The sequence below is a fragment of the Lissotriton vulgaris genome, chromosome 2_1 (genome assembly GCF_964263255.1).
Source record: "Lissotriton vulgaris chromosome 2_1, aLisVul1.2, whole genome shotgun sequence".
Classification (NCBI taxonomy): domain Eukaryota; kingdom Metazoa; phylum Chordata; class Amphibia; order Caudata; family Salamandridae; genus Lissotriton; species Lissotriton vulgaris.
The window spans coordinates 1256139921-1256284099 of NC_141687.1; positions in this window are offsets into that span (position 1 = coordinate 1256139921).

Sequence of the window (144179 nt, forward strand, 5' to 3'; positions counted from 1 at the left end):
TATTTATGCGGAAGACCCCACTAAAAGGCACTGAGAGCCATCAGATGCTATGAACTTTTTATTAATGGCTAAATGATTAAATGAGATTTTGCCTTACCATATATATTGATCGAGGCATGGAGAAGGCTGAGGAATGAGCTTTCTTTTTTTTTTTTCCTCAGCAAGCGGAGAAATATTCCTCTGCAACACTGCCTCTGCTGGCCATTCAGTATAATCTGCAGATGGAAAAGTCCACTGTTAGTCAATTTTTAGAACTTGAATATTTCCAAAGAAATGCAACACTACCAAAAAAATATTTTTATAAAGCGTCAATTATTAGTACTATGGCATATCTAATATTGTGAAAATCCAAAGCTCACTAAAAATTATAATCTCAATTTAGATTTCAACCTAGCTGAGTTCTTTCAATCCTATGCCTCATTTGCTGGTACTCACTACACAACTCTAGCACCTATATGAGGACTTAGATAGAAAGATCTCTTTGGCGGCCAAGAGATAGCGTACCCTTCTCACAGGAATTATTTTAGGTTATGGTACACCATAGAAATTCAGTGATCTGATAAGTTAAGGGAGGAAGGTTTATGCTATGGTTCGTGGGAATAATAACAACTATGAATAATAGATTCTAACATCTTCATTTTAGCACATCCCTATCAGTTAACCATTAGAGAATTCCAGAATGTTCTTATCAACCACTCCTTCAAACAAATGTATAAGTCTCAAATAATGGCCTAGGTCCTTCCATCTCACCACCTTAGTCTTCAGCTGGGCATCCCGTCTACATCGCTTCGTTTTCTATACCATGATACATGTATCCTATTGCGTACTAGGCAACTGATTGGCCCTCATGTCAGATGACATCCTGCTGTAGCTTTGTGATGTAATGGCACCACTTGATCAATCGCCCTGGGAGACGATTACACCGGAGGACCAGACCTCAGCAATTACACACTAGGTAAGTATCCGGGAATATGACTCCACAGCAAGTAGGAGGTGTAATGGGAATATACTCTGCATCATTGAAAGCATTGGGCTCCTATTTAAAGAGGGCTAGAGTTAGAAGAAGCAACTGATTGGCCCTCATATCAGAAGACATCCTGCTGTAGCTTTGTGATGTAATGGCACCACTTGACCAATCGCCCTGGGAGACGATTACACCGAAGGACCAGACATCAGCAATTACACACTAGGAAAGTATCTGGGAATATGCCTCCACAGCAAGTAGGATGTGTAATGGGAAAGTACTCTGCACAATTGAAAGCATTGGGCTCCAATTTAAACAGGGCTAGATTTAGAAGAACACAGTTTCTAAAAAGCAGTCCATCTTGAGTATCAGAGTCCCACTCACAGAGAGCAGGGAAACAGGTTAAATAGCTTCCCTCCATCTAAAAGTAAGTCAATTGCTCTAACCTAAGACACCTCATTCCAGCCTGAAAGATGGTAATTACCTCGGAGGACATATTGCCTGCACAAGTATCTAAAGAAGATTTTGTCAGCCACATAGACAGTCAAAGCCTTTGATAAACGATCATGATGGCCATAGTGTCATCCATATTGCAACCGTCTTAGAAGATTATATTTATGCGGAAGACCCCACTAAAAGGCACTGAGAGCCATCAGATGCTATGAACTTTTTATTAATGGCAAAATGATTAAATGAGATTTTGCCTTACCATATATATTGATCGAGGCATGGAGAAGGCTGAGGAATGAGCTTTCTTTTTTTTTTTTCTCAGCAAGCGGAGAAATATTCCTCTGCAACACTGCCTCTGCTGGCCATTCAGTATAATCTGCAGATGGAAAAGTCCACTGTTAGTCAATTGTTAGAACTTGAATATTTCCAAAGAAATGCAACACTACCAAAAAAATATTTTTATAAAGCGTTAATTATTAGTACTATGGCATATCTAATATTGTGAAAATCCAAAGCTCACTAAAAATTATAATCTCAATTTAGATTTCAACCTAGCTGAGTTCTTTCAATCCTATGCCTCATTTGCTGGTACTCACTACACAACTCTAGCACCTATATGAGGACTTAGATAGAAAGATCTCTTTGGCGGCCAAGAGATAGCGTACCCTTCTCACAGGATTTATTTTAGGTTATGGTACACCATAGAAATTCAGTGATCTGATAAGTTAAGGGAGGAAGGTTTATGCTATGGTTCGTGGGAATAACAACAACTATGAATAATAGATTCTAACATCTTCATTTTAGCACATCCCTATCAGTTAACCATTAGAGAATTCCAGAATGTTCTTATCAACCACTCCTTCAAACAAATGTATAAGTCTCAAATAATGGCCTAGGTCCTTCCATCTCACCACCTTAGTCTTCAGCTGGGCATCCCGTCTACATTGCTCCGTTTTCTATACCATGATACATGTATCCTATTGCGTACTAGGCAACTGATTGGCCCTCATGTCAGATGACATCCTGCTGTAGCTTTGTGATGTAATGGCACCACTTGATCAATCGCCCTGGGAGACGATTACACCGGAGGACCAGACCTCAGCAATTACACACTAGGTAAGTATCCGGGAATATGACTCCACAGCAAGTAGGAGGTGTAATGGGAATATACTCTGCATCATTGAAAGCATTGGGCTCCTATTTAAAGAGGGCTAGAGTTAGAAGAAGCAACTGATTGGCCCTCATATCAGAAGACATCCTGCTGTAGCTTTGTGATGTAATGGCACCACTTGACCAATCGCCCTGGGAGACGATTACACCGAAGGACCAGACATCAGCAATTACACACTAGGAAAGTATCTGGGAATATGCCTCCACAGCAAGTAGGATGTGTAATGGGAAAGTACTCTGCACCATTGAAAGCATTGGGCTCCAATTTAAAGAGGGCTAGATTTAGAAGAACACAGTTTCTAAAAAGCAGTCCATCTTGAGTATCAGAGTCCCACTCACAGAAAGCAGGGAAACAGGTTAAATAGCTTCCCTCCATCTAAAAGTAAGTCAATTGCTCTAACCTAAGACACCTCATTCCAGCCTGAAAGATGGTAATTACCTCAGAGGACATATTGCCTGCACAAGTATCTAAAGAAGATTTTGTCAGCCACATAGACAGTCAAAGCCTTTGATAAACGATCATGATGGCCATAGTGTCATCCATATTGCAACCGTTTTAGAAGATTATATTTATGCGGAAGACCCCACTAAAAGGCACTGAGAGCCATCAGATGCTATGAACTTTTTATTAATGGCAAAATGATTAAATGAGATTTTGCCTTACCATATATATTGATCGAGGCATGGAGAAGGCTGAGGAATGAGCTTTCTTTTTTTTTTTCTCAGCAAGCGGAGACATATTCCTCTGCAACACTGCCTCTGCTGGCCATTCAGTATAATCTGCAGATGGAAAAGTCCACTGTTAGTCAATTTTTAGAACTTGAATATTTCCAAAGAAATGCAACACTACCAAAAAAATATTTTTATAAAGCGTCAATTATTAGTACTATGGCATATCTAATATTGTGAAAATCCAAAGCTCACTAAAAATTATAATCTCAATTTAGATTTCAACCTAGCTGAGTTCTTTCAATCCTATGCCTCATTTGCTGGTACTCACTACACAACTCTAGCACCTATATGAGGATTTAGATAGAAAGATCTCTTTGGCGGCCAAGAGATAGCGTACCCTTCTCACAGGAATTATTTTAGGATATGGTACACCATAGAAATTCAGTGATCTGATAAGTTAAGGGAGGAAGGTTTATGCTATGGCTCGTGGGAATAATAACAACTATGAATAATAGATTCTAACATCTTCATTTTAGCACATCCCTATCAGTTAACCATTAGAGAATTCCAGAATGTTCTTATCAACCACTCCTTCAAACAAATGTATAAGTCTCAAATAATGGCCTAGGTCCTTCCATCTCACCACCTTAGTCTTCAGCTGGGCATCCCGTCTACATTGCTCCGTTTTCTATACCATGATACATGTATCCTATTGCGTACTAGGCAACTGATTGGCCCTCATGTCAGATGACATCCTGCTGTAGCTTTGTGATGTAATGGCACCACTTGATCAATCGCCCTGGGAGACGATTACACCGGAGGACCAGACCTCAGCAATTACACACTAGGTAAGTATCTGGGAATATGACTCCACAGCAAGTAGGAGGTGTAATGGGAATATACTCTGCATCATTGAAAGCATTGGGCTCCTATTTAAAGAGGGCTAGAGTTAGAAGAAGCAACTGATTGGCCCTCATGTCAGAAGACATCCTGCTGTAGCTTTGTGATGTAATGGCACCACTTGACCAATCGCCCTGGGAGACGATTACACCGGAGGACCAGACATCAGCTATTACACACTAGGAAAGTATCTGGGAATATGCCTCCACAGCAAGTAGGATGTGTAATGGGAAAGTACTCTGCACAATTGAAAGCATTGGGCTCCAATTTAAACAGGGCTAGATTTAGAAGAACACAGTTTCTAAAAAGCAGTCCATCTTGAGTATCAGAGTCCCACTCACAGAGAGCAGGGAAACAGGTTAAATAGCTTCCCTCCATCTAAAAGTAAGTCAATTGCTCTAACCTAAGACATCTCATTCCAGCCTGAAAGATGGTAATTACCTCGGAGGACATATTGCCTGCACAAGTATCTAAAGAAGATTTTGTCAGCCACATAGACAGTCAAAGCCTTTGATAAACGATCATGATGGCCATAGTGTCATCCATATTGCAACCGTCTTAGAAGATTATATTTATGCGGAAGACCCCACTAAAAGGCACTGAGAGCCATCAGATGCTATGAACTTTTTATTAATGGCAAAATGATTAAATGAGATTTTGCCTTACCATATATATTGATCGAGGCATGGAGAAGGCTGAGGAATGAGCTTTCTTTTTTTTTTTTCTCAGCAAGCGGAGAAATATTCCTCTGCAACACTGCCTCTGCTGGCCATTCAGTATAATCTGCAGATGGAAAAGTCCACTGTTAGTCAATTTTTAGAACTTGAATATTTCCAAAGAAATGCAACACTACCAAAAAAATATTTTTATAAAGCTTTAATTATTAGTACTATGGCATATCTAATATTGTGAAAATCCAAAGCTCACTAAAAATTATAATCTCAATTTAGATTTCAACCTAGCTGAGTTCTTTCAATCCTATGCCTCATTTGCTGGTACTCACTACACAACTCTAGCACCTATATGAGGACTTAGATAGAAAGATCTCTTTGGCGGCCAAGAGATAGCGTACCCTTCTCACAGGAATTATTTTAGGTTATGGTACACCATAGAAATTCAGTGATCTGATAAGTTAAGGGAGGAAGGTTTATGCTATGGTTCGTGGGAATTATAACAACTATGAATAATAGATTCTAACATCTTCATTTTAGCACATCCCTATCAGTTAACCATTAGAGAATTCCAGAATGTTCTTATCAACCACTCCTTCAAACAAATGTATAAGTCTCAAATAATGGCCTAGGTCCTTCCATCTCACCACCTTAGTCTTCAGCTGGGCATCCCGTCTACATCGCTCCGTTTTCTATACCATGATACATGTATCCTATTGCGTACTAGGCAACTGATTGGCCCTCATGTCAGATGACATCCTGCTGTAGCTTTGTGATGTAATGGCACCACTTGATCAATCACCCTGGGAGACGATTACACCGGAGGACCAGACCTCAGCAATTACACACTAGGTAAGTATCTGGGAATATGACTCCACAGCAAGTAGGAGGTGTAATGGGAATATACTCTGCATCATTGAAAGCATTGGGCTCCTATTTAAAGAGGGCTAGAGTTAGAAGAAGCAACTGATTGGCCCTCATATCAGAAGACATCCTGCTGTAGCTTTGTGATGTAATGGCACCACTTGACCAATCGCCCTGGGAGACGATTACACCGAAGGACCAGACATCAGCAATTACACACTAGGAAAGTATCTGGGAATATGCCTCCACAGCAAGTAGGATGTGTAATGGGAAAGTACTCTGCACAATTGAAAGCATTGGGCTCCAATTTAAAGAGGGCTAGATTTAGAAGAACACAGTTTCTAAAAAGCAGTCCATCTTGAGTATCAGAGTCCCACTCACAGAGAGCAGGGAAACAGGTTAAATAGCTTCCCTCCATCTAAAAGTAAGTCAATTGCTCTAACCTAAGACACCTCATTCCAGCCTGAAAGATGGTAATTACCTCGGAGGACATATTGCCTGCACAAGTATCTAAAGAAGATTTTGTCAGCCACATAGACAGTCAAAGCCTTTGATAAACGATCATGATGGCCATAGTGTCATCCATATTGCAACCGTCTTAGAAGATTATATTTTTGCGGAAGACCCCACTAAAAGGCACTGAGAGCCATCAGATGCTATGAACTTTTTATTAATGGCAAAATGATTAAATGAGATTTTGCCTTACCATATATATTGATCGAGGCATGGAGAAGGCTTAGGAATGAGCTTTCTTTTTTTTTTTCTCAGCAAGCGGAGAAATATTCCTCTGCAACACTGCCTCTGATGGCCATTCAGTATAATCTGCAGATGGAAAAGTCCACTGTTAGTCAATTTTTAGAACTTGAATATTTCCAAAGAAATGCAACACTACCAAAAAAAAAAATTTATAAAGCGTCAATTATTAGTACTATGGCATATCTAATATTGTGAAAATCCAAAGCTCACTAAAAATTATAATCTCAATTTAGATTTCAACCTAGCTGAGTTCTTTCAATCCTATGCCTCATTTGCTGGTACTCACTACACAACTCTAGCACCTATATGAGGACTTAGATAGAAAGATCTCTTTGGCGGCCAAGAGATAGCGTACCCTTCTCACAGGAATTATTTTAGGTTATGGTACACCATAGAAATTCAGTGATCTGATAAGTTAAGGGAGGAAGGTTTATGCTATGGTTCGTGGGAATAATAACAACTATGAATAATAGATTCTAACATCTTCATTTTAGCACATCCCTATCAGTTAACCATTAGAGAATTCCAGAATGTTCTTATCAACCACTCCTTCAAACAAATGTATAAGTCTCAAATAATGGCCTAGGTCCTTCCATCTCACCACCTTAGTCTTCAGCTGGGCATCCCGTCTACATTGGTCCGTTTTCTATACCATGATACATGTATCCTATTGCGTACTAGGCAACTGATTGGCCCTCATGTCAGATGACATCCTGCTGTAGCTTTGTGATGTAATGGCACCACTTGATCAATCGCCCTGGGAGACGATTACACCGGAGGACCAGACCTCAGCAATTACACACTAGGTAAGTATCCGGGAATATGACTCCACAGCAAGTAGGAGGTGTAATGGGAATATACTCTGCATCATTGAAAGCATTGGGCTCCTATTTAAAGAGGGCTAGAGTTAGAAGAAGCAACTGATTGGCCCTCATATCAGAAGACATCCTGCTGTAGCTTTGTGATGTAATGGCACCACTTGACCAATCGCCCTGGGAGACGATTACACCGAAGGACCAGACATCAGCAATTACACACTAGGAAAGTATCTGGGAATATGCCTCCACAGCAAGTAGGATGTGTAATGGGAAAGTACTCTGCACCATTGAAAGCATTGGGCTCCAATTTAAAGAGGGCTAGATTTAGAAGAACACAGTTTCTAAAAAGCAGTCCATCTTGAGTATCAGAGTCCCACTCACAGAGAGCAGGGAAACAGGTTAAATAGCTTCCCTCCATCTAAAAGTAAGTCAATTGCTCTAACCTAAGACACCTCATTCCAGCCTGAAAGATGGTAATTACCTCGGAGGACATATTGCCTGCACAAGTATCGAAAGAAGATTTTGTCAGCCACATAGACAGTCAAAGCCTTTGATAAACGATCATGATGGTCATAGTGTCATCCATATTGCAACCGTCTTAGAAGATTATATTTATGCGGAAGACCCCACTAAAAGGCACTGAGAGCCATCAGATGCTATGAACTTTTTATTAATGGCAAAATGATTAAATGAGATTTTGCCTTACCATATATATTGATCGAGGCATGGAGAAGGCTGAGGAATGAGCTTTCTTTTTTTTTTTTCTCAGCAAGCGGAGAAATATTCCTCTGCAACACTGCCTCTGCTGGCCATTCAGTATAATCTGCAGATGGAAAAGTCCACTGTTAGTCAATTTTTAGAACTTGAATATTTCCAAAGAAATGCAACACTACCAAAAAAATATTTTTATAAAGCGTTAATTATTAGTACTATGGCATATCTAATATTGTGAAAATCCAAAGCTCACTAAAAATTATAATCTCAATTTAGATTTCAACCTAGCTGAGTTCTTTCAATCCTATGCCTCATTTGCTGGTACTCACTACACAACTCTAGCACCTATATGAGGACTTAGATAGAAAGATCTCTTTGGCGGCCAAGAGATAGCGTACCCTTCTCACAGGAATTATTTTAGGTTATGGTACACCATAGAAATTCAGTGATCTGATAAGTTAAGGGAGGAAGGTTTATGCTATGGTTCGTGGGAATTATAACAACTATGAATAATAGATTCTAACATCTTCATTTTAGCACATCCCTATCAGTTAACCATTAGAGAATTCCAGAATGTTCTTATCAACCACTCCTTCAAACAAATGTATAAGTCTCAAATAATGGCCTAGGTCCTTCCATCTCACCACCTTAGTCTTCAGCTGGGCATCCCGTCTACATCGCTCCGTTTTCTATACCATGATACATGTATCCTATTGCGTACTAGGCAACTGATTGGCCCTCATGTCAGATGACATCCTGCTGTAGCTTTGTGATGTAATGGCACCACTTGATCAATCACCCTGGGAGACGATTACACCGGAGGACCAGACCTCAGCAATTACACACTAGGTAAGTATCTGGGAATATGACTCCACAGCAAGTAGGAGGTGTAATGGGAATATACTCTGCATCATTGAAAGCATTGGGCTCCTATTTAAAGAGGGCTAGAGTTAGAAGAAGCAACTGATTGGCCCTCATATCAGAAGACATCCTGCTGTAGCTTTGTGATGTAATGGCACCACTTGACCAATCGCCCTGGGAGACGATTACACCAAAGGACCAGACATCAGCAATTACACACTAGGAAAGTATCTGGGAATATGCCTCCACAGCAAGTAGGATGTGTAATGGGAAAGTACTCTGCACAATTGAAAGCATTGGGCTCCAATTTAAAGAGGGCTAGATTTAGAAGAACACAGTTTCTAAAAAGCAGTCCATCTTGAGTATCAGAGTCCCACTCACAGAGAGCAGGGAAACAGGTTAAATAGCTTCCCTCCATCTAAAAGTAAGTCAATTGCTCTAACCTAAGACACCTCATTCCAGCCTGAAAGATGGTAATTACCTCGGAGGACATATTGCCTGCACAAGTATCTAAAGAAGATTTTGTCAGCCACATAGACAGTCAAAGCCTTTGATAAACGATCATGATGGCCATAGTGTCATCCATATTGCAACCGTCTTAGAAGATTATATTTTTGCGGAAGACCCCACTAAAAGGCACTGAGAGCCATCAGATGCTATGAACTTTTTATTAATGGCAAAATGATTAAATGAGATTTTGCCTTACCATATATATTGATCGAGGCATGGAGAAGGCTTAGGAATGAGCTTTCTTTTTTTTTTTTCTCAGCAAGCGGAGAAATATTCCTCTGCAACACTGCCTCTGATGGCCATTCAGTATAATCTGCAGATGGAAAAGTCCACTGTTAGTCAATTTTTAGAACTTGAATATTTCCAAAGAAATGCAACACTACCAAAAAAATATTTTTATAAAGCGTTAATTATTAGTACTATGGCATATCTAATATTGTGAAAATCCAAAGCTCACTAAAAATTATAATCTCAATTTAGATTTCAAACTAGCTGAGTTCTTTCAATCCTATGCCTCATTTGCTGGTACTCACTACACAACTCTAGCACCTATATGAGGACTTAGATAGAAAGATCTCTTTGGCGGCCAAGAGATAGCGTACCCTTCTCACAGGAATTATTTTAGGTTATGGTACACCATAGAAATTCAGTGATCTGATAAGTTAAGGGAGGAAGGTTTATGCTATGGTTCGTGGGAATTATAACAACTATGAATAATAGATTCTAACATCTTCATTTTAGCACATCCCTATCAGTTAACCATTAGAGAATTCCAGAATGTTCTTATCAACCACTCCTTCAAACAAATGTATAAGTCTCAAATAATGGCCTAGGTCCTTCCATCTCACCACCTTAGTCTTCAGCTGGGCATCCCGTCTACATCGCTCCGTTTTCTATACCATGATACATGTATCCTATTGCGTACTAGGCAACTGATTGGCCCTCATGTCAGATGACATCCTGCTGTAGCTTTGTGATGTAATGGCACCACTTGATCAATCACCCTGGGAGACGATTACACCGGAGGACCAGACCTCAGCAATTACACACTAGGTAAGTATCTGGGAATATGACTCCACAGCAAGTAGGAGGTGTAATGGGAATATACTCTGCATCATTGAAAGCATTGGGCTCCTATTTAAAGAGGGCTAGAGTTAGAAGAAGCAACTGATTGGCCCTCATATCAGAAGACATCCTGCTGTAGCTTTGTGATGTAATGGCACCACTTGACCAATCGCCCTGGGAGACGATTACACCGAAGGACCAGACATCAGCAATTACACACTAGGAAAGTATCTGGGAATATGCCTCCACAGCAAGTAGGATGTGTAATGGGAAAGTACTCTGCACAATTGAAAGCATTGGGCTCCAATTTAAAGAGGGCTAGATTTAGAAGAACACAGTTTCTAAAAAGCAGTCCATCTTGAGTATCAGAGTCCCACTCACAGAGAGCAGGGAAACAGGTTAAATAGCTTCCCTCCATCTAAAAGTAAGTCAATTGCTCTAACCTAAGACACCTCATTCCAGCCTGAAAGATGGTAATTACCTCGGAGGACATATTGCCTGCACAAGTATCTAAAGAAGATTTTGTCAGCCACATAGACAGTCAAAGCCTTTGATAAACGATCATGATGGCCATAGTGTCATCCATATTGCAACCGTCTTAGAAGATTATATTTTTGCGGAAGACCCCACTAAAAGGCACTGAGAGCCATCAGATGCTATGAACTTTTTATTAATGGCAAAATGATTAAATGAGATTTTGCCTTACCATATATATTGATCGAGGCATGGAGAAGGCTTAGGAATGAGCTTTCTTTTTTTTTTTTCTCAGCAAGCGGAGAAATATTCCTCTGCAACACTGCCTCTGATGGCCATTCAGTATAATCTGCAGATGGAAAAGTCCACTGTTAGTCAATTTTTAGAACTTGAATATTTCCAAAGAAATGCAACACTACCAAAAAAATATTTTTATAAAGCGTTAATTATTAGTACTATGGCATATCTAATATTGTGAAAATCCAAAGCTCACTAAAAATTATAATCTCAATTTAGATTTCAAACTAGCTGAGTTCTTTCAATCCTATGCCTCATTTGCTGGTACTCACTACACAACTCTAGCACCTATATGAGGACTTAGATAGAAAGATCTCTTTGGCGGCCAAGAGATAGCGTACCCTTCTCACAGGAATTATTTTAGGTTATGGTACACCATAGAAATTCAGTGATCTGATAAGTTAAGGGAGGAAGGTTTATGCTATGGTTCGTGGGAATTATAACAACTATGAATAATAGATCTAACATCTTCATTTTAGCACATCCCTATCAGTTAACCATTAGAGAATTCCAGAATGTTCTTATCAACCACTCCTTCAAACAAATGTATAAGTCTCAAATAATGGCCTAGGTCCTTCCATCTCACCACCTTAGTCTTCAGCTGGGCATCCCGTCTACATCGCTCCGTTTTCTATACCATGATACATGTATCCTATTGCGTACTAGGCAACTGATTGGCCCTCATGTCAGATGACATCCTGCTGTAGCTTTGTGATGTAATGGCACCACTTGATCAATCGCCCTGGGAGACGATTACACCGGAGGACCAGACCTCAGCAATTACACACTAGGTAAGTATCTGGGAATATGACTCCACAGCAAGTAGGAGGTGTAATGGGAATATACTCTGCATCATTGAAAGCATTGGGCTCCTATTTAAAGAGGGCTAGAGTTAGAAGAAGCAACTGATTGGCCCTCATATCAGAAGACATCCTGCTGTAGCTTTGTGATGTAATGGCACCACTTGACCAATCGCCCTGGGAGACGATTACACCGAAGGACCAGACATCAGCAATTACACACTAGGAAAGTATCTGGGAATATGCCTCCACAGCAAGTAGGATGTGTAATGGGAAAGTACTCTGCACAATTGAAAGCATTGGGCTCCAATTTAAAGAGGGCTAGATTTAGAAGAACACAGTTTCTAAAAAGCAGTCCATCTTGAGTATCAGAGTCCCACTCACAGAGAGCAGGGAAACAGGTTAAATAGCTTCCCTCCATCTAAAAGTAAGTCAATTGCTCTAACCTAAGACACCTCATTCCAGCCTGAAAGATGGTAATTACCTCGGAGGACATATTGCCTGCACAAGTATCTAAAGAAGATTTTGTCAGCCACATAGACAGTCAAAGCCTTTGATAAACGATCATGATGGCCATAGTGTCATCCATATTGCAACCGTCTTAGAAGATTATATTTTTGCGGAAGACCCCACTAAAAGGCACTTAGAGCCATCAGATGCTATGAACTTTTTATTAATGGCAAAATGATTAAATGAGATTTTGCCTTACCATATATATTGATCGAGGCATGGAGAAGGCTTAGGAATGAGCTTTCTTTTTTTTTTTCTCAGCAAGCGGAGAAATATTCCTCTGCAACACTGCCTCTGATGGCCATTCAGTATAATCTGCAGATGGAAAAGTCCACTGTTAGTCAATTTTTAGAACTTGAATATTTCCAAAGAAATGCAACACTACCAAAAAAAAAAATTTATAAAGCGTCAATTATTAGTACTATGGCATATCTAATATTGTGAAAATCCAAAGCTCACTAAAAATTATAATCTCAATTTAGATTTCAACCTAGCTGAGTTCTTTCAATCCTATGCCTCATTTGCTGGTACTCACTACACAACTCTAGCACCTATATGAGGACTTAGATAGAAAGATCTCTTTGGCGGCCAAGAGATAGCGTACCCTTCTCACAGGAATTATTTTAGGTTATGGTACACCATAGAAATTCAGTGATCTGATAAGTTAAGGGAGGAAGGTTTATGCTATGGTTCGTGGGAATAATAACAACTATGAATAATAGATTCTAACATCTTCATTTTAGCACATCCCTATCAGTTAACCATTAGAGAATTCCAGAATGTTCTTATCAACCACTCCTTCAAACAAATGTATAAGTCTCAAATAATGGCCTAGGTCCTTCCATCTCACCACCTTAGTCTTCAGCTGGGCATCCCGTCTACATTGGTCCGTTTTCTATACCATGATACATGTATCCTATTGCGTACTAGGCAACTGATTGGCCCTCATGTCAGATGACATCCTGCTGTAGCTTTGTGATGTAATGGCACCACTTGATCAATCTCCCTGGGAGACGATTACACCGGAGGACCAGACCTCAGCAATTACACACTAGGTAAGTATCTGGGAATATGACTCCACAGCAAGTAGGAGGTGTAATGGGAATATACTCTGCATCATTGAAAGCATTGGGCTCCTATTTAAAGAGGGCTAGAGTTAGAAGAAGCAACTGATTGGCCCTCATGTCAGAAGACATCCTGCTGTAGCTTTGTGATGTAATGGCACCACTTGACCAATCGCCCTGGGAGACGATTACACCGGAGGACCAGACATCAGCTATTACACACTAGGAAAGTATCTGGGAATATGCCTCCACAGCAAGTAGGATGTGTAATGGGAAAGTACTCTGCACAATTGAAAGCATTGGGCTCCAATTTAAACAGGGCTAGATTTAGAAGAACACAGTTTCTAAAAAGCAGTCCATCTTGAGTATCAGAGTCCCACTCACAGAGAGCAGGGAAACAGGTTAAATAGCTTCCCTCCATCTAAAAGTAAGTCAATTGCTCTAACCTAAGACACCTCATTCCAGCCTGAAAGATGGTAATTACCTCGGAGGACATATTGCCTGCACAAGTATCTAAAGAAGATTTTGTCAGCCACATAGACAGTCAAAGCCTGTGATAAACGATCATGATGGCCATAGTGTCATCCATATTGCAACCGTCTTAGAAGATTATATTTATGCGGAAGACCCCACTAAAAGGCACTGAGAGCCATCAGATGCTATGAACTTTTTATTAATGGCAAAATGATTAAATGAGATTTTGCCTTACCATATATATTGATCGAGGCATGGAGAAGGCTGAGGAATGAGCTTTCTTTTTTTTTTTTTCTCAGCAAGCGGAGAAATATTCCTCTGCAACACTGCCTCTGCTGGCCATTCAGTATAATCTGCAGATGGAAAAGTCCACTGTTAGTCAATTTTTAGAACTTGAATATTTCCAAAGAAATGCAACACTACCAAAAAAATATTTTTATAAAGCGTTAATTATTAGTACTATGGCATATCTAATATTGTGAAAATCCAAAGCTCACTAAAAATTATAATCTCAATTTAGATTTCAAACTAGCTGAGTTCTTTCAATCCTATGCCTCATTTGCTGGTACTCACTACACAACTCTAGCACCTATATGAGGACTTAGATAGAAAGATCTCTTTGGCGGCCAAGAGATAGCGTACCCTTCTCACAGGAATTATTTTAGGTTATGGTACACCATAGAAATTCAGTGATCTGATAAGTTAAGGGAGGAAGGTTTATGCTATGGTTCGTGGGAATTATAACAACTATGAATAATAGATCTAACATCTTCATTTTAGCACATCCCTATCAGTTAACCATTAGATAATTCCAGAATGTTCTTATCAACCACTCCTTCAAACAAATGTATAAGTCTCAAATAATGGCCTAGGTCCTTCCATCTCACCACCTTAGTCTTCAGCTGGGCATCCCGTCTACATCGCTCCGTTTTCTATACCATGATACATGTATCCTATTGCGTACTAGGCAACTGATTGGCCCTCATGTCAGATGACATCCTGCTGTAGCTTTGTGATGTAATGGCACCACTTGATCAATCGCCCTGGGAGACGATTACACCGGAGGACCAGACCTCAGCAATTACACACTAGGTAAGTATCCGGGAATATGACTCCACAGCAAGTAGGAGGTGTAATGGGAATATACTCTGCATCATTGAAAGCATTGGGCTCCTATTTAAAGAGGGCTAGAGTTAGAAGAAGCAACTGATTGGCCCTCATATCAGAAGACATCCTGCTGTAGCTTTGTGATGTAATGGCACCACTTGACCAATCGCCCTGGGAGACGATTACACCGAAGGACCAGACATCAGCAATTACACACTAGGAAAGTATCTGGGAATATGCCTCCACAGCAAGTAGGATGTGTAATGGGAAAGTACTCTGCACCATTGAAAGCATTGGGCTCCAATTTAAAGAGGGCTAGATTTAGAAGAACACAGTTTCTAAAAAGCAGTCCATCTTGAGTATCAGAGTCCCACTCACAGAGAGCAGGGAAACAGGTTAAATAGCTTCCCTCCATCTAAAAGTAAGTCAATTGCTCTAACCTAAGACACCTCATTCCAGCCTGAAAGATGGTAATTACCTCGGAGGACATATTGCCTGCACAAGTATCGAAAGAAGATTTTGTCAGCCACATAGACAGTCAAAGCCTTTGATAAACGATCATGATGGTCATAGTGTCATCCATATTGCAACCGTCTTAGAAGATTATATTTATGCGGAAGACCCCACTAAAAGGCACTGAGAGCCATCAGATGCTATGAACTTTTTATTAATGGCAAAATGATTAAATGAGATTTTGCCTTACCATATATATTGATCGAGGCATGGAGAAGGCTGAGGAATGAGCTTTCTTTTTTTTTTTTCTCAGCAAGCGGAGAAATATTCCTCTGCAACACTGCTTCTGCTGGCCATTCAGTATAATCTGCAGATGGAAAAGTCCACTGTTAGTCAATTTTTAGAACTTGAATATTTCCAAAGAAATGCAACACTACCAAAAAAATATTTTTATAAAGCGTTAATTATTAGTACTATGGCATATCTAATATTGTGAAAATCCAAAGCTCACTAAAAATTATAATCTCAATTTAGATTTCAACCTAGCTGAGTTCTTTCAATCCTATGCCTCATTTGCTGGTACTCACTACACAACTCTAGCACCTATATGAGGATTTAGATAGAAAGATCTCTTTGGCGGCCAAGAGATAGCGTACCCTTCTCACAGGAATTATTTTAGGTTATGGTACACCATAGAAATTCAGTGATCTGATAAGTTAAGGGAGGAAGGTTTATGCTATGGTTCGTGGGAATAATAACAACTATGAATAATAGATTCTAACATCTTCATTTTAGCACATCCCTATCAGTTAACCATTAGAGAATTCCAGAATGTTCTTATCAACCACTCCTTCAAACAAATGTATAAGTCTCAAATAATGGCCTAGGTCCTTCCATCTCACCACCTTAGTCTTCAGCTGGGCATCCCGTCTACATTGCTCCGTTTTCTATACTATGATACATGTATCCTATTGCGTACTAGGCAACTGATTGGCCCTCATGTCAGATGACATCCTGCTGTAGCTTTGTGATGTAATGGCACCACTTGATCAATCGCCCTGGGAGACGATTACACCGGAGGACCAGACCTCAGCAATTACACACTAGGTAAGTATCTGGGAATATGACTCCACAGCAAGTAGGAGGTGTAATGGGAATATACTCTGCATCATTGAAAGCATTGGGCTCCTATTTAAAGAGGGCTAGAGTTAGAAGAAGCAACTGATTGGCCCTCATGTCAGAAGACATCCTGCTGTAGCTTTGTGATGTAATGGCACCACTTGACCAATCGCCCTGGGAGACGATTACACCGGAGGACCAGACATCAGCTATTACACACTAGGAAAGTATCTGGGAATATGCCTCCACAGCAAGTAGGATGTGTAATGGGAAAGTACTCTGCACAATTGAAAGCATTGGGCTCCAACTTAAACAGGGCTAGATTTAGAAGAACACAGTTTCTAAAAAGCAGTCCATCTTGAGTATCAGAGTCCCACTCACAGAGAGCAGGGAAACAGGTTAAATAGCTTCCCTCCATCTAAAGGTAAGTCAATTGCTCTAACCTAAGACACCTCATTCCAGCCTGAAAGATGGTAATTACCTCGGAGGACATATTGCCTGCACAAGTATCTAAAGAAGATTTTGTCAGCCACATAGACAGTCAAAGCCTTTGATAAACGATCATGATGGCCATAGTGTCATCCATATTGCAACCGTCTTAGAAGATTATATTTATGCGGAAGACCCCACTAAAAGGCACTGAGAGCCATCAGATGCTATGAACTTTTTATTAATGGCAAAATGATTAAATGAGATTTTGCCTTACCATATATATTGATCGAGGCATGGAGAAGGCTGAGGAATGAGCTTTCTTTTTTTTTTTCTCAGCAAGCGGAGAAATATTCCTCTGCAACACTGCCTCTGATGGCCATTCAGTATAATCTGCAGATGGAAAAGTCCACTGTTAGTCAATTTTTAGAACTTGAATATTTCCAGAGAAATGCAACACTACCAAAAAAATTTTTTTATAAAGCGTCAATTATTAGTACTATGGCATATCTAATATTGTGAAAATCCAAAGCTCACTAAAAATTATAATCTCAATTTAGATTTCAACCTAGCTGAGTTCTTTCAATCCTATGCCTCATTTGCTGGTACTCACTACACAACTCTAGCACCTATATGAGGACTTAGATAGAAAGATCTCTTTGGCGGCCAAGAGATAGCGTACCCTTCTCACAGGAATTATTTTAGGTTATGGTACACCATAGAAATTCAGTGATCTGATAAGTTAAGGGAGGAAGGTTTATGCTATGGTTCGTGGGAATAATAACAACTATGAATAATAGATTCTAACATCTTCATTTTAGCACATCCCTATCAGTTAACCATTAGAGAATTCCAGAATGTTCTTATCAACCACTCCTTCAAACAAATGTATAAGTCTCAAATAATGGCCTAGGTCCTTCCATCTCACCACCTTAGTCTTCAGCTGGGCATCCCGTCTACATTGCTCCGTTTTCTATACCATGATACATGTATCCTATTGCGTACTAGGCAACTGATTGGCCCTCATGTCAGATGACATCCTGCTGTAGCTTTGTGATGTAATGGCACCACTTGATCAATCGCCCTGGGAGACGATTACACCGGAGGACCAGACCTCAGCAATTACACACTAGGTAAGTATCTGGGAATATGACTCCACAGCAAGTAGGAGGTGTAATGGGAATATACTCTGCATCATTGAAAGCATTGGGCTCCTATTTAAAGAGGGCTAGAGTTAGAAGAAGCAACTGATTGGCCCTCATGTCAGAAGACATCCTGCTGTAGCTTTGTGACGTAATGGCACCACTTGACCAATCGCCCTGGGAGACGATTACACCGGAGGACCAGACATCAGCTATTACACACTAGGAAAGTATCTGGGAATATGCCTCCACAGCAAGTAGGATGTGTAATGGGAAAGTACTCTGCACAATTGAAAGCATTGGGCTCCAATTTAAACAGGGCTAGATTTAGAAGAACACAGTTTCTAAAAAGCAGTCCATCTTGAGTATCAGAGTCCCACTCACAGAGAGCAGGGAAACAGGTTAAATAGCTTCCCTCCATCTAAAAGTAAGTCAATTGCTCTAACCTAAGACACCTCATTCCAGCCTGAAAGATGGTAATTACCTCGGAGGACATATTGCCTGCACAAGTATCTAAAGAAGATTTTGTCAGCCACATAGACAGTCAAAGCCTTTGATAAACGATCATGATGGCCATAGTGTCATCCATATTGCAACCGTCTTAGAAGATTATATTTATGCGGAAGACCCCACTAAAAGGCACTGAGAGCCATCAGATGCTATGAACTTTTTATTAATGGCAAAATGATTAAATGAGATTTTGCCTTACCATATATATTGATCGAGGCATGGAGAAGGCTGAGGAATGAGCTTTCTTTTTTTTTTTTCTCAGCAAGCGGAGAAATATTCCTCTGCAACACTGCCTCTGCTGGCCATTCAGTATAATCTGCAGATGGAAAAGTCCACTGTTAGTCAATTTTTAGAACTTGAATATTTCCAAAGAAATGCAACACTACCAAAAAAATATTTTTATAAAGCGTTAATTATTAGTACTATGGCATATCTAATATTGTGAAAATCCAAAGCTCACTAAAAATTATAATCTCAATTTAGATTTCAAACTAGCTGAGTTCTTTCAATCCTATGCCTCATTTGCTGGTACTCACTACACAACTCTAGCACCTATATGAGGACTTAGATAGAAAAATCTCTTTGGCGGCCAAGAGATAGCGTACCCTTCTCACAGGAATTATTTTAGGTTATGGTACACCATAGAAATTCAGTGATCTGATAAGTTAAGGGAGGAAGGTTTATGCTATGGTTCGTGGGAATTATAACAACTATGAATAATAGATTCTAACATCTTCATTTTAGCACATCTCTATCAGTTAACCATTAGAGAATTCCAGAATGTTCTTATCAACCACTCCTTCAAACAAATGTATAAGTCTCAAATAATGGCCTAGGTCCTTCCATCTCACCACCTTAGTCTTCAGCTGGGCATCCCGTCTACATCGCTCCGTTTTCTATACCATGATACATGTATCCTATTGCGTACTAGGCAACTGATTGGCCCTCATGTCAGATGACATCCTGCTGTAGCTTTGTGATGTAATGGCACCACTTGATCAATCGCCCTGGGAGACGATTACACCGGAGGACCAGACCTCAGCAATTACACACTAGGTAAGTATCTGGGAATATGACTCCACAGCAAGTAGGAGGTGTAATGGGAATATACTCTGCATCATTGAAAGCATTGGGCTCCTATTTAAAGAGGGCTAGAGTTAGAAGAAGCAACTGATTGGCCCTCATGTCAGAAGACATCCTGCTGTAGCTTTGTGATGTAATAGCACCACTTGACCAATCGCCCTGGGAGACGATTACACCGGAGGACCAGACATCAGCTATTACACACTAGGAAAGTATCTGGGAATATGCCTCCACAGCAAGTAGGATGTGTAATGGGAAAGTACTCTGCACCATTGAAAGCATTGGGCTCCAATTTAAAGAGGGCTAGATTTAGAAGAACACAGTTTCTAAAAAGCAGTCCATCTTGAGTATCAGAGTCCCACTCACAGAGAGCAGGGAAACAGGTTAAATAGCTTCCCTCCATCTAAAAGTAAGTCAATTGCTCTAACCTAAGACACCTCATTCCAGCCTGAAAGATGGTAATTACCTCGGAGGACATATTGCCTGCACAAGTATCTAAAGAAGATTTTGTCAGCCACATAGACAGTCAAAGCCTTTGATAAACGATCATGATGGCCATAGTGTCATCCATATTGCAACCGTCTTAGAAGATTATATTTATGCGGAAGACCCCACTAAAAGGCACTGAGAGCCATCAGATGCTATGAACTTTTTATTAATGGCAAAATGATTAAATGAGATTTTGCCTTACCATATATATTGATCGAGGCATGGAGAAGGCTGAGGAATGAGCTTTCTTTTTTTTTTTTTCTCAGCAAGCGGAGAAATATTCCTCTGCAACACTGCCTCTGCTGGCCATTCAGTATAATCTGCAGATGGAAAAGTCCACTGTTAGTCAATTTTTAGAACTTGAATATTTCCAAAGAAATGCAACACTACCAAAAAAATATTTTTATAAAGCGTTAATTATTAGTACTATGGCATATCTAATATTGTGAAAATCCAAAGCTCACTAAAAATTATAATCTCAATTTAGATTTCAAACTAGCTGAGTTCTTTCAATCCTATGCCTCATTTGCTGGTACTCACTACACAACTCTAGCACCTATATGAGGACTTAGATAGAAAGATCTCTTTGGCGGCCAAGAGATAGCGTACCCTTCTCACAGGAATTATTTTAGGTTATGGTACACCATAGAAATTCAGTGATCTGATAAGTTAAGGGAGGAAGGTTTATGCTATGGTTCGTGGGAATAATAACAACTATGAATAATAGATTCTAACATCTTCATTTTAGCACATCCCTATCAGTTAACCATTAGAGAATTCCAGAATGTTCTTATCAACCACTCCTTCAAACAAATGTATAAGTCTCAAATAATGGCCTAGGTCCTTCCATCTCACCACCTTAGTCTTCAGCTGGGCATCCCGTCTACATTGCTCCGTTTTCTATACCATGATACATGTATCCTATTGCGTACTAGGCAACTGATTGGTCCTCATGTCAGATGACATCCTGCTGTAGCTTTGTGATGTAATGGCACCACTTGATCAATCGCCCTGGGAGACGATTACACCGGAGGACCAGACCTCAGCAATTACACACTAGGTAAGTATCTGGGAATATGACTCCACAGCAAGTAGGAGGTGTAATGGGAATATACTCTGCATCATTGAAAGCATTGGGCTCCTATTTAAAGAGGGCTAGAGTTAGAAGAAGCAACTGATTGGCCCTCATATCAGAAGACATCCTGCTGTAGCTTTGTGATGTAATGGCACCACTTGACCAATCGCCCTGGGAGACGATTACACCGGAGGACCAGACATCAGCAATTACACACTAGGAAAGTATCTGGGAATATGCCTCCACAGCAAGTAGGATGTGTAATGGGAAAGTACTCTGCACAATTGAAAGCATTGGGCTCCAATTTAAAGAGGGCTAGATTTAGAAGAACACAGTTTCTAAAAAGCAGTCCATCTTGAGTATCAGAGTCCCACTCACAGAGAGCAGGGAAACAGGTTAAATAGCTTCCCTCCATCTAAAAGTAAGTCAATTGCTCTAACCTAAGACACCTCATTCCAGCCTGAAAGATGGTAATTACCTCGGAGGACATATTGCCTGCACAAGTATCTAAAGAAGATTTTGTCAGCCACACAGACAGTCAAAGCCTTTGATAAACGATCATGATGGCCATAGTGTCATCCATATTGCAACCGTCTTAGAAGATTATATTTTTGCGGAAGACCCCACTAAAAGGCACTGAGAGCCATCAGATGCTATGAACTTTTTATTAATGGCAAAATGATTAAATGAGATTTTGCCTTACCATATATATTGATCGAGGCATGGAGAAGGCTGAGGAATGAGCTTTCTTTTTTTTTTTCTCAGCAAGCGGAGAAATATTCCTCTGCAACACTGCCTCTGATGGCCATTCAGTATAATCTGCAGATGGAAAAGTCCACTGTTAGTCAATTTTTAGAACTTGAATGTTTCCAAAGAAATGCAACACTACCAAAAAAATATTTTTATAAAGCGTCAATTATTAGTACTATGGCATATCTAATATTGTGAAAATCCAAAGCTCACTAAAAATTATAATCTCAATTTAGATTTCAACCTAGCTGAGTTCTTTCAATCCTATGCCTCATTTGCTGGTACTCACTACACAACTCTAGCACCTATATGAGGATTTAGATAGAAAGATCTCTTTGGCGGCCAAGAGATAGCGTACCCTTCTCACAGGAATTATTTTAGGTTATGGTACACCATAGAAATTCAGTGATCTGATAAGTTAAGGGAGGAAGGTTTATGCTATGGTTCGTGGGAATAATAACAACTATGAATAATAGATTCTAACATCTTCATTTTAGCACATCCCTATCAGTTAACCATTAGAGAATTCCAGAATGTTCTTATCAACCACTCCTTCAAACAAATGTATAAGTCTCAAATAATGGCCTAGGTCCTTCCATCTCACCACCTTAGTCTTCAGCTGGGCATCCCGTCTACATTGCTCCGTTTTCTATACCATGATACATGTATCCTATTGCGTACTAGGCAACTGATTGGCCCTCATGTCAGATGACATCCTGCTGTAGCTTTGTGATGTAATGGCACCACTTGATCAATCACCCTGGGAGACGATTACACCGGAGGACCAGACCTCAGCAATTACACACTAGGTAAGTATCTGGGAATATGACTCCACAGCAAGTAGGAGGTGTAATGGGAATATACTCTGCATCATTGAAAGCATTGGGCTCCTATTTAAAGAGGGCTAGAGTTAGAAGAAGCAACTGATTGGCCCTCATGTCAGAAGACATCCTGCTGTAGCTTTGTGATGTAATGGCACCACTTGACCAATCGCCCTGGGAGACGATTACACCGGAGGACCAGACATCAGCTATTACACACTAGGAAAGTATCTGGGAATATGCCTCCACAGCAAGTAGGATGTGTAATGGGAAAGTACTCTGCACAATTGAAAGCATTGGGCTCCAACTTAAACAGGGCTAGATTTAGAAGAACACAGTTTCTAAAAAGCAGTCCATCTTGAGTATCAGAGTCCCACTCACAGAGAGCAGGGAAACAGGTTAAATAGCTTCCCTCCATCTAAAGGTAAGTCAATTGCTCTAACCTAAGACACCTCATTCCAGCCTGAAAGATGGTAATTACCTCGGAGGACATATTGCCTGCACAAGTATCTAAAGAAGATTTTGTCAGCCACATAGACAGTCAAAGCCTTTGATAAACGATCATGATGGCCATAGTGTCATCCATATTGCAACCGTCTTAGAAGATTATATTTATGCGGAAGACCCCACTAAAAGGCACTGAGAGCCATCAGATGCTATGAACTTTTTATTAATGGCAAAATGATTAAATGAGATTTTGCCTTACCATATATATTGATCGAGGCATGGAGAAGGCTGAGGAATGAGCTTTCTTTTTTTTTTTCTCAGCAAGCGGAGAAATATTCCTCTGCAACACTGCCTCTGATGGCCATTCAGTATAATCTGCAGATGGAAAAGTCCACTGTTAGTCAATTTTTAGAACTTGAATATTTCCAGAGAAATGCAACACTACCAAAAAAATTTTTTTATAAAGCGTCAATTATTAGTACTATGGCATATCTAATATTGTGAAAATCCAAAGCTCACTAAAAATTATAATCTCAATTTAGATTTCAACCTAGCTGAGTTCTTTCAATCCTATGCCTCATTTGCTGGTACTCACTACACAACTCTAGCACCTATATGAGGACTTAGATAGAAAGATCTCTTTGGCGGCCAAGAGATAGCGTACCCTTCTCACAGGAATTATTTTAGGTTATGGTACACCATAGAAATTCAGTGATCTGATAAGTTAAGGGAGGAAGGTTTATGCTATGGTTCGTGGGAATAATAACAACTATGAATAATAGATTCTAACATCTTCATTTTAGCACATCCCTATCAGTTAACCATTAGAGAATTCCAGAATGTTCTTATCAACCACTCCTTCAAACAAATGTATAAGTCTCAAATAATGGCCTAGGTCCTTCCATCTCACCACCTTAGTCTTCAGCTGGGCATCCCGTCTACATTGCTCCGTTTTCTATACCATGATACATGTATCCTATTGCGTACTAGGCAACTGATTGGCCCTCATGTCAGATGACATCCTGCTGTAGCTTTGTGATGTAATGGCACCACTTGATCAATCGCCCTGGGAGACGATTACACCGGAGGACCAGACCTCAGCAATTACACACTAGGTAAGTATCTGGGAATATGACTCCACAGCAAGTAGGAGGTGTAATGGGAATATACTCTGCATCATTGAAAGCATTGGGCTCCTATTTAAAGAGGGCTAGAGTTAGAAGAAGCAACTGATTGGCCCTCATGTCAGAAGACATCCTGCTGTAGCTTTGTGACGTAATGGCACCACTTGACCAATCGTCCTGGGAGACGATTACACCGGAGGACCAGACATCAGCTATTACACACTAGGAAAGTATCTGGGAATATGCCTCCACAGCAAGTAGGATGTGTAATGGGAAAGTACTCTGCACAATTGAAAGCATTGGGCTCCAATTTAAACAGGGCTAGATTTAGAAGAACACAGTTTCTAAAAAGCAGTCCATCTTGAGTATCAGAGTCCCACTCACAGAGAGCAGGGAAACAGGTTAAATAGCTTCCCTCCATCTAAAAGTAAGTCAATTGCTCTAACCTAAGACACCTCATTCCAGCCTGAAAGATGGTAATTACCTCGGAGGACATATTGCCTGCACAAGTATCTAAAGAAGATTTTGTCAGCCACATAGACAGTCAAAGCCTTTGATAAACGATCATGATGGCCATAGTGTCATCCATATTGCAACCGTCTTAGAAGATTATATTTATGCGGAAGACCCCACTAAAAGGCACTGAGAGCCATCAGATGCTATGAACTTTTTATTAATGGCAAAATGATTAAATGAGATTTTGCCTTACCATATATATTGATCGAGGCATGGAGAAGGCTGAGGAATGAGCTTTCTTTTTTTTTTTTCTCAGCAAGCGGAGAAATATTCCTCTGCAACACTGCCTCTGCTGGCCATTCAGTATAATCTGCAGATGGAAAAGTCCACTGTTAGTCAATTTTTAGAACTTGAATATTTCCAAAGAAATGCAACACTACCAAAAAAATATTTTTATAAAGCGTTAATTATTAGTACTATGGCATATCTAATATTGTGAAAATCCAAAGCTCACTAAAAATTATAATCTCAATTTAGATTTCAAACTAGCTGAGTTCTTTCAATCCTATGCCTCATTTGCTGGTACTCACTACACAACTCTAGCACCTATATGAGGACTTAGATAGAAAAATCTCTTTGGCGGCCAAGAGATAGCGTACCCTTCTCACAGGAATTATTTTAGGTTATGGTACACCATAGAAATTCAGTGATCTGATAAGTTAAGGGAGGAAGGTTTATGCTATGGTTCGTGGGAATTATAACAACTATGAATAATAGATTCTAACATCTTCATTTTAGCACATCTCTATCAGTTAACCATTAGAGAATTCCAGAATGTTCTTATCAACCACTCCTTCAAACAAATGTATAAGTCTCAAATAATGGCCTAGGTCCTTCCATCTCACCACCTTAGTCTTCAGCTGGGCATCCCGTCTACATCGCTCCGTTTTCTATACCATGATACATGTATCCTATTGCGTACTAGGCAACTGATTGGCCCTCATGTCAGATGACATCCTGCTGTAGCTTTGTGATGTAATGGCACCACTTGATCAATCGCCCTGGGAGACGATTACACCGGAGGACCAGACCTCAGCAATTACACACTAGGTAAGTATCTGGGAATATGACTCCACAGCAAGTAGGAGGTGTAATGGGAATATACTCTGCATCATTGAAAGCATTGGGCTCCTATTTAAAGAGGGCTAGAGTTAGAAGAAGCAACTGATTGGCCCTCATGTCAGAAGACATCCTGCTGTAGCTTTGTGATGTAATAGCACCACTTGACCAATCGCCCTGGGAGACGATTACACCGGAGGACCAGACATCAGCTATTACACACTAGGAAAGTATCTGGGAATATGCCTCCACAGCAAGTAGGATGTGTAATGGGAAAGTACTCTGCACCATTGAAAGCATTGGGCTCCAATTTAAAGAGGGCTAGATTTAGAAGAACACAGTTTCTAAAAAGCAGTCCATCTTGAGTATCAGAGTCCCACTCACAGAGAGCAGGGAAACAGGTTAAATAGCTTCCCTCCATCTAAAAGTAAGTCAATTGCTCTAACCTAAGACACCTCATTCCAGCCTGAAAGATGGTAATTACCTCGGAGGACATATTGCCTGCACAAGTATCTAAAGAAGATTTTGTCAGCCACATAGACAGTCAAAGCCTTTGATAAACGATCATGATGGCCATAGTGTCATCCATATTGCAACCGTCTTAGAAGATTATATTTATGCGGAAGACCCCACTAAAAGGCACTGAGAGCCATCAGATGCTATGAACTTTTTATTAATGGCAAAATGATTAAATGAGATTTTGCCTTACCATATATATTGATCGAGGCATGGAGAAGGCTGAGGAATGAGCTTTCTTTTTTTTTTTTTCTCAGCAAGCGGAGAAATATTCCTCTGCAACACTGCCTCTGCTGGCCATTCAGTATAATCTGCAGATGGAAAAGTCCACTGTTAGTCAATTTTTAGAACTTGAATATTTCCAAAGAAATGCAACACTACCAAAAAAATATTTTTATAAAGCGTTAATTATTAGTACTATGGCATATCTAATATTGTGAAAATCCAAAGCTCACTAAAAATTATAATCTCAATTTAGATTTCAAACTAGCTGAGTTCTTTCAATCCTATGCCTCATTTGCTGGTACTCACTACACAACTCTAGCACCTATATGAGGACTTAGATAGAAAGATCTCTTTGGCGGCCAAGAGATAGCGTACCCTTCTCACAGGAATTATTTTAGGTTATGGTACACCATAGAAATTCAGTGATCTGATAAGTTAAGGGAGGAAGGTTTATGCTATGGTTCGTGGGAATAATAACAACTATGAATAATAGATTCTAACATCTTCATTTTAGCACATCCCTATCAGTTAACCATTAGAGAATTCCAGAATGTTCTTATCAACCACTCCTTCAAACAAATGTATAAGTCTCAAATAATGGCCTAGGTCCTTCCATCTCACCACCTTAGTCTTCAGCTGGGCATCCCGTCTACATTGCTCCGTTTTCTATACCATGATACATGTATCCTATTGCGTACTAGGCAACTGATTGGTCCTCATGTCAGATGACATCCTGCTGTAGCTTTGTGATGTAATGGCACCACTTGATCAATCGCCCTGGGAGACGATTACACCGGAGGACCAGACCTCAGCAATTACACACTAGGTAAGTATCTGGGAATATGACTCCACAGCAAGTAGGAGGTGTAATGGGAATATACTCTGCATCATTGAAAGCATTGGGCTCCTATTTAAAGAGGGCTAGAGTTAGAAGAAGCAACTGATTGGCCCTCATATCAGAAGACATCCTGCTGTAGCTTTGTGATGTAATGGCACCACTTGACCAATCGCCCTGGGAGACGATTACACCGGAGGACCAGACATCAGCAATTACACACTAGGAAAGTATCTGGGAATATGCCTCCACAGCAAGTAGGATGTGTAATGGGAAAGTACTCTGCACAATTGAAAGCATTGGGCTCCAATTTAAAGAGGGCTAGATTTAGAAGAACACAGTTTCTAAAAAGCAGTCCATCTTGAGTATCAGAGTCCCACTCACAGAGAGCAGGGAAACAGGTTAAATAGCTTCCCTCCATCTAAAAGTAAGTCAATTGCTCTAACCTAAGACACCTCATTCCAGCCTGAAAGATGGTAATTACCTCGGAGGACATATTGCCTGCACAAGTATCTAAAGAAGATTTTGTCAGCCACACAGACAGTCAAAGCCTTTGATAAACGATCATGATGGCCATAGTGTCATCCATATTGCAACCGTCTTAGAAGATTATATTTTTGCGGAAGACCCCACTAAAAGGCACTGAGAGCCATCAGATGCTATGAACTTTTTATTAATGGCAAAATGATTAAATGAGATTTTGCCTTACCATATATATTGATCGAGGCATGGAGAAGGCTGAGGAATGAGCTTTCTTTTTTTTTTTCTCAGCAAGCGGAGAAATATTCCTCTGCAACACTGCCTCTGATGGCCATTCAGTATAATCTGCAGATGGAAAAGTCCACTGTTAGTCAATTTTTAGAACTTGAATGTTTCCAAAGAAATGCAACACTACCAAAAAAATATTTTTATAAAGCGTCAATTATTAGTACTATGGCATATCTAATATTGTGAAAATCCAAAGCTCACTAAAAATTATAATCTCAATTTAGATTTCAACCTAGCTGAGTTCTTTCAATCCTATGCCTCATTTGCTGGTACTCACTACACAACTCTAGCACCTATATGAGGATTTAGATAGAAAGATCTCTTTGGCGGCCAAGAGATAGCGTACCCTTCTCACAGGAATTATTTTAGGTTATGGTACACCATAGAAATTCAGTGATCTGATAAGTTAAGGGAGGAAGGTTTATGCTATGGTTCGTGGGAATAATAACAACTATGAATAATAGATTCTAACATCTTCATTTTAGCACATCCCTATCAGTTAACCATTAGAGAATTCCAGAATGTTCTTATCAACCACTCCTTCAAACAAATGTATAAGTCTCAAATAATGGCCTAGGTCCTTCCATCTCACCACCTTAGTCTTCAGCTGGGCATCCCGTCTACATTGCTCCGTTTTCTATACCATGATACATGTATCCTATTGCGTACTAGGCAACTGATTGGCCCTCATGTCAGATGACATCCTGCTGTAGCTTTGTGATGTAATGGCACCACTTGATCAATCACCCTGGGAGACGATTACACCGGAGGACCAGACCTCAGCAATTACACACTAGGTAAGTATCTGGGAATATGACTCCACAGCAAGTAGGAGGTGTAATGGGAATATACTCTGCATCATTGAAAGCATTGGGCTCCTATTTAAAGAGGGCTAGAGTTAGAAGAAGCAACTGATTGGCCCTCATATCAGAAGACATCCTGCTGTAGCTTTGTGATGTAATGGCACCACTTGACCAATCGCCCTGGGAGACGATTACACCGGAGGACCAGACATCAGCAATTACACACTAGGAAAGTATCTGGGAATATGCCTCCACAGCAAGTAGGAAGTGTAATGGGAAAGTACTCTGCACAATTGAAAGCATTGGGCTCCAATTTAAAGAGGGCTAGATTTAGAAGAACACAGTTTCTAAAAAGCAGTCCATCTTGAGTATCAGAGTCCCACTCACAGAGAGCAGGGAAACAGGTTAAATAGCTTCCCTCCATCTAAAAGTAAGTCAATTGCTCTAACCTAAGACACCTCATTCCAGCCTGAAAGATGGTAATTACCTCGGAGGACATATTGCCTGCACAAGTATCTAAAGAAGATTTTGTCAGCCACACAGACAGTCAAAGCCTTTGATAAACGATCATGATGGCCATAGTGTCATCCATATTGCAACCGTCTTAGAAGATTATATTTTTGCGGAAGACCCCACTAAAAGGCACTGAGAGCCATCAGATGCTATGAACTTTTTATTAATGGCAAAATGATTAAATGAGATTTTGCCTTACCATATATATTGATCGAGGCATGGAGAAGGCTGAGGAATGAGCTTTCTTTTTTTTTTTCTCAGCAAGCGGAGAAATATTCCTCTGCAACACTGCCTCTGATGGCCATTCAGTATAATCTGCAGATGGAAAAGTCCACTGTTAGTCAATTTTTAGAACTTGAATATTTCCAAAGAAATGCAACACTACCAAAAAAATATTTTTATAAAGCGTCAATTATTAGTACTATGGCATATCTAATATTGTGAAAATCCAAAGCTCACTAAAAATTATAATCTCAATTTAGATTTCAACCTAGCTGAGTTCTTTCAATCCTATGCCTCATTTGCTGGTACTCACTACACAACTCTAGCACCTATATGAGGATTTAGATAGAAAGATCTCTTTGGCGGCCAAGAGATAGCGTACCCTTCTCACAGGAATTATTTTAGGTTATGGTACACCATAGAAATTCAGTGATCTGATAAGTTAAGGGAGGAAGGTTTATGCTATGGTTCGTGGGAATAATAACAACTATGAATAATAGATTCTAACATCTTCATTTTAGCACATCCCTATCAGTTAACCATTAGAGAATTCCAGAACGTTCTTATCAACCACTCCTTCAAACAAATGTATAAGTCTCAAATAATGGCCTAGGTCCTTCCATCTCACCACCTTAGTCTTCAGCTGGGCATCCCGTCTACATTGCTCCGTTTTCTATACCATGATACATGTATCCTATTGCGTACTAGGCAACTGATTGGCCCTCATGTCAGATGACATCCTGCTGTAGCTTTGTGATGTAATGGCACCACTTGATCAATCGCCCTGGGAGACGATTACACCGGAGGACCAGACCTCAGCAATTACACACTAGGTAAGTATCTGGGAATATGACTCCACAGCAAGTAGGAGGTGTAATGGGAATATACTCTGCATCATTGAAAGCATTGGGCTCCTATTTAAAGAGGGCTAGAGTTAGAAGAAGCAACTGATTGGCCCTCATGTCAGAAGACATCCTGCTGTAGCTTTGTGATGTAATGGCACCACTTGACCAATCGCCCTGGGAGACGATTACACCGGAGGACCAGACATCAGCTATTACACACTAGGAAAGTATCTGGGAATATGCCTCCACAGCAAGTAGGATGTGTAATGGGAAAGTACTCTGCACAATTGAAAGCATTGGGCTCCAATTTAAAGAGGGCTAGATTTAGAAGAACACAGTTTCTAAAAAGCAGTCCATCTTGAGTATCAGAGTCCCACTCACAGAGAGCAGGGAAACAGGTTAAATAGCTTCCCTCCATCTAAAAGTAAGTCAATTGCTCTAACCTAAGACACCTCATTCCAGCCTGAAAGATGGTAATTACCTCGGAGGACATATTGCCTGCACAAGTATCTAAAGAAGATTTTGTCAGCCACACAGACAGTCAAAGCCTTTGATAAACGATCATGATGGCCATAGTGTCATCCATATTGCAACCGTCTTAGAAGATTATATTTTTGCGGAAGACCCCACTAAAAGGCACTGAGAGCCATCAGATGCTATGAACTTTTTATTAATGGCAAAATGATTAAATGAGATTTTGCCTTACCATATATATTGATCGAGGCATGGAGAAGGCTGAGGAATGAGCTTTCTTTTTTTTTTTCTCAGCAAGCGGAGAAATATTCCTCTGCAACACTGCCTCTGATGGCCATTCAGTATAATCTGCAGATGGAAAAGTCCACTGTTAGTCAATTTTTAGAACTTGAATATTTCCAAAGAAATGCAACACTACCAAAAAAATATTTTTATAAAGCGTCAATTATTAGTACTATGGCATATCTAATATTGTGAAAATCCAAAACTCACTAAAAATTATAATCTCAATTTAGATTTCAACCTAGCTGAGTTCTTTCAATCCTATGCCTCATTTGCTGGTACTCACTACACAACTCTAGCACCTATATGAGGATTTAGATAGAAAGATCTCTTTGGCGGCCAAGAGATAGCGTAACCTTCTCACAGGAATTATTTTAGGTTATGGTACACCATAGAAATTCAGTGATCTGATAAGTTAAGGGAGGAAGGTTTATGCTATGGTTCGTGGGAATAATAACAACTATGAATAATAGATTCTAACATCTTCATTTTAGCACATCCCTATCAGTTAACCATTAGAGAATTCCAGAATGTTCTTATCAACCACTCCTTCAAACAAATGTATAAGTCTCAAATAATGGCCTAGGTCCTTCCATCTCACCACCTTAGTCTTCAGCTGGGCATCCCGTCTACATTGCTCCGTTTTCTATACCATGATACATGTATCCTATTGCGTACTAGGCAACTGATTGGTCCTCATGTCAGATGACATCCTGCTGTAGCTTTGTGATGTAATGGCACCACTTGATCAATCGCCCTGGGAGACGATTACACCGGAGGACCAGACCTCAGCAATTACACACTAGGTAAGTATCTGGGAATATGACTCCACAGCAAGTAGGAGGTGTAATGGGAATATACTCTGCATCATTGAAAGCATTGGGCTCCTATTTAAAGAGGGCTAGAGTTAGAAGAAGCAACTGATTGGCCCTCATATCAGAAGACATCCTGCTGTAGCTTTCTGATGTAATGGCACCACTTGACCAATCGCCCTGGGAGACGATTACACCGGAGGACCAGACATCAGCAATTACACACTAGGAAAGTATCTGGGAATATGCCTCCACAGCAAGTAGGATGTGTAATGGGAAAGTACTCTGCACAATTGAAAGCATTGGGCTCCAATTTAAAGAGGGCTAGATTTAGAAGAACACAGTTTCTAAAAAGCAGTCCATCTTGAGTATCAGAGTCCCACTCACAGAGAGCAGGGAAACAGGTTAAATAGCTTCCCTCCATCTAAAAGTAAGTCAATTGCTCTAACCTAAGACACCTCATTCCAGCCTGAAAGATGGTAATTACCTCGGAGGACATATTGCCTGCACAAGTATCTAAAGAAGATTTTGTCAGCCACACAGACAGTCAAAGCCTTTGATAAACGATCATGATGGCCATAGTGTCATCCATATTGCAACCGTCTTAGAAGATTATATTTTTGCGGAAGACCCCACTAAAAGGCACTGAGAGCCATCAGATGCTATGAACTTTTTATTAATGGCAAAATGATTAAATGAGATTTTGCCTTACCATATATATTGATCGAGGCATGGAGAAGGCTGAGGAATGAGCTTTCTTTTTTTTTTTCTCAGCAAGCGGAGAAATATTCCTCTGCAACACTGCCTCTGATGGCCATTCAGTATAATCTGCAGATGGAAAAGTCCACTGTTAGTCAATTTTTAGAACTTGAATATTTCCAAAGAAATGCAACACTACCAAAAAAATATTTTTATAAAGCGTCAATTATTAGTACTATGGCATATCTAATATTGTGAAAATCCAAAGCTCACTAAAAATTATAATCTCAATTTAGATTTCAACCTAGCTGAGTTCTTTCAATCCTATGCCTCATTTGCTGGTACTCACTACACAACTCTAGCACCTATATGAGGATTTAGATAGAAAGATCTCTTTGGCGGCCAAGAGATAGCGTACCCTTCTCACAGGAATTATTTTAGGTTATGGTACACCATAGAAATTCAGTGATCTGATAAGTTAAGGGAGGAAGGTTTATGCTATGGTTCGTGGGAATAATAACAACTATGAATAATAGATTCTAACATCTTCATTTTAGCACATCCCTATCAGTTAACCATTAGAGAATTCCAGAATGTTCTTATCAACCACTCCTTCAAACAAATGTATAAGTCTCAAATAATGGCCTAGGTCCTTCCATCTCACCACCTTAGTCTTCAGCTGGGCATCCCGTCTACATTGCTCCGTTTTCTATACCATGATACATGTATCCTATTGCGTACTAGGCAACTGATTGGTCCTCATGTCAGATGACATCCTGCTGTAGCTTTGTGATGTAATGGCACCACTTGATCAATCGCCCTGGGAGACGATTACACCGGAGGACCAGACCTCAGCAATTACACACTAGGTAAGTATCTGGGAATATGACTCCACAGCAAGTAGGAGGTGTAATGGGAATATACTCTGCATCATTGAAAGCATTGGGCTCCTATTTAAAGAGGGCTAGAGTTAGAAGAAGCAACTGATTGGCCCTCATATCAGAAGACATCCTGCTGTAGCTTTGTGATGTAATGGCACCACTTGACCAATCGCCCTGGGAGACGATTACACCGGAGGACCAGACATCAGCAATTACACACTAGGAAAGTATCTGGGAATATGCCTCCACAGCAAGTAGGATGTGTAATGGGAAAGTACTCTGCACAATTGAAAGCATTGGGCTCCAATTTAAAGAGGGCTAGATTTAGAAGAACACAGTTTCTAAAAAGCAGTCCATCTTGAGTATCAGAGTCCCACTCACAGAGAGCAGGGAAACAGGTTAAATAGCTTCCCTCCATCTAAAAGTAAGTCAATTGCTCTAACCTAAGACACCTCATTCCAGCCTGAAAGATGGTAATTACCTCGGAGGACATATTGCCTGCACAAGTATCTAAAGAAGATTTTGTCAGCCACACAGACAGTCAAAGCCTTTGATAAACGATCATGATGGCCATAGTGTCATCCATATTGCAACCGTCTTAGAAGATTATATTTTTGCGGAAGACCCCACTAAAAGGCACTGAGAGCCATCAGATGCTATGAACTTTTTATTAATGGCAAAATGATTAAATGAGATTTTGCCTTACCATATATATTGATCGAGGCATGGAGAAGGCTGAGGAATGAGCTTTCTTTTTTTTTTTCTCAGCAAGCGGAGAAATATTCCTCTGCAACACTGCCTCTGATGGCCATTCAGTATAATCTGCAGATGGAAAAGTCCACTGTTAGTCAATTTTTAGAACTTGAATATTTCCAAAGAAATGCAACACTACCAAAAAAATATTTTTATAAAGCGTCAATTATTAGTACTATGGCATATCTAATATTGTGAAAATCCAAAGCTCACTAAAAATTATAATCTCAATTTAGATTTCAACCTAGCTGAGTTCTTTCAATCCTATGCCTCATTTGCTGGTACTCACTACACAACTCTAGCACCTATATGAGGATTTAGATAGAAAGATCTCTTTGGCGGCCAAGAGATAGCGTACTCTTCTCACAGGAATTATTTTAGGTTATGGTACACCATAGAAATTCAGTGATCTGATAAGTTAAGGGAGGAAGGTTTATGCTATGGTTCGTGGGAATAATAACAACTATGAATAATAGATTCTAACATCTTCATTTTAGCACATCCCTATCAGTTAACCATTAGAGAATTCCAGAATGTTCTTATCAACCACTCCTTCAAACAAATGTATAAGTCTCAAATAATGGCCTAGGTCCTTCCATCTCACCACCTTAGTCTTCAGCTGGGCATCCCGTCTACATTGCTCCGTTTTCTATACCATGATACATGTATCCTATTGCGTACTAGGCAACTGATTGGCCCTCATGTCAGATGACATCCTGCTGTAGCTTTGTGATGTAATGGCACCACTTGATCAATCACCCTGGGAGACGATTACACCGGAGGACCAGACCTCAGCAATTACACACTAGGTAAGTATCTGGGAATATGACTCCACAGCAAGTAGGAGGTGTAATGGGAATATACTCTGCATCATTGAAAGCATTGGGCTCCTATTTAAAGAGGGCTAGAGTTAGAAGAAGCAACTGATTGGCCCTCATATCAGAAGACATCCTGCTGTAGCTTTGTGATGTAATGGCACCACTTGACCAATCGCCCTGGGAGACGATTACACCGGAGGACCAGACATCAGCAATTACACACTAGGAAAGTATCTGGGAATATGCCTCCACAGCAAGTAGGAAGTGTAATGGGAAAGTACTCTGCACAATTGAAAGCATTGGGCTCCAATTTAAAGAGGGCTAGATTTAGAAGAACACAGTTTCTAAAAAGCAGTCCATCTTGAGTATCAGAGTCCCACTCACAGAGAGCAGGGAAACAGGTTAAATAGCTTCCCTCCATCTAAAAGTAAGTCAATTGCTCTAACCTAAGACACCTCATTCCAGCCTGAAAGATGGTAATTACCTCGGAGGACATATTGCCTGCACAAGTATCTAAAGAAGATTTTGTCAGCCACATAGACAGTCAAAGCCTTTGATAAACGATCATGATGGCCATAGTGTCATCCATATTGCAACCGTCTTAGAAGATTATATTTTTGCGGAAGACCCCACTAAAAGGCACTGAGAGCCATCAGATGCTATGAACTTTTTATTAATGGCAAAATGATTAAATGAGATTTTGCCTTACCATATATATTGATCGAGGCATGGAGAAGGCTGAGGAATGAGCTTTCTTTTTTTTTTTCTCAGCAAGCGGAGAAATATTCCTCTGCAACACTGCCTCTGATGGCCATTCAGTATAATCTGCAGATGGAAAAGTCCACTGTTAGTCAATTTTTAGAACTTGAATATTTCCAAAGAAATGCAACACTACCAAAAAAATATTTTTATAAAGCGTCAATTATTAGTACTATGGCATATCTAATATTGTGAAAATCCAAAGCTCACTAAAAATTATAATCTCAATTTAGATTTCAACCTAGCTGAGTTCTTTCAATCCTATGCCTCATTTGCTGGTACTCACTACACAACTCTAGCACCTATATGAGGATTTAGATAGAAAGATCTCTTTGGCGGCCAAGAGATAGCGTACCCTTCTCACAGGAATTATTTTAGGTTATGGTACACCATAGAAATTCAGTGATCTGATAAGTTAAGGGAGGAAGGTTTATGCTATGGTTCGTGGGAATAATAACAACTATGAATAATAGATTCTAACATCTTCATTTTAGCACATCCCTATCAGTTAACCATTAGAGAATTCCAGAACGTTCTTATCAACCACTCCTTCAAACAAATGTATAAGTCTCAAATAATGGCCTAGGTCCTTCCATCTCACCACCTTAGTCTTCAGCTGGGCATCCCGTCTACATTGCTCCGTTTTCTATACCATGATACATGTATCCTATTGCGTACTAGGCAACTGATTGGCCCTCATGTCAGATGACATCCTGCTGTAGCTTTGTGATGTAATGGCACCACTTGATCAATCGCCCTGGGAGACGATTACACCGGAGGACCAGACCTCAGCAATTACACACTAGGTAAGTATCTGGGAATATGACTCCACAGCAAGTAGGAGGTGTAATGGGAATATACTCTGCATCATTGAAAGCATTGGGCTCCTATTTAAAGAGGGCTAGAGTTAGAAGAAGCAACTGATTGGCCCTCATGTCAGAAGACATCCTGCTGTAGCTTTGTGATGTAATGGCACCACTTGACCAATCGCCCTGGGAGACGATTACACCGGAGGACCAGACATCAGCTATTACACACTAGGAAAGTATCTGGGAATATGCCTCCACAGCAAGTAGGATGTGTAATGGGAAAGTACTCTGCACAATTGAAAGCATTGGGCTCCAATTTAAACAGGGCTAGATTTAGAAGAACACAGTTTCTAAAAAGCAGTCCATCTTGAGTATCAGAGTCCCACTCACAGAGAGCAGGGAAACAGGTTAAATAGCTTCCCTCCATCTAAAAGTAAGTCAATTGCTCTAACCTAAGACACCTCATTCCAGCCTGAAAGATGGTAATTACCTCGGAGGACATATTGCCTGCACAAGTATCTAAAGAAGATTTTGTCAGCCACATAGACAGTCAAAGGCTTTGATAAACGATCATGATGGCCATAGTGTCATCCATATTGCAACCGTCTTAGAAGATTATATTTATGCGGAAGACCCCACTAAAAGGCACTGAGAGCCATCAGATGCTATGAACTTTTTATTAATGGCAAAATGATTAAATGAGATTTTGCCTTACCATATATATTGATCGAGGCATGGAGAAGGCTGAGGAATGAGCTTTCTTTTTTTTTTTTCTCAGCAAGCGGAGAAATATTCCTCTGCAACACTGCCTCTGCTGGCCATTCAGTATAATCTGCAGATGGAAAAGTCCACTGTTAGTCAATTTTTAGAACTTGAATATTTCCAAAGAAATGCAACACTACCAAAAAAAGTATTTTTATAAAGCGTTAATTATTAGTACTATGGCATATCTAATATTGTGAAAATCCAAAGCTCACTAAAAATTATAATCTCAATTTAGATTTCAACCTAGCTGAGTTCTTTCAATCCTATGCCTCATTTGCTGGTACTCACTACACAACTCTAGCACCTATATGAGGACTTAGATAGAAAGATCTCTTTGGCGGCCAAGAGATAGCGTACCCTTCTCACAGGAATTATTTTAGGTTATGGTACACCATAGAAATTCAGTGATCTGATAAGTTAAGGGAGGAAGGTTTATGCTATGGTTCGTGGGAATAATAACAACTATGAATAATAGATTCTAACATCTTCATTTTAGCACATCCCTATCAGTTAACCATTAGAGAATTCCAGAATGTTCTTATCAACCACTCCTTCAAACAAATGTATAAGTCTCAAATAATGGCCTAGGTCCTTCCATCTCACCACCTTAGTCTTCAGCTGGGCATCCCGTCTACATTGCTCCGTTTTCTATACCATGATACATGTATCCTATTGCGTACTAGGCAACTGATTGGCCCTCATGTCAGATGACATCCTGCTGTAGCTTTGTGATGTAATGGCACCACTTGATAAATCGCCCTGGGAGACGATTACACCGGAGGACCAGACCTCAGCAATTACACACTAGGTAAGTATCTGGGAATATGACTCCACAGCAAGTAGGAGGTGTAATGGGAATATACTCTGCATCATTGAAAGCATTGGGCTCCTATTTAAAGAGGGCTAGAGTTAGAAGAAGCAACTGATTGGCCCTCATGTCAGAAGACATCCTGCTGTAGCTTTGTGATGTAATGGCACCACTTGACCAATCGCCCTGGGAGACGATTACACCGGAGGACCAGACATCAGCAATTACACACTAGGAAAGTATCTGGGAATATGCCTCCACAGCAAGTAGGATGTGTAATGGGAAAGTACTCTGCACAATTGAAAGCATTGGGCTCCAATTTAAACAGGGCTAGATTTAGAAGAACACAGTTTCTAAAAAGCAGTCCATCTTGAGTATCAGAGTCCCACTCACAGAGAGCAGGGAAACAGGTTAAATAGCTTCCCTCCATCTAAAAGTAAGTCAATTGCTCTAACCTAAGACACCTCATTCCAGCCTGAAAGATGGTAATTACCTCGGAGGACATATTGCCTGCACAAGTATCTAAAGAAGATTTTGTCAGCCACATAGACAGTCAAAGCCTTTGATAAACGATCATGATGGCCATAGTGTCATCCATATTGCAACCGTCTTAGAAGATTATATTTTTGCGGAAGACCCCACTAAAAGGCACTGAGAGCCATCAGATGCTATGAACTTTTTATTAATGGCAAAATGATTAAATGAGATTTTGCCTTACCATATATATTGATCGAGGCATGGAGAAGGCTGAGGAATGAGCTTTCTTTTTTTTTTTCTCAGCAAGCGGAGAAATATTCCTCTGCAACACTGCCTCTGATGGCCATTCAGTATAATCTGCAGATGGAAAAGTCCACTGTTAGTCAATTTTTAGAACTTGAATATTTCCAAAGAAATGCAACACTACCAAAAAAATATTTTTATAAAGCGTCAATTATTAGTACTATGGCATATCTAATATTGTGAAAATCCAAAGCTCACTAAAAATTATAATCTCAATTTAGATTTCAACCTAGCTGAGTTCTTTCAATCCTATGCCTCATTTGCTGGTACTCACTACACAACTCTAGCACCTATATGAGGATTTAGATAGAAAGATCTCTTTGGCGGCCAAGAGATAGCGTACCCTTCTCACAGGAATTATTTTAGGTTATGGTACACCATAGAAATTCAGTGATCTGATAAGTTAAGGGAGGAAGGTTTATGCTATGGTTCGTGGGAATAATAACAACTATGAATAATAGATTCTAACATCTTCATTTTAGCACATCCCTATCAGTTAACCATTAGAGAATTCCAGAATGTTCTTATCAACCACTCCTTCAAACAAATGTATAAGTCTCAAATAATGGCCTAGGTCCTTCCATCTCACCACCTTAGTCTTCAGCTGGGCATCCCGTCTACATTGCTCCGTTTTCTATACCATGATACATGTATCCTATTGCGTACTAGGCAACTGATTGGCCCTCATGTCAGGTGACATCCTGCTGTAGCTTTGTGATGTAATGGCACCACTTGATCAATCGCCCTGGGAGACGATTACACCGGAGGACCAGACCTCAGCAATTACACACTAGGTAAGTATCTGGGAATATGACTCCACAGCAAGTAGGAGGTGTAATGGGAATATACTCTGCATCATTGAAAGCATTGGGCTCCTATTTAAAGAGGGCTAGAGTTAGAAGAAGCAACTGATTGGCCCTCATGTCAGAAGACATCCTGCTGTAGCTTTGTGATGTAATGGCACCACTTGACCAATCGCCCTGGGAGACGATTACACCGGAGGACCAGACATCAGCTATTACACACTAGGAAAGTATCTGGGAATATGCCTCCACAGCAAGTAGGATGTGTAATGGGAAAGTACTCTGCACAATTGAAAGCATTGGGCTCCAATTTAAACAGGGCTAGATTTAGAAGAACACAGTTTCTAAAAAGCAGTCCATCTTGAGTATCAGAGTCCCACTCACAGAGAGCAGGGAAACAGGTTAAATAGCTTCCCTCCATCTAAAAGTAAGTCAATTGCTCTAACCTAAGACACCTCATTCCAGCCTGAAAGATGGTAATTACCTCGGAGGACATATTGCCTGCACAAGTATCTAAAGAAGATTTTGTCAGCCACATAGACAGTCAAAGCCTTTGATAAACGATCATGATGGCCATAGTGTCATCCATATTGCAACCGTCTTAGAAGATTATATTTATGCGGAAGACCCCACTAAAAGGCACTGAGAGCCATCAGATGCTATGAACTTTTTATTAATGGCAAAATGATTAAATGAGATTTTGCCTTACCATATATATTGATCGAGGCATGGAGAAGGCTGAGGAATGAGCTTTCTTTTTTTTTTTTCTCAGCAAGCGGAGAAATATTCCTCTGCAACACTGCCTCTGCTGGCCATTCAGTATAATCTGCAGATGGAAAAGTCCACTGTTAGTCAATTTTTAGAACTTGAATATTTCCAAAGAAATGCAACACTACCAAAAAAATATTTTTATAAAGCGTTAATTATTAGTACTATGGCATATCTAATATTGTGAAAATCCAAAGCTCACTAAAAATTATAATCTCAATTTAGATTTCAACCTAGCTGAGTTCTTTCAATCCTATGCCTCATTTGCTGGTACTCACTACACAACTCTAGCACCTATATGAGGATTTAGATAGAAAGATCTCTTTGGCGGCCAAGAGATAGCGTACCCTTCTCACAGGAATTATTTTAGGTTATGGTACACCATAGAAATTCAGTGATCTGATAAGTTAAGGGAGGAAGGTTTATGCTATGGTTCGTGGGAATAATAACAACTATGAATAATAGATTCTAACATCTTCATTTTAGCACATCCCTATCAGTTAACCATTAGAGAATTCCAGAATGTTCTTATCAACCACTCCTTCAAACAAATGTATAAGTCTCAAATAATGGCCTAGGTCCTTCCATCTCACCACCTTAGTCTTCAGCTGGGCATCCCGTCTACATTGCTCCGTTTTCTATACCATGATACATGTATCCTATTGCGTACTAGGCAACTGATTGGCCCTCATGTCAGATGACATCCTGCTGTAGCTTTGTGATGTAATGGCACCACTTGATCAATCACCCTGGGAGACGATTACACCGGAGGACCAGACCTCAGCAATTACACACTAGGTAAGTATCTGGGAATATGACTCCACAGCAAGTAGGAGGTGTAATGGGAATATACTCTGCATCATTGAAAGCATTGGGCTCCTATTTAAAGAGGGCTAGAGTTAGAAGAAGCAACTGATTGGCCCTCATATCAGAAGACATCCTGCTGTAGCTTTGTGATGTAATGGCACCACTTGACCAATCGCCCTGGGAGACGATTACACCGGAGGACCAGACATCAGCAATTACACACTAGGAAAGTATCTGGGAATATGCCTCCACAGCAAGTAGGATGTGTAATGGGAAAGTACTCTGCACAATTGAAAGCATTGGGCTCCAATTTAAAGAGGGCTAGATTTAGAAGAACACAGTTTCTAAAAAGCAGTCCATCTTGAGTATCAGAGTCCCACTCACAGAGAGCAGGGAAACAGGTTAAATAGCTTCCCTCCATCTAAAAGTAAGTCAATTGCTCTAACCTAAGACACCTCATTCCAGCCTGAAAGATGGTAATTACCTCGGAGGACATATTGCCTGCACAAGTATCTAAAGAAGATTTTGTCAGCCACACAGACAGTCAAAGCCTTTGATAAACGATCATGATGGCCATAGTGTCATCCATATTGCAACCGTCTTAGAAGATTATATTTTTGCGGAAGACCCCACTAAAAGGCACTGAGAGCCATCAGATGCTATGAACTTTTTATTAATGGCAAAATGATTAAATGAGATTTTGCCTTACCATATATATTGATCGAGGCATGGAGAAGGCTGAGGAATGAGCTTTCTTTTTTTTTTTCTCAGCAAGCGGAGAAATATTCCTCTGCAACACTGCCTCTGATGGCCATTCAGTATAATCTGCAGATGGAAAAGTCCACTGTTAGTCAATTTTTAGAACTTGAATATTTCCAAAGAAATGCAACACTACCAAAAAAATATTTTTATAAAGCGTCAATTATTAGTACTATGGCATATCTAATATTGTGAAAATCCAAAGCTCACTAAAAATTATAATCTCAATTTAGATTTCAACCTAGCTGAGTTCTTTCAATCCTATGCCTCATTTGCTGGTACTCACTACACAACTCTAGCACCTATATGAGGATTTAGATAGAAAGATCTCTTTGGCGGCCAAGAGATAGCGTACCCTTCTCACAGGAATTATTTTAGGTTATGGTACACCATAGAAATTCAGTGATCTGATAAGTTAAGGGAGGAAGGTTTATGCTATGGTTCGTGGGAATAATAACAACTATGAATAATAGATTCTAACATCTTCATTTTAGCACATCCCTATCAGTTAACCATTAGAGAATTCCAGAATGTTCTTATCAACCACTCCTTCAAACAAATGTATAAGTCTCAAATAATGGCCTAGGTCCTTCCATCTCACCACCTTAGTCTTCAGCTGGGCATCCCGTCTACATTGCTCCGTTTTCTATACCATGATACATGTATCCTATTGCGTACTAGGCAACTGATTGGCCCTCATGTCAGATGACATCCTGCTGTAGCTTTGTGATGTAATGGCACCACTTGATCAATCGCCCTGGGAGACGATTACACCGGAGGACCAGACCTCAGCAATTACACACTAGGTAAGTATCTGGGAATATGACTCCACAGCAAGTAGGAGGTGTAATGGGAATATACTCTGCATCATTGAAAGCATTGGGCTCCTATTTAAAGAGGGCTAGAGTTAGAAGAAGCAACTGATTGGCCCTCATGTCAGAAGACATCCTGCTGTAGCTTTGTGATGTAATGGCACCACTTGACCAATCGCCCTGGGAGACGATTACACCGGAGGACCAGACATCAGCTATTACACACTAGGAAAGTATCTGGGAATATGCCTCCACAGCAAGTAGGATGTGTAATGGGAAAGTACTCTGCACAATTGAAAGCATTGGGCTCCAATTTAAACAGGGCTAGATTTAGAAGAACACAGTTTCTAAAAAGCAGTCCATCTTGAGTATCAGAGTCCCACTCACAGAGAGCAGGGAAACAGGTTAAATAGCTTCCCTCCATCTAAAAGTAAGTCAATTGCTCTAACCTAAGACACCTCATTCCAGCCTGAAAGATGGTAATTACCTCGGAGGACATATTGCCTGCACAAGTATCTAAAGAAGATTTTGTCAGCCACATAGACAGTCAAAGCCTTTGATAAACGATCATGATGGCCATAGTGTCATCCATATTGCAACCGTCTTAGAAGATTATATTTATGCGGAAGACCCCACTAAAAGGCACTGAGAGCCATCAGATGCTATGAACTTTTTATTAATGGCAAAATGATTAAATGAGATTTTGCCTTACCATATATATTGATCGAGGCATGGAGAAGGCTGAGGAATGAGCTTTCTTTTTTTTTTTTCTCAGCAAGCGGAGAAATATTCCTCTGCAACACTGCCTCTGCTGGCCATTCAGTATAATCTGCAGATGGAAAAGTTCACTGTTAGTCAATTTTTAGAACTTGAATATTTCCAAAGAAATGCAACACTACCAAAAAAATATTTTTATAAAGCGTTAATTATTAGTACTATGGCATATCTAATATTGTGAAAATCCAAAGCTCACTAAAAATTATAATCTCAATTTAGATTTCAACCTAGCTGAGTTCTTTCAATCCTATGCCTCATTTGCTGGTACTCACTACACAACTCTAGCACCTATATGAGGATTTAGATAGAAAGATCTCTTTGGCGGCCAAGAGATAGCGTACCCTTCTCACAGGAATTATTTTAGGTTATGGTACACCATAGAAATTCAGTGATCTGATAAGTTAAGGGAGGAAGGTTTATGCTATGGTTCGTGGGAATAATAACAACTATGAATAATAGATTCTAACATCTTCATTTTAGCACATCCCTATCAGTTAACCATTAGAGAATTCCAGAATGTTCTTATCAACCACTCCTTCAAACAAATGTATAAGTCTCAAATAATGGCCTAGGTCCTTCCATCTCACCACCTTAGTCTTCAGCTGGGCATCCCGTCTACATTGCTCCGTTTTCTATACCATGATACATGTATCCTATTGCGTACTAGGCAACTGATTGGCCCTCATGTCAGATGACATCCTGCTGTAGCTTTGTGATGTAATGGCACCACTTGATCAATCACCCTGGGAGACGATTACACCGGAGGACCAGACCTCAGCAATTACACACTAGGTAAGTATCTGGGAATATGACTCCACAGCAAGTAGGAGGTGTAATGGGAATATACTCTGCATCATTGAAAGCATTGGGCTCCTATTTAAAGAGGGCTAGAGTTAGAAGAAGCAACTGATTGGCCCTCATATCAGAAGACATCCTGCTGTAGCTTTGTGATGTAATGGCACCACTTGACCAATCGCCCTGGGAGACGATTACACCGGAGGACCAGACATCAGCAATTACACACTAGGAAAGTATCTGGGAATATGCCTCCACAGCAAGTAGGATGTGTAATGGGAAAGTACTCTGCACAATTGAAAGCATTGGGCTCCAATTTAAAGAGGGCTAGATTTAGAAGAACACAGTTTCTAAAAAGCAGTCCATCTTGAGTATCAGAGTCCCACTCACAGAGAGCAGGGAAACAGGTTAAATAGCTTCCCTCCATCTAAAAGTAAGTCAATTGCTCTAACCTAAGACACCTCATTCCAGCCTGAAAGATGGTAATTACCTCGGAGGACATATTGCCTGCACAAGTATCTAAAGAAGATTTTGTCAGCCACACAGACAGTCAAAGCCTTTGATAAACGATCATGATGGCCATAGTGTCATCCATATTGCAACCGTCTTAGAAGATTATATTTTTGCGGAAGACCCCACTAAAAGGCACTGAGAGCCATCAGATGCTATGAACTTTTTATTAATGGCAAAATGATTAAATGAGATTTTGCCTTACCATATATATTGATCGAGGCATGGAGAAGGCTGAGGAATGAGCTTTCTTTTTTTTTTTCTCAGCAAGCGGAGAAATATTCCTCTGCAACACTGCCTCTGATGGCCATTCAGTATAATCTGCAGATGGAAAAGTCCACTGTTAGTCAATTTTTAGAACTTGAATATTTCCAAAGAAATGCAACACTACCAAAAAAATATTTTTATAAAGCGTCAATTATTAGTACTATGGCATATCTAATATTGTGAAAATCCAAAGCTCACTAAAAATTATAATCTCAATTTAGATTTCAACCTAGCTGAGTTCTTTCAATCCTATGCCTCATTTGCTGGTACTCACTACACAACTCTAGCACCTATATGAGGATTTAGATAGAAAGATCTCTTTGGCGGCCAAGAGATAGCGTACCCTTCTCACAGGAATTATTTTAGGTTATGGTACACCATAGAAATTCAGTGATCTGATAAGTTAAGGGAGGAAGGTTTATGCTATGGTTCGTGGGAATAATAACAACTATGAATAATAGATTCTAACATCTTCATTTTAGCACATCCCTATCAGTTAACCATTAGAGAATTCCAGAACGTTCTTATCAACCACTCCTTCAAACAAATGTATAAGTCTCAAATAATGGCCTAGGTCCTTCCATCTCACCACCTTAGTCTTCAGATGGGCATCCCGTCTACATTGCTCCGTTTTCTATACCATGATACATGTATCCTATTGCGTACTAGGCAACTGATTGGCCCTCATGTCAGATGACATCCTGCTGTAGCTTTGTGATGTAATGGCACCACTTGATCAATCGCCCTGGGAGACGATTACACCGGAGGACCAGACCTCAGCAATTACACACTAGGTAAGTATCTGGGAATATGACTCCACAGCAAGTAGGAGGTGTAATGGGAATATACTCTGCATCATTGAAAGCATTGGGCTCCTATTTAAAGAGGGCTAGAGTTAGAAGAAGCAACTGATTGGCCCTCATGTCAGAAGACATCCTGCTGTAGCTTTGTGATGTAATGGCACCACTTGACCAATCGCCCTGGGAGACGATTACACCGGAGGACCAGACATCAGCTATTACACACTAGGAAAGTATCTGGGAATATGCCTCCACAGCAAGTAGGATGTGTAATGGGAAAGTACTCTGCACAATTGAAAGCATTGGGCTCCAATTTAAACAGGGCTAGATTTAGAAGAACACAGTTTCTAAAAAGCAGTCCATCTTGAGTATCAGAGTCCCACTCACAGAGAGCAGGGAAACAGGTTAAATAGCTTCCCTCCATCTAAAAGTAAGTCAATTGCTCTAACCTAAGACACCTCATTCCAGCCTGAAAGATGGTAATTACCTCGGAGGACATATTGCCTGCACAAGTATCTAAAGAAGATTTTGTCAGCCACATAGACAGTCAAAGCCTTTGATAAACGATCATGATGGCCATAGTGTCATCCATATTGCAACCGTCTTAGAAGATTATATTTATGCGGAAGACCCCACTAAAAGGCACTGAGAGCCTTCAGATGCTATGAACTTTTTATTAATGGCAAAATGATTAAATGAGATTTTGCCTTACCATATATATTGATCGAGGCATGGAGAAGGCTGAGGAATGAGCTTTCTTTTTTTTTTTTCTCAGCAAGCGGAGAAATATTCCTCTGCAACACTGCCTCTGCTGGCCATTCAGTATAATCTGCAGATGGAAAAGTCCACTGTTAGTCAATTTTTAGAACTTGAATATTTCCAAAGAAATGCAACACTACCAAAAAAATATTTTTATAAAGCGTTAATTATTAGTACTATGGCATATCTAATATTGTGAAAATCCAAAGCTCACTAAAAATTATAATCTCAATTTAGATTTCAACCTAGCTGAGTTATTTCAATCCTATGCCTCATTTGCTGGTACTCACTACACAACTCTAGCACCTATATGAGGACTTAGATAGAAAGATCTCTTTGGCGGCCAAGAGATAGCGTACCCTTCTCACAGGAATTATTTTAGGTTATGGTACACCATAGAAATTCAGTGATCTGATAAGTTAAGGGAGGAAGGTTTATGCTATGGTTCGTGGGAATAATAACAACTATGAATAATAGATTCTAACATCTTCATTTTAGCACATCCCTATCAGTTAACCATTAGAGAATTCCAGAATGTTCTTATCAACCACTCCTTTAAACAAATGTATAAGTCTCAAATAATGGCCTAGGTCCTTCCATCTCACCACCTTAGTCTTCAGCTGGGCATCCCGTCTACATTGCTCCGTTTTCTATACCATGATACATGTATCCTATTGCGTACTAGGCAACTGATTGGCCCTCATGTCAGATGACATCCTGCTGTAGCTTTGTGATGTAATGGCACCACTTGATCAATCGCCCTGGGAGACGATTACACCGGAGGACCAGACCTCAGCAATTACACACTAGGTAAGTATCTGGGAATATGACTCCACAGCAAGTAGGAGGTGTGATGGGAATATACTCTGCATCATTGAAAGCATTGGGCTCCTATTTAAAGAGGGCTAGAGTTAGAAGAAGCAACTGATTGGCCCTCATGTCAGAAGACATCCTGCTGTAGCTTTGTGATGTAATGGCACCACTTGACCAATCGCCCTGGGAGACGATTACACCGGAGGACCAGACATCAGCTATTACACACTAGGAAAGTATCTGGGAATATGCCTCCACAGCAAGTAGGATGTGTAATGGGAAAGTACTCTGCACAATTGAAAGCATTGGGCTCCAATTAAAACAGGGCTAGATTTAGAAGAACACAGTTTCTAAAAAGCAGTCCATCTTGAGTATCAGAGTCCCACTCACAGAGAGCAGGGAAACAGGTTAAATAGCTTCCCTCCATCTAAAAGTAAGTCAATTGCTCTAACCTAAGACACCTCATTCCAGCCTGAAAGATGGTAATTACCTCGGAGGACATATTGCCTGCACAAGTATCTAAAGAAGATTTTGTCAGCCACATAGACAGTCAAAGCCTTTGATAAACGATCATGATGGCCATAGTGTCATCCATATTGCAACCGTCTTAGAAGATTATATTTTTGCGGAAGACCCCACTAAAAGGCACGGAGAGCCATCAGATGCTATGAACTTTTTATTAATGGCAAAATGATTAAATGAGATTTTGCCTTACCATATATATTGATCGAGGCATGGAGAAGGCTGAGGAATGAGCTTTCTTTTTTTTTTTCTCAGCAAGCGGAGAAATATTCCTCTGCAACACTGCCTCTGATGGCCATTCAGTATAATCTGCAGATGGAAAAGTCCACTGTTAGTCAATTTTTAGAACTTGAATATTTCCAAAGAAATGCAACACTACCAAAAAAATATTTTTATAAAGCGTCAATTATTAGTACTATGGCATATCTAATATTGTGAAAATCCAAAGCTCACTAAAAATTATAATCTCAATTTAGATTTCAACCTAGCTGAGTTCTTTCAATCCTATGCCTCATTTGCTGGTACTCACTACACAACTCTAGCACCTATATGAGGATTTAGATAGAAAGATCTCTTTGGCGGCCAAGAGATAGCGTACCCTTCTCACAGGAATTATTTTAGGTTATGGTACACCATAGAAATTCAGTGATCTGATAAGTTAAGGGAGGAAGGTTTATGCTATGGTTCGTGGGAATAATAACAACTATGAATAATAGATTCTAACATCTTCATTTTAGCACATCCCTATCAGTTAACCATTAGAGAATTCCAGAACGTTCTTATCAACCACTCCTTCAAACAAATGTATAAGTCTCAAATAATGGCCTAGGTCCTTCCATCTCACCACCTTAGTCTTCAGATGGGCATCCCGTCTACATTGCTCCGTTTTCTATACCATGATACATGTATCCTATTGCGTACTAGGCAACTGATTGGCCCTCATGTCAGATGACATCCTGCTGTAGCTTTGTGATGTAATGGCACCACTTGATCAATCACCCTGGGAGACGATTACACCGGAGGACCAGACCTAAGCAATTACACACTAGGTAAGTATCTGGGAATATGACTCCACAGCAAGTAGGAGGTGTAATGGGAATATACTCTGCATCATTGAAAGCATTGGGCTCCTATTTAAAGAGGGCTAGAGTTAGAAGAAGCAACTGATTGGCCCTCATATCAGAAGACATCCTGCTGTAGCTTTGTGATGTAATGGCACCACTTGACCAATCGCCCTGGGAGACGATTACACCGGAGGACCAGACATCAGCAATTACACACTAGGAAAGTATCTGGGAATATGCCTCCACAGCAAGTAGGATGTGTAATGGGAAAGTACTCTGCACAATTGAAAGCATTGGGCTCCAATTTAAAGAGGGCTAGATTTAGAAGAACACAGTTTCTAAAAAGCAGTCCATCTTGAGTATCAGAGTCCCACTCACAGAGAGCAGGGAAACAGGTTAAATAGCTTCCCTCCATCTAAAAGTAAGTCAATTGCTCTAACCTAAGACACCTCATTCCAGCCTGAAAGATGGTAATTACCTCGGAGGACATATTGCCTGCACAAGTATCTAAAGAAGATTTTGTCAGCCACATAGACAGTCAAAGCCTTTGATAAACGATCATGATGGCCATAGTGTCATCCATATTGCAACCGTCTTAGAAGATTATATTTATGCGGAAGACCCCACTAAAAGGCACTGAGAGCCATCAGATGCTATGAACTTTTTATTAATGGCAAAATGATTAAATGAGATTTTGCCTTACCATATATATTGATCGAGGCATGGAGAAGGCTGAGGAATGAGCTTTCTTTTTTTTTTTTCTCAGCAAGCGGAGAAATATTCCTCTGCAACACTGCCTCTGCTAGCCATTCAGTATAATCTGCAGATGGAAAAGTCCACTGTTAGTCAATTTTTAGAACTTGAATATTTCCAAAGAAATGCAACACTACCAAAAAAATATTTTTATAAAGCGTTAATTATTAGTACTATGGCATATCTAATATTGTGAAAATCCAAAGCTCACTAAAAATTATAATCTCAATTTAGATTTCAACCTAGCTGAGTTCTTTCAATCCTATGCCTCATTTGCTGGTACTCACTACACAACTCTAGCACCTATATGAGGACTTAGATAGAAAGATCTCTTTGGCGGCCAAGAGATAGCGTACCCTTCTCACAGACATTATTTTAGGTTATGGTACACCATAGAAATTCAGTGATCTGATAAGTTAAGGGAGGAAGGTTTATGCTATGGTTCGTGGGAATAATAACAACTATGAATAATAGATTCTAACATCTTCATTTTAGCACATCCCTATCAGTTAACCATTAGAGAATTCCAGAATGTTCTTATCAACCACTCCTTCAAACAAATGTATAAGTCTCAAATAATGGCCTAGGTCCTTCCATCTCACCACCTTAGTCTTCAGCTGGGCATCCCGTCTACATTGCTCCGTTTTCTATACCATGATACATGTATCCTATTGCGTACTAGGCAACTGATTGGCCCTCATGTCAGATGACATCCTGCTGTAGCTTTGTGATGTAATGGCACCACTTGATCAATCACCCTGGGAGACGATTACACCGGAGGACCAGACCTCAGCAATTACACACTAGGTAAGTATCTGGGAATATGACTCCACAGCAAGTAGGAGGTGTAATGGGAATATACTCTGCATCATTGAAAGCATTGGGCTCCTATTTAAAGAGGGCTAGAGTTAGAAGAAGCAACTGATTGGCCCTCATATCAGAAGACATCCTGCTGTAGCTTTGTGATGTAATGGCACCACTTGACCAATCGCCCTGGGAGACGATTACACCGGAGGACCAGACATCAGCAATTACACACTAGGAAAGTATCTGGGAATATGCCTCCACAGCAAGTAGGATGTGTAATGGGAAAGTACTCTGCACAATTGAAAGCATTGGGCTCCAATTTAAAGAGGGCTAGATTTAGAAGAACACAGTTTCTAAAAAGCAGTCCATCTTGAGTATCAGAGTCCCACTCACAGAGAGCAGGGAAACAGGTTAAATAGCTTCCCTCCATCTAAAAGTAAGTCAATTGCTCTAACCTAAGACACCTCATTCCAGCCTGAAAGATGGTAATTACCTCGGAGGACATATTGCCTGCACAAGTATCTAAAGAAGATTTTGTCAGCCACATAGACAGTCAAAGCCTTTGATAAACGATCATGATGGCCATAGTGTCATCCATATTGCAACCGTCTTAGAAGATTATATTTATGCGGAAGACCCCACTAAAAGGCACTGAGAGCCTTCAGATGCTATGAACTTTTTATTAATGGCAAAATGATTAAATGAGATTTTGCCTTACCATATATATTGATCGAGGCATGGAGAAGGCTGAGGAATGAGCTTTCTTTTTTTTTTTTCTCAGCAAGCGGAGAAATATTCCTCTGCAACACTGCCTCTGCTGGCCATTCAGTATAATCTGCAGATGGAAAAGTCCACTGTTAGTCAATTTTTAGAACTTGAATATTTCCAAAGAAATGCAACACTACCAAAAAAATATTTTTATAAAGCGTTAATTATTAGTACTATGGCATATCTAATATTGTGAAAATCCAAAGCTCACTAAAAATTATAATCTCAATTTAGATTTCAACCTAGCTGAGTTCTTTCAATTCTATGCCTCATTTGCTGGTACTCACTACACAACTCTAGCACCTATATGAGGACTTAGATAGAAAGATCTCTTTGGCGGCCAAGAGATAGCGTACCCTTCTCACAGGAATTATTTTAGGTTATGGTACACCATAGAAATTCAGTGATCTGATAAGTTAAGGGAGGAAGGTTTATGCTATGGTTCGTGGGAATAATAACAACTATGAATAATAGATTCTAACATCTTCATTTTAGCACATCCCTATCAGTTAACCATTAGAGAATTCCAGAATGTTCTTATCAACCACTCCTTCAAACAAATGTATAAGTCTCAAATAATGGCCTAGGTCCTTCCATCTCACCACCTTAGTCTTCAGCTGGGCATCCCGTCTACATTGCTCCGTTTTCTATACCATGATACATGTATCCTATTGCGTACTAGGCAACTGATTGGCCCTCATGTCAGATGACATCCTGCTGTAGCTTTGTGATGTAATGGCACCACTTGATCAATCGCCCTGGGAGACGATTACACCGGAGGACCAGACCTCAGCAATTACACACTAGGTAAGTATCTGGGAATATGACTCCACAGCAAGTAGGAGGTGTAATGGGAATATACTCTGCATCATTGAAAGCATTGGGCTCCTATTTAAAGAGGGCTAGAGTTAGAAGAAGCAACTGATTGGCCCTCATGTCAGAAGACATCCTGCTGTAGCTTTATGATGTAATGGCACCACTTGACCAATCGCCCTGGGAGACGATTACACCGGAGGACCAGACATCAGCTATTACACACTAGGAAAGTATCTGGGAATATGCCTCCACAGCAAGTAGGATGTGTAATGGGAAAGTACTCTGCACAATTGAAAGCATTGGGCTCCAATTTAAACAGGGCTAGATTTAGAAGAACACAGTTTCTAAAAAGCAGTCCATCTTGAGTATCAGAGTCCCACTCACAGAGAGCAGGGAAACAGGTTAAATAGCTTCCCTCCATCTAAAAGTAAGTCAATTGCTCTAACCTAAGACACCTCATTCCAGCCTGAAAGATGGTAATTACCTCGGAGGACATATTGCCTGCACAAGTATCTAAAGAAGATTTTGTCAGCCACATAGACAGTCAAAGCCTTTGATAAACGATCATGATGGCCATAGTGTCATCCATATTGCAACCGTCTTAGAAGATTATATTTTTGCGGAAGACCCCACTAAAAGGCACTGAGAGCCATCAGATGCTATGAACTTTTTATTAATGGCAAAATGATTAAATGAGATTTTGCCTTACCATATATATTGATCGAGGCATGGAGAAGGCTGAGGAATGAGCTTTCTTTTTTTTTTTCTCAGCAAGCGGAGAAATATTCCTCTGCAACACTGCCTCTGATGGCCATTCAGTATAATCTGCAGATGGAAAAGTCCACTGTTAGTCAATTTTTAGAACTTGAATATTTCCAAAGAAATGCAACACTACCAAAAAAATATTTTTATAAAGCGTCAATTATTAGTACTATGGCATATCTAATATTGTGAAAATCCAAAGCTCACTAAAAATTATAATCTCAATTTAGATTTCAACCTAGCTGAGTTCTTTCAATCCTATGCCTCATTTGCTGGTACTCACTACACAACTCTAGCACCTATATGAGGATTTAGATAGAAAGATCTCTTTGGCGGCCAAGAGATAGCGTACCCTTCTCACAGGAATTATTTTAGGTTATGGTACACCATAGAAATTCAGTGATCTGATAAGTTAAGGGAGGAAGGTTTATGCTATGGTTCGTGGGAATAATAACAACTATGAATAATAGATTCTAACATCTTCATTTTAGCACATCCCTATCAGTTAACCATTAGAGAATTCCAGAATGTTCTTATCAACCACTCCTTCAAACAAATGTATAAGTCTCAAATAATGGCCTAGGTCCTTCCATCTCACCACCTTAGTCTTCAGCTGGGCATCCCGTCTACATTGCTCCGTTTTCTATACCATGATACATGTATCCTATTGCGTACTAGGCAACTGATTGGCCCTCATGTCAGATGACATCCTGCTGTAGCTTTGTGATGTAATGGCACCACTTGATCAATCGCCCTGGGAGACGATTACACCGGAGGACCAGACCTCAGCAATTACACACTAGGTAAGTATCTGGGAATATGACTCCACAGCAAGTAGGAGGTGTAATGGGAATATACTCTGCATCATTGAAAGCATTGGGCTCCTATTTAAAGAGGGCTAGAGTTAGAAGAAGCAACTGATTGGCCCTCATGTCAGAAGACATCCCGCTGTAGCTTTGTGATGTAATGGCACCACTTGACCAATCGCCCTGGGAGACGATTACACCGAAGGACCAGACATCAGCAATTACACACTAGGAAAGTATCTGGGAATATGCCTCCACAGCAAGTAGGATGTGTAATGGGAAAGTACTCTGCACAATTGAAAGCATTGGGCTCCAATTTAAACAGGGCTAGATTTAGAAGAACACAGTTTCTAAAAAGCAGTCCATCTTGAGTATCAGAGTCCCACTCACAGAGAGCAGGGAAACATGTTAAATAGCTTCCCTCCATCTAAAAGTAAGTCAATTGCTCTAACCTAAGACACCTCATTCCAGCCTGAAAGATGGTAATTACCTCGGAGGACATATTGCCTGCACAAGTATCTAAAGAAGATTTTGTCAGCCACATAGACAGTCAAAGCCTTTGATAAACGATCATGATGGCCATAGTGTCATCCATATTGCAACCGTCTTAGAAGATTATATTTATGCGGAAGACCCCACTAAAAGGCACTGAGAGCCATCAGATGCTATGAACTTTTTATTAATGGCAAAATGATTAAATGAGATTTTGCCTTACCATATATATTGATCGAGGCATGGAGAAGGCTGAGGAATGAGCTTTCTTTTTTTTTTTTCTCAGCAAGCGGAGAAATATTCCTCTGCAACACTGCCTCTGCTGGCCATTCAGTATAATCTGCAGATGGAAAAGTCCACTGTTAGTCAATTTTTAGAACTTGAATATTTCCAAAGAAATGCAACACTACCAAAAAAATATTTTTATAAAGCGTTAATTATTAGTACTATGGCATATCTAATATTGTGAAAATCCAAAGCTCACTAAAAATTATAATCTCAATTTAGATTTCAAACTAGCTGAGTTCTTTCAATCCTATGCCTCATTTGCTGGTACTCACTACACAACTCTAGCACCTATATGAGGACTTAGATAGAAAGATCTCTTTGGCGGCCAAGAGATAGCGTACCCTTCTCACAGGAATTATTTTAGGTTATGGTACACCATAGAAATTCAGTGATCTGATAAGTTAAGGGAGGAAGGTTTATGCTATGGTTCGTGGGAATAATAACAACTATGAATAATAGATTCTAACATCTTCATTTTAGCACATCCCTATCAGTTAACCATTAGAGAATTCCAGAATGTTCTTATCAACCACTCCTTCGAACAAATGTATAAGTCTCAAATAATGGCCTAGGTCCTTCCATCTCACCACCTTAGTCTTCAGCTGGGCATCCCGTCTACATTGCTCCGTTTTCTATACCATGATACATGTATCCTATTGCGTACTAGGCAACTGATTGGCCCTCATGTCAGATGACATCCTGCTGTAGCTTTGTGATGTAATGGCACCACTTGATCAATCACCCTGGGAGACGATTACACCGGAGGACCAGACCTAAGCAATTACACACTAGGTAAGTATCTGGGAATATGACTCCACAGCAAGTAGGAGGTGTAATGGGAATATACTCTGCATCATTGAAAGCATTGGGCTCCTATTTAAAGAGGGCTAGAGTTAGAAGAAGCAACTGATTGGCCCTCATATCAGAAGACATCCTGCTGTAGCTTTGTGATGTAATGGCACCACTTGACCAATCGCCCTGGGAGACGATTACACCGGAGGACCAGACATCAGCAATTACACACTAGGAAAGTATCTGGGAATATGCCTCCACAGCAAGTAGGATGTGTAATGGGAAAGTACTCTGCACAATTGAAAGCATTGGGCTCCAATTTAAAGAGGGCTAGATTTAGAAGAACACAGTTTCTAAAAAGCAGTCCATCTTGAGTATCAGAGTCCCACTCACAGAGAGCAGGGAAACAGGTTAAATAGCTTCCCTCCATCTAAAAGTAAGTCAATTGCTCTAACCTAAGACACCTCATTCCAGCCTGAAAGATGGTAATTACCTCGGAGGACATATTGCCTGCACAAGTATCTAAAGAAGATTTTGTCAGCCACATAGACAGTCAAAGCCTTTGATAAACGATCATGATGGCCATAGTGTCATCCATATTGCAACCGTCTTAGAAGATTATATTTATGCGGAAGACCCCACTAAAAGGCACTGAGAGCCATCAGATGCTATGAACTTTTTATTAATGGCAAAATGATTAAATGAGATTTTGCCTTACCATATATATTGATCGAGGCATGGAGAAGGCTGAGGAATGAGCTTTCTTTTTTTTTTTTTCTCAGCAAGCGGAGAAATATTCCTCTGCAACACTGCCTCTGCTGGCCATTCAGTATAATCTGCAGATGGAAAAGTCCACTGTTAGTCAATTTTTAGAACTTGAATATTTCCAAAGAAATGCAACACTACCAAAAAAATATTTTTATAAAGCGTCAATTATTAGTACTATGGCATATCTAATATTGTGAAAATCCAAAGCTCACTAAAAATTATAATCTCAATTTAGATTTCAACCTAGCTGAGTTCTTTCAATCCTATGCCTCATTTGCTGGTACTCACTACACAACTCTAGCACCTATATGAGGATTTAGATAGAAAGATCTCTATGGCGGCCAAGAGATAGCGTACCCTTCTCACAGGAATTATTTTAGGTTATGGTACACCATAGAAATTCAGTGATCTGATAAGTTAAGGGAGGAAGGTTTATGCTATGGTTCGTGGGAATAATAACAACTATGAATAATAGATTCTAACATCTTCATTTTAGCACATCCCTATCAGTTAACCATTAGAGAATTCCAGAATGTTCTTATCAACCACTCCTTCAAACAAATGTATAAGTCTCAAATAATGGCCTAGGTCCTTCCATCTCACCACCTTAGTCTTCAGCTGGGCATCCCGTCTACATTGCTCCGTTTTCTATACCATGATACATGTATCCTATTGCGTACTAGGCAACTGATTGGCCCTCATGTCAGATGACATCCTGCTGTAGCTTTGTGATGTAATGGCACCACTTGATCAATCGCCCTGGGAGACGATTACACCGGAGGACCAGACCTCAGCACTTACACACTAGGTAAGTATCTGGGAATATGACTCCACAGCAAGTAGGAGGTGTAATGGGAATATACTCTGCATCATTGAAAGCATTGGGCTCCTATTTAAAGAGGGCTAGAGTTAGAAGAAGCAACTGATTGGCCCTCATGTCAGAAGACATCCTGCTGTAGCTTTGTGATGTAATGGCACCACTTGACCAATCGCCCTGGGAGACGATTACACCGGAGGACCAGACATCAGCTATTGCACACTAGGAAAGTATCTGGGAATATGCCTCCACAGCAAGTAGGATGTGTAATGGGAAAGTACTCTGCACAATTGAAAGCATTGGGCTCCAATTTAAACAGGGCTAGATTTAGAAGAACACAGTTTCTAAAAAGCAGTCCATCTTGAGTATCAGAGTCCCACTCACAGAGAGCAGGGAAACAGGTTAAATAGCTTCCCTCCATCTAAAAGTAAGTCAATTGCTCTAACCTAAGACACCTCATTCCAGCCTGAAAGATGGTAATTACCTCGGAGGACATATTGCCTGCACAAGTATCTAAAGAAGATTTTGTCAGCCACATAGACAGTCAAAGCCTTTGATAAACGATCATGATGGCCATAGTGTCATCCATATTGCAACCGTCTTAGAAGATTATATTTATGCGGAAGACCCCACTAAAAGGCACTGAGAGCCATCAGATGCTATGAACTTTTTATTAATGGCAAAATGATTAAATGAGATTTTGCCTTACCATATATATTGATCGAGGCATGGAGAAGGCTGAGGAATGAGCTTTCTTTTTTTTTTTTCTCAGCAAGCGGAGAAATATTCCTCTGCAACACTGCCTCTGCTAGCCATTCAGTATAATCTGCAGATGGAAAAGTCCACTGTTAGTCAATTTTTAGAACTTGAATATTTCCAAAGAAATGCAACACTACCAAAAAAATATTTTTATAAAGCGTTAATTATTAGTACTATGGCATATCTAATATTGTGAAAATCCAAAGCTCACTAAAAATTATAATCTCAATTTAGATTTCAACCTAGCTGAGTTCTTTCAATCCTATGCCTCATTTGCTGGTACTCACTACACAACTCTAGCACCTATATGAGGACTTAGATAGAAAGATCTCTTTGGCGGCCAAGAGATAGCGTACCCTTCTCACAGGAATTATTTTAGGTTATGGTACACCATAGAAATTCAGTGATCTGATAAGTTAAGGGAGGAAGGTTTATGCTATGGTTCGTGGGAATAATAACAACTATGAATAATAGATTCTAACATCTTCATTTTAGCACATCCCTATCAGTTAACCATTAGAGAATTCCAGAATGTTCTTATCAACCACTCCTTCAAACAAATGTATAAGTCTCAAATAATGGCCTAGGTCCTTCCATCTCACCACCTTAGTCTTCAGCTGGGCATCCCGTCTACATTGCTCCGTTTTCTATACCATGATACATGTATCCTATTGCGTACTAGGCAACTGATTGGCCCTCATGTCAGATGACATCCTGCTGTAGCTTTGTGATGTAATGGCACCACTTGATCAATCACCCTGGGAGACGATTACACCGGAGGACCAGACCTCAGCAATTACACACTAGGTAAGTATCTGGGAATATGACTCCACAGCAAGTAGGAGGTGTAATGGGAATATACTCTGCATCATTGAAAGCATTGGGCTCCTATTTAAAGAGGGCTAGAGTTAGAAGAAGCAACTGATTGGCCCTCATATCAGAAGACATCCTGCTGTAGCTTTGTGATGTAATGGCACCACTTGACCAATCGCCCTGGGAGACGATTACACCGGAGGACCAGACATCAGCAATTACACACTAGGAAAGTATCTGGGAATATGCCTCCACAGCAAGTAGGATGTGTAATGGGAAAGTACTCTGCACAATTGAAAGCATTGGGCTCCAATTTAAAGAGGGCTAGATTTAGAAGAACACAGTTTCTAAAAAGCAGTCCATCTTGAGTATCAGAGTCCCACTCACAGAGAGCAGGGAAACAGGTTAAATAGCTTCCCTCCATCTAAAAGTAAGTCAATTGCTCTAACCTAAGACACCTCATTCCAGCCTGAAAGATGGTAATTACCTCGGAGGACATATTGCCTGCACAAGTATCTAAAGAAGATTTTGTCAGCCACACAGACAGTCAAAGCCTTTGATAAACGATCATGATGGCCATAGTGTCATCCATATTGCAACCGTCTTAGAAGATTATATTTTTGCGGAAGACCCCACTAAAAGGCACTGAGAGCCATCAGATGCTATGCACTTTTTATTAATGGCAAAATGATTAAATGAGATTTTGCCTTACCATATATATTGATCGAGGCATGGAGAAGGCTGAGGAATGAGCTTTCTTTTTTTTTTCTCAGCAAGCGGAGAAATATTCCTCTGCAACACTGCCTCTGATGGCCATTCAGTATAATCTGCAGATGAAAAAGTCCACTGTTAGTCAATTTTTAGAACTTGAATATTTCCAAAGAAATGCAACACTACCAAAAAAATATTTTTATAAAGCGTCAATTATTAGTACTATGGCATATCTAATATTGTGAAAATCCAAAGCTCACTAAAAATTATAATCTCAATTTAGATTTCAACCTAGCTGAGTTCTTTCAATCCTATGCCTCATTTGCTGGTACTCACTACACAACTCTAGCACCTATATGAGGATTTAGATAGAAAGATCTCTTTGGCGGCCAAGAGATAGCGTACCCTTCTCACAGGAATTATTTTAGGTTATGGTACACCATAGAAATTCAGTGATCTGATAAGTTAAGGGAGGAAGGTTTATGCTATGGTTCGTGGGAATAATAACAACTATGAATAATAGATTCTAACATCTTCATTTTAGCACATCCCTATCAGTTAACCATTAGAGAATTCCAGAATGTTCTTATCAACCACTCCTTCAAACAAATGTATAAGTCTCAAATAATGGCCTAGGTCCTTCCATCTCACCACCTTAGTCTTCAGCTGGGCATCCCGTCTACATTGCTCCGTTTTCTATACCATGATACATGTATCCTATTGCGTACTAGGCAACTGATTGGCCCTCATGTCAGATGACATCCTGCTGTAGCTTTGTGATGTAATGGCACCACTTGATCAATCACCCTGGGAGACGATTACACCGGAGGACCAGACCTCAGCAATTACACACTAGGTAAGTATCTGGGAATATGACTCCACAGCAAGTAGGAGGTGTAATGGGAATATACTCTGCATCATTGAAAGCATTGGGCTCCTATTTAAAGAGGGCTAGAGTTAGAAGAAGCAACTGATTGGCCCTCATATCAGAAGACATCCTGCTGTAGCTTTGTGATGTAATGGCACCACTTGACCAATCGCCCTGGGAGACGATTACACCGGAGGACCAGACATCAGCAATTACACACTAGGAAAGTATCTGGGAATATGCCTCCACAGCAAGTAGGATGTGTAATGGGAAAGTACTCTGCACAATTGAAAGCATTGGGCTCCAATTTAAAGAGGGCTAGATTTAGAAGAACACAGTTTCTAAAAAGCAGTCCATCTTGAGTATCAGAGTCCCACTCACAGAGAGCAGGGAAACAGGTTAAATAGCTTCCCTCCATCTAAAAGTAAGTCAATTGCTCTAACCTAAGACACCTCATTCCAGCCTGAAAGATGGTAATTACCTCGGAGGACATATTGCCTGCACAAGTATCTAAAGAAGATTTTGTCAGCCACACAGACAGTCAAAGCCTTTGATAAACGATCATGATGGCCATAGTGTCATCCATATTGCAACCGTCTTAGAAGATTATATTTTTGCGGAAGACCCCACTAAAAGGCACTGAGAGCCATCAGATGCTATGAACTTTTTATTAATGGCAAAATGATTAAATGAGATTTTGCCTTACCATATATATTGATCGAGGCATGGAGAAGGCTGAGGAATGAGCTTTCTTTTTTTTTTCTCAGCAAGCGGAGAAATATTCCTCTGCAACACTGCCTCTGATGGCCATTCAGTATAATCTGCAGATGGAAAAGTCCACTGTTAGTCAATTTTTAGAACTTGAATATTTCCAAAGAAATGCAACACTACCAAAAAAATATTTTTATAAAGCGTCAATTATTAGTACTATGGCATATCTAATATTGTGAAAATCCAAAGCTCACTAAAAATTATAATCTCAATTTAGATTTCAACCTAGCTGAGTTCTTTCAATCCTATGCCTCATTTGCTGGTACTCACTACACAACTCTAGCACCTATATGAGGATTTAGATAGAAAGATCTCTTTGGCGGCCAAGAGATAGCGTACCCTTCTCACAGGAATTATTTTAGGTTATGGTACACCATAGAAATTCAGTGATCTGATAAGTTAAGGGAGGAAGGTTTATGCTATGGTTCGTGGGAATAATAACAACTATGAATAATAGATTCTAACATCTTCATTTTAGCACATCCCTATCAGTTAACCATTAGAGAATTCCAGAATGTTCTTATCAACCACTCCTTCAAACAAATGTATAAGTCTCAAATAATGGCCTAGGTCCTTCCATCTCACCACCTTAGTCTTCAGCTGGGCATCCCGTCTACATTGCTCCGTTTTCTATACCATGATACATGTATCCTATTGCGTACTAGGCAACTGATTGGCCCTCATGTCAGATGACATCCTGCTGTAGCTTTGTGATGTAATGGCACCACTTGATCAATCACCCTGGGAGACGATTACACCGGAGGACCAGACCTCAGCAATTACACACTAGGTAAGTATCTGGGAATATGACTCCACAGCAAGTAGGAGGTGTAATGGGAATATACTCTGCATCATTGAAAGCATTGGGCTCCTATTTAAAGAGGGCTAGAGTTAGAAGAAGCAACTGATTGGCCCTCATATCAGAAGACATCCTGCTGTAGCTTTGTGATGTAATGGCACCACTTGACCAATCGCCCTGGGAGACGATTACACCGGAGGACCAGACATCAGCAATTACACACTAGGAAAGTATCTGGGAATATGCCTCCACAGCAAGTAGGATGTGTAATGGGAAAGTACTCTGCACAATTGAAAGCATTGGGCTCCAATTTAAAGAGGGCTAGATTTAGAAGAACACAGTTTCTAAAAAGCAGTCCATCTTGAGTATCAGAGTCCCACTCACAGAGAGCAGGGAAACAGGTTAAATAGCTTCCCTCCATCTAAAAGTAAGTCAATTGCTCTAACCTAAGACACCTCATTCCAGCCTGAAAGATGGTAATTACCTCGGAGGACATATTGCCTGCACAAGTATCTAAAGAAGATTTTGTCAGCCACACAGACAGTCAAAGCCTTTGATAAACGATCATGATGGCCATAGTGTCATCCATATTGCAACCGTCTTAGAAGATTATATTTTTGCGGAAGACCCCACTAAAAGGCACTGAGAGCCATCAGATGCTATGAACTTTTTATTAATGGCAAAATGATTAAATGAGATTTTGCCTTACCATATATATTGATCGAGGCATGGAGAAGGCTGAGGAATGAGCTTTCTTTTTTTTTTTTCTCAGCAAGCGGAGAAATATTCCTCTGCAACACTGCCTCTGCTAGCCATTCAGTATAATCTGCAGATGGAAAAGTCCACTGTTAGTCAATTTTTAGAACTTGAATATTTCCAAAGAAATGCAACACTACCAAAAAAATATTTTTATAAAGCGTTAATTATTAGTACTATGGCATATCTAATATTGTGAAAATCCAAAGCTCACTAAAAATTATAATCTCAATTTAGATTTCAACCTAGCTGAGTTCTTTCAATCCTATGCCTCATTTGCTGGTACTCACTACACAACTCTAGCACCTATATGAGGACTTAGATAGAAAGATCTCTTTGGCGGCCAAGAGATAGCGTACCCTTCTCACAGGAATTATTTTAGGTTATGGTACACCATAGAAATTCAGTGATCTGATAAGTTAAGGGAGGAAGGTTTATGCTATGGTTCGTGGGAATAATAACAACTATGAATAATAGATTCTAACATCTTCATTTTAGCACATCCCTATCAGTTAACCATTAGAGAATTCCAGAATGTTCTTATCAACCACTCCTTCAAACAAATGTATAAGTCTCAAATAATGGCCTAGGTCCTTCCATCTCACCACCTTAGTCTTCAGCTGGGCATCCCGTCTACATTGCTCCGTTTTCTATACCATGATACATGTATCCTATTGCGTACTAGGCAACTGATTGGCCCTCATGTCAGATGACATCCTGCTGTAGCTTTGTGATGTAATGGCACCACTTGATCAATCACCCTGGGAGACGATTACACCGGAGGACCAGACCTCAGCAATTACACACTAGGTAAGTATCTGGGAATATGACTCCACAGCAAGTAGGAGGTGTAATGGGAATATACTCTGCATCATTGAAAGCATTGGGCTCCTATTTAAAGAGGGCTAGAGTTAGAAGAAGCAACTGATTGGCCCTCATATCAGAAGACATCCTGCTGTAGCTTTGTGATGTAATGGCACCACTTGACCAATCGCCCTGGGAGACGATTACACCGGAGGACCAGACATCAGCAATTACACACTAGGAAAGTATCTGGGAATATGCCTCCACAGCAAGTAGGATGTGTAATGGGAAAGTACTCTGCACAATTGAAAGCATTGGGCTCCAATTTAAAGAGGGCTAGATTTAGAAGAACACAGTTTCTAAAAAGCAGTCCATCTTGAGTATCAGAGTCCCACTCACAGAGAGCAGGGAAACAGGTTAAATAGCTTCCCTCCATCTAAAAGTAAGTCAATTGCTCTAACCTAAGACACCTCATTCCAGCCTGAAAGATGGTAATTACCTCGGAGGACATATTGCCTGCACAAGTATCTAAAGAAGATTTTGTCAGCCACACAGACAGTCAAAGCCTTTGATAAACGATCATGATGGCCATAGTGTCATCCATATTGCAACCGTCTTAGAAGATTATATTTTTGCGGAAGACCCCACTAAAAGGCACTGAGAGCCATCAGATGCTATGCACTTTTTATTAATGGCAAAATGATTAAATGAGATTTTGCCTTACCATATATATTGATCGAGGCATGGAGAAGGCTGAGGAATGAGCTTTCTTTTTTTTTTCTCAGCAAGCGGAGAAATATTCCTCTGCAACACTGCCTCTGATGGCCATTCAGTATAATCTGCAGATGAAAAAGTCCACTGTTAGTCAATTTTTAGAACTTGAATATTTCCAAAGAAATGCAACACTACCAAAAAAATATTTTTATAAAGCGTCAATTATTAGTACTATGGCATATCTAATATTGTGAAAATCCAAAGCTCACTAAAAATTATAATCTCAATTTAGATTTCAACCTAGCTGAGTTCTTTCAATCCTATGCCTCATTTGCTGGTACTCACTACACAACTCTAGCACCTATATGAGGATTTAGATAGAAAGATCTCTTTGGCGGCCAAGAGATAGCGTACCCTTCTCACAGGAATTATTTTAGGTTATGGTACACCATAGAAATTCAGTGATCTGATAAGTTAAGGGAGGAAGGTTTATGCTATGGTTCGTGGGAATAATAACAACTATGAATAATAGATTCTAACATCTTCATTTTAGCACATCCCTATCAGTTAACCATTAGAGAATTCCAGAATGTTCTTATCAACCACTCCTTCAAACAAATGTATAAGTCTCAAATAATGGCCTAGGTCCTTCCATCTCACCACCTTAGTCTTCAGCTGGGCATCCCGTCTACATTGCTCCGTTTTCTATACCATGATACATGTATCCTATTGCGTACTAGGCAACTGATTGGCCCTCATGTCAGATGACATCCTGCTGTAGCTTTGTGATGTAATGGCACCACTTGATCAATCACCCTGGGAGACGATTACACCGGAGGACCAGACCTCAGCAATTACACACTAGGTAAGTATCTGGGAATATGACTCCACAGCAAGTAGGAGGTGTAATGGGAATATACTCTGCATCATTGAAAGCATTGGGCTCCTATTTAAAGAGGGCTAGAGTTAGAAGAAGCAACTGATTGGCCCTCATATCAGAAGACATCCTGCTGTAGCTTTGTGATGTAATGGCACCACTTGACCAATCGCCCTGGGAGACGATTACACCGGAGGACCAGACATCAGCAATTACACACTAGGAAAGTATCTGGGAATATGCCTCCACAGCAAGTAGGATGTGTAATGGGAAAGTACTCTGCACAATTGAAAGCATTGGGCTCCAATTTAAAGAGGGCTAGATTTAGAAGAACACAGTTTCTAAAAAGCAGTCCATCTTGAGTATCAGAGTCCCACTCACAGAGAGCAGGGAAACAGGTTAAATAGCTTCCCTCCATCTAAAAGTAAGTCAATTGCTCTAACCTAAGACACCTCATTCCAGCCTGAAAGATGGTAATTACCTCGGAGGACATATTGCCTGCACAAGTATCTAAAGAAGATTTTGTCAGCCACACAGACAGTCAAAGCCTTTGATAAACGATCATGATGGCCATAGTGTCATCCATATTGCAACCGTCTTAGAAGATTATATTTTTGCGGAAGACCCCACTAAAAGGCACTGAGAGCCATCAGATGCTATGAACTTTTTATTAATGGCAAAATGATTAAATGAGATTTTGCCTTACCATATATATTGATCGAGGCATGGAGAAGGCTGAGGAATGAGCTTTCTTTTTTTTTTCTCAGCAAGCGGAGAAATATTCCTCTGCAACACTGCCTCTGATGGCCATTCAGTATAATCTGCAGATGGAAAAGTCCACTGTTAGTCAATTTTTAGAACTTGAATATTTCCAAAGAAATGCAACACTACCAAAAAAATATTTTTATAAAGCGTCAATTATTAGTACTATGGCATATCTAATATTGTGAAAATCCAAAGCTCACTAAAAATTATAATCTCAATTTAGATTTCAACCTAGCTGAGTTCTTTCAATCCTATGCCTCATTTGCTGGTACTCACTACACAACTCTAGCACCTATATGAGGATTTAGATAGAAAGATCTCTTTGGCGGCCAAGAGATAGCGTACCCTTCTCACAGGAATTATTTTAGGTTATGGTACACCATAGAAATTCAGTGATCTGATAAGTTAAGGGAGGAAGGTTTATGCTATGGTTCGTGGGAATAATAACAACTATGAATAATAGATTCTAACATCTTCATTTTAGCACATCCCTATCAGTTAACCATTAGAGAATTCCAGAATGTTCTTATCAACCACTCCTTCAAACAAATGTATAAGTCTCAAATAATGGCCTAGGTCCTTCCATCTCACCACCTTAGTCTTCAGCTGGGCATCCCGTCTACATTGCTCCGTTTTCTATACCATGATACATGTATCCTATTGCGTACTAGGCAACTGATTGGCCCTCATGTCAGATGACATCCTGCTGTAGCTTTGTGATGTAATGGCACCACTTGATCAATCACCCTGGGAGACGATTACACCGGAGGACCAGACCTCAGCAATTACACACTAGGTAAGTATCTGGGAATATGACTCCACAGCAAGTAGGAGGTGTAATGGGAATATACTCTGCATCATTGAAAGCATTGGGCTCCTATTTAAAGAGGGCTAGAGTTAGAAGAAGCAACTGATTGGCCCTCATATCAGAAGACATCCTGCTGTAGCTTTGTGATGTAATGGCACCACTTGACCAATCGCCCTGGGAGACGATTACACCGGAGGACCAGACATCAGCAATTACACACTAGGAAAGTATCTGGGAATATGCCTCCACAGCAAGTAGGATGTGTAATGGGAAAGTACTCTGCACAATTGAAAGCATTGGGCTCCAATTTAAAGAGGGCTAGATTTAGAAGAACACAGTTTCTAAAAAGCAGTCCATCTTGAGTATCAGAGTCCCACTCACAGAGAGCAGGGAAACAGGTTAAATAGCTTCCCTCCATCTAAAAGTAAGTCAATTGCTCTAACCTAAGACACCTCATTCCAGCCTGAAAGATGGTAATTACCTCGGAGGACATATTGCCTGCACAAGTATCTAAAGAAGATTTTGTCAGCCACACAGACAGTCAAAGCCTTTGATAAACGATCATGATGGCCATAGTGTCATCCATATTGCAACCGTCTTAGAAGATTATATTTTTGCGGAAGACCCCACTAAAAGGCACTGAGAGCCATCAGATGCTATGAACTTTTTATTAATGGCAAAATGATTAAATGAGATTTTGCCTTACCATATATATTGATCGAGGCATGGAGAAGGCTGAGGAATGAGCTTTCTTTTTTTTTTTCTCAGCAAGCGGAGAAATATTCCTCTGCAACACTGCCTCTGATGGCCATTCAGTATAATCTGCAGATGGAAAAGTCCACTGTTAGTCAATTTTTAGAACTTGAATATTTCCAAAGAAATGCAACACTACCAAAAAAATATTTTTATAAAGCGTCAATTATTAGTACTATGGCATATCTAATATTGTGAAAATACAAAGCTCACTAAAAATTATAATCTCAATTTAGATTTCAACCTAGCTGAGTTCTTTCAATCCTATGCCTCATTTGCTGGTACTCACTACACAACTCTAGCACCTATATGAGGATTTAGATAGAAAGATCTCTTTGGCGGCCAAGAGATAGCGTACCCTTCTCACAGGAATTATTTTAGGTTATGGTACACCATAGAAATTCAGTGATCTGATAAGTTAAGGGAGGAAGGTTTATGCTATGGTTCGTGGGAATAATAACAACTATGAATAATAGATTCTAACATCTTCATTTTAGCACATCCCTATCAGTTAACCATTAGAGAATTCCAGAACGTTCTTATCAACCACTCCTTCAAACAAATGTATAAGTCTCAAATAATGGCCTAGGTCCTTCCATCTCACCACCTTAGTCTTCAGCTGGGCATCCCGTCTACATTGCTCCGTTTTCTATACCATGATACATGTATCCTATTGCGTACTAGGCAACTGATTGGCCCTCATGTCAGATGACATCCTGCTGTAGCTTTGTGATGTAATGGCACCACTTGATCAATCGCCCTGGGAGACGATTACACCGGAGGACCAGACCTCAGCAATTACACACTAGGTAAGTATCTGGGAATATGACTCCACAGCAAGTAGGAGGTGTAATGGGAATATACTCTGCATCATTGAAAGCATTGGGCTCCTATTTAAAGAGGGCTAGAGTTAGAAGAAGCAACTGATTGGCCCTCATGTCAGAAGACATCCTGCTGTAGCTTTGTGATGTAATGGCACCACTTGACCAATCGCCCTGGGAGACGATTACACCGGAGGACCAGACATCAGCTATTACACACTAGGAAAGTATCTGGGAATATGCCTCCACAGCAAGTAGGATGTGTAATGGGAAAGTACTCTGCACAATTGAAAGCATTGGGCTCCAATTTAAACAGGGCTAGATTTAGAAGAACACAGTTTCTAAAAAGCAGTCCATCTTGAGTATCAGAGTCCCACTCACAGAGAGCAGGGAAACAGGTTAAATAGCTTCCCTCCATCTAAAAGTAAGTCAATTGCTCTAACCTAAGACACCTCATTCCAGCCTGAAAGATGGTAATTACCTCGGAGGACATATTGCCTGCACAAGTATCTAAAGAAGATTTTGTCAGCCACATAGACAGTCAAAGCCTTTGATAAACGATCATGATGGCCATAGTGTCATCCATATTGCAACCGTCTTAGAAGATTATATTTATGCGGAAGACCCCACTAAAAGGCACTGAGAGCCTTCAGATGCTATGAACTTTTTATTAATGGCAAAATGATTAAATGAGATTTTGCCTTACCATATATATTGATCGAGGCATGGAGAAGGCTGAGGAATGAGCTTTCTTTTTTTTTTTTCTCAGCAAGCGGAGAAATATTCCTCTGCAACACTGCCTCTGCTGGCCATTCAGTATAATCTGCAGATGGAAAAGTCCACTGTTAGTCAATTTTTAGAACTTGAATATTTCCAAAGAAATGCAACACTACCAAAAAAATATTTTTATAAAGCGTTAATTATTAGTACTATGGCATATCTAATATTGTGAAAATCCAAAGCTCACTAAAAATTATAATCTCAATTTAGATTTCAACCTAGCTGAGTTCTTTCAATTCTATGCCTCATTTGCTGGTACTCACTACACAACTCTAGCACCTATATGAGGACTTAGATAGAAAGATCTCTTTGGCGGCCAAGAGATAGCGTACCCTTCTCACAGGAATTATTTTAGGTTATGGTACACCATAGAAATTCAGTGATCTGATAAGTTAAGGGAGGAAGGTTTATGCTATGGTTCGTGGGAATAATAACAACTATGAATAATAGATTCTAACATCTTCATTTTAGCACATCCCTATCAGTTAACCATTAGAGAATTCCAGAATGTTCTTATCAACCACTCCTTCAAACAAATGTATAAGTCTCAAATAATGGCCTAGGTCCTTCCATCTCACCACCTTAGTCTTCAGCTGGGCATCCCGTCTACATTGCTCCGTTTTCTATACCATGATACATGTATCCTATTGCGTACTAAGCAACTGATTGGCCCTCATGTCAGATGACATCCTGCTGTAGCTTTGTGATGTAATGGCACCACTTGATCAATCGCCCTGGGAGACGATTACACCGGAGGACCAGACCTCAGCAATTACACACTAGGTAAGTATCTGGGAATATGACTCCACAGCAAGTAGGAGGTGTAATGGGAATATACTCTGCATCATTGAAAGCATTGGGCTCCTATTTAAAGAGGGCTAGAGTTAGAAGAAGCAACTGATTGGCCCTCATGTCAGAAGACATCCTGCTGTAGCTTTATGATGTAATGGCACCACTTGACCAATCGCCCTGGGAGACGATTACACCGGAGGACCAGACATCAGCTATTACACACTAGGAAAGTATCTGGGAATATGCCTCCACAGCAAGTAGGATGTGTAATGGGAAAGTACTCTGCACAATTGAAAGCATTGGGCTCCAATTTAAACAGGGCTAGATTTAGAAGAACACAGTTTCTAAAAAGCAGTCCATCTTGAGTATCAGAGTCCCACTCACAGAGAGCAGGGAAACAGGTTAAATAGCTTCCCTCCATCTAAAAGTAAGTCAATTGCTCTAACCTAAGACACCTCATTCCAGCCTGAAAGATGGTAATTACCTCGGAGGACATATTGCCTGCACAAGTATCTAAAGAAGATTTTGTCAGCCACATAGACAGTCAAAGCCTTTGATAAACGATCATGATGGCCATAGTGTCATCCATATTGCAACCGTCTTAGAAGATTATATTTTTGCGGAAGACCCCACTAAAAGGCACTGAGAGCCATCAGATGCTATGAACTTTTTATTAATGGCAAAATGATTAAATGAGATTTTGCCTTACCATATATATTGATCGAGGCATGGAGAAGGCTGAGGAATGAGCTTTCTTTTTTTTTTTCTCAGCAAGCGGAGAAATATTCCTCTGCAACACTGCCTCTGATGGCCATTCAGTATAATCTGCAGATGGAAAAGTCCACTGTTAGTCAATTTTTAGAACTTGAATATTTCCAAAGAAATGCAACACTACCAAAAAAATATTTTTATAAAGCGTCAATTATTAGTACTATGGCATATCTAATATTGTGAAAATCCAAAGCTCACTAAAAATTATAATCTCAATTTAGATTTCAACCTAGCTGAGTTCTTTCAATCCTATGCCTCATTTGCTGGTACTCACTACACAACTCTAGCACCTATATGAGGATTTAGATAGAAAGATCTCTTTGGCGGCCAAGAGATAGCGTACCCTTCTCACAGGAATTATTTTAGGTTATGGTACACCATAGAAATTCAGTGATCTGATAAGTTAAGGGAGGAAGGTTTATGCTATGGTTCGTGGGAATAATAACAACTATGAATAATAGATTCTAACATCTTCATTTTAGCACATCCCTATCAGTTAACCATTAGAGAATTCCAGAATGTTCTTATCAACCACTCCTTCAAACAAATGTATAAGTCTCAAATAATGGCCTAGGTCCTTCCATCTCACCACCTTAGTCTTCAGCTGGGCATCCCGTCTACATTGCTCCGTTTTCTATACCATGATACATGTATCCTATTGCGTACTAGGCAACTGATTGGCCCTCATGTCAGATGACATCCTGCTGTAGCTTTGTGATGTAATGGCACCACTTGATCAATCGCCCTGGGAGACGATTACACCGGAGGACCAGACCTCAGCAATTACACACTAGGTAAGTATCTGGGAATATGACTCCACAGCAAGTAGGAGGTGTAATGGGAATATACTCTGCATCATTGAAAGCATTGGGCTCCTATTTAAAGAGGGCTAGAGTTAGAAGAAGCAACTGATTGGCCCTCATGTCAGAAGACATCCCGCTGTAGCTTTGTGATGTAATGGCACCACTTGACCAATCGCCCTGGGAGACGATTACACCGGAGGACCAGACATCAGCTATTACACACTAGGAAAGTATCTGGGAATATGCCTCCACAGCAAGTAGGATGTGTAATGGGAAAGTACTCTGCACAATTGAAAGCATTGGGCTCCAATTTAAACAGGGCTAGATTTAGAAGAACACAGTTTCTAAAAAGCAGTCCATCTTGAGTATCAGAGTCCCACTCACAGAGAGCAGGGAAACAGGTTAAATAGCTTCCCTCCATCTAAAAGTAAGTCAATTGCTCTAACCTAAGACACCTCATTCCAGCCTGAAAGATGGTAATTACCTCGGAGGACATATTGCCTGCACAAGTATCTAAAGAAGATTTTGTCAGCCACATAGACAGTCAAAGCCTTTGATAAACGATCATGATGGCCATAGTGTCATCCATATTGCAACCGTCTTAGAAGATTATATTTATGCGGAAGACCCCACTAAAAGGCACTGAGAGCCATCAGATGCTATGAACTTTTTATTAATGGCAAAATGATTAAATGAGATTTTGCCTTACCATATATATTGATCGAGGCATGGAGAAGGCTGAGGAATGAGCTTTCTTTTTTTTTTTTCTCAGCAAGCGGAGAAATATTCCTCTGCAACACTGCCTCTGCTGGCCATTCAGTATAATCTGCAGATGGAAAAGTCCACTGTTAGTCAATTTTTAGAACTTGAATATTTCCAAAGAAATGCAACACTACCAAAAAAATATTTTTATAAAGCGTTAATTATTAGTACTATGGCATATCTAATATTGTGAAAATCCAAAGCTCACTAAAAATTATAATCTCAATTTAGATTTCAAACTAGCTGAGTTCTTTCAATCCTATGCCTCATTTGCTGGTACTCACTACACAACTCTAGCACCTATATGAGGACTTAGATAGAAAGATCTCTTTGGCGGCCAAGAGATAGCGTACCCTTCTCACAGGAATTATTTTAGGTTATGGTACACCATAGAAATTCAGTGATCTGATAAGTTAAGGGAGGTAGGTTTATGCTATGGTTCGTGGGAATTATAACAACTATGAATAATAGATTCTAACATCTTCATTTTAGCACATCCCTATCAGTTAACCATTAGAGAATTCCAGAATGTTCTTATCAACCACTCCTTCAAACAAATGTATAAGTCTCAAATAATGGCCTAGGTCCTTCCATCTCACCACCTTAGTCTTCAGCTGGGCATCCCGTCTACATCGCTCCATTTTCTATACCATGATACATGTATCCTATTGCGTACTAGGCAACTGATTGGCCCTCATGTCAGATGACATCCTGCTGTAGCTTTGTGATGTAATGGCACCACTTGATCAATCGCCCTGGGAGACGATTACACCGGAGGACCAGACCTCAGCAATTACACACTAGGTAAGTATCCGGGAATATGACTCCACAGCAAGTAGGAGGTGTAATGGGAATATACTCTGCATCATTGAAAGCATTGGGCTCCTATTTAAAGAGGGCTAGAGTTAGAAGAAGCAACTGATTGGCCCTCATGTCAGAAGACATCCTGCTGTAGCTTTGTGATGTAATGGCACCACTTGACCAATCGCCCTGGGAGACGATTACACCGGAGGACCAGACATCAGCTATTACACACTAGGAAAGTATCTGGGAATATGCCTCCACAGCAAGTAGGATGTGTAATGGGAAAGTACTCTGCACAATTGAAAGCATTGGGCTCCAATTTAAACAGGGCTAGATTTAGAAGAACACAGTTTCTAAAAAGCAGTCCATCTTGAGTATCAGAGTCCCACTCACAGAGAGCAGGGAAACAGGTTAAATAGCTTCCCTCCATCTAAAAGTAAGTCAATTGCTCTAACCTAAGACACCTCATTCCAGCCTGAAAGATGGTAATTACCTCGGAGGACATATTGCCTGCACAAGTATCTAAAGAAGATTTTGTCAGCCACATAGACAGTCAAAGCCTTTGATAAACGATCATGATGGCCATAGTGTCATCCATATTGCAACCGTCTTAGAAGATTATATTTATGCGGAAGACCCCACTAAAAGGCACTGAGAGCCATCAGATGCTATGAACTTTTTATTAATGGCAAAATGATTAAATGAGATTTTGCCTTACCATATATATTGATCGAGGCATGGAGAAGGCTGAGGAATGAGCTTTCTTTTTTTTTTTCTCAGCAAGCGGAGAAATATTCCTCTGCAACACTGCCTCTGCTGGCCATTCAGTATAATCTGCAGATGGAAAAGTCCACTGTTAGTCAATTTTTAGAACTTGAATATTTGCAAAGAAATGCAATACTACCAAAAAAATATTTTTATAAAGCGTTAATTATTAGTACTATGGCATATCTAATATTGTGAAAATCCAAAGCTCACTAAAAATTATAATCTCAATTTAGATTTCAACCTAGCTGAGTTCTTTCAATCCTATGCCTCATTTGCTGGTACTCACTACACAACTCTAGCACCTATATGAGGACTTAGATAGAAAGATCTCTTTGGCGGCCAAGAGATAGCGTACCCTTCTCACAGGAATTATTTTAGGTTATGGTACACCATAGAAATTCAGTGATCTGATAAGTTAAGGGAGGAAGGTTTATGCTATGGTTCGTGGGAATAATAACAACTATGAATAATAGATTCTAACATCTTCATTTTAGCACATCCCTATCAGTTAACCATTAGAGAATTCCAGAATGTTCTTATCAACCACTCCTTCAAACAAATGTATAAGTCTCAAATAATGGCCTAGGTCCTTCCATCTCACCACCTTAGTCTTCAGCTGGGCATCCCGTCTACATCGCTCCGTTTTCTATACCATGATACATGTATCCTATTGCGTACTAGGCAACTGATTGGCCCTCATGTCAGATGACATCCTGCTGTAGCTTTGTGATGTAATGGCACCACTTGATCAATCGCCCTGGGAGACGATTACACCGGAGGACCAGACCTCAGCAATTACACACTAGGTAAGTATCCGGGAATATGACTCCACAGCAAGTAGGAGGTGTAATGGGAATATACTCTGCATCATTGAAAGCATTGGGCTCCTATTTAAAGAGGGCTAGAGTTAGAAGAAGCAACTGATTGGCCCTCATGTCAGAAGACATCCTGCTGTAGCTTTGTGATGTAATGGCACCACTTGACCAATCGCCCTGGGAGACGATTACACCGGAGGACCGGACATCAGCAATTACACACTAGGAAAGTATCTGGGAATATGCCTCCACAGCAAGTAGGATGTGTAATGGGAAAGTACTCTGCACAATTGAAAGCATTGGGCTCCAATTTAAACAGGGCTAGATTTAGAAGAACACAGTTTCTAAAAAGCAGTCCATCTTGAGTATCAGAGTCCCACTCACAGAGAGCAGGGAAACAGGTTAAATAGCTTCCCTCCATCTAAAAGTAAGTCAATTGCTCTAACCTAAGACACCTCATTCCAGCCTGAAAGATGGTAATTACCTCGGAGGACATATTGCCTGCACAAGTATCTAAAGAAGATTTTGTCAGCCACATAGACAGTCAAAGCCTTTGATAAACGATCATGATGGCCATAGTGTCATCCATATTGCAACAGTCTTAGAAGATTATATTTTTGCGGAAGACCCCACTAAAAGGCACTGAGAGCCATCAGATGCTATGAACTTTTTATTAATGGCAAAATGATTAAATGAGATTTTGCCTTACCATATATATTGATCGAGGCATGGAGAAGGCTGAGGAATGAGCTTTCTTTTTTTTTTTCTCAGCAAGCGGAGAAATATTCCTCTGCAACACTGCCTCTGATGGCCATTCAGTATAATCTGCAGATGGAAAAGTCCACTGTTAGTCAATTTTTAGAACTTGAATATTTCCAAAGAAATGCAACACTACCAAAAAAATATTTTTATAAAGCGTTAATTATTAGTACTATGGCATATCTAATATTGTGAAAATCCAAAGCTCACTAAAAATTATAATCTCAATTTAGATTTCAACCTAGCTGAGTTCTTTCAATCCTATGCCTCATTTGCTGGTACTCACTACACAACTCTAGCACCTATATGAGGACTTAGATAGAAAGATCTCTTTGGCGGCCAAGAGATAGCGTACCCTTCTCACAGGAATTATTTTAGGTTATGGTACATCATAGAAATTCAGTGATCTGATAAGTTAAGGGAGGAAGGTTTATGCTATGGTTCGTGGGAATAATAACAACTATGAATAATAGATTCTAACATCTTCATTTTAGCACATCCCTATCAGTTAACCATTAGAGAATTCCAGAATGTTCTTATCAACCACTCCTTCAAACAAATGTATAAGTCTCAAATAATGGCCTAGGTCCTTCCATCTCACCACCTTAGTCTTCAGCTGGGCATCCCGTCTACATCGCTTCGTTTTCTATACCATGATACATGTATCCTATTGCGTACTAGGCAACTGATTGGCCCTCATGTCAGATGACATCCTGCTGTAGCTTTGTGATGTAATGGCACCACTTGATCAATCGCCCTGGGAGACGATTACACCGGAGGACCAGACCTCAGCAATTACACACTAGGTAAGTATCCGGGAATATGACTCCACAGCAAGTAGGAGGTGTAATGGGAATATACTCTGCATCATTGAAAGCATTGGGCTCCTATTTAAAGAGGGCTAGAGTTAGAAGAAGCAACTGATTGGCCCTCATGTCAGAAGACATCCTGCTGTAGCTTTGTGATGTAATGGCACCACTTGACCAATCGCCCTGGGAGACGATTACACCGGAGGACCAGACATCAGCAATTACACACTAGGAAAGTATCTGGGAATATGCCTCCACAGCAAGTAGGATGTGTAATGGGAAAGTACTCTGCACAATTGAAAGCATTGGGCTCCAATTTAAACAGGGCTAGATTTAGAAGAACACAGTTTCTAAAAAGCAGTCCATCTTGAGTATCAGAGTCCCACTCACAGAGAGCAGGGAAACAGGTTAAATAGCTTCCCTCCATCTAAAAGTAAGTCAATTGCTCTAACCTAAGACACCTCATTCCAGCCTGAAAGATGGTAATTACCTCGGAGGACATATTGCCTGCACAAGTATCTAAAGAAGATTTTGTCAGCCACATAGACAGTCAAAGCCTTTGATAAACGATCATGATGGCCATAGTGTCATCCATATTGCAACCGTTTTAGAAGATTATATTTTTGCGGAAGACCCCACTAAAAGGCACTGAGAGCCATCAGATGCTATGAACTTTTTATTAATGGCAAAATGATTAAATGAGATTTTGCCTTACCATATATATTGATCGAGGCATGGAGAAGGCTGAGGAATGAGCTTTCTTTTTTTTTTTTCTCAGCAAGCGGAGAAATATTCCTCTGCAACACTGCCTCTGATGGCCATTCAGTATAATCTGCAGATGGAAAAGTCCACTGTTAGTCAATTTTTAGAACTTGAATATTTCCAAAGAAATGCAACACTACCAAAAAAATATTTTTATAAAGCGTTAATTATTAGTACTATGGCATATCTAATATTGTGAAAATCCAAAGCTCACTAAAAATTATAATCTCAATTTAGATTTCAACCTAGCTGAGTTCTTTCAATCCTATGCCTCATTTGCTGGTACTCACTACACAACTCTAGCACCTATATGAGGACTTAGATAGAAAGATCTCTTTGGCGGCCAAGAGATAGCGTACCCTTCTCACAGGAATTATTTTAGGTTATGGTACATCATAGAAATTCAGTGATCTGATAAGTTAAGGGAGGAAGGTTTATGCTATGGTTCGTGGGAATAATAACAACTATGAATAATAGATTCTAACATCTTCATTTTAGCACATCCCTATCAGTTAACCATTAGAGAATTCCAGAATGTTCTTATCAACCACTCCTTCAAACAAATGTATAAGTCTCAAATAATGGCCTAGGTCCTTCCATCTCACCACCTTAGTCTTCAGCTGGGCATCCCGTCTACATTGCTCCGTTTTCTATACCATGATACATGTATCCTATTGCGTACTAGGCAACTGATTGGCCCTCATGTCAGATGACATCCTGCTGTAGCTTTGTGATGTAATGGCACCACTTGATCAATCGCCCTGGGAGACGATTACACCGGAGGACCAGACCTCAGCAATTACACACTAGGTAAGTATCTGGGAATATGACTCCACAGCAAGTAGGAGGTGTAATGGGAATATACTCTGCATCATTGAAAGCATTGGGCTCCTATTTAAAGAGGGATAGAGTTAGAAGAAGCAACTGATTGGCCCTCATGTCAGAAGACATCCTGCTGTAGCTTTGTGATGTATTAGCACCACTTGACCAATCGCCCTGGGAGACGATTACACCGGAGGACCAGACATCAGCTATTACACACTAGGAAAGTATCTGGGAATATGCCTCCACAGCAAGTAGGATGTGTAATGGGAAAGTACTCTGCACAATTGAAAGCATTGGGCTCCAATTTAAACAGGGCTAGATTTAGAAGAACACAGTTTCTAAAAAGCAGTCCATCTTGAGTATCAGAGTCCCACTCACAGAGAGCAGGGAAACAGGTTAAATAGCTTCCCTCCATCTAAAAGTAAGTCAATTGCTCTAACCTAAGACACCTCATTCCAGCCTGAAAGATGGTAATTACCTCGGAGGACATATTGCCTGCACAAGTATCTAAAGAAGATTTTGTCAGCCACATAGACAGTCAAAGCCTTTGATAAACGATCATGATGGCCATAGTGTCATCCATATTGCAACCGTCTTAGAAGATTATATTTATGCGGAAGACCCCACTAAAAGGCACTGAGAGCCATCAGATGCTATGAACTTTTTATTAATGGCAAAATGATTAAATGAGATTTTGCCTTACCATATATATTGATCGAGGCATGGAGAAGGCTGAGGAATGAGCTTTCTTTTTTTTTTTCTCAGCAAGCGGAGAAATATTCCTCTGCAACACTGCCTCTGCTGGCCATTCAGTATAATCTGCAGATGGAAAAGTCCACTGTTAGTCAATTTTTAGAACTTGAATATTTCCAAAGAAATGCAACACTACCAAAAAAATATTTTTATAAAGCGTTAATTATTAGTACTATGGCATATCTAATATTGTGAAAATCCAAAGCTCACTAAAAATTATAATCTCAATTTAGATTTCAACCTAGCTGAGTTCTTTCAATCCTATGCCTCATTTGCTGGTACTCACTACACAACTCTAGCACCTATATGAGGACTTAGATAGAAAGATCTCTTTGGCGGCCAAGAGATAGCGTACCCTTCTCACAGGAATTATTTTAGGTTATGGTACACCATAGAAATTCAGTGATCTGATAAGTTAAGGGAGGAAGGTTTATGCTATGGTTCGTGGGAATAATAACAACTATGAATAATAGATTCTAACATCTTCATTTTAGCACATCCCTATCAGTTAACCATTAGAGAATTCCAGAATGTTCTTATCAACCACTCCTTCAAACAAATGTATAAGTCTCAAATAATGGCCTAGGTCCTTCCATCTCACCACCTTAGTCTTCAGCTGGGCATCCCGTCTACATTGCTCCGTTTTCTATACCATGATACATGTATCCTATTGCGTACTAGGCAACTGATTGGCCCTCATGTCAGATGACATCCTGCTGTAGCTTTGTGATGTAATGGCACCACTTGATCAATCACCCTGGGAGACGATTACACCGGAGGACCAGACCTCAGCAATTACACACTAGGTAAGTATCTGGGAATATGACTCCACAGCAAGTAGGAGGTGTAATGGGAATATACTCTGCATCATTGAAAGCATTGGGCTCCTATTTAAAGAGGGCTAGAGTTAGAAGAAGCAACTGATTGGCCCTCATATCAGAAGACATCCTGCTGTAGCTTTGTGATGTAATGGCACCACTTGACCAATCGCCCTGGGAGACGATTACACCGGAGGACCAGACATCAGCAATTACACACTAGGAAAGTATCTGGGAATATGCCTCCACAGCAAGTAGGATGTGTAATGGGAAAGTACTCTGCACAATTGAAAGCATTGGGCTCCAATTTAAAGAGGGCTAGATTTAAAAGAACACAGTTTCTAAAAAGCAGTCCATCTTGAGTATCAGAGTCCCACTCACAGAGAGCAGGGAAACAGGTTAAATAGCTTCCCTCCATCTAAAAGTAAGTCAATTGCTCTAACCTAAGACACCTCATTCCAGCCTGAAAGATGGTAATTACCTCGGAGGACATATTGCCTGCACAAGTATCTAAAGAAGATTTTGTCAGCCACATAGACAGTCAAAGCCTTTGATAAACGATCATGATGGCCATAGTGTCATCCATATTGCAACCGTCTTAGAAGATTATATTTTTGCGGAAGACCCCACTAAAAGGCACTGAGAGCCATCAGATGCTATGAACTTTTTATTAATGGCAAAATGATTAAATGAGATTTTGCCTTACCATATATATTGATCGAGGCATGGAGAAGGCTGAGGAATGAGCTTTCTTTTTTTTTTCTCAGCAAGCGGAGAAATATTCCTCTGCAACACTGCCTCTGATGGCCATTCAGTATAATCTGCAGATGGAAAAGTCCACTGTTAGTCAATTTTTAGAACTTGAATATTTCCAAAGAAATGCAACACTACCAAAAAAATATTTTTATAAAGCGTCAATTATTAGTACTATGGCATATCTAATATTGTGAAAATCCAAAGCTCACTAAAAATTATAATCTCAATTTAGATTTCAACCTAGCTGAGTTCTTTCAATCCTATGCCTCATTTGCTGGTACTCACTACACAACTCTAGCACCTATATGAGGATTTAGATAGAAAGATCTTTTTGGCGGCCAAGAGATAGCGTACCCTTCTCACAGGAATTATTTTAGGTTATGGTACACCATAGAAATTCAGTGATCTGATAAGTTAAGGGAGGAAGGTTTATGCTATGGTTCGTGGGAATAATAACAACTATGAATAATAGATTCTAACATCTTCATTTTAGCACATCCCTATCAGTTAACCATTAGAGAATTCCAGAATGTTCTTATCAACCACTCCTTCAAACAAATGTATAAGTCTCAAATAATGGCCTAGGTCCTTCCATCTCACCACCTTAGTCTTCAGCTGGGCATCCCGTCTACATTGCTCCGTTTTCTATACCATGATACATGTATCCTATTGCGTACTAGGCAACTGATTGGCCCTCATGTCAGATGACATCCTGCTGTAGCTTTGTGATGTAATGGCACCACTTGATCAATCGCCCTGGGAGACGATTACACCGGAGGACCAGACCTCAGCAATTACACACTAGGTAAGTATCTGGGAATATGACTCCACAGCAAGTAGGAGGTGTAATGGGAATATACTCTGCATCATTGAAAGCATTGGGCTCCTATTTAAAGAGGGCTAGAGTTAGAAGAAGCAACTGATTGGCCCTCATGTCAGAAGACATCCTGCTGTAGCTTTGTGATGTAATGGCACCACTTGACCAATCGCCCTGGGAGACGATTACACCGGAGGACCAGACATCAGCTATTACACACTAGGAAAGTATCTGGGAATATGCCTCCACAGCAAGTAGGATGTGTAATGGGAAAGTACTCTGCACAATTGAAAGCATTGGGCTCCAATTTAAACAGGGCTAGATTTAGAAGAACACAGTTTCTAAAAAGCAGTCCATCTTGAGTATCAGAGTCCCACTCACAGAGAGCAGGGAAACAGGTTAAATAGCTTCCCTCCATCTAAAAGTAAGTCAATTGCTCTAACCTAAGACACCTCATTCCAGCCTGAAAGATGGTAATTACCTCGGAGGACATATTGCCTGCACAAGTATCTAAAGAAGATTTTGTCAGCCACATAGACAGTCAAAGCCTTTGATAAACGATCATGATGGCCATAGTGTCATCCATATTGCAACCGTCTTAGAAGATTATATTTTTGCGGAAGACCCCACTAAAAGGCACTGAGAGCCATCCGATGCTATGAACTTTTTATTAATGGCAAAATGATTAAATGAGATTTTGCCTTACCATATATATTGATCGAGGCATGGAGACGGCTGAGGAATGAGCTTTCTTTTTTTTTTTCTCAGCAAGCGGAGAAATATTCCTCTGCAACACTGCCTCTGATGGCCATTCAGTATAATCTGCAGATGGAAAAGTCCACTGTTAGTCAATTTTTAGAACTTGAATATTTCCAAAGAAATGCAACACTACCAAAAAAATATTTTTATAAAGCGTCAATTATTAGTACTATGGCATATCTAATATTGTGAAAATCCAAAGCTCACTAAAAATTATAATCTCAATTTAGATTTCAACCTAGCTGAGTTCTTTCAATCCTATGCCTCATTTGCTGGTACTCACTACACAACTCTAGCACCTATATGAGGATTTAGATAGAAAGATCTCTTTGGCGGCCAAGAGATAGCGTACCCTTCTCACAGGAATTATTTTAGGTTATGGTACACCATAGAAATTCAGTGATCTGATAAGTTAAGGGAGGAAGGTTTATGCTATGGTTCGTGGGAATAATAACAACTATGAATAATAGATTCTAACATCTTCATTTTAGCACATCCCTATCAGTTAACCATTAGAGAATTCCAGAATGTTCTTATCAACCACTCCTTCAAACAAATGTATAAGTCTCAAATAATGGCCTAGGTCCTTCCATCTCACCACCTTAGTCTTCAGCTGGGCATCCCGTCTACATTGCTCCGTTTTCTATACCATGATACATGTATCCTATTGCGTACTAGGCAACTGATTGGCCCTCATGTCAGATGACATCCTGCTGTAGCTTTGTGATGTAATGGCACCACTTGATCAATCACCCTAGGAGACGATTACACCGGAGGACCAGACCTCAGCAATTACACACTAGGTAAGTATCTGGGAATATGACTCCACAGCAAGTAGGAGGTGTAATGGGAATATACTCTGCATCATTGAAAGCATTGGGCTCCTATTTAAAGAGGGCTAGAGTTAGAAGAAGCAACTGATTGGCCCTCATATCAGAAGACATCCTGCTGTAGCTTTGTGATGTAATGGCACCACTTGACCAATCGCCCTGGGAGACGATTACACCGGAGGACCAGACATCAGCAATTACACACTAGGAAAGTATCTGGGAATATGCCTCCACAGCAAGTAGGATGTGTAATGGGAAAGTACTCTGCACAATTGAAAGCATTGGGCTCCAATTTAAAGAGGGCTAGATTTAGAAGAACACAGTTTCTAAAAAGCAGTCCATCTTGAGTATCAGAGTCCCACTCACAGAGAGCAGGGAAACAGGTTAAATAGCTTCCCTCCATCTAAAAGTAAGTCAATTGCTCTAACCTAAGACACCTCATTCCAGCCTGAAAGATGGTAATTACCTCGGAGGACATATTGCCTGCACAAGTATCTAAAGAAGATTTTGTCAGCCACATAGACAGTCAAAGCCTTTGATAAACGATCATGATGGCCATAGTGTCATCCATATTGCAACCGTCTTAGAAGATTATATTTTTGCGGAAGACCCCACTAAAAGGCACTGAGAGCCATCAGATGCTATGAACTTTTTATTAATGGCAAAATGATTAAATGAGATTTTGCCTTACCATATATATTGATCGAGGCATGGAGAAGGCTGAGGAATGAGCTTTCTTTTTTTTTTTCTCAGCAAGCGGAGAAATATTCCTCTGCAACACTGCCTCTGATGGCCATTCAGTATAATCTGCAGATGGAAAAGTCCACTGTTAGTCAATTTTTAGAACTTGAATATTTCCAAAGAAATGCAACACTACCAAAAAAATATTTTTATAAAGCGTCAATTATTAGTACTATGGCATATCTAATATTGTGAAAATCCAAAGCTCACTAAAAATTATAATCTCAATTTAGATTTCAACCTAGCTGAGTTCTTTCAATCCTATGCCTCATTTGCTGGTACTCACTACACAACTCTAGCACCTATATGAGGATTTAGATAGAAAGATCTCTTTGGCGGCCAAGAGATAGCGTACCCTTCTCACAGGAATTATTTTAGGTTATGGTACACCATAGAAATTCAGTGATCTGATAAGTTAAGGGAGGAAGGTTTATGCTATGGTTCGTGGGAATAATAACAACTATGAATAATAGATTCTAACATCTTCATTTTAGCACATCCCTATCAGTTAACCATTAGAGAATTCCAGAATGTTCTTATCAACCACTCCTTCAAACAAATGTATAAGTCTCAAATAATGGCCTAGGTCCTTCCATCTCACCACCTTAGTCTTCAGCTGGGCATCCCGTCTACATTGCTCCGTTTTCTATACCATGATACATGTATCCTATTGCGTACTAGGCAACTGATTGGCCCTCATGTCAGATGACATCCTGCTGTAGCTTTGTGATGTAATGGCACCACTTGATCAATCGCCCTGGGAGACGATTACACCGGAGGACCAGACCTCAGCAATTACACACTAGGTAAGTATCTGGGAATATGACTCCACAGCAAGTAGGAGGTGTAATGGGAATATACTCTGCATCATTGAAAGCATTGGGCTCCTATTTAAAGAAGGCTAGAGTTAGAAGAAGCAACTGATTGGCCCTCATGTCAGAAGACATCCTGCTGTAGCTTTGTGATGTAATAGCACCACTTGACCAATCGCCCTGGGAGACGATTACACCGGAGGACCAGACATCAGCTATTACACACTAGGAAAGTATCTGGGAATATGCCTCCACAGCAAGTAGGATGTGTAATGGGAAAGTACTCTGCACAATTGAAAGCATTGGGCTCCAATTTAAACAGGGCTAGATTTAGAAGAACACAGTTTCTAAAAAGCAGTCCATCTTGAGTATCAGAGTCCCACTCACAGAGAGCAGGGAAACAGGTTAAATAGCTTCCCTCCATCTAAAAGTAAGTCAATTGCTCTAACCTAAGACACCTCATTCCAGCCTGAAAGATGGTAATTACCTCGGAGGACATATTGCCTGCACAAGTATCTAAAGAAGATTTTGTCAGCCACATAGACAGCCAAAGCCTTTGATAAACGATCATGATGGCCATAGTGTCATCCATATTGCAACCGTCTTAGAAGATTATATTTATGCGGAAGACCCCACTAAAAGGCACTGAGAGCCATCAGATGCTATGAACTTTTTATTAATGGCAAAATGATTAAATGAGATTTTGCCTTACCATATATATTGATCGAGGCATGGAGAAGGCTGAGGAATGAGCTTTCTTTTTTTTTTTCTCAGCAAGCGGAGAAATATTCCTCTGCAACACTGCCTCTGCTGGCCATTCAGTATAATCTGCAGATGGAAAAGTCCACTGTTAGTCAATTTTTAGAACTTGAATATTTCCAAAGAAATGCAACACTACCAAAAAAATATTTTTATAAAGCGTCAATTATTAGTACTATGGCATATCTAATATTGTGAAAATCCAAAGCTCACTAAAAATTATAATCTCAATTTAGATTTCAACCTAGCGGAGTTCTTTCAATCCTATGCCTCATTTGCTGGTACTCACTACACAACTCTAGCACCTATATGAGGATTTAGATAGAAAGATCTCTTTGGCGGCCAAGAGATAGCGTACCCTTCTCACAGGAATTATTTTAGGTTATGGTACACCATAGAAATTCAGTGATCTGATAAGTTAAGGGAGGAAGGTTTATGCTATGGTTCGTGGGAATAATAACAACTATGAATAATAGATTCTAACATCTTCATTTTAGCCCATCCCTATCAGTTAACCATTAGAGAATTCCAGAATGTTCTTATCAACCACTCCTTCAAACAAATGTATAAGTCTCAAATAATGGCCTAGGTCCTTCCATCTCACCACCTTAGTCTTCAGCTGGGCATCCCGTCTACATTGCTCCGTTTTCTATACCATGATACATGTATCCTATTGCGTACTAGGCAACTGATTGGCCCTCATGTCAGATGACATCCTGCTGTAGCTTTGTGATGTAATGGCACCACTTGATCAATCACCCTGGGAGACGATTACACCGGAGGACCAGACCTCAGCAATTACACACTAGGTAAGTATCTGGGAATATGACTCCACAGCAAGTAGGAGGTGTAATGGGAATATACTCTGCATCATTGAAAGCATTGGGCTCCTATTTAAAGAGGGCTAGAGTTAGAAGAAGCAACTGATTGGCCCTCATATCAGAAGACATCCTGCTGTAGCTTTGTGATGTAATGGCACCACTTGACCAATCGCCCTGGGAGACGATTACACCGGAGGACCAGACATCAGCAATTACACACTAGGAAAGTATCTGGGAATATGCCTCCACAGCAAGTAGGATGTGTAATGGGAAAGTACTCTGCACAATTGAAAGCATTGGGCTCCAATTTAAAGAGGGCTAGATTTAGAAGAACACAGTTTCTAAAAAGCAGTCCATCCTGAGTATCAGAGTCCCACTCACAGAGAGCAGGGAAACAGGTTAAATAGCTTCCCTCCATCTAAAAGTAAGTCAATTGCTCTAACCTAAGACACCTCATTCCAGCCTGAAAGATGGTAATTACCTCGGAGGACATATTGCCTGCACAAGTATCTAAAGAAGATTTTGTCAGCCACATAGACAGTCAAAGCCTTTGATAAACAATCATGATGGCCATAGTGTCATCCATATTGCAACCGTCTTAGAAGATTATATTTTTGCGGAAGACCCCACTAAAAGGCACTGAGAGCCATCAGATGCTATGAACTTTTTATTAATGGCAAAATGATTAAATGAGATTTTGCCTTACCATATATATTGATCGAGGCATGGAGAAGGCTGAGGAATGAGCTTTCTTTTTTTTTTTCTCAGCAAGCGGAGAAATATTCCTCTGCAACACTGCCTCTGATGGCCATTCAGTATAATCTGCAGATGGAAAAGTCCACTGTTAGTCAATTTTTAGAACTTGAATATTTCCAAAGAAATGCAACACTACCAAAAAAATATTTTTATAAAGCGTCAATTATTAGTACTATGGCATATCTAATATTGTGAAAATCCAAAGCTCACTAAAAATTATAATCTCAATTTAGATTTCAACCTAGCGGAGTTCTTTCAATCCTATGCCTCATTTGCTGGTACTCACTACACAACTCTAGCACCTATATGAGGATTTAGATAGAAAGATCTCTTTGGCGGCCAAGAGATAGCGTACCCTTCTCACAGGAATTATTTTAGGTTATGGTACAGCATAGAAATTCAGTGATCTGATAAGTTAAGGGAGGAAGGTTTATGCTATGGTTCGTGGGAATAATAACAACTATGAATAATAGATTCTAACATCTTCATTTTAGCACATCCCTATCAGTTAACCATTAGAGAATTCCAGAATGTTCTTATCAACCACTCCTTCAAACAAATGTATAAGTCTCAAATAATGGCCTAGGTCCTTCCATCTCACCACCTTAGTCTTCAGCTGGGCATCCCGTCTACATTGCTCCGTTTTCTATACCATGATACATGTATCCTATTGCGTACTAGGCAACTGATTGGCCCTCATGTCAGATGACATCCTGCTGTAGCTTTGTGATGTAATGGCACCACTTGATCAATCGCCCTGGGAGACGATTACACCGGAGGACCAGACCTCAGCAATTACACACTAGGTAAGTATCTGGGAATATGACTCCACAGCAAGTAGGAGGTGTAATGGGAATATACTCTGCATCATTGAAAGCATTGGGCTCCTATTTAAAGAGGGCTAGAGTTAGAAGAAGCAACTGATTGGCCCTCATGTCAGAAGACATCCTGCTGTAGCTTTGTGATGTAATGGCACCACTTGACCAATCGCCCTGGGAGACGATTACACCGGAGGACCAGACATCAGCAATTACACACTAGGAAAGTATCTGGGAATATGCCTCCACAGCAAGTAGGATGTGTAATGGGAAAGTACTCTGCACAATTGAAAGCATTGGGCTCCAATTTAAACAGGGCTAGATTTAGAAGAACACAGTTTCTAAAAAGCAGTCCATCTTGAGTATCAGAGTCCCACTCACAGAGAGCAGGGAAACAGGTTAAATAGCTTCCCTCCATCTAAAAGTAAGTCAATTGCTCTAACCTAAGACACCTCATTCCAGCCTGAAAGATGGTAATTACCTCGGAGGACATATTGCCTGCACAAGTATCTAAAGAAGATTTTGTCAGCCACATAGACAGTCAAAGCCTTTGATAAACGATCATGATGGCCATAGTGTCATCCATATTGCAACCGTCTTAGAAGATTATATTTTTGCGGAAGACCCCACTAAAAGGCACTGAGAGCCATCAGATGCTATGAACTTTTTATTAATGGCAAAATGATTAAATGAGATTTTGCCTTACCATATATATTGATCGAGGCATGGAGAAGGCTGAGGAATGAGCTTTCTTTTTTTTTTTCTCAGCAAGCGGAGAAATATTCCTCTGCAACACTGCCTCTGATGGCCATTCAGTATAATCTGCAGATGGAAAAGTCCACTGTTAGTCAATTTTTAGAACTTGAATATTTCCAAAGAAATGCAACACTACCAAAAAAATATTTTTATAAAGCGTCAATTATTAGTACTATGGCATATCTAATATTGTGAAAATCCAAAGCTCACTAAAAATTATAATCTCAATTTAGATTTCAACCTAGCTGAGTTCTTTCAATCCTATGCCTCATTTGCTGGTACTCACTACACAACTCTAGCACCTATATGAGGATTTAGATAGAAAGATCTCTTTGGCGGCCAAGAGATAGCGTACCCTTCTCACAGGAATTATTTTAGGTTATGGTACACCATAGAAATTCAGTGATCTGATAAGTTAAGGGAGGAAGGTTTATGCTATGGTTCGTGGGAATAATAACAACTATGAATAATAGATTCTAACATCTTCATTTTAGCACATCCCTATCAGTTAACCATTAGAGAATTCCAGAATGTTCTTATCAACCACTCCTTCAAACAAATGTATAAGTCTCAAATAATGGCCTAGGTCCTTCCATCTCACCACCTTAGTCTTCAGCTGGGCATCCCGTCTACATTGCTCCGTTTTCTATACCATGATACATGTATCCTATTGCGTACTAGGCAACTGATTGGCCCTCATGTCAGATGACATCCTGCTGTAGCTTTGTGATGTAATGGCACCACTTGATCAATCGCCCTGGGAGACGATTACACCGGAGGACCAGACCTCAGCAATTACACACTAGGTAAGTATCTGGGAATATGACTCCACAGCAAGTAGGAGGTGTAATGGGAATATACTCTGCATCATTGAAAGCATTGGGCTCCTATTTAAAGAGGGCTAGAGTTAGAAGAAGCAACTGATTGGCCCTCATGTCAGAAGACATCCTGCTGTAGCTTTGTGATGTAATGGCACCACTTGACCAATCGCCCTGGGAGACGATTACACCGGAGGACCAGACATCAGCTATTACACACTAGGAAAGTATCTGGGAATATGCCTCCACAGCAAGTAGGATGTGTAATGGGAAAGTACTCTGCACAATTGAAAGCATTGGGCTCCAATTTAAACAGGGCTAGATTTAGAAGAACACAGTTTCTAAAAAGCAGTCCATCTTGAGTATCAGAGTCCCACTCACAGAGAGCAGGGAAACAGGTTAAATAGCTTCCCTCCATCTAAAAGTAAGTCAATTGCTCTAACCTAAGACACCTCATTCCAGCCTGAAAGATGGTAATTACCTCGGAGGACATATTGCCTGCACAAGTATCTAAAGAAGATTTTGTCAGCCACATAGACAGTCAAAGCCTTTGATAAACGATCATGATGGCCATAGTGTCATCCATATTGCAACCGTCTTAGAAGATTATATTTATGCGGAAGACCCCACTAAAAGGCACTGAGAGCCATCAGATGCTATGAACTTTTTATTAATGGCAAAATGATTAAATGAGATTTTGCCTTACCATATATATTGATCGAGGCATGGAGAAGGCTGAGGAATGAGCTTTCTTTTTTTTTTTTCTCAGCAAGCGGAGAAATATTCCTCTGCAACACTGCCTCTGCTGGCCATTCAGTATAATCTGCAGATGGAAAAGTCCACTGTTAGTCAATTTTTAGAACTTGAATATTTCCAAAGAAATGCAACACTACCAAAAAAATATTTTTATAAAGCGTCAATTATTAGTACTATGGCATATCTAATATTGTGAAAATCCAAAGCTCACTAAAAATTATAATCTCAATTTAGATTTCAACCTAGCTGAGTTCTTTCAATCCTATGCCTCATTTGCTGGTACTCACTACACAACTCTAGCACCTATATGAGGATTTAGATAGAAAGATCTCTTTGGCGGCCAAGAGATAGCGTACCCTTCTCACAGGAATTATTTTAGGTTATGGTACACCATAGAAATTCAGTGATCTGATAAGTTAAGGGAGGAAGGTTTATGCTATGGTTCGTGGGAATAATAACTATGAATAATAGATTCTAACATCTTCATTTTAGCACATCCCTATCAGTTAACCATTAGAGAATTCCAGAATGTTCTTATCAACCACTCCTTCAAACAAATGTATAAGTCTCAAATAATGGCCTAGGTCCTTCAATCTCACCACCTTAGTCTTCAGCTGGGCATCCCGTCTACATCGCTCCGTTTTCTATACCATGATACATGTAGCCTATTGCGTACTAGGCAACTGATTGGCCCTCATGTCAGATGACATCCTGCTGTAGCTTTGTGATGTAATGGCACCACTTGATCAATCGCCCTGGGAGACGATTACACCGGAGGACCAGACCTCAGCAATTACACACTAGGTAAGTATCCGGGAATATGACTCCACAGCAAGTAGGAGGTGTAATGGGAATATACTCTGCATCATTGAAAGCATTGGGCTCCTATTTAAAGAGGTCTAGAGTTAGAAGAAGCAACTGATTGGCCCTCATATCAGAAGACATCCTGCTGTAGCTTTGTGATGTAATGGCACCACTTGACCAATCGCCCTGGGAGACGATTACACCGAAGGACCAGACATCAGCAATTACACACTAGGAAAGTATCTGGGAATATGCCTCCACAGCAAGTAGGATGTGTAATGGGAAAGTACTCTGCACCATTGAAAGCATTGGGCTCCAATTTAAAGAGGGCTAGATTTAGAAGAACACAGTTTCTAAAAAGCAGTCCATCTTGAGTATCAGAGTCCCACTCACAGAGAGCAGGGAAACAGGTTAAATAGCTTCCCTCCATCTAAAAGTAAGTCAATTGCTCTAACCTAAGACACCTCATTCCAGCCTGAAAGATGGTAATTACCTCGGAGGACATATTCCCTGCACAAGTATCTAAAGAAGATTTTGTCAGCCACATAGACAGTCAAAGCCTTTGATAAACGATCATGATGGTCATAGTGTCATCCATATTGCAACCGTCTTAGAAGATTATATTTATGCGGAAGACCCCACTAAAAGGCACTGAGAGCCATCAGATGCTATGAACTTTTTATTAATGGCAAAATGATTAAATGAGATTTTGCCTTACCATATATATTGATCGAGGCATGGAGAAGGCTGAGGAATGAGCTTTCTTTTTTTTTTTTCTCAGCAAGCGGAGAAATATTCCTCTGCAACACTGCCTCTGCTGGCCATTCAGTATAATCTGCAGATGGAAAAGTCCACTGTTAGTCCATTTTTAGAACTTGAATATTTCCAAAGAAATGCAACACTACCAAAAAAATATTTTTATAAAGCGTTAATTATTAGTACTATGGCATATCTAATATTGTGAAAATCCAAAGCTCACTAAAAATTATAATCTCAATTTAGATTTCAACCTAGCTGAGTTCTTTCAATCCTATGCCTCATTTGCTGGTACTCACTACACAACTCTAGCACCTATATGAGGACTTAGATAGAAAGATCTCTTTGGCGGCCAAGAGATAGCGTACCCTTCTCACAGGAATTATTTTAGGTTATGGTACACCATAGAAATTCAGTGATCTGATAAGTTAAGGGAGGAAGGTTTATGCTATGGTTCGTGGGAATAATAACAACTATGAATAATAGATTCTAACATCTTCATTTTAGCACATCCCTATCAGTTAACCATTAGAGAATTCCAGAATGTTCTTATCAACCACTCCTTCAAACAAATGTATAAGTCTCAAATAATGGCCTAGGTCCTTCCATCTCACCACCTTAGTCTTCAGCTGGGCATCCCGTCTACATTGCTCCGTTTTCTATACCATGATACATGTATCCTATTGCGTACTAGGCAACTGATTGGCCCTCATGTCAGATGACATCCTGCTGTAGCTTTGTGATGTAATGGCACCACTTGATCAATCACCCTGGGAGACGATTACACCGGAGGACCAGACCTCAGCAATTACACACTAGGTAAGTATCTGGGAATATGACTCCACAGCAAGTAGGAGGTGTAATGGGAATATACTCTGCATCATTGAAAGCATTGGGCTCCTATTTAAAGAGGGCTAGAGTTAGAAGAAGCAACTGATTGGCCCTCATATCAGAAGACATCCTGCTGTAGCTTTGTGATGTAATGGCACCACTTGACCAATCGCCCTGGGAGACGATTACACCGGAGGACCAGACATCAGCAATTACACACTAGGAAAGTATCTGGGAATATGCCTCCACAGCAAGTAGGATGTGTAATGGGAAAGTACTCTGCACCATTGAAAGCATTGGGCTCCAATTTAAAGAGGGCTAGATTTAGAAGAACACAGTTTCTAAAAAGCAGTCCATCTTGAGTATCAGAGTTCGACTCACAGAGAGCAGGGAAACAGGTTAAATAGCTTCCCTCCATCTAAAAGTAAGTCAATTGCTCTAACCTAAGACACCTCATTCCAGCCTGAAAGATGGTAATTACCTCGGAGGACATATTGCCTGCACAAGTATCTAAAGAAAATTTTGTCAGCCACATAGACAGTCAAAGCTTTTGATAAACGATCATGATGGCCATAGTGTCATCCATATTGCAACCGTCTTAGAAGATTATATTTATGTGGAAGACCGCACTAAAAGGCACTGAGAGCCATCAGATGCTATGAACTTTTTATTAATGGCAAAATGATTAAATGAGATTTTGCCTTACCATATATATTGATCGAGGCATGGAGAAGGCTGAGGAATGAGCTTTCTTTTTTTTTTTTCTCAGCAAGCGGAGAAATATTCCTCTGCAACACTGCCTCTGCTGGCCATTAAGTATAATCTGCAGATGGAAAAGTCCACTGTTAGTCAATTTTTAGAACTTGAATATTTCCAAAGAAATGCAACACTACCCAAAAAATATTTTTATAAAGCGTCAATTATTAGTACTATGGCATATCTAATATTGTGAAAATACAAAGCTCACTAAAAATTATAATCTCAATTTAGATTTCAACCTAGCTGAGTTCTTTCAATCCTATGCCTCATTTGCTGGTACTCACTACACAACTCTAGCACCTATATGAGGACTTCGATAGAAAGATCTCTTTGGCGGCCAAGAGATAGCGTACCCTTCTCACAGGAATTATTTTAGGTTATGGTACACCATAGAAATTCAGTGATCTAATAAGTTAAGGGAGGAAGGTTTATGCTATGGTTCGTGGGAATTATAACAACTATGAACAATAGATTCTAACATCTTAATTTTAGCACATCCCTATCAGTTAACCATTAGAGAATTCCAGAATGTTCTTATCAACCACTCCTTCAAACAAATGTATAAGTCTCAAATAATGGCCTAGGTTCTTTCATCTCACCACCTTAGTCTTCAGCTGGGCATCCCGTCTACATTGCTCCGTTTTCTATACCATGATACATGTATCCTATTGCGTACTAGGCAACTGCTTGGCCCTCATGTCAGATGACATCCTGCTGTAGCTTTGTGATGTTATGGCACCACTTGATCAATCGCCCTGGGAGACGATTACACCGGAGGACCAGACCTCAGCAATTACACACTAGGTAAGTATCTGGGAATATGACTCCACAGCAAGTAGGAGGTGTAATGGGAATATACTCTGCATCATTGAAAGCATTGGGCTCCTATTTAAAGAGGGCTAGAGTTAGAAGAAGCAACTGATTGGCCCTCATGTCAGAAGACATCCTGCTGTAGCTTTGTGATGTAATGGCACCACTTGACCAATCGCCCTGGGAGACGATTACACCGGAGGACCAGACATCAGCAATTACACACTAGGAAAGTATCTGGGAATATGCCTCCACAGCAAGTAGGATGTGTAATGGGAAAGTACTCTGCACAATTGAAAGCATTGGGCTCCAATTTAAAGAGGGCTAGATTTTGAAGAACACAGTTTCTAAAAAGCAGTCCATCTTGAGTATCAGAGTCCCACTCACAGAGAGCAGGGAAACAGGTTAAATAGCTTCCCTCCATCTAAAAGTAAGTCAATTGCTCTAACCTAAGACACCTCATTCCAGCCTGAAAGATGGTAATTACCTCGGAGGACATATTGCCTGCACAAGTATCTAAAGAAGATTTTGTCAGCCACATAGACAGTCAAAGCCTTTGATAAACGATCATGATGGCCATAGTGTCATCCATATTGCAACCGTCTTAGAAGATTATATTTATGCGGAAGACCCCACTAAAAGGCACCGAGAGCCATCAGATGCTATGAACTTTTTATTAATGGCAAAATGATTAAATGAGATTTTGCCTTACCATATATATTGATCGAGGCATGGAGAAGGCTGAGGAATGAGCTTTCTTTTTTTTTTTCTCATCAAGCGGAGAAATATTCCTCTGCAACACTGCCTCTGCTGGCCATTAAGTATAATCTGCAGATGGAAAAGTCCACTGTTAGTCAATTTGTAGAACTTGAATATTTCCAAAGAAATGCAACACTACCAAAAAAATATTTTTATAAAGCGTCAATTATTAGTACTATGGCATATCTAATATTGTGAAAATCCAAAGCTCACTAAAAATTATAATCTCAATTTAGATTTCAACCTAGCTGACTTCTTTCAATCCTATGCCTCATTTGCTGGTACTCACTACACAACTCTAGCACCTATATGAGGACTTAGATAGAAAGATCTCTTTGGCGGCCAAGAGATAGCGTACCCTTCTCACAGGAATTATTTTAGGTTATGGTACACCATAGAAATTCAGTGATCTAATAAGTTAAGGGAGGAAGGTTTATGCTATGGTTCGTGGGAATTATAACAACTATGAACAATAGATTCTAACATCTTAATTTTAGCACATCCCTATCAGTTAACCATTAGAGAATTCCAGAATGTTCTTATCAACCACTCCTTCAAACAAATGTATAAGTCTCAAATAATGGCCTAGGTTCTTTCATCTCACCACCTTAGTCTTCAGCTGGGCATCCCGTCTACATTGCTCCGTTTTCTATACCATGATACATGTATCCTATTGCGTACTAGGCAACTGCTTGGCCCTCATGTCAGATGACATCCTGCTGTAGCTTTGTGATGTTATGGCACCACTTGATCAATCGCCCTGGGAGACGATTACACCGGAGGACCAGACCTCAGCAATTACACACTAGGTAAGTATCTGGGAATATGACTCCACAGCAAGTAGGAGGTGTAATGGGAATATACTCTGCATCATTGAAAGCATTGGGCTCCTATTTAAAGAGGGCTAGAGTTAGAAGAAGCAACTGATTGGCCCTCATGTCAGAAGACATCCTGCTGTAGCTTTGTGATGTAATGGCACCACTTGACCAATCGCCCTGGGAGACGATTACACCGGAGGACCAGACATCAGCAATTACACACTAGGAAAGTATCTGGGAATATGCCTCCACAGCAAGTAGGATGTGTAATGGGAAAGTACTCTGCACAATTGAAAGCATTGGGCTCCAATTTAAAGAGGGCTAGATTTTGAAGAACACAGTTTCTAAAAAGCAGTCCATCTTGAGTATCAGAGTCCCACTCACAGAGAGCAGGGAAACAGGTTAAATAGCTTCCCTCCATCTAAAAGTAAGTCAATTGCTCTAACCTAAGACACCTCATTCCAGCCTGAAAGATGGTAATTACCTCGGAGGACATATTGCCTGCACAAGTATCTAAAGAAGATTTTGTCAGCCACATAGACAGTCAAAGCCTTTGATAAACGATCATGATGGCCATAGTGTCATCCATATTGCAACCGTCTTAGAAGATTATATTTATGCGGAAGACCCCACTAAAAGGCACCGAGAGCCATCAGATGCTATGAACTTTTTATTAATGGCAAAATGATTAAATGAGATTTTGCCTTACCATATATATTGATCGAGGCATGGAGAAGGCTGAGGAATGAGCTTTCTTTTTTTTTTTCTCATCAAGCGGAGAAATATTCCTCTGCAACACTGCCTCTGCTGGCCATTAAGTATAATCTGCAGATGGAAAAGTCCACTGTTAGTCAATTTGTAGAACTTGAATATTTCCAAAGAAATGCAACACTACCAAAAAAATATTTTTATAAAGCGTCAATTATTAGTACTATGGCATATCTAATATTGTGAAAATCCAAAGCTCACTAAAAATTATAATCTCAATTTAGATTTCAACCTAGCTGACTTCTTTCAATCCTATGCCTCATTTGCTGGTACTCACTACACAACTCTAGCACCTATATGAGGACTTAGATAGAAAGATCTCTTTGGCGGCCAAGAGATAGCGTACCCTTCTCACAGGAATTATTTTAGGTTATGGTACACCATAGAAATTCAGTGATCTAATAAGTTAAGGGAGGAAGGTTTATGCTATGGTTCGTGGGAATTATAACAACTATGAACAATAGATTCTAACATCTTAATTTTAGCACATCCCTATCAGTTAACCATTAGAGAATTCCAGAATGTTCTTATCAACCACTCCTTCAAACAAATGTATAAGTCTCAAATAATGGCCTAGGTTCTTTCATCTCACCACCTTAGTCTTCAGCTGGGCATCCCGTCTACATTGCTCCGTTTTCTATACCATGATACATGTATCCTATTGCGTACTAGGCAACTGCTTGGCCCTCATGTCAGATGACATCCTGCTGTAGCTTTGTGATGTTATGGCACCACTTGATCAATCGCCCTGGGAGACGATTACACCGGAGGACCAGACCTCAGCAATTACACACTAGGTAAGTATCTGGGAATATGACTCCACAGCAAGTAGGAGGTGTAATGGGAATATACTCTGCATCATTGAAAGCATTGGGCTCCTATTTAAAGAGGGCTAGAGTTAGAAGAAGCAACTGATTGGCCCTCATGTCAGAAGACATCCTGCTGTAGCTTTGTGATGTAATGGCACCACTTGACCAATCGCCCTGGGAGACGATTACACCGGAGGACCAGACATCAGCAATTACACACTAGGAAAGTATCTGGGAATATGCCTCCACAGCAAGTAGGATGTGTAATGGGAAAGTACTCTGCACAATTGAAAGCATTGGGCTCCAATTTAAAGAGGGCTAGATTTTGAAGAACACAGTTTCTAAAAAGCAGTCCATCTTGAGTATCAGAGTCCCACTCACAGAGAGCAGGGAAACAGGTTAAATAGCTTCCCTCCATCTAAAAGTAAGTCAATTGCTCTAACCTAAGACACCTCATTCCAGCCTGAAAGATGGTAATTACCTCGGAGGACATATTGCCTGCACAAGTATCTAAAGAAGATTTTGTCAGCCACATAGACAGTCAAAGCCTTTGATAAACGATCATGATGGCCATAGTGTCATCCATATTGCAACCGTCTTAGAAGATTATATTTATGCGGAAGACCCCACTAAAAGGCACTGAGAGCCATCAGATGCTATGAACTTTTTATTAATGGCAAAATGATTAAATGAGATTTTGCCTTACCATATATATTGATCGAGGCATGGAGAAGGCTGAGGAATGAGCTTTCTTTTTTTTTTTCTCATCAAGCGGAGAAATATTCCTCTGCAACACTGCCTCTGCTGGCCATTAAGTATAATCTGCAGATGGAAAAGTCCACTGTTAGTCAATTTGTAGAACTTGAATATTTCCAAAGAAATGCAACACTACCAAAAAAATATTTTATAAAGCGTCAATTATTAGTACTATGGCATATCTAATATTGTGAAAATCCAAAGCTCACTAAAAATTATAATCTCAATTTAGATTTCAACCTAGCTGACTTCTTTCAATCCTATGCCTCATTTGCTGGTACTCACTACACAACTCTAGCACCTATATGAGGACTTAGATAGAAAGATCTCTTTGGCGGCCAAGAGATAGCGTACCCTTCTCACAGGAATTATTTTAGGTTATGGTACACCATAGAAATTCAGTGATCTGATAAGTTAAGGGAGGAAGGTTTATGCTATGGTTCGTGGGAATAATAACAACTATGAATAATAGATTCTAACATCTTCATTTTAGCACATCCCTATCAGTTAACCATTAGAGAATTCCAGAATGTTCTTATCAACCACTCCTTCAAACAAATGTATAAGTCTCAAATAATGGCCTAGGACCTTCCATCTCACCACCTTAGTCTTCAGCTGGGCATCCCGTCTACATTGCTCCGTTTTCTATACCATGATACATGTATCCTATTGCGTACTAGGCAACTGATTGGCCCTCATGTCAGATGACATCCTGCTGTAGCTTTGTGATGTAATGGCACCACTTGATCAATCGCCCTGGGAGACGATTACACCGGAGGACCAGACCTCAGCAATTACACACTAGGTAAGTATCTGGGAATATGACTCCACAGCAAGTAGGAGGTGTAATGGGAATATACTCTGCATCATTGAAAGCATTGGGCTCCTATTTAAAGAGGGCTAGAGTTAGAAGAAGCAACTGATTGGCCCTCATGTCAGAAGACATCCTGCTGTAGCTTTGTGATGTAATGGCACCACTTGACCAATCGCCCTGGGAGACGATTACACCGAAGGACCAGACATCAGCAATTACACACTAGGAAAGTATCTGGGAATATGCCTCCACAGCAAGTAGGATGTGTAATGGGAAAGTACTCTGCACCATTGAAAGCATTGGGCTCCAATTTAAAGAGGGCTAGATTTAGAAGAACACAGTTTCTAAAAAGCAGTCCATCTTGAGTATCAGAGTTCGACTCACAGAGAGCAGGGAAACAGGTTAAATAGCTTCCCTCCATCTAAAAGTAAGTCAATTGCTCTAACCTAAGACACCTCATTCCAGCCTGAAAGATGGTAATTACCTCGGAGGACATATTGCCTGCACAAGTATCTAAAGAAAATTTTGTCAGCCACATAGACAGTCAAAGCTTTTGATAAACGATCATGATGGCCATAGTGTCATCCATATTGCAACCGTCTTAGAAGATTATATTTATGTGGAAGACCGCACTAAAAGGCACTGAGAGCCATCAGATGCTATGAACTTTTTATTAATGGCAAAATGATTAAATGAGATTTTGCCTTACCATATATATTGATCGAGGCATGGAGAAGGCTGAGGAATGAGCTTTCTTTTTTTTTTTTCTCAGCAAGCGGAGAAATATTCCTCTGCAACACTGCCTCTGCTGGCCATTAAGTATAATCTGCAGATGGAAAAGTCCACTGTTAGTCAATTTTTAGAACTTGAATATTTCCAAAGAAATGCAACACTACCCAAAAAATATTTTTATAAAGCGTCAATTATTAGTACTATGGCATATCTAATATTGTGAAAATACAAAGCTCACTAAAAATTATAATCTCAATTTAGATTTCAACCTAGCTGAGTTCTTTCAATCCTATGCCTCATTTGCTGGTACTCACTACACAACTCTAGCACCTATATGAGGACTTAGATAGAAAGATCTCTTTGGCGGCCAAGAGATAGCGTACCCTTCTCACAGGAATTATTTTAGGTTATGGTACACCATAGAAATTCAGTGATCTAATAAGTTAAGGGAGGAAGGTTTATGCTATGGTTCGTGGGAATTATAACAACTATGAACAATAGATTCTAACATCTTAATTTTAGCACATCCCTATCAGTTAACCATTAGAGAATTCCAGAATGTTCTTATCAACCACTCCTTCAAACAAATGTATAAGTCTCAAATAATGGCCTAGGTTCTTTCATCTCACCACCTTAGTCTTCAGCTGGGCATCCCGTCTACATTGCTCCGTTTTCTATACCATGATACATGTATCCTATTGCGTACTAGGCAACTGCTTGGCCCTCATGTCAGATGACATCCTGCTGTAGCTTTGTGATGTTATGGCACCACTTGATCAATCGCCCTGGGAGACGATTACACCGGAGGACCAGACCTCAGCAATTACACACTAGGTAAGTATCTGGGAATATGACTCCACAGCAAGTAGGAGGTGTAATGGGAATATACTCTGCATCATTGAAAGCATTGGGCTCCTATTTAAAGAGGGCTAGAGTTAGAAGAAGCAACTGATTGGCCCTCATGTCAGAAGACATCCTGCTGTAGCTTTGTGATGTAATGGCACCACTTGACCAATCGCCCTGGGAGACGATTACACCGGAGGACCAGACATCAGCAATTACACACTAGGAAAGTATCTGGGAATATGCCTCCACAGCAAGTAGGATGTGTAATGGGAAAGTACTCTGCACAATTGAAAGCATTGGGCTCCAATTTAAAGAGGGCTAGATTTTGAAGAACACAGTTTCTAAAAAGCAGTCCATCTTGAGTATCAGAGTCCCACTCACAGAGAGCAGGGAAACAGGTTAAATAGCTTCCCTCCATCTAAAAGTAAGTCAATTGCTCTAACCTAAGACACCTCATTCCAGCCTGAAAGATGGTAATTACCTCGGAGGACATATTGCCTGCACAAGTATCTAAAGAAGATTTTGTCAGCCACATAGACAGTCAAAGCCTTTGATAAACGATCATGATGGCCATAGTGTCATCCATATTGCAACCGTCTTAGAAGATTATATTTATGCGGAAGACCCCACTAAAAGGCACCGAGAGCCATCAGATGCTATGAACTTTTTATTAATGGCAAAATGATTAAATGAGATTTTGCCTTACCATATATATTGATCGAGGCATGGAGAAGGCTGAGGAATGAGCTTTCTTTTTTTTTTTCTCATCAAGCGGAGAAATATTCCTCTGCAACACTGCCTCTGCTGGCCATTAAGTATAATCTGCAGATGGAAAAGTCCACTGTTAGTCAATTTGTAGAACTTGAATATTTCCAAAGAAATGCAACACTACCAAAAAAATATTTTTATAAAGCGTCAATTATTAGTACTATGGCATATCTAATATTGTGAAAATCCAAAGCTCACTAAAAATTATAATCTCAATTTAGATTTCAACCTAGCTGACTTCTTTCAATCCTATGCCTCATTTGCTGGTACTCACTACACAACTCTAGCACCTATATGAGGACTTAGATAGAAAGATCTCTTTGGCGGCCAAGAGATAGCGTACCCTTCTCACAGGAATTATTTTAGGTTATGGTACACCATAGAAATTCAGTGATCTGATAAGTTAAGGGAGGAAGGTTTATGCTATGGTTCGTGGGAATAATAACAACTATGAATAATAGATTCTAACATCTTCATTTTAGCACATCCCTATCAGTTAACCATTAGAGAATTCCAGAATGTTCTTATCAACCACTCCTTCAAACAAATGTATAAGTCTCAAATAATGGCCTAGGACCTTCCATCTCACCACCTTAGTCTTCAGCTGGGCATCCCGTCTACATTGCTCCGTTTTCTATACCATGATACATGTATCCTATTGCGTACTAGGCAACTGATTGGCCCTCATGTCAGATGACATCCTGCTGTAGCTTTGTGATGTAATGGCACCACTTGATCAATCGCCCTGGGAGACGATTACACCGGAGGACCAGACCTCAGCAATTACACACTAGGTAAGTATCTGGGAATATGACTCCACAGCAAGTAGGAGGTGTAATGGGAATATACTCTGCATCATTGAAAGCATTGGGCTCCTATTTAAAGAGGGCTAGAGTTAGAAGAAGCAACTGATTGGCCCTCATGTCAGAAGACATCCTGCTGTAGCTTTGTGATGTAATGGCACCACTTGACCATTCGCCCTGGGAGACGATTACACCGGAGGACCAGACATCAGCAATTACACACTAGGAAAGTATCTGGGAATATGCCTCCACAGCAAGTAGGATGTGTAATGGGAAAGTACTCTGCACAATTGAAAGCATTGGGCTCCAATTTAAAGAGGGCTAGATTTAGAAGAACACAGTTTCTAAAAAGCAGTCCATCTTGAGTATCAGAGTCCCACTCACAGAGAGCAGGGAAACAGGTTAAATAGCTTCCCTCCATCTAAAAGTAAGTCAATTGCTCTAACCTAAGACACCTCATTCCAGCCTGAAAGATGGTAATTACCTCGGAGGACATATTGCCTGCACAAGTATCTAAAGAAGATTTTGTCAGCCACATAGACAGTCAAAGCCTTTGATAAACGATCATGATGGCCATAGTGTCATCCATATTGCAACCGTCTTAGAAGATTATATTTTTGCGGAAGACCCCACTAAAAGGCACTGAGAGCCATCAGATGCTATGAACTTTTTATTAATGGCAAAATGATTAAATGAGATTTTGCCTTACCATATATATTGATCGAGGCATGGAGAAGGCTGAGGAATGAGCTTTCTTTTTTTTTTTCTCAGCAAGCGGAGAAATATTCCTCTGCAACACTGCCTCTGATGGCCATTCAGTATAATCTGCAGATGGAAAAGTCCACTGTTAGTCAATTTGTAGAACTTGAATATTTCCAAAGAAATGCAACACTACCAAAAAAATATTTTTATAAAGCGTCAATTATTAGTACTATGGCATATCGAATATTGTGAAAATCCAAAGCTCACTAAAAATTATAATCTCAATTTAGATTTCAACCTAGCTGACTTCTTTCAATCCTATGCCTCATTTGCTGGTACTCACTACACAACTCTAGCACCTATATGAGGACTTAGATAGAAAGATCTCTTTGGCGGCCAAGAGATAGCGTACCCTTCTCACAGGAATTATTTTAGGTTATGGTACACCATAGAAATTCAGTGATCTGATAAGTTAAGGGAGGAAGGTTTATGCTATGGTTCGTGGGAATAATAACAACTATGAATAATAGATTCTAACATCTTCATTTTAGCACATCCCTATCAGTTAACCATTAGAGAATTCCAGAATGTTCTTATCAACCACTCCTTCAAACAAATGTATAAGTCTCAAATAATGGCCTAGGTCCTTCCATCTCACCACCTTAGTCTTCAGCTGGGCATCCCGTCTACATTGCTCCGTTTTCTATACCATGATACATGTATCCTATTGCGTACTAGGCAACTGATTGGCCCTCATGTCAGATGACATCCTGCTGTAGCTTTGTGATGTAATGGCACCACTTGATCAATCGCCCTGGGAGACGATTACACCGGAGGACCAGACCTCAGCAATTACACACTAGGTAAGTATCTGGGAATATGACTCCACAGCAAGTAGGAGGTGTAATGGGAATATACTCTGCATCATTGAAAGCATTGGGCTCCTATTTAAAGAGGGCTAGAGTTAGAAGAAGCAACTGATTGGCCCTCATGTCAGAAGACATCCTGCTGTAGCTTTGTGATGTAATGGCACCACTTGACCAATCGCCCTGGGAGACGATTACACCGGAGGACCAGACATCAGCTATTACACACTAGGAAAGTATCTGGGAATATGCCTCCACAGCAAGTAGGATGTGTAATGGGAAAGTACTCTGCACAATTGAAAGCATTGGGCTCCAATTTAAACAGGGCTAGATTTAGAAGAACACAGTTTCTAAAAAGCAGTCCATCTTGAGTATCAGAGTCCCACTCACAGAGAGCAGGGAAACAGGTTAAATAGCTTCCCTCCATCTAAAAGTAAGTCAATTGCTCTAACCTAAGACACCTCATTCCAGCCTGAAAGATGGTAATTACCTCGGAGGACATATTGCCTGCACAAGTATCTAAAGAAGATTTTGTCAGCCACATAGACAGTCAAAGCCTTTGATAAACGATCATGATGGCCATAGTGTCATCCATATTGCAACCGTCTTAGAAGATTATATTTATGCGGAAGACCCCACTAAAAGGCACTGAGAGCCATCAGATGCTATGAACTTTTTATTAATGGCAAAATGATTAAATGAGATTTTGCCTTACCATATATATTGATCGAGGCATGGAGAAGGCTGAGGAATGAGCTTTCTTTTTTTTTTTTCTCAGCAAGCGGAGAAATATTCCTCTGCAACACTGCCTCTGCTGGCCATTCAGTATAATCTGCAGATGGAAAAGTCCACTGTTAGTCAATTTTTAGAACTTGAATATTTCCAAAGAAATGCAACACTACCAAAAAAATATTTTTATAAAGCGTCAATTATTAGTACTATGGCATATCTAATATTGTGAAAATCCAAAGCTCACTAAAAATTATAATCTCAATTTAGATTTCAACCTAGCTGAGTTCTTTCAATCCTATGCCTCATTTGCTGGTACTCACTACACAACTCTAGCACCTATATGAGGATTTAGATAGAAAGATCTCTTTGGCGGCCAAGAGATAGCGTACCCTTCTCACAGGAATTATTTTAGGTTATGGTACACCATAGAAATTCAGTGATCTGATAAGTTAAGGGAGGAAGGTTTATGCTATGGTTCGTGGGAATAATAACAACTATGAATAATAGATTCTAACATCTTCATTTTAGCACATCCCTATCAGTTAACCATTAGAGAATTCCAGAATGTTCTTATCAACCACTCCTTCAAACAAATGTATAAGTCTCAAATAATGGCCTAGGTCCTTCAATCTCACCACCTTAGTCTTCAGCTGGGCATCCCGTCTACATCGCTCCGTTTTCTATACCATGATACATGTAGCCTATTGCGTACTAGGCAACTGATTGGCCCTCATGTCAGATGACATCCTGCTGTAGCTTTGTGATGTAATGGCACCACTTGATCAATCGCCCTGGGAGACGATTACACCGGAGGACCAGACCTCAGCAATTACACACTAGGTAAGTATCCGGGAATATGACTCCACAGCAAGTAGGAGGTGTAATGGGAATATACTCTGCATCATTGAAAGCATTGGGCTCCTATTTAAAGAGGGCTAGAGTTAGAAGAAGCAACTGATTGGCCCTCATATCAGAAGACATCCTGCTGTAGCTTTGTGATGTAATGGCACCACTTGACCAATCGCCCTGGGAGACGATTACACCGAAGGACCAGACATCAGCAATTACACACTAGGAAAGTATCTGGGAATATGCCTCCACAGCAAGTAGGATGTGTAATGGGAAAGTACTCTGCACCATTGAAAGCATTGGGCTCCAATTTAAAGAGGGCTAGATTTAGAAGAACACAGTTTCTAAAAAGCAGTCCATCTTGAGTATCAGAGTCCCACTCACAGAGAGCAGGGAAACAGGTTAAATAGCTTCCCTCCATCTAAAAGTAAGTCAATTGCTCTAACCTAAGACACCTCATTCCAGCCTGAAAGATGGTAATTACCTCGGAGGACATATTCCCTGCACAAGTATCTAAAGAAGATTTTGTCAGCCACATAGACAGTCAAAGCCTTTGATAAACGATCATGATGGTCATAGTGTCATCCATATTGCAACCGTCTTAGAAGATTATATTTATGCGGAAGACCCCACTAAAAGGCACTGAGAGCCATCAGATGCTATGAACTTTTTATTAATGGCAAAATGATTAAATGAGATTTTGCCTTACCATATATATTGATCGAGGCATGGAGAAGGCTGAGGAATGAGCTTTCTTTTTTTTTTTCTCAGCAAGCGGAGAAATATTCCTCTGCAACACTGCCTCTGATGGCCATTCAGTATAATCTGCAGATGGAAAAGTCCACTGTTAGTCAATTTGTAGAACTTGAATATTTCCAAAGAAATGCAACACTACCAAAAAAATATTTTTATAAAGCGTCAATTATTAGTACTATGGCATATCGAATATTGTGAAAATCCAAAGCTCACTAAAAATTATAATCTCAATTTAGATTTCAACCTAGCTGACTTCTTTCAATCCTATGCCTCATTTGCTGGTACTCACTACACAACTCTAGCACCTATATGAGGACTTAGATAGAAAGATCTCTTTGGCGGCCAAGAGATAGCGTACCCTTCTCACAGGAATTATTTTAGGTTATGGTACACCATAGAAATTCAGTGATCTGATAAGTTAAGGGAGGAAGGTTTATGCTATGGTTCGTGGGAATAATAACAACTATGAATAATAGATTCTAACATCTTCATTTTAGCACATCCCTATCGGTTAACCATTAGAGAATTCCAGAATGTTCTTATCAACCACTCCTTCAAACAAATGTATAAGTCTCAAATAATGGCCTAGGTCCTTCCATCTCACCACCTTAGTCTTCAGCTGGGCATCCCGTCTACATTGCTCCGTTTTCTATACCATGATACATGTATCCTATTGCGTACTAGGCAACTGATTGGCCCTCATGTCAGATGACATCCTGCTGTAGCTTTGTGATGTAATGGCACCACTTGATCAATCGCCCTGGGAGACGATTACACCGGAGGACCAGACCTCAGCAATTACACACTAGGTAAGTATCTGGGAATATGACTCCACAGCAAGTAGGAGGTGTAATGGGAATATACTCTGCATCATTGAAAGCATTGGGCTCCTATTTAAAGAGGGCTAGAGTTAGAAGAAGCAACTGATTGGCCCTCATGTCAGAAGACATCCTGCTGTAGCTTTGTGATGTAATGGCACCACTTGACCATTCGCCCTGGGAGACGATTACACCGGAGGACCAGACATCAGCAATTACACACTAGGAAAGTATCTGGGAATATGCCTCCACAGCAAGTAGGATGTGTAATGGGAAAGTACTCTGCACAATTGAAAGCATTGGGCTCCAATTTAAAGAGGGCTAGATTTAGAAGAACACAGTTTCTAAAAAGCAGTCCATCTTGAGTATCAGAGTCCCACTCACAGAGAGCAGGGAAACAGGTTAAATAGCTTCCCTCCATCTAAAAGTAAGTCAATTGCTCTAACCTAAGACACCTCATTCCAGCCTGAAAGATGGTAATTACCTCGGAGGACATATTGCCTGCACAAGTATCTAAAGAAGATTTTGTCAGCCACATAGACAGTCAAAGCCTTTGATAAACGATCATGATGGCCATAGTGTCATCCATATTGCAACCGTCTTAGAAGATTATATTTTTGCGGAAGACCCCACTAAAAGGCACTGAGAGCCATCAGATGCTATGAACTTTTTATTAATGGCAAAATGATTAAATGAGATTTTGCCTTACCATATATATTGATCGAGGCATGGAGAAGGCTGAGGAATGAGCTTTCTTTTTTTTTTTCTCAGCAAGCGGAGAAATATTCCTCTGCAACACTGCCTCTGATGGCCATTCAGTATAATCTGCAGATGGAAAAGTCCACTGTTAGTCAATTTGTAGAACTTGAATATTTCCAAAGAAATGCAACACTACCAAAAAAATATTTTTATAAAGCGTCAATTATTAGTACTATGGCATATCGAATATTGTGAAAATCCAAAGCTCACTAAAAATTATAATCTCAATTTAGATTTCAACCTAGCTGACTTCTTTCAATCCTATGCCTCATTTGCTGGTACTCACTACACAACTCTAGCACCTATATGAGGACTTAGATAGAAAGATCTCTTTGGCGGCCAAGAGATAGCGTACCCTTCTCACAGGAATTATTTTAGGTTATGGTACACCATAGAAATTCAGTGATCTGATAAGTTAAGGGAGGAAGGTTTATGCTATGGTTCGTGGGAATAATAACAACTATGAATAATAGATTCTAACATCTTCATTTTAGCACATCCCTATCAGTTAACCATTAGAGAATTCCAGAATGTTCTTATCAACCACTCCTTCAAACAAATGTATAAGTCTCAAATAATGGCCTAGGTCCTTCCATCTCACCACCTTAGTCTTCAGCTGGGCATCCCGTCTACATTGCTCCGTTTTCTATACCATGATACATGTATCCTATTGCGTACTAGGCAACTGATTGGCCCTCATGTCAGATGACATCCTGCTGTAGCTTTGTGATGTAATGGCACCACTTGATCAATCGCCCTGGGAGACGATTACACCGGAGGACCAGACCTCAGCAATTACACACTAGGTAAGTATCTGGGAATATGACTCCACAGCAAGTAGGAGGTGTAATGGGAATATACTCTGCATCATTGAAAGCATTGGGCTCCTATTTAAAGAGGGCTAGAGTTAGAAGAAGCAACTGATTGGCCCTCATGTCAGAAGACATCCTGCTGTAGCTTTGTGATGTAATGGCACCACTTGACCAATCGCCCTGGGAGACGATTACACCGGAGGACCAGACATCAGCTATTACACACTAGGAAAGTATCTGGGAATATGCCTCCACAGCAAGTAGGATGTGTAATGGGAAAGTACTCTGCACAATTGAAAGCATTGGGCTCCAATTTAAACAGGGCTAGATTTAGAAGAACACAGTTTCTAAAAAGCAGTCCATCTTGAGTATCAGAGTCCCACTCACAGAGAGCAGGGAAACAGGTTAAATAGCTTCCCTCCATCTAAAAGTAAGTCAATTGCTCTAACCTAAGACACCTCATTCCAGCCTGAAAGATGGTAATTACCTCGGAGGACATATTGCCTGCACAAGTATCTAAAGAAGATTTTGTCAGCCACATAGACAGTCAAAGCCTTTGATAAACGATCATGATGGCCATAGTGTCATCCATATTGCAACCGTCTTAGAAGATTATATTTATGCGGAAGACCCCACTAAAAGGCACTGAGAGCCATCAGATGCTATGAACTTTTTATTAATGGCAAAATGATTAAATGAGATTTTGCCTTACCATATATATTGATCGAGGCATGGAGAAGGCTGAGGAATGAGCTTTCTTTTTTTTTTTTCTCAGCAAGCGGAGAAATATTCCTCTGCAACACTGCCTCTGCTGGCCATTCAGTATAATCTGCAGATGGAAAAGTCCACTGTTAGTCAATTTTTAGAACTTGAATATTTCCAAAGAAATGCAACACTACCAAAAAAATATTTTTATAAAGCGTCAATTATTAGTACTATGGCATATCTAATATTGTGAAAATCCAAAGCTCACTAAAAATTATAATCTCAATTTAGATTTCAACCTAGCTGAGTTCTTTCAATCCTATGCCTCATTTGCTGGTACTCACTACACAACTCTAGCACCTATATGAGGATTTAGATAGAAAGATCTCTTTGGCGGCCAAGAGATAGCGTACCCTTCTCACAGGAATTATTTTAGGTTATGGTACACCATAGAAATTCAGTGATCTGATAAGTTAAGGGAGGAAGGTTTATGCTATGGTTCGTGGGAATAATAACAACTATGAATAATAGATTCTAACATCTTCATTTTAGCACATCCCTATCAGTTAACCATTAGAGAATTCCAGAATGTTCTTATCAACCACTCCTTCAAACAAATGTATAAGTCTCAAATAATGGCCTAGGTCCTTCAATCTCACCACCTTAGTCTTCAGCTGGGCATCCCGTCTACATCGCTCCGTTTTCTATACCATGATACATGTAGCCTATTGCGTACTAGGCAACTGATTGGCCCTCATGTCAGATGACATCCTGCTGTAGCTTTGTGATGTAATGGCACCACTTGATCAATCGCCCTGGGAGACGATTACACCGGAGGACCAGACCTCAGCAATTACACACTAGGTAAGTATCCGGGAATATGACTCCACAGCAAGTAGGAGGTGTAATGGGAATATACTCTGCATCATTGAAAGCATTGGGCTCCTATTTAAAGAGGGCTAGAGTTAGAAGAAGCAACTGATTGGCCCTCATATCAGAAGACATCCTGCTGTAGCTTTGTGATGTAATGGCACCACTTGACCAATCGCCCTGGGAGACGATTACACCGAAGGACCAGACATCAGCAATTACACACTAGGAAAGTATCTGGGAATATGCCTCCACAGCAAGTAGGATGTGTAATGGGAAAGTACTCTGCACCATTGAAAGCATTGGGCTCCAATTTAAAGAGGGCTAGATTTAGAAGAACACAGTTTCTAAAAAGCAGTCCATCTTGAGTATCAGAGTCCCACTCACAGAGAGCAGGGAAACAGGTTAAATAGCTTCCCTCCATCTAAAAGTAAGTCAATTGCTCTAACCTAAGACACCTCATTCCAGCCTGAAAGATGGTAATTACCTCGGAGGACATATTCCCTGCACAAGTATCTAAAGAAGATTTTGTCAGCCACATAGACAGTCAAAGCCTTTGATAAACGATCATGATGGTCATAGTGTCATCCATATTGCAACCGTCTTAGAAGATTATATTTATGCGGAAGACCCCACTAAAAGGCACTGAGAGCCATCAGATGCTATGAACTTTTTATTAATGGCAAAATGATTAAATGAGATTTTGCCTTACCATATATATTGATCGAGGCATGGAGAAGGCTGAGGAATGAGCTTTCTTTTTTTTTTTCTCAGCAAGCGGAGAAATATTCCTCTGCAACACTGCCTCTGATGGCCATTCAGTATAATCTGCAGATGGAAAAGTCCACTGTTAGTCAATTTGTAGAACTTGAATATTTCCAAAGAAATGCAACACTACCAAAAAAATATTTTTATAAAGCGTCAATTATTAGTACTATGGCATATCGAATATTGTGAAAATCCAAAGCTCACTAAAAATTATAATCTCAATTTAGATTTCAACCTAGCTGACTTCTTTCAATCCTATGCCTCATTTGCTGGTACTCACTACACAACTCTAGCACCTATATGAGGACTTAGATAGAAAGATCTCTTTGGCGGCCAAGAGATAGCGTACCCTTCTCACAGGAATTATTTTAGGTTATGGTACACCATAGAAATTCAGTGATCTGATAAGTTAAGGGAGGAAGGTTTATGCTATGGTTCGTGGGAATAATAACAACTATGAATAATAGATTCTAACATCTTCATTTTAGCACATCCCTATCGGTTAACCATTAGAGAATTCCAGAATGTTCTTATCAACCACTCCTTCAAACAAATGTATAAGTCTCAAATAATGGCCTAGGTCCTTCCATCTCACCACCTTAGTCTTCAGCTGGGCATCCCGTCTACATTGCTCCGTTTTCTATACCATGATACATGTATCCTATTGCGTACTAGGCAACTGATTGGCCCTCATGTCAGATGACATCCTGCTGTAGCTTTGTGATGTAATGGCACCACTTGATCAATCGCCCTGGGAGACGATAACACCGGAGGACCAGACCTCAGCAATTACACACTAGGTAAGTATCTGGGAATATGACTCCACAGCAAGTAGGAGGTGTAATGGGAATATACTCTGCATCATTGAAAGCATTGGGCTCCTATTTAAAGAGGGCTAGAGTTAGAAGAAGCAACTGATTGGCCCTCATGTCAGAAGACATCCTGCTGTAGCTTTGTGATGTAATGGCACCACTTGACCATTCGCCCTGGGAGACGATTACACCGGAGGACCAGACATCAGCAATTACACACTAGGAAAGTATCTGGGAATATGCCTCCACAGCAAGTAGGATGTGTAATGGGAAAGTACTCTGCACAATTGAAAGCATTGGGCTCCAATTTAAAGAGGGCTAGATTTAGAAGAACAGAGTTTCTAAAAAGCAGTCCATCTTGAGTATCAGAGTCCCACTCACAGAGAGCAGGGAAACAGGTTAAATAGCTTCCCTCCATCTAAAAGTAAGTCAATTGCTCTAACCTAAGACACCTCATTCCAGCCTGAAAGATGGTAATTACCTCGGAGGACATATTGCCTGCACAAGTATCTAAAGAAGATTTTGTCAGCCACATAGACAGTCAAAGCCTTTGATAAACGATCATGATGGCCATAGTGTCATCCATATTGCAACCGTCTTAGAAGATTATATTTTTGCGGAAGACCCCACTAAAAGGCACTGAGAGCCATCAGATGCTATGAACTTTTTATTAATGGCAAAATGATTAAATGAGATTTTGCCTTACCATATATATTGATCGAGGCATGGAGAAGGCTGAGGAATGAGCTTTCTTTTTTTTTTCTCAGCAAGCGGAGAAATATTCCTCTGCAACACTGCCTCTGATGGCCATTCAGTATAATCTGCAGATGGAAAAGTCCACTGTTAGTCAATTTGTAGAACTTGAATATTTCCAAAGAAATGCAACACTACCAAAAAAATATTTTTATAAAGCGTCAATTATTAGTACTATGGCATATCTAATATTGTGAAAATCCAAAGCTCACTAAAAATTATGATCTCAATTTAGATTTCAACCTAGCTGAGTTCTTTCAATCCTATGCCTCATTTGCTGGTACTCACTACACAACTCTAGCACCTATTTGAGGACTTAGATAGAAAGATCTCTTTGGCGGCCAAGAGATAGCGTACCCTTCTCACAGGAATTATTTTAGGTTATGGTACACCATAGAAATTCAGTGATCTGATAAGTTAAGGGAGGAAGGTTTATGCTATGGTTCGTGGGAATAATAACAACTATGAATAATAGATTCTAACATCTTCATTTTAGCACATCCCTATCAGTTAACCATTAGAGAATTCCAGAATGTTCTTATCAACCACTCCTTCAAACAAATGTATAAGTCTCAAATAATGGCCTAGGTCCTTCCATCTCACCACCTTAGTCTTCAGCTGGGCATCCCGTCTACATCGCTCCGTTTTCTATACCATGATACATGTATCCTATTGCGTACTAGGCAACTGATTGGCCCTCATGTCAGATGACATCCTGCTGTAGCTTTGTGATGTAATGGCACCACTTGATCAATCGCCCTGGGAGACGATTACACCGGAGGACCAGACCTCAGCAATTACACACTAGGTAAGTATCTGGGAATATGACTCCACAGCAAGTAGGAGGTGTAATGGGAATATTCTCTGCATCATTGAAAGCATTGGGCTCCTATTTAAAGAGGGCTAGAATTAGAAGAAGCAACTGATTGGCCCTCATGTCAGAAGACATCCTGCTGTAGCTTTGTGATGTAATGGCACCACTTGACCATTCCCCCTGGGAGACGATTACACCGGAGGACCAGACATCAGCAATTACACACTAGGAAAGTATCTGGGAATATGCCTCCACAGCAAGTAGGATGTGTAATGGGAAAGTACTCTGCACCATTGAAAGCATTGGGCTCCAATTTAAAGAGGGCTAGATTTAGAAGAACACAGTTTCTAAAAAGCAGTCCATCTTGAGTATCAGAGTCCCACTCACAGAGAGCAGGGAAACAGGTTAAATAGCTTCCCTCCATCTAAAAGTAAGTCAATTGCTCTAACCTAAGACACCTCATTCCAGCCTGAAAGATGGTAATTACCTCGGAGGACATATTGCCTGCACAAGTATCTAAAGAAGATTTTGTCAGCCACATAGACAGTCAAAGCCTTTGATAAACGATCATGATGGCCATAGTGTCATCCATATTGCAACCGTCTTAGAAGATTATATTTTTGCGGAAGACCCCACTAAAAGGCACTGAGAGCCATCAGATGCTATGAACTTTTTATTAATGGCAAAATGATTAAATGAGATTTTGCCTTACCATATATATTGATCGAGGCATGGAGAAGGCTGAGGAATGAGCTTTCTTTTTTTTTTTCTCAGCAAGCGGAGAAATATTCCTCTGCAACACTGCCTCTGATGGCCATTCAGTATAATCTGCAGATGGAAAAGTCCACTGTTAGTCAATTTGTAGAACTTGAATATTTCCAAAGAAATGCAACACTACCAAAAAAATATTTTTATAAAGCGTCAATTATTAGTACTATGGCATATCGAATATTGTGAAAATCCAAAGCTCACTAAAAATTATAATCTCAATTTAGATTTCAACCTAGCTGACTTCTTTCAATCCTATGCCTCATTTGCTGGTACTCACTACACAACTCTAGCACCTATATGAGGACTTAGATAGAAAGATCTCTTTGGCGGCCAAGAGATAGCGTACCCTTCTCACAGGAATTATTTTAGGTTATGGTACACCATAGAAATTCAGTGATCTGATAAGTTAAGGGAGGAAGGTTTATGCTATGGTTCGTGGGAATAATAACAACTATGAATAATAGATTCTAACATCTTCATTTTAGCACATCCCTATCGGTTAACCATTAGAGAATTCCAGAATGTTCTTATCAACCACTCCTTCAAACAAATGTATAAGTCTCAAATAATGGCCTAGGTCCTTCCATCTCACCACCTTAGTCTTCAGCTGGGCATCCCGTCTACATTGCTCCGTTTTCTATACCATGATACATGTATCCTATTGCGTACTAGGCAACTGATTGGCCCTCATGTCAGATGACATCCTGCTGTAGCTTTGTGATGTAATGGCACCACTTGATCAATCGCCCTGGGAGACGATTACACCGGAGGACCAGACCTCAGCAATTACACACTAGGTAAGTATCTGGGAATATGACTCCACAGTAAGTAGGAGGTGTAATGGGAATATACTCTGCATCATTGAAAGCATTGGGCTCCTATTTAAAGAGGGCTAGAGTTAGAAGAAGCAACTGATTGGCCCTCATGTCAGAAGACATCCTGCTGTAGCTTTGTGATGTAATGGCACCACTTGACCATTCGCCCTGGGAGACGATTACACCGGAGGACCAGACATCAGCAATTACACACTAGGAAAGTATCTGGGAATATGCCTCCACAGCAAGTAGGATGTGTAATGGGAAAGTACTCTGCACAATTGAAAGCATTGGGCTCCAATTTAAAGAGGGCTAGATTTAGAAGAACACAGTTTCTAAAAAGCAGTCCATCTTGAGTATCAGAGTCCCACTCACAGAGAGCAGGGAAACAGGTTAAATAGCTTCCCTCCATCTAAAAGTAAGTCAATAGCTCTAACCTAAGACACCTCATTCCAGCCTGAAAGATGGTAATTACCTCGGAGGACATATTGCCTGCACAAGTATCTAAAGAAGATTTTGTCAGCCACATAGACAGTCAAAGCCTTTGATAAACGATCATGATGGCCATAGTGTCATCCATATTGCAACCGTCTTAGAAGATTATATTTTTGCGGAAGACCCCACTAAAAGGCACTGAGAGCCATCAGATGCTATGAACTTTTTATTAATGGCAAAATGATTAAATGAGATTTTGCCTTACCATATATATTGATCGAGGCATGGAGAAGGCTGAGGAATGAGCTTTCTTTTTTTTTTTCTCAGCAAGCGGAGAAATATTCCTCTGCAACACTGCCTCTGATGGCCATTCAGTATAATCTGCAGATGGAAAAGTCCACTGTTAGTCAATTTGTAGAACTTGAATATTTCCAAAGAAATGCAACACTACCAAAAAAATATTTTTATAAAGCGTCAATTATTAGTACTATGGCATATCTAATATTGTGAAAATCCAAAGCTCACTAAAAATTATGATCTCAATTTAGATTTCAACCTAGCTGAGTTCTTTCAATCCTATGCCTCATTTGCTGGTACTCACTACACAACTCTAGCACCTATTTGAGGACTTAGATAGAAAGATCTCTTTGGCGGCCAAGAGATAGCGTACCCTTCTCACAGGAATTATTTTAGGTTATGGTACACCATAGAAATTCAGTGATCTGATAAGTTAAGGGAGGAAGGTTTATGCTATGGTTCGTGGGAATAATAACAACTATGAATAATAGATTCTAACATCTTCATTTTAGCACATCCCTATCAGTTAACCATTAGAGAATTCCAGAATGTTCTTATCAACCACTCCTTCAAACAAATGTATAAGTCTCAAATAATGGCCTAGGTCCTTCCATCTCACCACCTTAGTCTTCAGCTGGGCATCCCGTCTACATCGCTCCGTTTTCTATACCATGATACATGTATCCTATTGCGTACTAGGCAACTGATTGGCCCTCATGTCAGATGACATCCTGCTGTAGCTTTGTGATGTAATGGCACCACTTGATCAATCGCCCTGGGAGACGATTACACCGGAGGACCAGACCTCAGCAATTACACACTAGGTAAGTATCTGGGAATATGACTCCACAGCAAGTAGGAGGTGTAATGGGAATATACTCTGCATCATTGAAAGCATTGGGCTCCTATTTAAAGAGGGCTAGAATTAGAAGAAGCAACTGATTGGCCCTCATGTCAGAAGACATCCTGCTGTAGCTTTGTGATGTAATGGCACCACTTGACCATTCGCCCTGGGAGACGATTACACCGGAGGACCAGACATCAGCAATTACACACTAGGAAAGTATCTGGGAATATGCCTCCACAGCAAGTAGGATGTGTAATGGGAAAGTACTCTGCACCATTGAAAGCATTGGGCTCCAATTTAAAGAGGGCTAGATTTAGAAGAACACAGTTTCTAAAAAGCAGTCCATCTTGAGTATCAGAGTCCCACTCACAGAGAGCAGGGAAACAGGTTAAATAGCTTCCCTCCATCTAAAAGTAAGTCAATTGCTCTAACCTAAGACACCTCATTCCAGCCTGAAAGATGGTAATTACCTCGGAGGACATATTGCCTGCACAAGTATCTAAAGAAGATTTTGTCAGCCACATAGACAGTCAAAGCCTTTGATAAACGATCATGATGGCCATAGTGTCATCCATATTGCAACCGTCTTAGAAGATTATATTTTTGCGGAAGACCCCACTAAAAGGCACTGAGAGCCATCAGATGCTATGAACTTTTTATTAATGGCAAAATGATTAAATGAGATTTTGCCTTACTATATATATTGATCGAGGCATGGAGAAGGCTGAGGAATGAGCTTTCTTTTTTTTTTTCTCAGCAAGCGGAGAAATATTCCTCTGCAACACTGCCTCTGATGGCCATTCAGTATAATCTGCAGATGGAAAAGTCCACTGTTAGTCAATTTGTAGAACTTGAATATTTCCAAAGAAATGCAACACTACCAAAAAAATGTTTTTATAAAGCGTCAATTATTAGTACTATGGCATATCGAATATTGTGAAAATCCAAAGCTCACTAAAAATTATAATCTCAATTTAGATTTCAACCTAGCTGACTTCTTTCAATCCTATGCCTCATTTGCTGGTACTCACTACACAACTCTAGCACCTATATGAGGACTTAGATAGAAAGATCTCTTTGGCGGCCAAGAGATAGCGTACCCTTCTCACAGGAATTATTTTAGGTTATGGTACACCATAGAAATTCAGTGATCTGATAAGTTAAGGGAGGAAGGTTTATGCTATGGTTCGTGGGAATAATAACAACTATGAATAATAGATTCTAACATCTTCATTTTAGCACATCCCTATCGGTTAACCATTAGAGAATTCCAGAATGTTCTTATCAACCACTCCTTCAAACAAATGTATAAGTCTCAAATAATGGCCTAGGTCCTTCCATCTCACCACCTTAGTCTTCAGCTGGGCATCCCGTCTACATTGCTCCGTTTTCTATACCATGATACATGTATCCTATTGCGTACTAGGCAACTGATTGGCCCTCATGTCAGATGACATCCTGCTGTAGCTTTGTGATGTAATGGCACCACTTGATCAATCGCCCTGGGAGACGATTACACCGGAGGACCAGACCTCAGCAATTACACACTAGGTAAGTATCTGGGAATATGACTCCACAGCAAGTAGGAGGTGTAATGGGAATATACTCTGCATCATTGAAAGCATTGGGCTCCTATTTAAAGAGGGCTAGAGTTAGAAGAAGCAACTGATTGGCCCTCATGTCAGAAGACATCCTGCTGTAGCTTTGTGATGTAATGGCACCACTTGACCATTCGCCCTGGGAGACGATTACACCGGAGGACCAGACATCAGCAATTACACACTAGGAAAGTATCTGGGAATATGCCTCCACAGCAAGTAGGATGTGTAATGGGAAAGTACTCTGCACAATTGAAAGCATTGGGCTCCAATTTAAAGAGGGCTAGATTTAGAAGAACACAGTTTCTAAAAAGCAGTCCATCTTGAGTATCAGAGTCCCACTCACAGAGAGCAGGGAAACAGGTTAAATAGCTTCCCTCCATCTAAAAGTAAGTCAATAGCTCTAACCTAAGACACCTCATTCCAGCCTGAAAGATGGTAATTACCTCGGAGGACATATTGCCTGCACAAGTATCTAAAGAAGATTTTGTCAGCCACATAGACAGTCAAAGCCTTTGATAAACGATCATGATGGCCATAGTGTCATCCATATTGCAACCGTCTTAGAAGATTATATTTTTGCGGAAGACCCCACTAAAAGGCACTGAGAGCCATCAGATGCTATGAACTTTTTATTAATGGCAAAATGATTAAATGAGATTTTGCCTTACCATATATATTGATCGAGGCATGGAGAAGGCTGAGGAATGAGCTTTCTTTTTTTTTTTCTCAGCAAGCGGAGAAATATTCCTCTGCAACACTGCCTCTGATGGCCATTCAGTATAATCTGCAGATGGAAAAGTCCACTGTTAGTCAATTTGTAGAACTTGAATATTTCCAAAGAAATGCAACACTACCAAAAAAATATTTTTATAAAGCGTCAATTATTAGTACTATGGCATATCGAATATTGTGAAAATCCAAAGCTCACTAAAAATTATAATCTCAATTTAGATTTCAACCTAGCTGACTTCTTTCAATCCTATGCCTCATTTGCTGGTACTCACTACACAACTCTAGCACCTATATGAGGACTTAGATAGAAAGATCTCTTTGGCGGCCAAGAGATAGCGTACCCTTCTCACAGGAATTATTTTAGGTTATGGTACACCATAGAAATTCAGTGATCCGATAAGTTAAGGGAGGAAGGTTTATGCTATGGTTCGTGGGAATAATAACAACTATGAATAATAGATTCTAACATCTTCATTTTAGCACATCCCTATCAGTTAACCATTAGAGAATTCCAGAATGTTCTTATCAACCACTCCTTCAAACAAATGTATAAGTCTCAAATAATGGCCTAGGACCTTCCATCTCACCACCTTAGTCTTCAGCTGGGCATCCCGTCTACATTGCTCCGTTTTCTATACCATGATACATGTATCCTATTGCGTACTAGGCAACTGATTGGCCCTCATGTCAGATGACATCCTGCTGTAGCTTTGTGATGTAATGGCACCACTTGATCAATCGCCCTGGGAGACGATTACACCGGAGGACCAGACCTCAGCAATTACACACTAGGTAAGTATCTGGGAATATGACTCCACAGCAAGTAGGAGGTGCATTGGGAATATACTCTGCATCATTGAAAGCATTGGGCTCCTATTTAAAGAGGGCTAGAGTTAGAAGAAGCAACTGATTGGCCCTCATGTCAGAAGACATCCTGCTGTAGCTTTGTGATGTAATGGCACCACTTGACCAATCGCCCTGGGAGACGATTACACCGGAGGACCAGACATCAGCAATTACACACTAGGAAAGTATCTGGGAATATGCCTCCACAGCAAGTAGGATGTGTAATGGGAAAGTACTCTGCACCATTGAAAGCATTGGGCTCCAATTTAAAGAGGGCTAGATTTAGAAGAACACAGTTTCTAAAAAGCAGTACATCTTGAGTATCAGAGTCCCACTCACAGAGAGCAGGGAAACAGGTTAAATAGCTTCCCTCCATCTAAAAGTAAGTCAATTGCTCTAACCTAAGACACCTCATTCCAGCCTGAAAGATGGGAATTACCTCGGAGGACATATTGCCTGCACAAGTATCTAAAGAAGATTTTGTCAGCCACATAGACAGTCAAAGCCTTTGATAAACGATCATGATGGCCATAGTGTCATCCATATTGCAACCGTCTTAGAAGATTATATTTATGCGGAAGACCCCACTAAAAGGCACTGAGAGCCATCAGATGCTATGAACTTTTTATTAATGGCAAAATGATTAAATGAGATTTTGCCTTACCATATATATTGATCGAGGCATGGAGAAGGCTGAGGAATGAGCTTTCTTTTTTTTTTTTAAGCAAGCGGAGAAATATTCCTCTGCAACACTGCCTCTGCTGGCCATTCAGTATAATCTGCAGATGGAAAAGTCCACTGTTAGTCAATTTTTAGAACTTGAATATTTCCAAAGAAATGCAACACTACCAAAAAAATATTTTTATAAAGCGTCAATTATTAGTACTATGGCATATCTAATATTGTGAAAATCCAAAACTCACTAAAAATTATAATCTCAATTTAGATTTCAACCTAGCTGAGTTCTTTCAATCCTATGCCTCATTTGCTGGTACTCACTACACAACTCTAGCACCTATATGAGGACTTAGATAGAAAGATCTCTTTGGCGGCCAAGAGATAGCGTACCCTTCTCACAGGAATTATTTTAGGTTATGGTACACCATAGAAATTCAGTGATCTGATAAGTTAAGGGAGGAAGGTTTATGCTATGGTTCGTGGGAATTATAACAACTATGAATAATAGATTCTAACATCTTCATTTTAGCACATCCCTATCAGTTAACCATTAGAGAATTCCAGAATGTTCTTATCAACCACTCCTTCAAACAAATGTATAAGTCTCAAATAATGGCCTAGGTTCTTTCATCTCACCACCTTAGTCTTCAGCTGGGCATCCCGTCTACATTGCTCCGTTTTCTATACCATGATACATGTATCCTATTGCGTACTAGGCAACTGATTGGCCCTCATGTCAGATGACATCCTGCTGTAGCTTTGTGATGTAATGGCACCACTTGATCAATCGCCCTGGGAGACTATTACACCGGAGGACCAGACCTCAGCAATTACACACTAGGTAAGTATCTGGGAATATGACTCCACAGCAAGTAGGAGTTGTAATGGGAATATACTCTGCATCATTGAAAGCATTGGGCTCCTATTTAAAGAGGGCTAGAGTTAGAAGAAGCAACTGATTGGCCCTCATGTCAGAAGACATCCTGCTGTAGCTTTGTGATGTAATGGCACCACTTGACCAATCGCCCTGGGAGACGATTACACCGGAGGACCAGACATCAGCAATTACACACTAGGAAAGTATCTGGGAATATGCCTCCACAGCAAGTAGGATGTGTAATGGGAAAGTACTCTGCACCATTGAAAGCATTGGGCTCCAATTTAAACAGGGCTAGATTTAGAAGAACACAGTTTCTAAAAAGCAGTCCATCTTGAGTATCAGAGTCCCACTCACAAAGAACAGGGAAACAGTTTAAATAGCTTCCCTCCATCTAAAAGTAAGTCAATTGCTCTAACCTAAGACACCTCATTCCAGCCTGAAAGATGGTAATTACCTCGAAGGACATATTGCCTGCACAAGTATCTAAAGAAGATTTTGTCAGCCACATAGACAGTCAAAGCCTTTGATAAACAATCATGATGGCCATAGTGTCATCCATATTGCAACCGCCTTAGAAGATTATATTTATGCGGAAGACCCCACTAAAAGGCACTGAGAGCCATCAGATGCTATGAACTTTTTATTAATGGCAAAATGATTAAATGAGATTTTGCCTTACCATATATATTGATCGAGGCATGGAGAAGGCTGAGGAATGAGCTTTCTTTCTTTTTTTTTAAGCAAGCGGAGAAATATTCCTCTGCAACACTGCCTCTGCTGGCCATTCAGTATAATCTGCAGATGGAAAAGTCCACTGTTAGTCAATTTTTAGAACTTGAATATTTCCAAAGAAATGCAACACTACCAAAAAAATATTTTTATAAAGCGTCAATTATTAGTACTATGGCATATCTAATATTGTGAAAATCCAAAGCTCACTAAAAATTATAATCTCGGGGGCGTGGCCAGCAGCCGATGATGGCGGTGGCTTAGTGGAAGAGCTCCGCGGCTGAAGCGGCCTCCGATGAAATCCGACCAGTGATCCGCAATATTTTTGTCCCAGGCGGGACGGTGCTGATGCCCAGGACCGGGCGGCAGAGGTACGGCGAAACGGAAAAGAAAACTGACGCAGGGGAGACGAGTTCTCGCGGACCCCGACTGGGCCCCTAAGGAGATCTGAAGCCGGGGATCTACAAGAGCTGGTGAGCCGACGGGAAGTGAGCCAACCTGGGCGGAGAGCCGCCGGAAGCGCCCGCCCGCGACAACAAAGGAGAGCGGACCCTCTGACGTCCCGCAGCACGGCACAGAGATCAGGAGCCCCGAGCGGGACCCCAGGCGCCCCCGCGCTGAGTGGCGGGGAGAGCCCCAAAAGACCAGAGGAGACGGGCGAGGGTGCTCAGAGGGGCAGAATTTGAGTCCGGGTCCGCCATCTTGTGGAACGAGCTAGGACCCCGTCGGAGCCGGACGGGAGCAGGTACAGACATCCAGCTGCGAAGTGCCGCCTGACACAGCGAGGCACAGCGCGCAGACCCCCCCCTCCCCCCCCCGCCGAGTGAAGGCGCATTGAGGACGACACGGGCACAGGTGTGCACAAGGGCCTTTGTGACATACCGAGTGGCCCACGTGACACATTGCCCCTGGGCACTGGCAGAGCTACCGAGAGGAGTCGACCGCCCTGCAGTGGAGGTGGGATGTAAGGCAGAGAAATAACACAACGGACATTGGAGGGGCGCAGCAGTCAGAGAATAGTTACCACTCACCACCCACTGGCCCCACATATAGCAGACCAGGAAGATCACGCACCGACACACGATAAAGCCGGAGGAGAGCCTGAAGGTACCAAGCCAGGGCGCCAAGAGGCACGACGGAGGGTGGACTGTGACCCGGGTACATCCGGGAGGCCGGTGGCCAAAGGGGAGTGTATAAGACCGAGTACCAGCAAGCAGGGATAGAAGCAATCGGCTCCACGACCAGGATGGCGGGCAAGGGGCCGAAAAACAACACAGCGCAGTCCCGTCTTGACCGCTTTGCGTACGAGAAACCAGTCACCCCCCCACCGGACGCCAGAACACAGACGGGCAAGACAGTGGAGGCGACGGGAGGCAAGAAGGCTACTCTAGATGACGTCATGAAGGCCCTCACCCAGGTGCAGGCGACGGTGGGGTCCATCTCAGCCGAAATCACACTGATTCGGGCAGATTTCCACAAAATGACGGAGAAAGTGAACTCGATGGAAATTGTGACGAAAGCCTTGGTGGAGGATGTATCGGAACTGCAGATTAATATGGAACGTGTCGCGAAGGAAAACAAGGAATTGAGAGATAAGCTCGATGACCAGGAAGGACGCTCGAGGCGAAACAACATCCGCATTTTAGGTGTGCCAGAATCGGAAGACACAAGGGCAATGGATTTGTATGTGGAGAACTTAATCAAGCAGCACCTACAACCTAAGGGACTCTCAAACTTTTTCACTGTGGAGAGAGCACACAGGGTCCCTGGTGGACGCCGACAAACGGGAGCTAACCCCAGGCCAATTATAGCACGGCTCTTTAACTTCAGAGATCGGGATGTTATTCTGCAGGCGGCAAGAACCTCACCCCCCATTAAGATCCAAAACGCCACACTAGCCTTCTTGCCGGATTACACAGCGGAAGTTGCGAGAAGGAGGAGAACCTTTTTCGAGGTTAAAAAAGAACTACGAGCCAGGGAAATCCCTTATTCTATGCTCTTCCCAGCCAAACTTCGGATTGTGGATGACAACAAGACTTGGTTTTTCGAATCCCCGGAGGCGGCACGGGAATGGCTGGAGGGCTGGCGGACGACGGGCCAGCCTTGGCGCTCCAGCAGGCAAACCAAACATCGCCAGGGCGGATCCCAGCGGGGCCTGCATTCAACCGGTGAAGAAGAAGAGCCGCAATCGCCTCGGAGTAATATTCAGGAGGGGGGCGACGACGAAGAGCAGTAATCCCCAGATACTGAGTAATTGAATGCTGAGAATGCCGCCTTGGACACTGGGCTGAGGGCCTCCGCGACCAAGGAGGAGGCCGCTGACTTCGGAGAGTCCTTCACCCCAGCGAGCAAGTACTATGTTTTGGGTTGGGATCAGGCACTCTGCTGAGTTTGGGGGGCGGGCAGTTCATAGTCCGTTGAGCAAGAGGGCAGGGAGGGGGGGAGTTGGGGGTAGGGTAGTTGTTGGGGTTTTAGTTTGGTTTCAGGGTCAGGACGAACAACGCAGGGCGCAAGCGCGTAGAGTAGAGGTACCATGGCGCGGCTTAACTGCTCACTACTTGTCCAAACATGGCGGGAGGAGGTGATGTTGTGGGGCAGGCGATCCCGTTGAATATTATGTCCTGGAATGTGAGGGGCCTGGGAGACAAAATAAAGAGAGGGCTGGTGTTACAAGGCATTAAAAGACTTAATCCCGCTCTGATACTACTGCAGGAAACACATCTAACAGGCACAGCTACACGGGCCCTGGATAGGAAGGGATACAGCATGGTCGTACACTCTGAATTTACGAAGGGTTCCCGTGGCACGGGGATCTTAATGCATCGGACATCAAAATTCATAACCCTATCCAATAAAGTCGACACACAGGGACGCTTTGCAGCGATACATGGGCAGTGGGAGGGGAGACCGCTCAACGTGGTGTCAGTGTATATCCCACCGGCACTGCATGCTACTGCTCTACCAGAGTTGGGGAAATTCCTACTGGAACTTCCGGAAGGGGACCTAGTTATGGGGGGCGACTTCAATGCCGTGGCACATACCACGATGGACCGCTTCCCGGTACGCACACAAACACCGGGACCCTCCCGATTGCATGACTTCATGGAAGCACAGGGGTTGGTAGATGTATGGAGGCAGTCCCACCCCGACGACCGACAATACACATATTACTCAGCGGTCCATGACAGCCTCTCAAGAATAGACTACCTACTCACACTGGGGGGGGGCCTCCTCACTATAGCCGACGTCCAAATCCGTCCACGAGGGATCTCAGATCACTCCCCACTGACACTGTCCCTTTCCAGTCATGAAAATACGCGCAAACGCATTTACCCTATCTACCCAGGCTACCTTCGTGAACCATCAGTGGCCAAAACATTAAAAAAGGGCACCAGGTCGTACTTTGCCGAGAATACGGGATCAGTGCGCTCACATACAACTTTGTGGGAAGCCTACAAAACAGTTCTGCGAGGGCAGGCCGTCTCCGCTATATCACACCATAAGCGCACACGACGTCAGGCACTGGTAGACTTGGAGGTACAACTGGACAGGGACACACAAGAGCATGAGAGAGACCCAACCGAGCATACACACCACGTGCTCCGGCTGTGTCAGCAGCGTCATGCAGACCATGAGCGCCGCAGGGCGATAGACTATATGGCAGCGGTAACACACAGGATCTACGACTTGGGCGACAAGGCGGGAAAGCTGCTGGCCTGGCTAGAAAAAAAAAGGGGAGGGCAGAAGGCCATTCTGCGGTTGAGAGACCCAGACGGAGTGGTACAGACCAGCCCGGCACGAATAGTGGAAGTCCTGGCGGATTATTTTCAATCCGTATACTCCCCTGACTTCGAGGTCACCCAAGAAATGGCGGAGAGGTCTCTGACAGAGGTACCTACCAATACTCTGCCACAGGACAAGCGGGACGAGCTTGACTCAGACCTGACAACCGAGGAGATACAGGCAGCCATTGCGGCCTTGCACCCGGGGAAGGCGCTCGGCCCCAACGGGGTGCCGATTGAGTGGTACAAGACCATGGCGGAGACGCTGTCTACGCCCCTACTCCAAATGTACAAAGAGTGTTTGGAGAACGGGCAACTGCCGCCCGATCAGCGTACGGCCACAGTAATAGCTATACCAAAACCCGGTAAACCCCCGGAAGACTGTGGGTCATACCGTCCGATTTCCCTCCTTAACGCAGAGAGCAAAATTCTGGCGAAACTGCTGGCCACTAGATTGCTGCCACACCTGGCGCATCTGATACACCCAGACCAGTCGGGGTTTATGCCGCACCGGAGTACGGCGCTGAACCTTCGAAGGCTTCACGGAGTGATGGCCCGCGCTCCACTACTGGAAGAACCAGCGGCAGTGCTCTCCTTGGATGCCAGGATGGCATTCGACATGGTAGAGTGGAGCTATCTTTTTGCGGTCCTGGCACACATGGGTATCGGCACAAAATTCATATCATGGGTCAGGCTACTGTACACTAAACCCGTGGCACGAGTGACGGCCAACGGTCACATCTCGAGGGAGTTTCCGCTAGCGAGGGGCACGAGGCAGGGGTGCCCACTCTCCCCGTTGCTATTCGCCTTAGTATTGGAACCCTTGGCGACAGTCATCAGAACCACACGGCTGCTGAAGGGCATTCAATGGGGAGGTGGCTGGGAAGACAGAGTCTCCCTATACGCCGACGACATGCTAGTCTACATCACTGACCTCGAGCATGGAGTACCGGTCCTGTTGGCGTTATGCGAGAGACATGGCACGGCCTCAGGGTATAAAATTAACTGGTCGAAATCAGTACTATACATGCTTCACGGCACCCCACCGCCCCTGACTGCAGACTGCCCGTTGCAGATCGAATCCCTCTCCTTCAAGTACCTGGGGATCCAAATCACCCGTGACCATGCGACTTTTCTAGACCGGAACCTTAAGCCACTACTGGATAGGTTCAAAGCGGACGTGCGACACTGGAAGACCCTACCATTGACTCTGCTAGGCAAGGCAGCGCTATTCAAGATGATGGCACTGCCGCGCTTCTTATATGTCCTAGAAAATACACCGGCAGTGGTTCCACCGTCGTTTTTCAAGCAGGTATCGGCGCAAGTGTCAGGCCTACTATGGGGAGAGAAACCGGCCAGGGTCGCACAGGTGAAAATGGTGAGGGATTGGTATAGCGGGGGGATAGCGCTCCCACACCTTGAACTGTACTACTGGGCAGCACACCTTAAGGTGATTAACCAATGGATACACGTAGCACAGGATGACCCCGCGTACATAGCTGACAGGAGGCAACTAGGCATGAACACCCTACTAGCCCCGCTATATAACAAAAGTCTGTTACCAAACTTGAGAGGCCCGACCAAACACACAGTGGCTATATGGCACAAAGCACAAAGGCGTCTGGCATGGGAAGGAGTGATCACCAAGCTCACACCGCTATGGGACACCAAGAGCCTGGGTAACCTACGAAGTAGCAAGGGGTTTAACCAGTGGGACGACATTGGGATCTCTACAGTGGGAGACTTGTGGACAGGGGAGGGGGTAATCCCGTTTGCGGCCCTGAGGGAACAATACGAGATGGAGGTCACCGAAACATATAGATATATACAAATCAGACATGCACTCCAATCGGTGCTAGAGCCGGGTACTGAGGTCCCAGAATCGGCTCCGTTAGAGGACCGGCTGCTGACAGACTACATGGAAGCAAGTGCTACCTCACTTACCTACCGTAAACTATTAAATAACCTACCGGACCCACTGGTAAAACTAAAGGAACGCTGGGAGGAAGAGGTTGGGGATATGGACGAGACAGACTGGAACGCAGCATTAGCGTCGCCCAAGGAGGCGGGTATATCTACGCGTTTTAGACTGGTACAATTTAAAATTCTACATAGGGTCTATTACACCCGCACGACACTACATAGAATCCAGAGGGCGGACCACCCATACTGTCTGAGAAATTGTGGGGGGGAGGGTACGCTGTTCCATACATTGTGGGCCTGCCCATATATTCAAGATTACTGGAGGAGGGTTACACGCACGATGGGCCAGACCTTGCACACCTCGCTTACACCTGATCCCAGAGTCAGCCTACTGAATGTATGGGACCCGACAGACCTGACACAGTATGGAAAGAGATGGGTAATTATTGGGATGATGTTGGCAAAACGGGACATAGCACTGAACTGGGGGGCGAGTAATACCCCGACCCTGACTCAATGGAGTAGAAACATGGACATGTTAATGATTACGGAAAGGACTGTTTACCAACAGAGACGTAACCCACGAAAATGGAATAAAATATGGTCGCCATGGAATGTATATAGGGGTGAAATCTGTGAGCCACTACCTGAAGATGACGATTCTGATAGCGAAGGGGAGGAAGAGGGGTTAGTGTGAGAGGGTGGAAGGGGGGTTGGGGTAGAGACGCCGGATAAGACGGGTAGCCTGAGCCTCGAGAACAGAAATGAGATTGATTTCAGTTTAGAGATGTAATTGCAGGAATGGCTAAGATGACCTATACTCTCGCAAAGTACTACATAATTCTATGCAAACAAGAACTTGTCTAGACCCTGTTTGGTTGTTAAGTTGTAAAAATGGAAAATGCTAATATGAAAAGTTGCATAAATAGCTGCGGACGGCTGAATGTTGATGCCACGCAGTCGAAAGGAATACCAATGCATACGTTAAATGTCTCTGCAACAATAAAAACAAATTAAAAAAAGAAAGGAAAAAAAAAACAAAAAAATTATAATCTCAATTTAGATTTCAACCTAGCTGAGTGCTTTCAATCCTATGCCTCATTTGCTGGTACTCACTACACAACTCTAGCACCTATATGAGGACTTAGATAGAAAGATCTCTTTGGCGGCCAAGAGATAGCGTACCCTTCTCACAGGAATTATTTTAGGTTATGGTACACCATAGAAATTCAGTGATCTGATAAGTTAAGGGAGGAAGGTTTATGCTATGGTTCGTGGGAATTATAACAACTATGAATAATAGATTCTAACATCTTCATTTTAGCACATCCCTATCAGTTAACCATTAGAGAATTCCAGAATGTTCTTATCAACCACTCCTTCAAACAAATGTATAAGTCTCAAATAATGGCCTAGGTCCTTCCATCTCACCACCTTAGTCTTCAGCTAGGCATCCCGTCTACATTGCTCCGTTTTCTATACCATGATACATGTATCCTATTGCGTACTAGGCAACTGATTGGCCCTCATGTCAGATGACATCCTGCTGTAGCTTTGTGATGTAATGGCACCACTTGATCAATCACCCTGGGAGACGATTACACCGGAGGACCAGACCTCAGCAATTACACACTAGGTAAGTATCTGGGAATATGACTCCACAGCAAGTAGGAGGTGTAATGGGAATATACTCTGCATCATTGAAAGCATTGGGCTCCTATTTAAAGAGGGCTAGAGTTAGAAGAAGCAACTGATTGGCCCTCATGTCAGAAGACATCCTGCTGTAGCTTTGTGATGTAATGGCACCACTTGACCAATCGCCCTGGGAGACGATTACACCGGAGGACCAGACATCAGCAATTACACACTAGGAAAGTATCTGGGAATATGCCTCCACAGCAAGTAGGATGTGTAATGGGAAAGTACTCTGCACCATTGAAAGCATTGGGCTCCAATTTAAACAGGGCTAGATTTAGAAGAACACAGTTTCTAAAAAGCAGTCCATCTTGAGTATCAGAGTCCCACTCACAAAGAGCAGGGAAACAGGTTAAATAGCTTCCCTCCATCTAAAAGTAAGTCAATTGCTCTAACCTAAGACACCTCATTCCAGCCTGAAAGATGGTAATTACCTCGGAGGACATATTGCCTGCACAAGTATCTAAAGAAGATTTTGTCAGCCACATAGACAGTCAAAGCCTTTGATAAACGATCATGATGGCCATAGTGTCATCCATATTGCAACCGTCTTAGAAGATTATATTTATGCGGAAGACCCCACTAAAAGGCACTGAGAGCCATCAGATGCTATGAACTTTTTATTAATGGCAAAATGATTAAATGAGATTTTGCCTTACCATATATATTGATCGAGGCATGGAGAAGGCTGAGGAATGAGCTTTCTTTTTTTTTTTCTAAGCAAGCGGAGAAATATTCCTCTGCAACACTGCCTCTGCTGGCCATTCAGTATAATCTGCAGATGGAAAAGTCCACTGTTAGTCAATTTTTAGAACTTGAATATTTCCAAAGAAATGCAACACTACCAAAAAAATATTTTTATAAAGCGTCAATTATTAGTACTATGGCATATCTAATATTGTGAAAATCCAAAGCTCTCTAAAAATTATAATCTCAATTTAGATTTCAACCTAGCTGAGTGCTTTCAATCATATGCCTCATTTGCTGGTACTCACTACACAACTCTAGCACCTATATGAGGACTTAGATAGAAAGATCTCTTTGGCGGCCAAGAGATAGCGTACCCTTCTCACAGGAATTATTTTAGGTTATGGTACACCATAGAAATTCAGTGATCTGATAAGTTAAGGGAGGAAGGTTTATGCTATGGTTCGTGGGAATTATAACAACTATGAATAATAGATTCTAACATCTTCATTTTAGCACATCCCTATCAGTTAACCATTAGAGAATTCCAGAATGTTCTTATCAACCACTCCTTCAAACAAATGTATAAGTCTCAAATAATGGCCTAGGTCCTTCCATCTCACCACCTTAGTCTTCAGCTGGGCATCCCGTCTACATTGCTCCGTTTTCTATACCATGATACATGTATCCTATTGCGTACTAGGCAACTGATTGGCCCTCATGTCAGATGACATCCTGCTGTAGCTTTGTGATGTAATGGCACCACTTGATCAATCACCCTGGGAGACGATTACACCGGAGGACCAGACCTCAGCAATTACACACTAGGTAAGTATCTGGGAATATGACTCCACAGCAAGTAGGAGGTGTAATGGGAATATACTCTGCATCATTGAAAGCATTGGGCTCTTATTTAAAGAGGGCTAGAGTTAGAAGAAGCAACTGATTGGCCCTCAAGTCAGAAGACATCCTGCTGTAGCTTTGTGATGTAATGGCACCACTTGACCAATCGGCCTGGGAGACGATTACACCGGAGGACCAGACATCAGCAATTACACACTAGGAAAGTATCTGGGAATATGCCTCCACAGCAAGTAGGATGTGTAATGGGAAAGTACTCTGCACCATTGAAAGCATTGGGCTCCAATTTAAAGAGGGCTAGATTTAGAAGAACACAGTTTCTAAAAAGCAGTCCATCTTGAGTATCAGAGTCCCACTCACAAAGAGCAGGGAAACAGGTTAAATAGCTTCCCTCCATCTAAAAGTAAGTCAATTGCTCTAACCTAAGACACCTCATTCCAGCCTGAAAGATGGTAATTACCTCGGAGGACATATTGCCTGCACAAGTATCTAAAGAAGATTTTGTCAGCCACATAGACAGTCAAAGCCTTTGATAAACGATCATGATGGCCATAGTGTCATCCATATTGCAACCGTCTTAGAAGATTATATTTATGCGGAAGACCCCACTGAAAGGCACTGAGAGCCATCAGATGCTATGAACTTTTTATTAATGGCAAAATGATTAAATGAGATTTTGCCTTACCATATATATTGATTGAGGCATGGAGAAGGCTGAGGAATGAGCTTTCTTTTTTTTTTTTCAGCAAGCGGAGAAATATTCCTCTGCAACACTGCCTCTGCTGGCCATTCAGTATAATCTGCAGATGGAAAAGTCCACTGTTAGTCAATTTTTAGAACTTGAATATTTCCAAAGAAATGCAACACTACCAAAAAAATATTTTTATAAAGCGTCAATTATTAGTACTATGGCATATCTAATATTGTGAAAATCCAAAGCTCACTAAAAATTATAATCTCAATTTAGATTTCAACCTAGCTGAGTGCTTTCAATCCTATGCCTCATTTGCTGGCTACACAACTCTAGCACCTATATGAGGACTTAGATAGAAAGATCTCTTTGGCGGCCAAGAGATAGCGTACCCTTCTCACAGGAACTATTTTAGGTTATGGTACACGATAGAAATTCAGTGATCTGATAAGTTAAGGGAGGAAGGTTTATGCTATGGTTCGTGGGAATTATAACAACTATGAATAATAGATTCTAACATCTTCATTTTAGCACATCCCTATCAGTTAACCATTAGAGAATTCCAGAATGTTCTTATCAACCACTCCTTCAAACAAATGTATAAGTCTCCAATAATGGCCTAGGTTCTTTCATCTCACCACCTTAGTCTTCAGCTGGGCATCCCGTCTACATTGCTCCGTTTTCTATATCATGATACATGTATCCTATTGCGTACTAGGCAACTGATTGGCCCTCATGTCAGATGACATCCTGCTGTAGCTTTGTGATGTAATGGCACCACTTGATCAATCACCCTGGGAGACGATTACACCGGAGAACCAGACCTCAGCAATTACACACTAGGTAAGTATCTGGGAATATGACTCCACAGCAAGTAGGAGGTGTAATGGGAAAATACTCTGCATCATTGAAAGCATTGGGCTCCTATTTAAAGAGGGCTAGAGTTAGAAGAAGCAACTGATTGGCCCTCATGTCAGAAGACATCCTGCTGTAGCTTTGTGATGTAATGGCACCACTTGACCAATCGCCCTGGGAGACGATTACACCGGAGGACCAGACATCAGCAATTACACACTAGGAAAGTATCTGGGAATATGCCTCCACAGCAAGTAGGATGTGTAATGGGAAAGGACTCTGCACCATTGAAAGCATTGGGCTCCAATTTAAAGAGGGCTAGATTTAGAAGAACACAGTTTCTAAAAAGCAGTCCATCTTGAGTATCAGAGTCCCACTCACAAAGAGCAGGGAAACAGGTTAAATAGCTTCCCTCCATCTAAAAGTAATTCAATTGCTCTAACCTAAGACACCTCATTCCAGCCTGAAAGATGGTAATTACCTCGGAGGACATATTGCCTGCACAAGTATCTAAAGAAGATTTTGTCAGCCACATAGACAGTCAAAGCCTTTGATAAACGATCATGATGGCCATAGTGTCATCCATATTGCAACCGTCTTAGAAGATTATATTTATGCGGAAGACCCCACTGAAAGGCACTGAGAGCCATCAGATGCTATGAACTTTTTATTAATGGCAAAATGATTAAATGAGATTTTGCCTTACCATATATATTGATCGAGGCATGGAGAAGGCTGAGGAATGAGCTTTCCTTTTTTTTTTTTTCTCAGCAAGCGGAGAAATATTCCTCTGCAACACTGCCTCTGCTGGCCATTCAGTATAATCTGCAGATGGAAAAGTCCACTGTTAGTCAATTTGTAGAACTTGAATATTTCCAAAGAAATGCAACACTACCAAAAAAATATTTTTATAAAGCGTCAATTATTAGTACTATGGCATATCTAATATTGTGAAAATCCAAAGCTCACTAAAAATTATAATCTCAATTTAGATTTCAACCTAGCTGAGTGCTTTCAATCCTATGCCTCATTTGCTGGTACTCACTACACAACTCTAGCACCTATATGAGGACTTAGATAGAAAGATCTCTTTGGCGGCCAAGAGATAGCGTACCCTTCTCACAGGAATTATTTTAGGTTATGGTACACCATAGAAATTCAGTGATCTGATAAGTTAAGGGAGGAAGGTTTATGCTATGGTTCGTGGGAATTATAACAACTATGAATAATAGATTCTAACATCTTCATTTTAGCACATCCCTATCAGTTAACCATTAGAGAATTCCAGAATGTTCTTATCAACCACTCCTTCAAACAAATGTATAAGTCTCAAATAATGGGCCATTAGGAAGGACCGCCCAGGAGGGAAGACGGGGGGGGGTGTGGCACTGATAACCCGCGCAGACTTCCTCTTTCAAACCTTACCGTCCCCCGTGATCCCTGCAGTGGACTGCTTAGTTGTCCGTTCCACTTCCTTTGGAACCCCTATAACCTGTGTTCTCATATATCGCCCGCCCCAGTCTACCCCCGGTTTTCTACCCGCTCTAGAGGACCTTTTGGCCACCCTTGTGGTAAACAACTCTGCCATTCTTCTTTTGGGAGACTTAAACTACTGGCCGAATGACCCAGCTGAAGATATAATATCTAAGGAGTTTACGGCTCTGCTCACCAGCCTTAACTTCTCCCCTCAGCTGAGTTCGGCCACCCACATCAAAGGTCATCAACTTGACCAAATTTGGTCCCTTAACATCCCCATGGGCCCTTCAACCATTTCCCCTTGTTCCTGGTCTGACCATTCCCTCATCTCTTTCACAGCTAGCCTCGGACGGCCACCTAAACCTCCTCTGCCCAAAAACATCTGGGCCAGAAAGTGGGATAAGGCGGCCCTCCCGGCGGTTTGCTCCTCCTTGGAGGCTACCAGCCCGGAGCTTAACGATTTATCCCCTTCCTCCCAGCTCTCAGCCATTAACAACTGGCTGCTAAAGGCATGTAATTCCACCGTCCCCCTTAAGAGAGTGACTGTTAAACGCGCCCACGGGGCCAACCGATGGTTTACTCCCGCCCTCAGGGGGAAAAAAATTGCGACCCGTAGAGCGGAACGCGCCTGGCGGCGCACCTACTGCCCCCTCCTTAAGGCTAGTTACTGCCTGTCCCTAAAAGAGTACAAACGAGACATTCTAAAAGCAAAAACGGAGTACTTCTCTGGCAGAATCTTGGCAGCAGAAAACCAACCGAAGGAGATATTCAATACTATTCATGAATTGGCGGCCTCTGACAGGGTGGTCTCAAAAATCCCTCCGTCCCAGACACTCTGTAACTCCCTTAATTCTTTTTTCTTTGAGAAGATTTCCCTCATTAGGGCCAACATCCCTCCCCCACCCATGGTACCTTCTGCTGTTCCTCCACCCTCCCCGCCCCCCTTCTTTACTGAGTTCCCTCCCCTCACCCGAGACTCTCTGCTCCCTCTTTTAGCTCGGATCAAATCAGGCTCCCCTCGGGACATTGGTCCTGCTTTTGCTCTAAAAGAGTTTTTTTCTAACTGCTATTCCCCACCACTTACTTTTATCAATCACTCCCTTAACTCTGGTATTGTCCCCCTTGCCCACAAATCAGCAGTCATCATCCCCATTTTGAAAAAGCCTGGCATCGACCCCTCTGCGCCCGCCAATTACCGCCCGATCTCTCTTCTCCCCTACCTCGCTAAGGTCTCAGAGGCTCATATCACCAGGTCCCTGAGTACCTTTGTGGAATCCACAGGCTGCTTGGCCGCCCGCCAAGCGGGCTTTCGCCCGCTGCACTCTACCGAGAAGGTAGTTGTGTCGGTGATGGATCAATTAAGAGAGGGCATCGACATTGGCCGGCCACAGGCCCTAGTCCTGTTAGATCTGTCCGCCGCGTTAGACATGGTGGACCATGACATCTTGTTGACCCGTGTCGAAGCGGCAGGCATTGGGGGCTCGGCCTATGCTTGGCTCCGTTCCTTTTTGACGGACAGGGAACAGGCTGTCCATCTTGCCAACTTCACTGCTCCTCCTAGGAGGGTGACTTGTGGAGTCCCCCAAGGCTCTTCCCTGTCCCCCTTGCTTTTCAATTTATACATTTCACCCCTCATTTTTTCTTTACAGCAGATGGAGGTCTCGGTGTTTAATTACGCCGACGACCTCCAACTTGTTTTCAATCTTTCCTCTTCTCCTTCCTCAGCTTCTAATTTCCAGAAGGTTATGCTTTTTATCCAAGGGTGGATGAACTGCAACCACCTCAAACTGAATCCGGACAAGACCGAATTGGTCCTGACGGGGGGTGGTTGCAGTCCCTGGTCCCCTTCCTTCTGGCCCTCTGCCCTTGGCCCTCCCCCTATTCCTGTTCCCAAGGTTAAAACCTTGGGTATTTTCATCAATTCCATGCTTACCCTTCATACGCAGATCAATGCAGTTGTATCTGCTTGTTTTCTTTCCCTGCGGATCATCCGAAAGGTCGCCCGCTTCTTCTCAACTGCTGCACTCAAGCTCATCCTCATGGCCATGGTGCTTTCGCGCCTTGACTATGGGAACGTCATCTACAATGGTGCGCCGGCTTATCTGCTCCGCCGGCTCCAACAAATTCAGAATCAGGCGGCTCGCCTGATCTACGGACTCCCCAGGTTCAACCACACGACCCCTCTGTTGCAGTCACTCCATTGGCTCCCAGTGAGGGAGAGGGCCCTTTTTAAGCTTGGTTGTATCACCTACCAAGCTAGATCAGGGACCGCCCCACTTTTCCTGTGTGAAGCCATTTCCCCTTACCTTCCTTCCCGAGAACTCCGTTCCACTCACTTGGCCCTTTTGTCAGTCCCTCGTTTTAGGAAACAGAAGTCTGGTGGGGCCAGATTTGCAGTGCTGGCTCCTTCCTTCTGGAACTCACTTCCTTTTTCTCTTAGGTCGTCATCCTCCTACCTGGAATTTCGCAGACATTTGAAAACCCTCTTGTTCTCCAGATCTGTAGTCGTATAACCCTTTCCTCTGTACCCACTGGTCTTCTGCCTCTAGCGCCATGAAACCGATTTCGGTATAAGAGCGCTCTACAAATATTTTAAAATTCAAATTCAAATGGCCTAGGTCCTTCCATCTCACCACCTTAGTCTTCAGCTGGGCATCCCGTCTACATTGCTCCGTTTTCTATACCATGATACATGTATCCTATTGCGTACTAGGCAACTGATTGGCCCTCATGTCAGATGACATCCTGCTGTAGCTTTGTGATGTAATGGCAGCACTTGATCAATCACCCTGGGAGACGATTACACCGGAGGACCAGACCTCAGCAATTACACACTAGGTAAGTATCTGGGAATATGACTCCACAGCAAGTAGGAGGTGTAATGGGAATATACTCTGCATCATTGAAAGCATTGGGCTCCTATTTAAAGAGGGCTAGAGTTAGAAGAAGCAACTGATTGGCCCTCATGTCAGAAGACATCCTGCTGTAGCTTTGTGATGTAATTGCACCACTTGACCAATCGCCCTGGGAGACGATTACACCGGAGGACCAGACATCAGCAATTACACACTAGGAAAGTATCTGGGAATATGCCTCCACAGCAAGTAGGATGTGTAATGGGAAAGTACTCTGCACCATTGAAAGCATTGGGCTCCAATTTAAACAGGGCTAGATTTAGAAGAACACAGTTTCTAAAAAGCAGTCCATCTTGAGTATCAGAGTCCCACTCACAAAGAGCAGGGAAACAGGTTAAATAGCTTCCCTCCATCTAAAAGTAAGTCAATTGCTCTAACCTAAGACACCTCATTCCAGCCTGAAAGATGGTAATTACCTCGGAGGACATATTGCCTGCACAAGTATCTAAAGAAGATTTTGTCAGCCACATAGACAGTCAAAGCCTTTGATAAACGATCATGATGGCCATAGTGTCATTCATATTGCAACCGTCTTAGAAGATTATATTTATGCGGAAGACCCCACTAAAAGGCACTGAGAGCCATCAGATGCTATGAACTTTTTATTAATGGCAAAATGATTAAATGAGATTTTGCCTTACCATATATATTGATCGAGGCATGGAGAAGGCTGAGGAATGAGCTTTCTTTTTTTTTTTCTCAGCAAGCGGAGAAATATTCCTCTGCAACACTGCCTCTGCTGGCCATTCAGTATAATCTGCAGATGGAAAAGTCCACTGTTAGTCAATTTTTAGAACTTGAATATTTCCAAAGAAATGCAACACTACCAAAAAAATATTTTTATAAAGCGTCAATTATTAGTACTATGGCATATCTAATATTGTGAAAATCCAAAGCTCACTAATAATTATAATCTCAATTTAGATTTCAACCTAGCTGAGTTCTTTCAATCCTATGCCTCATTTGCTGGTACTCACTACACAACTCTAGCACCTATATGAGGACTTAGATAGAAAGATCTCTTTGGCGGCCAAGAGATAGCGTACCCTTCTCACAGGAATTATTTTAGGTTATGGTACACCATAAAAATTCAGTGATCTGATAAGTTAAGGGAGGAAGGTTTATGCTATGGTTCGTGGGAATTATAACAACTATGAATAATAGATTCTAACATCTTCATTTTAGTACATCCCTATCAGTTAACCATTAGAGAATTCCAGAATGTTCTTATCAACCACTCCTTCAAACAAATGTATAAGTCTCAAATAATGGCCTAGGTCCTTCCATCTCACCACCTTAGTCTTCAGCTGGGCATCCCGTCTACATTGCTCCGTTTTCTATACCATGATACATGTATCCTATTGCGTACTAGGCAACTGATTGGCCCTCATGTCAGATGACATCCTGCTGTAGCTTTGTGATGTAATGGCACCACTTGATCAATCGCCCTGGGAGACGATTACACCGGAGGACCAGACCTCAGCAATTACACACTAGGTAAGTATCTGGGAATATGACTCCACAGCAAGTAGGAGGTGTAATGGGAATATACTCTGCATCATTGAAAGCATTGGGCTCCTATTTAAAGAGGGCTAGAGTTAGAAGAAGCAACTGATTGGCCCTCATGTCAGAAGACATCCTGCTGTAGCTTTGTGATGTAATGGCACCACTTGACCAATCGCCCTGGGAGACGATTACACCGGAGGACCAGACATCAGCAATTACACACTAGGAAAGTATCTGGGAATATGCCTCCACAGCAAGTAGGATGTGTAATGGGAAAGTACTCTGCACCATTGAAAGCATTGGGCTCCAATTTAAAGAGGGCTAGATTTAGAAGAACACAGTTTCTAAAAAGCAGTCCATCTTGAGTATCAGAGTCCCACTCACAGAGAGCAGGGAAACAGGTTAAATAGCTTCCCTCCATCTAAAAGTAAGTCAATTGCTCTAACCTAAGACACCTCATTCCAGCCTGAAAGATGGTAATTACCTCGGAGGACATATTGCCTGCACAAGTATCTAAAGAAGATTTTGTCAGCCACATAGACAGTCAAAGCCTTTGATAAACGATCATGATGGCCATAGTGTCATCCATATTGCAACCGTCTTAGAAGATTATATTTATGCGGAAGACCCCACTAAAAGGCACTGAGAGCCATCAGATGCTATGAACTTTTTATTAATGGCAAAATGATTAAATGAGATTTTGCCTTACCATATATATTGATCGAGGCATGGAGAAGGCTGAGGAATGAGCTTTCTTTTTTTTTTCTCAGCAAGCGGAGAAATATTCCTCTGCAACACTGCCTCTGCTGGCCATTCAGTATAATCTGCAGATGGAAAAGTCCACTGTTAGTCAATTTTTAGAACTTGAATATTTCCAAAGAAATGCAACACTACCAAAAAAATATTTTTATAAAGCGTCAATTATTAGTACTATGGCATATCTAATATTGTGAAAATCCAAAGCTCACTAAAAATTATAATCTCAATTTAGATTTCAACCTAGCTGAGTGCTTTCAATCCTATGCCTCATTTGCTGGTACTCACTACACAACTCTAGCACCTATATGAGGACATAGATAGAAAGATCTCTTTGGCGGCCAAGAGATAGCGTACCCTTCTCACAGGAATTATTTTAGGTTATGGTACACCATAGAAATTCAGTGATCTGATAAATTAAGGGAGGAAGGTTTATGCTATGGTTCGTGGGAATTATAACAACTATGAATAATAGATTCTAACATCTTCATTTTAGCACATCCCTATCAGTTAACCATTAGAGAATTCCAGAATGTTATCAACCACTCCTTCAAACAAATGTATAAGTCTCAAATAATGGCCTAGGTTCTTTTATCTCACCACCTTAGTCTTCAGCTGGGCATCCCGTCTACATTGCTCCGTTTTCTATACCATGATACATGTATCCTATTGCGTACTAGGCAACTGATTGGCCCTCATGTCAGATGACATCCTGCTGTAGCTTTGTGATGTAATGGCACCACTTGATCAATCGCCCTGGGAGACGATTACACCGGAGTACCAGACCTCAGCAATTACACACTAGGTAAGTATCTGGGAATATGACTACACAGCAAGTAGGAGGTGTAATGGGAATATACTCTGCATCATTGAAAGCATTGGGCTCCTATTTAAAGAGGGCTAGAGTTAGAAGAAGCAACTGATTGGCCCTCATGTCAGAAGACATCCTGCTGTAGCTTTGTGATGTAATGGCACCACTTGACCAATCGCCCTGGGAGACGATTACACCGGAGGACCAGACATCAGCAATTACACACTAGGAAAGTATCTGGGAATATGCCTCCACAGCAAGTAGGATGTGTAATGGGAAAGTACTCTGCACCATTGAAAGCATTGGGCTCCAATTTAAAGAGGGCTGGATTTAGAAGAACACAGTTTCTAAAAAGCAGTCCATCTTGAGTATCAGAGTCCCACTCACAGAGAGCAGGGAAACAGGTTAAATAGCTTCCCTCCATCTAAAAGTAAGTCAATTGCTCTAACTTAAGACACCTCATTCCAGCCTGAAAGATGGTAATTACCTCGGAGGACATATTGCCTGCACAAGTATCTAAAGAACATTTTGTCAGCCACATAGACAGTCAAAGCCTTTGATAAACGATCATGATGGCCATAGTGTCATCCATATTGCAACCGTCTTAGAAGATTATATTTATGCAGAAGACCCCACTGAAAGGCACTGAGAGCCATCAGATGCTATGAACTTTTTATTAATGGCAAAATGATTAAATGAGATTTTGCCTTACCATATATATTGATCGAGGCATGGAGAAGGCTGAGGAATGAGCTTTCTTTTTTTTTTTTCAGCAAGCGGAGAAATATTCCTCTGCAACACTGCCTCTGCTGGCCATTCAGTATAATCTGCAGATGGAAAAGTCCACTGTTAGTCAATTTTTAGAACTTGAATATTTCCAAAGAAATGCAACACTACCAAAAAAATATTTTTATAAAGCGTCAATTATTAGTACTATGGCATATCTAATATTGTGAAAATCCAAAGCTCACTAAAAATTATAATCTCAATTTAGATTTCAACCTAGCTGAGTTCTTTCAATCCTATGCCTCATTTGCTGGTACTCACTACACAACTCTAGCATCTATATGAGGACTTAGATAGAAAGATCTCTTTGGTGGCCAAGAGATAGCGTACCCTTCTCACAGGAATTATTTTAGGTTATGGTACACCATAGAAATTCAGTGATCTGATAAGTTAAGGGAGGAAGGTTTATTCTATGGTTCGTGGGAATTATAACAACTATGAATAATAGATTCTAACATCTTCATTTTAGCACATCCCTATCAGTTAACCATTAGAGAATTCCAGAATGTTCTTATCAACCACTCCTTCAAACAAATGTATAAGTCTCAAATAATGGCCTAGGTCCTTCCATCTCACCACCTTAGTCTTCAGCTGGGCATCCCGTCTACATTGCTCCGTTTTCTATACCATGATACATGTATCCTATTGCGTACTAGGCAACTGATTGGCCCTCATGTCAGATGACATCCTGCTGTAGCTTTGTGATGTAATGGCACCACTTGATCAATCGCCCTGGGAGACGATTACACCGGAGGACCAGACCTCAGCAATTACACACTAGGTAAGTATCTGGTAATATGACTCCACAGCAAGTAGGAGGTGTAATGGGAATATACTCTGCATCATTGAAAGCATTGGGCTCCTATTTAAAGAGGGCTAGAGTTAGAAGAAGCAACTGATTGGCCCTCATGTCAGAAGACATCCTGCTGTAGCTTTGTGATGTAATGGCACCACTTGACCAATCGCCCTGGGAGACGATTACACCGGAGGACCAGACATCAGCAATTACACACTAGGAAAGTATCTGGGAATATGCCTCCACAGCAAGTAGGATGTGTAATGGGAAAGTACTCTGCACCATTGAAAGCATTGGGCTCCAATTTAAAGAGGGCTAGATTTAGAAGAACACAGTTTCTAAAAAGCAGTCCATCTTGAGTATCAGAGTCCCACTCACAGAGAGCAGGGAAACAGGTTAAATAGCTTCCCTCCATCTAAAAGTAAGTCAATTGCTCTAACCTAAGACACCTCATTCCAGCCTGAAAGATGGTAATTACCTCGGAGGACATATTGCCTGCACAAGTATCTAAAGAAGATTTTGTCAGCCACATAGACAGTCAAAGCCTTTGATAAACGATCATGATGGCCATAGTGTCATCCATATTGCAACCGTCTTAGAAGATTATATTTATGCGGAAGACCCCACTAAAAGGCACTGAGAGCCATCAGATGCTATGAACTTTTTATTAATGGCAAAATGATTAAATGAGATTTTGCCTTACCATATATATTGATCGAGGCATGGAGAAGGCTGAGGAATGAGCTTTCTTTTTTTTTTTCTCAGCAAGCGGAGAAATATTCCTCTGCAACACTGCCTCTGCTGGCCATTCAGTATAATCTGCAGATGGAAAAGTCCACTGTTAGTCAATTTTTAGAACTTGAATATTTCCAAAGAAATGCAACACTACCAAAAAAATATTTTTATAAAGCGTCAATTATTAGTACTATGGCATATCTAATATTGTGAAAATCCAAAGCTCACTAAAAATTATAATCTCAATTTAGATTTCAACCTAGCTGAGTTCTTTCAATCCTATGCCTCATTTGCTGGTACTCACTACACAACTCTAGCACCTATATGAGGACTTAGATAGAAAGATCTCTTTGGTGGCCAAGAGATAGCGTACCCTTCTCACAGGAATTATTTTAGGTTATGGTACACCATAGAAATTCAGTGATCTGATAAGTTAAGGGAGGAAGGTTTATTCTATGGTTCGTGGGAATTATAACAACTATGAATAATAGATTCTAACATCTTCATTTTAGCACATCCCTATCAGTTAACCATTAGAGAATTCCAGAATGTTCTTATCAACCACTCCTTCAAACAAATGTATAAGTCTCAAATAATGGCCTAGGTTCTTTTATCTCACCACCTTAGTCTTCAGCTGGGCATCCCGTCTACATTGCTCCGTTTTCTATACCATGATACATGTATCCTATTGCGTACTAGGCAACTGATTGGCCCTCATGTCAGATGACATCCTGCTGTAGCTTTGTGATGTAATGGCACCACTTGATTAATTGCCCTGGGAGACGATTACACCGGAGTACCAGACCTCAGCAATTACACACTAGGTAAGTGTCTGGGAATATGACTCCACAGCAAGTAGGAGGTGTAATGGGAATATAATCTGCATCATTGAAAGCATTGGGCTCCTATTTAAAGAGGGCTAGAGTTAGAAGAAGCAACTGATTGGCCCTCATGTCAGAAGACATCCTGCTGTAGCTTTGTGATGTAATGGCACCACTTGACCAATCACCCTGGGAGACGATTACACCGGAGGACCAGACATCAGCAATTACACACTAGGAAAGTATCTGGGAATATGCCTCCACAGCAAGTAGGATGTGTAATGGGAAAGGACTCTGCACCATTGAAAGCATTGGGCTCCAATTTAAAGAGGGCTAGATTTAGAAGAACACAGTTTCTAAAAAGCAGTCCATCTTGAGTATCAGAGTCCCACTCACAGAGAGCAGGCAAACAGGTTAAATAGCTTCCCTCCATCTAAAAGTAAGTCAATTGCTCTAACCTAAGACACCTCATTCCAGCCTGAAAGATGGTAATTACCTCGGAGGACATATTGCCTGCACAAGTATCTAAAGAAGATTTTGTCAGCCACATAGACAGTCAAAGCCTTTGATAAACGATCATGATGGCCATAGTGTCATCCATATTGCAACCGTCTTAGAAGATTATATTTATGCGGAAGACCCCACTAAAAGGCACTGAGAGCCATCAGATGCTATGAACTTTTTATTAATGGCAAAATGATTAAATGAGATTTTGCCTTACCATATATATTGATCAAGGCATGGAGAAGGCTGAGGAATGAGCTTTCTTTTTTTTTTCTCAGCAAGCGGAGAAATATTCCTCTGCAACACTGCCTCTGCTGGCCATTCAGTATAATCTGCAGATGGAAAAGTCCACTGTTAGTCAATTTTTAGAACTTGAATATTTCCAAAGAAATGCAACACTACCAAAAAAATATTTTTATAAAGCGTCAATTATTAGTACTATGGCATATCTAATATTGTGAAAATCCAAAGCTCACTAAAAATTATAATCTCAATTTAGATTTCAACCTAGCTGAGTGCTTTCAATCCTATGCCTCATTTGCTGGTACTCACTACACAACTCTAGCACCTATATGAGGACATAGATAGAAAGATCTCTTTGGCGGCCAAGAGATAGCGTACCCTTCTCACAGGAATTATTTTAGGTTATGGTACACCATAGAAATTCAGTGATCTGATAAATTAAGGGAGGAAGGTTTATGCTATGGTTCGTGGGAATTATAACAACTATGAATAATAGATTCTAACATCTTCATTTTAGCACATCCCTATCAGTTAACCATTAGAGAATTCCAGAATGTTATCAACCACTCCTTCAAACAAATGTATAAGTCTCAAATAATGGCCTAGGTTCTTTTATCTCACCACCTTAGTCTTCAGCTGGGCATCCCGTCTACATTGCTCCGTTTTCTATACCATGATACATGTATCCTATTGCGTACTAGGCAACTGATTGGCCCTCATGTCAGATGACATCCTGCTGTAGCTTTGTGATGTAATGGCACCACTTGATCAATCGCCCTGGGAGACGATTACACCGGAGGACCAGACCTCAGCAATTACACACTAGGTAAGTATCTGGCAATATGACTCCACAGCAAGTAGGAGGTGTAATGGGAATATACTCTGCATCATTGAAAGCATTGGGCTCCTATTTAAAGAGGGCTAGAGTTAGAAGAAGCAACTGATTGGCCCTCATGTCAGAAGACAT